General features: G+C 38.0%; 1 long non-coding RNA gene across 1 annotated transcript; it reads left to right on the forward strand.

The window, feature by feature from the left end:
• The first annotated feature begins 52,824 nt into the window (after window positions 1-52,824).
• Window positions 52,825-104,287, forward strand: LOC148215883 (uncharacterized). Its single transcript, XR_015796308.1, has 6 exons — window positions 52,825-52,885; window positions 81,544-81,762; window positions 98,089-98,150; window positions 100,251-100,440; window positions 101,943-102,101; window positions 104,112-104,287. It is a non-coding gene; the product is annotated as an uncharacterized LOC148215883 (long non-coding RNA).
• The last annotated feature ends 1,483 nt before the right edge of the window (window positions 104,288-105,770 follow it).

The raw sequence follows: 105,770 nt of genomic DNA on the forward strand, positions 1-105,770 counted from the left end.
CCAGATTCCTCTTTCTTTTTATAGATTGGGGGTGAACGAGGGGTGAAATATTGTGCCTCCTGGTTTGGATGTTTGCATGACACCACTCCATCTTTCCACACTTGCCATCCCCAACTTATGTAGTCTAAAATAAAATGTGGCATTTAGTCAGGAAGTGTTATGTATTTTAGGTGCCTGAGTATGGAAGGAACATAGTAAGAGATGGGTTGTTGTTTTTTTCAACAATGAGCTAGATTACAGAAGCAATATTTTTACAAATCAGCCTTAGGAGAAACTTGTTAATGGCCTGTGTTTGAACTTTTGCTAGTATAATTGGTTGGTTGCTATCACCTATTTTTTAAGACCTGTCACTTTGTTTATATTCATTCTGAATCTGTTCTGTCTTCTCTTGACCATAATCTGTTTTGAGAAGAAAACACACACACCTACACATTCAAACACTCAAATGTATGCTGAAAGACATATTTTTAAAAATCTTTTCTTAAACTTCTGATTTGCAAAAAATACTTTTTCTTTATTATTGTAATGGTATGTGGGAATGACCTTAAGAGGCAGGAGGAAATGCCACAGAGTAGGAAATGGTTGGACAAGAGCAGCTGAGCCTGCAGAAGGAATGTGGGCATGGCGAACATCTCAGAAGGGACCTTCCCCCTAGTTTTGGGGGATTATAAAGGCAAGGGGGAGAGATGTACTTTCAGACTTGCAAGATTCTGTTAATGTAACCTTACAATAAAGTTAGAGCTAGCACTTCTGGGTGTGCTTCCTGCCTGGAATGAATGAATGAATGAATAAATAAATGAATGAATAAATAAATAAATAAATAAATAATTTGGGGGGGGGGGTTGTATGCTGCCAAGAGTCCATTGGAGTTAGGCCACTATAATACACTGAAATAATAAAAAATAAGTAAATATAACTTTTGTGCTTTTTTAAAAAAATTATTATTATTGTAGTGTGAAATTCTAAAGGGAAATTCCCAGGGAAAGACCTAATGCTCTGTGAAATTATTCAGAGAATCCAGTTTGAAGTTGCTGAGAGTCTTTTGATTGTGGCAGAATAGAAGTGTGGAAAACAAACAAGTGTGTATGATGTTAGTGGACCGTGTTGCATGTAGAGCAGGGACTAAGACCTTCATCCTGTGGAGCAGGGCAAATATCCATGGAGAGAACAACAGGTGATAATGGCAGTGGTTGTCATACTTCACTAATGGTCACATTAGTGGAGACAATGTTCACCTTAGCGTGATCTCTTCTTTTTAAAAAGATTTAAGGATGGCTAGACAGGTGCTGATTTCACTTTCATTTTAAACATGATCTATTTCTGAAACAAAATAGGGCTTCTTTTAAAGGGAACATATTTAGTGTGCAGAAGCAAACTTTATTTAATCCCTGTACTCAGAATTAAATGTAACACTGCACCTGCTCAATATTTCTTTCTTTATTTTAAATCACACAATTGGGAAAAAAAAAAACCCACAAGATTTCTAAATTATCAGGAATGCAGAAGCAGGAATGGAATTGTGGGGCAAGTGGAAAGATCATGGTTAATTACACATTTCACAACTTAACTTATGCACATGGATATCTAAAGCACATCTCTTACAAGGCTATTAAGAATTCTTAATCTGAGATAGCGTAGCTGCAATACTGCTCCTGGATAAAATGCATAGTCCAAACCATTACTGTTCCCTACAACACAGGGGAATAATTTCAATTAATAAGAAATCCCCATATTTATGTATCAATATAATTGTCAAGATGGGAAACTTCAGTATCTTCATCTGCTTACTTTCTCTTTCAATTATCCTCTGTGTTGTTTGGCTGAAGAGAATCCAGCAAAGATACACCAAGTTTTGAAACTTCTAGTTCCACCCTAGCAGAGGTATATTTGAAAAGCTGTATTTAAAGCTGCAATTACAACCCATGAAACTCCACCCCAGTTATTTCAGCTATAGCCACCATGATTTCTGTACCCATTGTCTTCTCCTTATTCTAGGAAATGTTCAGCACGGAGAAGACAAGAGGAACTACTGGAATCTGAGGATACTTGCCACCTGTGGTGAATCGGCCAACTGCAGGTGGCAACATCTCTGGCCCTGGATGAATTTGGTATATCCAAGCTGAATCTTGGAGGTTCTAGCAGGGAAGCACAGCTATGGTATACCCTTGACCAAAGATCAGTGCACTCCTATCTGGGATGGTTGTCCTTTTCCACTGAGTGTGCAGCTTCAGGAAGGACACACATGGAGTGGTGAGGGAGGAAGAAGACATCTGCCTAGCCAGCCAGATCAGCTGAATCAACCCTGGTGATCAATGAGGTGATGATGTCACAGCCAGAATGCCCTCACATCCTATCCAAGCTGAATCTTCCTGAAGAAGGAATACAGCTGAACTTCCTGCTGACCCTTGCTCCCCCATCTTTCTCCTAGACAGACTCATGCCTGGAACTTTATGGATTCTCATGTTGAAAATTTAGGATAAATAACCTGGGGATGAGTTGGTGTCATCAGTTTGTAAGTGTGTGGTATTGCTTAAAGTGCTTTTATCATTTTAGTATGAATGTTAAATTGTTCTTTTATTGCTGTATGTGAACTGCTGAGAATCTATTCTGCTTGTGTTGGAATGCCAATCCAATAAATGGATTGATTAATTATCTGCCATCAAGTCATTTTCGATCTCTAGCAACCACATAGATAGGTTTTCTCCGTGATGATCTAATCTGTTCTTTCAAGTCTCCCAATGGTGCCCTCATCACCACTGTAACTGAGTTCATCCACCTTGCTGCTGGTCACCCACTTCTCTTTCCTTCCACCTTCCCCAGCATTAGAGTCTTCTTCAGAGAGTTAGGTCTTCACATAATGTGTCTGAAGTACGGTAATATAACTTGAGCCTTGTCATTTGTGCCTCAAGGTGAGAACTCTGAATTAATTTATTTGATAATCCATCAGTTTGTTTTCTTGGCTGTCCACAGTATTCTCAGGAGTCTTTTCCAACACCAAAATTCAAAGGTGTCAATACTCATCCTATCTGCTTCTTTAAAGTCCAACTTTCTCTTCCGTGGAGTGTCACAAGGAATAACATGGCTTCCATGATTCTGATCTTTGTAGGTTTAGACATATCACAGCATTTAAATAAATAAAACCCTTCAATTTCCCATTTCTTTATCTGCATTAGTATTACACTGATAATGCCTCCAAACCCTTGGCTGAGCAAAGTTTTAATTAGTAATTCTAGATATAGGAATTAATGGTGAATTTTTATTTTATTACTTGAAGAAACAAATACTGTTTATTCTGTTACTTGAAGAAAAAAATAATAAGAATCATGTAAAAATTTCCAGCAATTCCAGCTGTGAAACTTTGTAAACTCTAACCTTGACCAGTTAATATAGTTAAAGCTACTAGAATGTTGGATTCTTAACAGTGACCTGGGAAAAAGAGGTTGCCCTTTATTACTTATACTGATTTCAAACTGCAAAGGAAAATTCCCACAACATATTATGGAAGAACGACAGATTTGTTTCGTGAAAGTTATTGGCCTAATATATCTCATCCCATTGACCTCAGCATTGGAAGCACAATTAAAGATGCCTTTAAAGTTTCAGATGTTGGAAAAATTTGGCATACTTGGCTAGTTTCGTTAATTTCTGGTGGATTGTACTTTGGAGCAAGTGACTGTTTTTTCCCAAATTTTAAAAATGGTTACAAGATTTCATCCACAATTATTAACCCACATGAAGGGTAATTATCAATTCCCTCATCAGCTTAAGTATTCTAAATTGTTTTCTGGCTGCTCAGATCATCAACACTCAATGCCGAAAGTCAGCAACTTTGCCTACAATTAAGAATGATTGATAAAATTACTTGAGATTGCCAGAATGAACAAGCTTGCATAGAAGATCCATTGTTGAAAAAGATTAAGACTGGCAGAACTGAGAATACAGAAATGAACCCAGTTTAAATCCCACTGAACATAAACTCTAACTTCAAAATATGGAGGCAAATACATTGCTGTAATATTTATTAGAATAATGAACAAGGCTTTAACTCTTGTGTAGCCTAGACAAATATTTACTATGCAGACTTCCCAGCAATACTTATTGTATGGGCCAGAAGCACTTTTAGTATATCACAACAAGGGTATCGGCTTGAAAAGTATCTATTATATTTGGCTAGTGTAATCATTTCAAACGAGGAACAAGTTCTTTATTCATATATGATTGTATGAGAATATCTATTGCAAAAATGTAACACTGAGCTGCTAGATCCCTTCCTTGCTTCTCCATCCTTTTTCAGTTCTGCCACCCAGGATATCTGATATAGCTGTTACTCTACCTGTTGTAAAGATTCCTACTGGAATAGACAGTTAAGTTGCTACCCCTTGTTCTTGAGAGTAGAGGTGCCCCCTGCTTCCTCATTTTTCTGAGGAATCTGGATGGGGCAGAACAGGTGATCCCTAAGCTTTTAAGCAAGTGACTCCAGTTTGCCCCTTTAACCACAGTGACTAGGCCCATGTAGTGTAATTATGAATGCATGGTGCTAGTCCAAATCCAACACCAGAGTAATAATGAATAAAAAATCTTTATTTGGATAATTACACATTTGACTACTTGGGGAATAAGGTAGCTAAGCCAAGTTAAAGGAAGCCTAAATTTAGGTACAAAAGCTAGCGATTATTAATTGCTAGACAAGGAAAGAATTACAGGCACTGAAAACACAAGCAGAGGTCAAACTATACAACTGAGAGAAGCAATACTGAGAAGAAACAGCCCTGATCCTTCTGTATTTTCCCTACCAATTTTCTTCTGGGGCTTTTAGACAGAGGGCCTGAATAGTCACCAAACTTCCTCTTCTTAGAACCTGCAGCCAATTTTGACTAAACTTATTTTTATGATTCATTGAAGACATTAATGGAGTGCACGGATACCTAAATGCATATGATACTAACATGGATCTGATGTACACTCCTCCACATGTGAGCATCTGTTGTGCAACTTCTCAGTGGCTTCTTTGCTCAGCCACTGCTAGTAGCTCCATTGAGATGAAGAGGCAGCGACAGCTTTGTTCCCTTGCTATTAGGACAAAACACTGCTGGGTAGAAGAGCAAGTGGACAACACTTTGAGAATTCTTCAAGGTGCCTGTAACAATTACTACATCAAATGCTGCTGTTTTTAAATGGTTCTACCTATGCTGCAGTAAGCCCTTTTTAATAAAGAACCTACTTCCACAAGTAGTTTCAGAAATGGCATAGAGATCTCCTTCATGAAGGGAAAACACATCTCATGAGAGTTCATGGAAGCTTTTGAGTGAATCTCAGATATCTTTTTGGATCCCAGCCCATGTCTTTGCAGGAAAATTGGTTTATCTCTGTGACAATTGTAGCTGTCCTTTGATTTTTCTATAAAAACAAAATGCTGTCATGGAACCTATTTTAAGTCAGGCTAGGCAATCAAATAGCAAGGGGAGGTAAATTGGTAAATCTATGAAAAAAGATGAATAAAATAAGAATAAGAGAGTTTGTTATTATTTGCAGAGATGGTGAGAGCCCTGACTTGAAAGTGGCTACAAGTAATGACTTGACCTTCAAGTCTTCTTCGAAAGGCCTGCTTACTTAGAGTTCCTGTCTATTTAATGAAGTTGACTTCCTTCCTTTACTATCTAGTAACTTTCAACTAAGAAATATTGCCACCTTAAGCTATTTCTAGGCAATAGCATTGAAAGTGATTAACCTTATCTCCTTATGTCTCATTAGTTCTATACTGTAACCAGTGTAACTTCATTCAGCAAAGGCAACTCATGGTATTTTAGAAGTATCTCAACTACCTTATACAAACTATAATATATTTAACAAGATAGGGCATCACTGTGGGATTGACTTTGTGTCTTAGTGAAATTCAGACATCCGCTAACCAGACACATGCAAAATAGTGGCCCAGGTTAGCATGTGTTAAGAATTAAGGAACAATAAGTGCTCAGCCTAGAAATGTGTGGCCTCTAGCTGAACTGAGCTGAGAAGTTCCTTCATATAAAAATCTATTCTTGGTTTACCCTCAAAGTATTTTCTTTCAGCAAACTAATTTAAACATGGAAAAGCTTTTTAGCTGTTGCTGATGTAAGATAGTTGAGTGTGTCAGACTTGCTTATCACTTGATGACCTATCATAAATATAGGGAGCTGAGTATTGTCCCATTAGTCAAAGCTAGATTTTAAGGATTTGTCCATCCCTTTCTCTGTCTCTAGTTCTTTTAAATATATTCTCAAAATAACCCTTCTAAAATGGCAATGAGGATCAATACTGGCATCACTACAAATCCCATCATCTTTTATATTTCTTTGGTTGGCCTTGGCCATCTTCTCACCTTTAGTTCTCAATATTTGAGAATGGCTAGGATGATGAAATATGCAATGTCTGATTTTTACATTTTTGTTGCTACTCCAGGAGAGGGAGGAACCGCAGATAATACTTTGAGATTGATCATTCTGTGAACTACCATTACATCCGCTGTAATTCCTTCTAAAGACCTATACTTCCTTAATAATTATAGAGAAAAAACCAATAGGACAATTGGATGGGCTCTGACAGTTCATTACTAGTGCACCATATGCAACATTTCATAATCGTAAGTTTCTGTCTTCAAGCACTAGTTAACAAGCTGGCTGATTTTCTCATTTTACAGCTGGTGAGAGATAATCCCTCTTTTATACAGCTGTGACAAGTATATAGCAGCCCTCTACTTCCTCTTAATATGTAATTTAAAAAGGGTAAGAACAATTATGACATACAATTGTACTTTTTCCTATCCTGGAACCAAGCAGGAAGGAAACATGTTGAACTTATTTTTTGCTACACATGAAATGCAAAATTTGCTGGATTCCTGGCAGTGGGAAGATACATCAGTAAGGAAGGTCTAGCAACAGGAAGCTAGTGGTATGCAGGGTCATCTCCAAAGAGGAAGTTTCAATTTATATTTTAAACTTCTTAACTGATAATTGAGCTGCAGCCCTACATTCACATTCTGGGTTCTTAGGCAATGTGACCTCAGTATTGCCCATTCTCTTACCTCTCTCTTCCCATAACCACACAGAGGCCAATGACAGAGCTAATGGAGAACAGGGTTATGTTTGTTCTGCTTGCTCAAAAATCAACAAAAGGGGAAAGAAATGCAGGAGAATCTATGGACCTCAGCAAGGGCATAGTGATGTTAACCCATCACTTTGGTTTTATGAAACTGAGTTCTGAAAGACCATTAAATGATAACCAGCACTTAAAAGAGAAGCTCATCTTTTGTGTCTTCCTGGTAGGCATATGCAAAGATGATAAAAGAGAGATCCATGACGATATTCTACCATTCTGAAGTAATCAAGTCATCACTATATACACTATGTGAAAAGCTCCATCTAAGTGGCAGCCAGGTAGGCCTATCTGGAATCCAAGGCTTGAGGGATGATTTCTATGGATATTCACTATCATATGAAAGGAGCATTGGTGCATAAAACAACAAAAATTAGCATACAGAAGGTTTCTTTCTGAAACATTACATTGACACATAATTGGCTTGTCATATTGCATTATTTTTATAGAAGAAGTGGGTTTCCACCTATACTGGTGTATGTGGGCAATGCAAATTATTAGAAAGCTGCAACATGAGATATGGAGAGTATGCTGAAGGAGGAAAAAAATGTAATAAGGTCATAAAGACTGCTAGGGAAGCAGAAAATGAAGCTCTCTTCATCACTAGAAGATAATGGCCATAATTGGCTATGATTGGGTGGTTGGAAAGGTGGTCAGAAATTGCAGAGCACTAAACAACATGCATGAATAATGTCCATAAGGATTAGGAGAAAAGAAAGAGAATGGAAGTGTCAGTTCAGGAAGGGTGGCATATATTTTAAAAGCTGAAAGTCTTGGCCACTAAAGAACTCTAGAACTTAGAAGATAATGGAAATGGGAGTGTCTCCAGAAGGGCAAAAAGCAGGAAGGAAGAGAATAGAGCAAAATCCTGCAAATAGAAAGCTAGCCTTTGAAGCAAAGGTTCAAAGGGGTTTTTTTGTTTTAATTACATCAGCACATTCAGCAACCCAGCAACCACTAATGTTTAAAGAATTTCCTCTAGACTATTCATTTGAAATTGGTGGGAATTAAAGCAGACTTCACATTATTCACCCAGTAGCTCGGACACTTAAAAAAAAAAAAATCAATGCTTCTGATCAGGATCCAAACCATGGGGGAAATGTGTGTGAACATGAATGAATGCTTATGTGTGTGTACTATATGTGTGTGTGTGATAGTGGGTACAGGGGAGTCCCTCAGCAATATTTAATAATGGAATATTGCCAAGACTGATTTCATACCTGAGAATAATTTCATAGCTGTTTTGATTCTGGTGCATCATGTTTCATGGCAATTTGGCAAAACCAATGTGTGACTTTTCTCCCATAACTTTGGAAAATCTTGTAAAAGTAGCTGATTGTACACTAAATATGAATCATCACTGGCTGCCTGAAAGGGAAATGCAATTTTAGGGTGTATCAACAGAAGCATCGTTTCTAAATCATGGGAAGTAATTATTCTACTTTATTCTGAGTGGGTGAGATCTCACCCTATGTATGGAGAGCACATTAACAAAATTTAGACAAAATGGAACAGAGTCAGAAAAGGGCAATGAGGATGATCAGATATTAGAAATTAAGTCTTATGCAGATATTGAATGAGTCGGATCTGTTTACACAGGTGTCTGTGGGGACCAGGTATCAAAATAGGCTTTGAAATATAACAATGCAAACTCCATGACTTACCTACTGGCATTCAACATCAAGACCAAGTACAAAAGGCTGGGATTTGTATTGTGATGCCATCATTTACATTTCATCATTTTTTCATCATTGGAGTTTGTTGTGGATGCCTACAGTATATGGGTTTAGCTGTGAGAAAAGAAGACTGGAGGCAAAAAGAGTAGCACCCAGAACCTGAAAGCATATCATACAGAAGAAAGCCATACAAAGGCAAGAGTTTCTTAACAGTAGGACCAGTTTGACAGTCAAACCAACCACTCACAGAAGTCTTGATCTTCTCTTCACTGGGTGTTCTCCAGCAGAGTCTGGGTAACCACTTGTCATGGATCTTTAAGCTGGAGCTTGCATGGGACAGATAGTTACTTCACGATCTACTTGGTTACTTTTAATTTATGCTTCTATCTAGATTTTAAAAAACGAATAATAGTACTCAGGAAATGTGTCAAGAAATGGCCAAAAGAGCTATTTTTCAAGGAGATGATACCTAGAATATTTCTTTATATTGTTCACATCCTAAATGATCTTCTGAAGAGGTTACGCTTCATCTGGCTAATCCTAATAGATATCTATAAATACCTTCATTATGTATTTACAGGAATGAAAATTCTGCAACCCCCTCCCAAACATACAGCTGGCTCCTGTGCTGTTCAAAACAACTTATGATATACTTGCTCACCTAGACACGTGTAGGTCACGACTGTTCTAGGACCAAACTGTGTTGAAATTAGCTGTCCTACTTTTCTTTCTCTGACTACCACATGTGGATAGGAGAGATCTATAGGAAAGATACATATGTATGTGCACATTTCTTCAACCAAGTATATTACCTTCCCTTCAGGCTTTTTCCCATCAAAACAGGAAGGTCAAAGGTGAAAAACTGGGCACCCCCTCCCCCCATGCTTCCTCTTTCCTGGCGTTCAAAGGAAAATTGAATTAAATCAACTTACAATCAAACAACAGACAATGAAACATCACAATAAGAGTAGGAGGGATTTTTTAGCACCTGAAAGGGCCATTGTTGAAATACTAAAGCTAAACATACAACCGATAGTGTAGCCAGTTCTGAAATGGAGAAAAGGAAGGAACAATAAGGAACTGCTAAAAGTTCCATATTTTGTTTGTTTTTGTTTCTTAAAGAAAGAAGTCTTGGATATAGCTCTAAGGAATAGTATCTTGGGTATAACATGCAGATTTTTCACAAATACCATACAGGTAACCTGTAAGCTGACCGTTATATTGGTTTTACACTTGAGCAACTGAATGTTCCCATTCTATTTCACATGCCTATCTATAATGGACTTTTAATTATGCAGAAAGTCAGTGGTGTGACACACTTGTATCCTCTCCCCCACCCCTCCCATTTTAAGTGAGCTTTTTATGCCAGGTAAAGTCCATTAACTGTTGGCTGTCAACAGCCTGCTTACTGGGAATTATACAGGAAACCCGCACAACGGCTAAGAGAGATATTAGCTAATAAAAGCTGCATTTTGAAATACGCTCTCCTCAGTGATTACTGCTGATAGCTTCTGAAAGGGGACAAAAAGAAGATTTCCACAATTCCCCAGGATTTGTGATTTGATGAAAACAACACTGCTGGAACAAAGAATGCGTCACAAACAATTACGCAAGAAGAGATGAAGAAATATTTCTCAATCCATTGCCAGGAAAGCTATGGGCAATTTTTAGCTGTCACGTGTATCTTTTTAGTCTATTCTGTTTTGGAAGACGTTTAAAGCTCTGACTTGTAAAAATGTGCACAGAGAGGACCTCTCTGCTGGAAATCAAACTGGAGAAGAGGAAACTTCTAAAGCAGCAAATTTCTGTGCACTTATGAATTATGAGCTAACCATAATGAATAATAATAACAATAACAATAACAATAATAATAATAATACTCTTGTCCTTTTGGCCTAATTACTCTGAAAGCTACTGTGATAGGAAAATAAGTCAGTAGTGTATGACCAGACTATTGTAGTGAGTCTGCTGGCCTTTTTAAATAACTAACTAAATAAATAAATAAAAGACATCAGGTGGTCATTACACCAGCATGTTCTGGGGGCAACAGGTGTCTGTTTGCAGTTCCATCTTTGAAGACTTTCTTCCTTAGTAGTTTGCCCACCAGGCTGCTGGCGTCTGAATGGAAAAGATTAAACGGTATGTCTTGAGAGGAAAAACAAAACAACGGCGAAAAATCAAAGGCTTTCAGACAGCGCAAAACATGTTCCGAAAACAAAGCCGCATGATATCAAACGGAACATGGGCAAAACATCAGTTATCACCAGGGCTGCGAAAAAGCCATGTGCTTTGTCTGTGTGGTCCAGCAGAGCATTGTTTTGGCTCCTTTCCATGTGAGTAGGAGGAGCAGGCTTTTGCCTTACATTTCTGAATTTAGACGAAGTATGAAATCTTACTTAGCAATTGCAGTGACTGCTTTTCACTTCTACCTTGGAATCTATCATACTGCAAGAAACCATGTCTATAAACATCCTGCTGAGAAAAACAAAGGCCCAATTTAATATGCAATTCCAAACTATGCTTTTTAAATTTACTTTCACAGAATTTGCAACTATGCCTTCATGTATTCTGAACTCATGATGTGCAGGACAAATGAAAAAGAGCTCACTGCATTTTTGCTTCCCCGCTATTTATTCTAAACCTGCAAACTTACTGGAACTCACTTATCAGCTTTGCTGTAGTGTCAGTGCACTATTGCATAGTGAATGCTTTGATAACTAGCCTTCAGTTGGATGCTTGTCAGCTGTATTGGATGATAACTCCCATCATCCTCAGATAGCTGGATGGGGCTCATGGAAGATAGAATCCATCACTATATACTAAATGGAGAAGTTTGCTGGTAACTCATGCTATACATGTACAGTATGTTTATTTGGCAGTAACCTCCACTGAAAATAATAAATCTTCCTTAGAATTGTACACTAAGGCTACAATCTTATATGAGAAGAATGAGAAACTTCTAACCTATAGGCCGGTAAGGTACCCATCTGACCTATGTGTCTTCCAGTAAGGCGGATCCTTCTCTTTGTTCCTTTGTTCCTAAGCTTTGTTCCCTCTTCACTTTTTTTTTTATAGCTATATCACAAACAAATATATTTACTTTAGCCCTCAAAGGATCTCTGTTACCAAGAAATTGGAGATGTCATCAACAACTACATAGGTACTGTTATCTTTTCCCTCTTATTGCTGCATATACTCTAATGATCCTCCTTTACCAGAGGAATTCTATATTTAGATTTAGGGAACACCTTGTTGGCTGGGTTGGAGGTCAACATGGCTTGACACCTGTCAAAGGCTCGGGGGCTCAATACCATCCATCACTGAAGCTGACAGTCCTTGGCTCTTATTTTCCTCTGAACTCAGTGCTGCTCCTGGCTCTGCCCCATCAGAACTGTAGTGGTGACAGTAGCTCCCCAACACTGCCATTTACTCATCATTTACTAGTCTCTCTGGACACATTTACTCCAACTGCAATACCTGTTATGGCTTCCTATGACCAGGAGTCCTGAATACTCATAAAATGCCATTCTTAGTTAATGAAAGAAACTTAGGAATGGAGAGAGCAAGGATTTAGGCAGGTTAGAGATGGACCTAAAACTTCCTAAGTAAATTAAAGTATAGGACTAATGTGGTGGGAGAAAACTTTTTTTCTCTTTTTGTCATCACTATTACAACTCCTGTACTACCACTTGAGTATTTAGGTAGGGCAATCATTTTTATGCATTCTTAGATCCACTCAGAAATTGTTTACAGGTTTCGCTTTATCATGTTTTGTGTGTAATATTAAGAGCTGGAGAACTATAAATATCATTCCCTTTATGATCTAAGCTGTTGCACTGAGTTAATCTTATCTTGCAATCTGAACTAACACAAAACTGGCTTTCTTTGGTTTTCCAGCACCTTTGGACCAATATTCTTTTCTGCATGTTTATGACCAGACTAACTACAAAGTAAAAACAACCACCACGTTGTTTTCCTGACTTTGAAAATGCCAGAATGCATTAATCATATAGATTTCCTGTATAGTAACGAGGCCTGAGTAACAAGGCCTGTTGGACAGAAAAAGCAAATAAACTAGAAAGCGGACACCTTTTGAGGAAGTGCAAATGAATCGAGAATCTAAAAGAGAAAAATAGCTGTTAACAATTCTAGGAAGAAACAGGAAGAATAACTGAATGTGGCTATTTGATATGTAATCAATCCAAGGTAAGCAATCATCATTTTGCAAGACTTTGTTCAGTGATTATGCTGGTTATACAAAATGTTCTAATAAACTTTCTTTATTGGCTTTTCTTTTCTTTTCTTTTGGCCAGTGGTGCATCAGAATTCAATCATAGAGTAGAGTAAGAGTCCAGGACCCCAGCAAATAAGAGCTCCCAGACCCATTGCATTTACCCCAAAGTGGGTGTTTCCAGAAGTTCATCATCCAATTGTTGTTGGCAATCCATATGACTTTATCCAGAAATATTGCTACCTTTCTCAATATCCCTATCTTATTTTTATTCACACCATCCTTACAGCCCTGAAAACCTCTGACAGAGTTCTGTTTCTTCTCCCACCTCTTTGTCGCATGTGCTTATTTATTTATTTATTTATTTATTTATTTATTTATTTATTTTATTTGTCCGTTGCCCATCTCCCCCCAATGGGGGACTCTGGGCAGCTCACAACATATTAAAACAATAAATAAATATACAATTAAAACCTTTTATGCCTCAAAAGTGCACCTAGCAGAATTTGTACAATGAATAAAACAGGAGCATCTTGTACATGAGACTGGCAGCGCTATTATCAGCCTACAGTGTGCTTTACATACGTTTCTTTGCTGCACTGTTTTATTTTCCTTCCAGGGTTTTATCACCCAATAGCAATTTGCTTTGTAGCCGTTTTTTTTTTTTTTTTTTTTAATGCAGTGGCATCTACTAGTGTTTTACTGGAGAAAAAGATGCATGCTTTTTAAAGAGCTGGAACACCAAAGAATAGTCAGGCATGCATAACAAAGATATTTTTAAAAATAATTTTTATTATGAGATCCTTATAGGATTTTGAAGCACCCAGTCTATCAATGCTGTCATGTATAAGTTTCAGTCTTTCTGGATTAATGTATCATAATATAATGGGTCTAAGTAGAGATGCAAATCAGCCATGCTAAAGACCACTAAGAAGAACAGCCATTTCCCCAATTTACCTGTATTCATGTTGAACTGAGACACCTTGGACAGACATCTCCTCTCACTTGCTTGATTGCAAAAATGCACTTCCATGTGATTAGAAAGATTACTTTATCACCGTAAACATGCCTTGTTATGTGGTTTGTATGATGTTGAACTTTGGGTGGGCTCTCTCAGGTGGCTTATCCCCAGATCTATGGCTTAGCCTTAACCAATAGCTCATTTGTTCATTGGTTAGCTTGTGGTAGCTGCTGTTGGAAAAGTAGAAAAGTAACTAAAGTTCTAGCTAAGGAGAGAAATAAAGCTTAATCAAGGTAAGATTATTAGGGGATATCTACAACTTCTTTTCCCAATATGGGGAGAAAGCAAAGAGGAGCACTAGTCAATTTAATCCCTACTGAGTGAGTATTTGCAAACATGCAGTAGAACAAAATAATACTGATGTATGATGGTGGAGAAAAGGGAGTGAAATTTTGACATGTATATTTGAAGTGTCATAATAGAGATACAAGATTATTATGTGGTGACCTGAGTCACAATAGCCACATATCCTATTGTCATGTTTGTATCAAGCCATAAAGATGATCAGTGGGTCATTCAACTAGTTCTGCATGCACAAAGGTGGAGTAGTGGTGTGTGTTTTTGAATGGCTGCTAGTCACATGGCAATACCCTTTGCAAATTGAGAGGTTGTTGCTCTAATAGGCATTCATCAGAACTATGTTTATGTTCCTTTGTGTGTAACCAGTACTCTTTTGCACCTAGAATTTGGACTTCTTTGTTGAGGCTTGCTTGTGACTTTATTACCTAATGTTTTGGCTAATGGTCATCTTCATGGTGGAATCCCTCACCTCCTTATACCTTGGGAACAATTACTTTTCCTCCTGCAAGTTAATGATGGATGCAGACCTTAAATGTGGTAATCTATTTGCCCATTAATTAATTTAATTCAGCTTTGATAGAGCCAACTTAAAACTAAGACAGTGGATTCTTGATCTTGGCTTTCAGAAAGATTGAAGAATTTATCCCCATTATTACAAATGGACCTTCAGAAGACCCTTCATCCCTGCTAGTTATCTTACAAGTATTCTGTCTGTCCTGCACAGAAGAGTCTTTTCTCTAGCTAAGCTTATTGCCCTACCTTCCATGCTACTAGAGGGGAGATCAACATTGCCTTACAAAATTGTCTCTGGTTCTGTCTGGAGTGCAATTGAATCAGGCTCCTATTCCCTACTATGATGCCCTCTGCTAATTAACTATCTGGGTAGGTCAAATGAGAATATAATCTTTCTACTAGCAGATCAATCAACTGAAGATTTCAGAAAGGGTATGCCAAGATAGCCATACCATAAAGGGGGTTATGGTGTGCTAATGTATTACATTGTTTGGTTACTTTTAATTTTTATTTCACTTGTGTTGCCTTTTCATTTATGGTAGGCAATTTTGTTTTCAGAATTATCAGTCTCTGATTATAAATACATATATTAATTATAATAATGCAATATTATAATAATTTATTGTATTATATAACATTAAAATATATTTTCAAAACAAAGTCAAAATGTTTCAAAACAAAGCCAAACATTGTGATTTGAACATGGCCGAGGGTGCAAAAATATGTGTCCTTCCTTTATATTCTAATAATTCCCCTAATAATTTTATTTAATAGAACATAATTTGGAAACATGACATTCCAAATGATCCCAATTTGCAAGTATCACACACACACAAGAGATTTCTCGCATAATTCTGAACTCTGCATGCTTATAGTCTGTTCTCCCTTTTTTACAGGTGTTCAAAGACAGCATTCAATCTTCAGTCCACTCATGAGTGCTATTATGTTGTGTGTCCTTTCTTTGTGTTTACAGAGTATACAATGACAAAGCAGAAAATAAAAGAATTGGCTACTCATAATCCAAACCACAGTGGAATCCTGGTATTACTCTGTGTTTAGGGTTCCCTTTGTAGAGCTCTTTATTTAGTGTACTTAACAGAGCAGTTTTGAGATGACTTCTGAACCTTTGTGTTGGTCATAAGACAGAGTGAGAACATTATGTCACAGCAGCCAAAGGCTACATGGCCTCGGGTATTAAGTCTTCTTAGAGTCATAAAGTTTACTCCATTGCTTTCTCAAAATAAAGAACAGCACTCCAAGGAAGGAATAAAAGGAATTTCCATTGAAGTGTGAGGCTGAACTTTTGAAACGCAAATATAAAGTCCACCTTGTTATGCCCCTTGAGTTCCAACAATATTCACTTGCACATCTCAAGTCTATGCCTGGGCATTTTTTTAAAAAAATATGTTTTTAGGCTTTTAGATCAATATTTTTAGGCTTTTTCTATGAATCTGCCCTCTCAAGGCAGTTCTCATACCATTTCCCTTCCATTAATTTTATCTATCTATCTATCTATCTATCTATCTATCTATCTATCTATCTATCTATCTATCTATCTATCTATCTCCAAGTAATAAGGTCGATGATAATGAGAAGCAAATATCCAAGCAGAAGAATGTAAAATTATTGCAACATAGAGCAGGCTTAACAGCAAGCTAAAGAAAAGATATGACCTGCAGAGCCTGCAGTGACTAATTGCAGAGATAAGGGGTCACTACAGAAAAAGCCTTTAAGTTTTGTACTCACCAGCCCAATTGCAATAATCAATAATGAAGGATTGAGATCCTCTGCTGTTGCACTGAAGCTATGGGTGGGCTCATGTAGATGAGGGCAAACCACCAGTTGATTTCAGCCCAAACTGAAAATTTTCAGGATCAAAATCATGCCTTTTAAATTGTAATAAAAGCTAATAATTTCATTGGTCAGTAAAGGAAGATCAGTTTTCGCAAACAATGGTAGTTTTATTATGCAGACACAAGGTTTATTTATTGATTTATTTAATTTGCATGTCACTCACTCACCAAGTGACTCTAGGCAGCTAGCAAGACAACAGAAGACGAAAAAAAAAAGACAATAAAATAATAAAACACACCGTGCTGGGGCAAAACGCAGGCCTCACATACTGTCCTAGCCCAAGTGTCTAGCTGAAGAACCAGGTCTTCAGGACCTTCTTAGGCTCAGGACCACCTGAACCTTGGGGGTGGGGAGGAATTTTATTCTCTAAGGCAGGCACTGCAATGTGCAAGGCATGTCTCCTGGGTCCCATAAGATGACTTTACACATTCTGTTGCATCTTGTAGGATGGGCAGAGATCACTGGAGTCAGGTGATCCCGCAAATATCTAGCCCCTGCACTCTAAATGTAGGGTTTTAGAGGTGACCACTCCACACCTTGAATTGTACCCAGAAGATACTGGTGACCAGTAAGCAATTGCTCTTTGACAGTGACATTGCTGCCAAAGCACCAATGTGCATATTATTTGCATACAGTATGTACATTTGTGCATATAAGTGTAGAAGCAGATTTATAAATAACAGTTATCATTTCAAAGAAAATTCAGTGCATTGTGCCTTACTAAAAAGATAGTGAGCAAAGATGTTGCCTGCTTCTGGCCTACTTCCCTTCTGGTTTTCTATCTTTAATTTGGATTTAGACGAGATAGCTCTTCAAACAAAGGATAGAGGACTATCCCGTGATAACCAGAGAGAACAGAGAACTTTCCTTCATAAAATAAATTAATTCATCATCCTAAAGCAGCCCTCTAAATATATTGAGTATTAACAATCAGGTGCAACCAGGTGCATTTTTGCTATTGGCTTTGCTTAAAACATTATACGTTTGGCTCCCCCCCCCCCCCGAATTATGTTTGAGTGTTCTTTAATTCAGGTCTACCCAAATATAACTGCCTGAGGCCATCAAATGCCGTTGTAGCTTATGTGCCTTTTAAGGGCCGAATAGCTTTATTTATCTTAGCTCCCCCTTTGTCATTTAACAAGATGGGGATGATATGGCAAATTGCCACTGCTGAATGGGGAAGGCAGGAGAAAATGCAAGGGAAAAGAAAGCAGCTGGGCATGGAAATTTAAAAAAGAGAACAGAGCCACACAATGGTGAGTTGATAATGGGAAACAATGGATATCTGTATGATGTGTTTGGAAAGCTGGAAGGGGTTTTTTTACTGGTATTTTTCTTTCTTTCCTCTTCCCAAAGCACTTGGCTCATGTCTCAAAAGCAATGCTTGTCACAAACAGCAATCCTTTAAATGTTCTAACATAATTGTTGAGCAGGACCGTACTATGGGAGGCAGGCAATTGTGTATGCAAAGGCTAAACATGGTTCATGGATCCTAGAGGCATTTCCTCAAAGCCAACAGCTTTCCCCTTCCCACCCCCTACAGCATTTTGGCTGCCTTCATGAGTGTCTTCATGGTTGTCCTTCCTGTGCACTAGCTCCTTTTAAGGAACCTACCAGCTCTTTGTCCAGCTGGCCAGAGAAAGAACATGAAAAGGGCAGCCAGCCATCTTCAGTCTTTCCCCACCAGGCTGGCCTTTTATTTTGAAGGAACAAAAAAAGCTACCCATGTACAAGAAAGGGACAGAGGTGAACCTCTGGAAATATCAGGGAGGGGGAGATGACATGGGGAATTGGTTCCAAGAAGGAGGGATTCCAAGGATCAGGGAGATTGGACAAGGTGGGAGTTCCCAATGAACACCCCCCCCAATTCAGAGGCAATATTGTAAAACTGTTTCCTCTGGAACAACAGCTGAGCTGCAAGTTAATTCACTCAGTTAGTGATGACTTGGATACACCTTATGCATAGAAGAGACACTGGAGCTAGAGTTTCCCAGAGCAGGAATGCTGAATATATCAATAAGCACTCAACATAAGCAACACAAAGCAGAGTTTCCATTAAGTTGTGGGAAGCACAACAGAAAAGGGCATTGAATTTTAACTTAAGAAGTATAGGAAGAGGATGGAACTTTACTCTGATATTAGGCAGCTTTACTCTGTTAGTAGGCAGTTAACTGTTACAGTCGTTTCTGTCTTAATGTGGGATAAATATTTTTCCTAGCCATGATGTTAAGAGTGTTTTGGCATGAGCCAGGGAAGGACAGGGCCCTGACACTGTGGGTGCCATGAGGATGTGGGGGCACAGCACTAATCTTGAACATGGAAGAAGCCTCAACCCAATGAAGTTATTATGGCGGCTGCTGCTAAAGAAAAAGGAGTACTACCAACTTTTCTTAAAGCTCTTGAAAGCCTTTATCTTATATCCCACAGATGGAATGAACATATTCACTCCAAGAAAGGAATGGTATTACTCTAGTAAGTTCTGGCCAAGCTGGTATTTCTGTTCCCATAAAACTTCTGCCCCAGCTCGTCTCACAACTTATGTTTGCCACCCTTTCTCTCATCATTGTTACCTCTGTACCAAAGGCTGAGCTCAGTTTCTCATCCTGTTTAAGATCTGTCATCATGCCAGAAAGGCCTGATCAAGTGCCTTTGCTGAATGCATCATTATTATGTCCTGGTGACCAGAGCAGTTTCGTAACACTGCTTTCAAATCTCCTTAACAAATGGACCTAAAATGTAACAGAGAACAAGTCATGCATGCAGGAGTTGGCACCACGGGTGGGAGGTGTCCATTAAAGCAGGAATTAAATACTAACTTGTGCAACAAGAACTTTTTAAAAGAGGGGGTTGAATTTTCACTGCTTTCTAACTGAAATGTGTCACATCAAATCTACTACTAAATCAGCATCAGTATATTCATATATAGGTTAGGGTAACCCAGGTAAGAAATCTGGTCCTCCCCATGGACCAGCTTGCATGGACAGACACAATAGTATTACAGCATCTATACAGTATCTATACTCTAGTAGGGAGAATAAGACTATTAACTCAGCCTATTTTGAGTACCAAGATTTCAGATTCTTAAATGTGTTGCTTTTATATTTGAATTGCCAAGGAATGAAGGACATTCTGGTTCAGGTGTCCAAATGTCTTGACTGGTCTTGAGGATAAGAACCTTGATGAGGTAGACTACCCTTTACAGATTCTCCTCATCAGCAAGGGTCTAGAACTGGTTGTGAGGGGCTATATGGTAGCAAACAATATCATAAGTGGCTGATACACCTCTAGAATCTTCTATGCACCAAATGTTTATATAGCAAGAAAACGGACCCCTTTCATTTATTTGCTGTGAATGGAGCAGAATGTATCTGGAAGTGTGACAAGAAGCAAAATCGAGATGAAGGTGATCCCCTATTCTTCCTTGGTCTCATCCGGCCTAATTCCTAGTAATGAAGGAGTTTTTCTTTTGCCTCTTTTAAAAGTTTCTCTCATTCAGGCCTTCATATCCTTTGATGGTAGGACATTTGTTTGTGAAGTTCCAGTTGGTTGGATGGTGGAATATAAAGGGAGTGAGAATCGTTTCAGAGGAACCTCATGCCACTCCTTGTTTCTGCCTGAAGTCATCTATGCACTTCATAGCTTAGGCTGGTAACGATATAGTGCATAGGGTTAACTTTGGACTGAATATGTATGAGTTGAAATTCTTTCTCAGTAAGATTACCATAGAGAGCCAGTTTGGTATAGTATTTAATGCATCAGGCTAAAAACCGGGAGCATGTGAGTCTAGTCCCACCTTAGGCACAAAGCCAGCTGGATGACCGTGGGCCAGTCACTCTCTCTCAGTCCTAGGAGGCAGGCAATGGCAAAACCTTGCCAAGAAAACTGTAGGGACTAGCCCAGGCAATTGCAGGAGTCAACAATGACTCGAAGGCACCCTCCCCCCCAAAATTATCATATTTGACCTGTAAATTTCCAGAAGACCAATAAACAACAGCAAAGTCTTAGAATTTTTAGTATCTCTTTGCTGCCATCCAGTGTTTATCCAGATTTTTGCAGTCCAGATATGACAAGCCTATCCTCAGCAACAAAGTTAGGATTACATACAATGACCATAAAATAAAATTATAATTGGAGATCTAGAAGCAACTCATAGATAATCTCTTCCAATCTCATTCTTAGTACAGGAGATCTAGAATGGAAGAATTTCCAATAAATACTGACAGATCTTTCTTTGAAGGCCTCCAAGTGAAGACCCCTATATAGGTTGTCTCCAGTTTAAGAATGAGTTCCATTCTCAAGGTCTGTTCTTAAGTCGAATTTGTATATAAACTGGAACAGTATTATTGTATAATACTGTATAAGTAGTATTGTGTAATTAAGTCAAACCATTGTGTATTTAACTAACTTGAATTTTGCTACAATAGGCTCCATTCTGAACTATGGGTCATCTGTAAACTGGGTGTTCTGAACCCGGGGATTACCTGCAGATAATTGTTAAAGTGCTCTTACCGTTAAAAAACAAAACAAAAACCCTTAATACTTAACTGAAATATGTGCTTCTGTAACTTAAGTCCACTAAGTCTAGTCCTGTTTTCTGGGACAGTAGAAGATGTGTTCATTGCAGACTTTCTGTTAGCTATTATGTCTTATGACAATTGACTTCAAAAAATTGTGAGAATAACTTCTTAATGCTGTATTCAGCCATGCATTCCTTAAATAATGTGCTGGGAAAATAGCAGAATTGGAGGGGCTACATACCAAAAGTTGTGGATCTGATGTTAATGAATTTTAATAAAAAATAAATCATTAGAACAGAGGTCAATACTGGAAAAGTTTCATATCTCTGGTGGCTGTCTTTAACCTTTCAGGTAACACAATTCTGTGATGAAAAGAAGAAAATTAGTGTATTAGATAAACACTCAACCCTTTGCTGTTAACATATTTCCTAAGCAAACTTTTAATTACTGATCTTAAATTTACTTCTTTAAATTTAAGATATATTAAATAGAAGTCCACTCATTTGGGGTGATATGAATAAATGCCCCTTATTTGTGGTCAGCATTGATCTTGCTTGTGTTTATATCTTCTGGCATATGTAAAGATAATAGTGGTGCTGAGGGAGAAGAGGTGGCATGAATCTTATCACTTCAGCTTTATAGACATTCAGAAGCAGGGAATCTCATATTTCTTTCAGAATCTCTAAAGCCCTTTGCATGAATGAGATTCATTTATTGAATTTAGAAGGCCACCCAAATCCATAAGACTCTTAGTGGTGTAGAACATTAAAAGATAATAAAACAATAAGAAACCCAAACCATGTAAATCCAGAATGGTAGTTCCTCAGATGGATAAAGGGGCTCAGCACCTATCTGAACCAAAACCTGAGGGATCAGCCAGGTTTTCACCAACTTGTTGGACATCACCTCTGGATGAGCATAAATTGTTGATGACAGGCTATTCCTCAAGTACTCAGGCCGAATGCCGTGGAGGGCTTTATAGGTGGTAACCAACAGTGTTGCGATTGGATAAATTTTACATGTGTCTCAGAAAAGGAGGGGACACTCCCTTTTCAGCTGAAGAGGAACAAACTGTGCAAGTAACAAATGTCTGATTCATTTTATGTTCCACCTCAGTATGGCAATTCTTCCAATTCAGTGGATCTTTAAAAAAAAAAAAAAAGATTTTAAACAAACCAACAAAAACCTGTAAGGGGGAAAATTGCAGATAGATAGATAGATATAGATAGATATAGATAGTGTCTTTTAACATACAGAGCTCTTAAATATAAATATCATATTTATATTTAAATTGAAAATTAAACTTTGCTAATATTAAAAAAAGTCAAAAGCTGTTTGGAGAACTTTGTGTTTTCTGATGTTCCTGCTCACTTTATGAAATGGCTCACATATAGAAAGTAAAATAAACAGAATTTCATTATTTACCAAGAGCCATAAATAATTTCATTATTTATCAAGAGCCTTATTATCACGAGACAACATTGCTTGAAGATATTTAACCCCTCTGCAGAAATACACCAAATCCTCTATTTAGAAACTTCACCTCCATGCAAAAAAAAAAAAAAAAAAAAATCCTCTCCAAAAACTCTCCTATTGGATCTCTGCTCTTTTATATAAGCTATAATGCTATATGTCAGGTTCTGAGTAGATCTATAGACCTTCATTTTCTACTCACTGGTGATTATAATTCCATCTACAATTAACATCACCAAGTTTCTTGTGATCCTGTCCTTGTCGTGATCTTTTAAGGAATGTCTGATTCAGTTCCGCTTTGGAGATATTCCAGTTGTTGTTGTTACCTTCACCTTTATTCTATATAGGATCATGTTGCTGATCTAAACAAATGTTTGGATAAAAGTAAGCTATTTTGCTGAGAATCTGCATTACTTTGTTTCACTCAGCAAATCTAAGAAAAACTGTTAGTCTTGCATGACAAGCAAGAACCAGTATAATTTTGAAGTCTATATGTAACATGTTGGATATTTCCCTTGATCTAAGTGTGGTAATATATTAGACTTGTAGATATGTAAATATTCATATATTAAATTCACTACATGTATGCTGCAGTGAAGTCTGGTTGGAATAAAATTCACTCCCACTTGAATCTCAGTAGAATTTGTTTATCTCCAATAGACTTCTTTTTCTCCAGGTTTTCTGCAATGCATGGAGAGATCATATAGTCATAGAGTTGGAAGATACCTAAGAGGCCATCAGATCCAACCTCCTGTACATTGCAGGATTCACATACCATTTCCAGTAGAAGGTTATCCAGCCTCTGTTTGAAAACCTCAAGTGATGGGGAAGAAACCACTCTGTGCTGTAACCTATTCCACTGATTGATAGCTCTTCCTGTCAAGTTCTTCCTAATGTCTAATCTGTATCTACATCCTTGAGGCTTCATCCCATTAGTTCTAGTCTTACCCTTTGAAGCAAGTGAGAATAAGTCTGAACTTGCTACAATGTGACTGCCCTTCAAATATTTGAAGACAGCTGTCATGTTCCCTCTCAATCTTCTGCAGGCTAAACTTACCTAAGTCTTTGAGCCATTCCTCGTAAGACTTGATTTCCAGTCCTTTCACTATCTTGGTAGCCCTTTTCTAGACTACTAGTGTAGACCATAACTGACTGCTGAGGCAGGTTTTTTACTCTTGACTTCATCTCTGGGTTGTTCATCTACTCTCAAACCCAGCTAGTAATAAATTTCTGAGCTCAGCCATCCACTACGTTAGCTGGGACCAAAGGATATTCCATATATAAAGTTTGTACTTTAGCACTGAACCATGAGCAGGGATTTTCCTAAGTAATTTTCCCCTAGGAGGGATCATGGATGGTTCTTACGAAATCCATGCTTCTCTTCTTTCTGAATCACATTGCTTCACATCCTGATTTCAAAGGATCACCTCCTTCCAGAGATTATATTTAAATTGCTTCTGCCTTTGGATGACAGACCAATATGCAAATTATGCTTTCTAAATAGAGGAGCCCTCTTTATTGATGTTGCACTTAGATCAATATGGCTATTTGGCATTTTGTGCTTGCTAATCATTTTTTTTTTTCAAAGAATTGTCTCTAGATGAGAGGTCTTCAGGTTCAAGTGTTATACTCATTTCAGTATTTTAAAACATAAAGTAGGGTAACAGGGCTTACACACTTTGAAAATGATTCAGAAAGGCTTCAAACATGGCACTTCTCTCTTTTTCCTTCATGCTGCTTTGGCTTTAAGGAATCCGATTGTTACAATCAATGCGAGTCTTAAACTCTATTCTTTCCCCCCTCCCCTTTGGACAACTTGCTGGAATATGGCTTTGTCCAAAAAGCATGGTTTGATAACCTGGATGGAAAAATCAGTTTTGGATAAGCTGTAGTTTGGCACTGTGCTCACTGTGCAGAGAAGCTATACAATGTAAAACAATATCAGTGAAGCTTAATGGTGCTCCATGGCTCAAATTAAGTAATAAGCTATATGCACAGTTATTTCAGTCGCTGCATTCTGCAACACTGAGGATGTTTAGTGATCAGAGGCTGAACATTTTTCTTTCAACAAGGTGCAGTGGCTGTGATAGTCAGACACTTCTTCATTGCTCTCATAAGGGTCATTGGCACCAATAGACAAAGGTTTCCTTCTACAGTGAGAAGTCATTATGGATGTCAAATCTCTTGTGCTACTATAGAACTGCTCCAAATTTAAAACAGAATATTGGCAAAATGGTATTAGAAGCACTGACATTTTGTAGAGCATTTTATGCTACTTAAAAACACTGACTTGAAAAGAAAGCAGAATTTGACATTTAGGTCAGAACTGTGTAATATAGATAACTGACAAAATAATTTTCCAGAGATGTATGTGGCAAATAAATAACCTGTGATTAGTTTCTGTGAGGTTCTTGTTTAAAAAAAGAATATTATTTAAAAGGATGGCTCATTCTTTGATGCTGACCAGGAAGCATCATCAGCAAATTTGATGTATCTGTCGCTTCCAAATTCTTTTGTTTATGGATGTGCTATTTATGAGATGAACTAACTTGGAAAGGCGAGAACAACAAGAAGTTTCAGAATTAATATTTGATTTGCAAAATGATGACAACATATTACATGATTTGACATGATTCTTAAGGGTTTCCCCCCCATTCTTATGGATGTATATGCCATAGCTCTTCTTCATAAACAAATGGCATAATCCAGTGCAACTTCTGGAAAAAAAAATAGGAAAAAAAAGTTTCCAGTTTTAAAACTATACTATAGTGTGATGTTAAACCAGTCCCTGTTTGCATGGTACTAGATCCTAGATCAAGAACAGAGGGTGGTATGCCATGTGAACATCATCAACTAGTAAAAGGCAGGAGTGAGAGAAGGTTATTTTAGCTGATGAGGAGCTGAACTACCTCTGCCTTGTTAGCTGTGTTGTGAGAACAGTTGAGAAAACTAACATTGTTAATCCCTCTCTTTGCTGCCAGAACAGAGACAAAGATCCACAGCGGCACTGCAGAAGTTGAGTTTTTCTAGAACTTTTTTGTGTTTCAGGTGGCTTTCAAAGTTGGAAAACAAAGGCATTGGTTACTGTAGGTTGACCCTCAAACTTGCTAAGATTTCTAAGGGCCATTTGAACTTTTACTCTGTAATTGAGCCCAAAGGGGGAAATATTAAAAAAAAACTAATTGCACAGAAATATAGATGTTAACATAAAAGCCCAATGATAAATTTGAAAGCCTGGTCAATTAAAGCTGGTGTCATCATAGGACAACATAAGAGGTGCTATATTGTGACTCCTTTAAATTCTCATCTCTTCCAGGCTTCCACCATGTCATCCACATTAGGGACAATCTAGGTCAGGCCATGTATAGCCTAAAAAAATTATCTGTCACTATAATAGGAAAGAAATTCTTTAAAATAACCAAATAAAGAAGCAAAGCCTTCTTACTTCCACCCTTTCAGACTCTTTCTTTGGAGGCTCAAAATTGGGTCACTTAAGAAAAGCATTTGGTTTACCCTGCTTGCATCATTTATACTGGTTGAGCTGCATCCTTTACCTCTGGTCAAAATGAATTTTTCAACGAACCCCTAAATGGAGAGAAACAGACACAACCTCTACATGATACAGAGTTAAACACATCTTTCTGGAAATGTTAATGCATATTGCTATTCATGTGTAATTATTTAGAGATTCCAAATACAGGTAATCCTCAGATTACAGCAGCAATTGGGACCAGGAACTCTACCGCTAAGCTATCCAGTTGCAAAGCATAACATCATGTGACTGCATTGCTTGGTGATGGCAATCCCAGCAGTCCCAGCTGCCATCATGAAATGAGGACCACACAGGTTGTTAAGTGAGGACCTCATGTGATCATCCAGATCATGGTCATGTGACTGCAGGGCATTCTTGCAGAAGTGAACCCGTGTGTGTAACAATATGGAAATCTGTTTTGTAAAGGTCAGATTTTATGTTTATGTGTTGTGTGTTTTGAATCAGCATGGCCCACATTTGACTCCTACTGGCTCTTAAAATTAGAGAGTTATGGGGAGTTTGCAAGTCCTACTGATTTTTTTTTTAACTGTTCCAGGTACTCTTACTCCAAGTAATCCTTTCTTGAGTCTTCTCCTTGACTGTGAGGTTCTTAACTAATCCCTATTCTTCCAGTGTTTCTGCATCAACTTTCATTTGAAGTTTTCTTTCCAATTCCAAGCATGCACTAGTTTTACATTTACCTCATCTTTCCATCCTTAACTCATATTTATTTTATTATTAACAAGCTGAGAGAATAAACAAAGATAATAACAAGAAATACTAAAAGCCATGTTAACATTATATACTTTTGTGATCCTATTGGTTATCTCAGATTTAATTAAAATATTCACCTTTTGTCCCAAATATCTAATCTTGCTGGTGCTGTTCTTGTTGGCTCAGGACTACTCCAACCACAACAGCTTCATCACACTGTAAAACACAGTTCTTAGCTGAGCAAAATTTAGGCCACCTCAGCAAAGACATTATTTTACAGTTGTCTTCAACTAAACGTTAATCATGTGATGTTTCATGTATTATGGCAGTTAGCTTCTTATTGGGTTTGGGGAGGATATATAGCTATCTATATTTATTATAGCTGTTCAAGGTGCAAATGTGGTTTCTTTGCAGATTAAAAATGCATTAGCATAATGTATTAAGCATCCCAGATGCTGTTCGCTTTTAGCATAGTAAAAGGTTGCAGCAAACTGGTTGTAACTAGACGGTGTGTTAAGTACATGACTCACTAGCCATTAATGAAACTTGCTAATCACATGCCAGGCTTTATTAGATGGCACTGGCTGCTACCTGGATACTCAATGAATCCATAACCTGCACCTGTAAATGTGACTCATGGATCACGTGATAGAGAAAGACCATCTGGCCAGGGGATAAAATACATTGAAAAAAAAGCACAAACAGAATAAGGACAAGGAAAGAACACTGATAGGAAAAAAGCATCGTGCGTAAAAAGATGTACTGTACATCCTGTGTTCATTTTGTAAATAGGGAGGGTTGAAAACAAAGTGCTCCAGAGGCTTCACCACAGTCAACAATCTTTATTACAATCTGGATTACAAATTCTACTGGGAAGCACAGAGGATCCAGTACATAAAGAACCCGGCTCACCTTATGCGTTTCAAGCTCTCAGTGGGTAGCATAGAAGACCTGTACACACTTACATGCAATGATAAACCCTGAATTCAGTGGGACTTGCTTTTCAAAAAAACACTGCAGGAGTTGGGCTATGAAAGAGGAAATGTATACAGTCATTCTTGGGAAAGTAATGGCCAGATTATTTGGAAGTCTGTTGTTTGTTTTTGTTTTTTAGCTTTTTTTATCCTGCCTTTATTATTTTTGTAAACAGCTCAAGGCAGCGAATGTACCTAATACTCCTTCCTCCTCCTATTTTCCCCACAACAACAACTCTGTGAGGTGAGTTGGGCTGAGAGAGAGTGACTGGCCCAAAGTCACCCAGTCAGCATTCATACCTAAGGTGGGACTAGAACTCATGGTTTCCTGTTTCTAGCCTAGTGCCTTAACCACTAGACCAAACTGGCTCTTTTGTTTTGCCTTTACGTTTTAGTAATGCTCTGCTTTAAAAGCTGAACATTACAATTTGGGTATAAATTGTAGATTTATATTTGAAAATGCACACTCAGGGCATTTAGATTCAGTGTAGTTACTTGGTAACTATGGTAAATTCAGGTTTGTAGTTTACTGGAAAGCTCTGAACTAGCTGAGCAGGTAAAAGCTGAAATTTCATTGATTTCTATTTACCATTTTATCTTTAATTTAGAAATTCCAATTAACTTTTTTGGCCTTTATTACAGCTCAAGTCATTAAAATGAGAGAAACTCTGTAATGATTTGACTTTTATGAACTGAATCCAACCAGTTTGATCATATAAGAGTTTATTCTCAGGATAAAAGCAAAATTCTGTTATAGATAAATTTATTTGTTTCTGAATATAATGAAGTTTTAACCTTTGTGATTATTTTTTTTAAATTGTGTCAAAGATCACATGACATAAACTTGAAGTAATTACATTTTTTGTATCCATTATCTATATACAGTCGGATTATGTTAGCAACAGGTATCATGAATACTCTCTGATATGATTTTTTAAAAAAATTTTCTGCCCCTTTCCTCTCATATCTCTCGAGAGTGTTCTGTAGCAGAATTCCAACTTTCAGAGATTCAATTTGAAGGTGATTCAATAGAAACTTTATACCTAATTGGATGCCTCTGAATCAATCTGAATTATTTAGATATTTCTGTACTTGAGCAGAAATGACTTTTCCTGAAACGATTCAGAAATCCTGATTGAATTAACCTGATTCAGTAATTTGATTTGTAGATGAGATTGTTGAATCAACGCATTTTATGAAGTTAACAATTCAAATCAGATTTTACATCATCCACACACTATTGGAATATTCCTAGGCCCACACTGAAAAGCCATTCATCTTCTTCTGTGAACCAGAACACTTACAAGAATTGTGGCATGCACACAACTTTAAATTGTATCCTGCAGATGATTTGCATTTGTGTGCAAAGATCACTGCTCAGTTTAGTTCATTCTCCAATGCCACCATAAACCTTTATAGATAGATATCTTCTACCTAGTCATCTTTTTCTTGTCTTTCAGGAACAACAGGTATTTCTTCTAACTTTTCTGAGCTGCTCGTGAATGATTGTCAAGATTTGTGTCTGGTAGCTAATACGTCCAGTTGTATGTACATGTTTTTCAAATCCCACTGTGCTCTGTTTTTTGGCCATTTAGACAGCACTGTAAGAGGCATCATTTTCATCATCAGTCAAATTCATCAGTCCTATTCAGGCCCTGGTGGTCTCTCACCTGGACTACTGCAATAGTCTATGGCAGATTTTCCTTTGACCACCTTCCAACTGCTGACCTTGGTCCAGTATACACTGTTCTAGATCTCCCTGATTTTTCCCATGTTTCTTCCCCACTGCAGAGCCTTACACTGTCTTCCTATTAGGCCAGAGCCAATTAAATTCTTGGTGCTCATGTTTAAGGCCACGTGGTTAGCCATTCCCAATACCTCTCCCAACTCCTTCTTTGGCACAATCTGTTTAAACAACATGATCAACCACATTGAAATTTATCTAGAGGGGTAATGTGAATATCTGCAGGGGAGAAATGATGAGTCATGATGTCATAATGCAAATTACAACTTACATGCTTGCATCACACAATGAAATGCAAGTACATTAGAGTGGGATCTGTGTCATATCACCATGTGCATTTTATCATCCTGATGTGCAGTAATCTTGGTTTTATGAGGAAGCCCATGGTGTATAACCAAGAATTGCAGTAGGTGGGACAATGTTGTTGCACAAGTGTGCACGAGTGAGAATGCCAACTGATTACAGTGTTGTGAGGAGGGTGTTAATACAGGTTGGCTACTTTGCAAAAGTCTGAAATATCAGAATTTTCCTCTCCAATTAAATGTCATATGTGTAATGACATCATTATGAAATCATGCAAATTGTCACAATTATGCACTTTTGCACTGAACAGACATTTAGGCATATTTAAGTCATATTTAACAAGTAGTTCATCTCTCCAATTGCTCTGTTTAAATAAGATTTCATTACATTTTTTAGGCTTTTCCAATTGCTTACACACCAATTTCCTTTTCTATTGGAAATTGGCAGGAAATAATGCCTTCATTTGGGGGTAATTTCTTGCAGAGAGCCACTTAAAAGGGGCTCATGTCTATGTAGGGCCCAGAGGACAGGGGTTGCCCACTTTTGAAACAGAATAAATTTGCAGGATCCTACAGATAGAAATAAGAAAATAGTGGTGCCACAATTTCCAAAGAATTATGATTTAAATCAAAATTAAGGAATGAGTTTTCAAGTTTATTCAAGTTTGACTAACAGTTTGACTAGCAGTTACAGAATGGCACAAAATATTCTAACACTGGAAATAGTGAAGGATATTTTTGAAAAATGGAGTCAAAATTAATATTAACAATGTCAACAGCAATATCTGCCTCTATGGATAGACTGTGTCTAGAAGATGTCATGGAAGAGAAACAAGTTTTACTTGACAAGACAGAGACTGAGTTGAAAATGGATTTACAAATGACAGGCTACAAGAACGACATGGAAAAAGATGCTATACTGCCCATACAAAAGAAACTGGCGGATGTCTTAATAATTAATAGGATCATATAAACCATAAACCAAGAGAGTGACCTGGATATTTTTTCTATATTGGGTTTGCAAAAGAGACCTGTTAAAGCTTCGAAGAATCTCATGAGAAGGGACAAAGAAGAAATGAAATCAAGTTCTACAACATTATTTGAAGGGACTAAATATCAAGATTGTTAAAAGTAAAAGAAGGAATGTAAAGTTGGTTTATTTGATCAAGGTTAAAATAGATATATTGTTATTTCTGATAACCCTTAATGGACTTTTGCTGACACCAAGACTAAAATGATGATGCTTTATAGAATTTGTTTATAGATAAGAGATGGGATATGGGAAGAAGAGATCATTTGTTGTAATTTAAGAGGTGAAAAGTTACTAAAATTGTTTATACTAATTGTGATAAAGGTTGGGAGTCACTTCTTTATACATTTATTTTTCTTTACTGTAATCTTATTTTTCTTTCTTTTCTTTCTTTTCTTTCTATTCTTTCTGTCTTTCCTATTTTATTCCTTTGTACTTTTTACTCCTTCTTTCTATTTTTTCTATTTTTCTTTTAGCTTGTATTACTTTTTACTATTGTAATTATAACCTTTATTAAAATTAATTGGGAAAAAAATAACTAAGGAATGGAGACCAAGGTCAGATCCAGCCTTAGTTCTTGCTCCATTGTCAAAACTAGCAACCATTTATAGAGGCAAAAATAGATGACATCATTCTCTATCAATCATCTGCTCACCCTCAAAGCAACTTCTTTGCATATTTTTCCATTTCTAGTTCAAAAGTACACTTTCCTATCCTTATGTTGACAGTGCTCTGTCTGTTTGCATGAAAGTGCTTCAGTTTGCTACTGGTTAACCTCAGCAGTTCACTGACTACCTTACAGAGAAAGGGCTAGCCTTTCCTTTTAGCTGAGCCATTACTTATCATGCATTTTGATAGATTCTACACTGCCCTTTACCAACAGCAAGGCAATTACATGGTGGTTAAGTCCTTTGCTTAGCATAAAGAAGGTTGCCAGTTTGAAGCCCAGCAGAAACATTTTTGTTTTCTAAATTGTGAACCTTCTGGAGTAAATAGTTCCCCACTCTGCTTTTTTTTTTTTTTAAAATAAGTCCAGTGTTTTACCATTTTTACTGATTTTTCTGAGGTAGAAGAGTTTTACTCCCACCTCCCAAGTAGCCCATACTTATGGGCTACCTCTGATCTCCCTCACAGCCAAGAGGATAGAGGGACAGGAGAACAGGTCAGAGATCAGATGGAAAAGGACATCCCACAGGAAACTGGCAAAATCAGTGAGAGCCACAAGTTTGCTGATACAGAGCACATTTTTTCAGACCGCCTCCCCCATGCTCAGCAATGTGCCCTACATGGCATCTGGAGACAGGATAGGAGGGGAAGCAGCACTCCCAGAGCAGAACACTTAATGCTATACTTCAGCTGCCTCAGTTATAGGTGGGTGATGAGATACAGGAAGTGGAATGCAGACACATATCTGGAAATGGCTTGTTGGCCATCCTCCCCCTGGAACAAAGAGGCTGTGTGGATTTGCCCTAAGTTGGGAAATGTAACTGATTATAAGTTGTAGATAAGCTGACATGCACTGAAATTTCATGAATGGCTTTTTATGGGTCAAGGTGCAACAGAGGATGGTGTATGAAGAGTCAGAATTCAGATTAGAGTAGGTTCATTTTTAACATCCTTTCTTTGCAGCTTCCAAACCTTGTAAAATTACTCCAGAAATATCCTGCTCTCTGCACATGAGAGAGAGAAAACATTTTGCTTGTCAGAGGAGGTCAAGGAAGCTTTTCACTTTCATCTACAGAGCCAGCAGCTCAGGGAAATTCAAATTAGTGAAAAGAGAAAATGTTTCTTGTGGTCAATTAAACTACTGCTTCAAATTTCCCTCAGAGTGATAACTTTGATCCCAGGTGCTTTTACACATTTTCTGCTTCCCATGTGCAAGGGGAATTTCCCCCCCACTTTTTGATTTGTCTCTGGAAAACTCATTAAGACCAGATAGTTTCTAATATGTATGTTAATTTTCTAGCCACAGGGAAAATTAATAGCTAGGACAATTAAGCTAGTATCCTAAATATCAGAGGATAATGCTAAGATTATTTCTAGAAGCCTGTGCCTAAAGCTAATTCAACAGCACACAAAATGCACGTGCAGTGATTTCCAGTAAGAGACATACATGCCAACATTCCCCTTAGTACCCTCAGATGCGTTGTGACTGCAATTCCCATAATTCAAAGGTGGGAATTCTGGAAATTCTGGAAATTCTATTCCCAGAACATGCTGTCCGGGAATTCTGGACCTGCAAAGCCAACACATAAGCACAGGTAAGTCCAGACCAGGGGCATCCACAGGGGGGAGGTAGCACATGTCAATATGATGCAAGACCCATTTAAAAGGGGCAGAACTTTGATCACATAGTCATGGCTTCCATCTTGATTTTTCTCACTGCACCCCTCACAGATCCCCTGGGTTAGACCCCCATCAGCCTATGCTTCTAAGCTCAACCTGTTTCCACAAGGTATATTTAAATAGGTTCTATAAGAGATAAGATCTCCCAGGTCTGTGCTCTGCAAATATTAACCTTTCATTCTTGTGAACCTGCTACACCCAGTAGTTGGGTCTACCCAAATAGCTGATCACATAATCTGTTAGTGGAGTGTTTCACTCCATGCAGTATGATTAAACACTTTCCTACATACATATAATAGTTATTATTATAACTGTGTTAAACTGTTTTTAAAAGCAGAAATTAACAGCAATGTAGGGAAAAAAAGCACAACTGAAATAAAATCAATATCCTTTCTCGTTAGATTTATGCGAAGGGACTATAATCAATGAAAAGTGTATCATGTACTGTAATTTCTTTATTATCCACCAAATTATCCCCATTAAGCACTTGCCACAATTTCTAAGTAGCCATTACAAGCCTAGTTATTCTGTGTGTGTGTGTGTGTGTGAATACATATATATATATACACACACACATACATATATACATACATTTATATATACACACACATACAGGTATATATATGTGTCTCTGTGTATATATATGTGTATGTGTGTGGGTGTGTGTATGTATGTATGGTAGAGAGTAAGAATGCAACTTAACTTGAACATTAAGATTGGACTTTCCCATATTAGATTTAAAATACTTTTTTTTTTCAAATATACAGATCAATAAAGAAAGATAATTACACAAATATCCTACTATGGAGGCATGAAAAATACTCAGATGCCATTCTACTAGTACTTTATGATGTTATCTTTTCAACTCTTGAAAATTCAACACCAATATACATAGGAAGGCTTTACAAAAGGACCTTGCAGTCAGGATATAAATAATTCTAACTGGGGAATGATATGCTTTCATTTATCTCTAAATTGCTATGAAAATATATATTTTTAAGATTAATGAAAGTGTCTGATTAAGTTTTCACAAACTCAGATGATGGCGCTTCTGTTTTTTAAACATGTTCATCTAAGAACTGCTTCTCTCTTATTCATCTGTGAAGCATAATACAATCCCAGTGGCCATTTAATGCTAGTCTAGAGACTTATTATAAGCCATACATCTACTTGAAGCTCAAGTCCTTGTTTAAATAATAAATCTATTACAAACAAGTTAAGCTTCATTGGTGGACAATGTTGAGTTCTCCAGATGTAACTGGGCGTCACCATCAATCATTTCTTGTCAACAAGAATGCAGCCTTTAATTGATACAAAACTCAACATCTGAAGGGTCATTTTTTAAAGAAAAAATGTCACTAATGTTTCTCTACTGAATTAGGCAGAATTTGACTAACAGACTTCCTATCATTTTGTATAAAATATGGTGGGCCATGATGGCCATCTCTCCAGTTGCTATCCATTTAGCTATATGTACTATGTTCATTAGCTGCCTTCCCAAATCTCTTTTCTGTGGAACCTCTATGACTGGGACTAGTTTCTAAAGTGCTCTTGTACCAGTATCTTCTGGCAAGCTTAACAAAACTGTGCAGAAGAACTAATAACCAGATTCCTCCAAAGGTCACTTCATCCTGAGAACATTCTTTGGACTGTTTTCATGGCTAACAAGGTTCACATAGTATTAATCAATTGCATGCTGCTGATGATCAGAGGACTGACTTATTCTTGGAGAATACAAAGTGATGCAACTGGCTGATATGGTAGCACCAGTGGTATTTTGAAAGGCTATATAGAAGGTACTAAACACCTGAGCATAAATAGGCTTGCCCTATGGACAGCAACAGTGCTTGTTTAAAATATGTACATAATATGATTGAATAAAATAAATAATTTTAAGAACTTTGTTTCCCATTTTTTCTCTTTTCCTGCAGAGGCTCAGGCCTTTTGAAAGTACAGTGCCATGTAATATTTACTTATAGTCAAAAACTGGAAATTGCTCTAGTAGCTTCATTTTTTTTTTTAATTTAATCTGCACTCAATTGTTACCAATTCTGCGGCGATTGCCTGGACGAGTCCCTGCAGTTTTCAAGGCAAGGTGTTTCGGAAGTGGTTTGCCATGGCCTCCTTCCTAGAGCAGAGCCCAGCTGGCGAGGGCAGGAGGTGGGGTTTCCGTTGCTTCGCGCCTTTTTCGGGTGTGCATGGCTTCCACGTTACCGGCAACTTGGTCCCGTCTCCTTTGCAAGGTGCCGCCAGCATTTTTCCTCCCACCGGGGTGAGAGTACCCATTTATCTACTCACGTAAGTTTTCGAGCTGATGGGTTGACAGGAGCTGGGGAGGAAGCAGGAGCTCACTCTGCTGCGCAGAGCTGGGCTCAAACTGCTGAAGTGTTGGCCATTTCTGGCCGGCAACTTTCAGCATCATTAAGCCGCTGCGCCACCGCATCCCCCTAGTAGCATCATAGAACTGCATAATCTTTACATGTTGCAGTGTTAATGCCCATTCGTTATGAAAATTAGGTTAATTACACATGTGCAGATTTGCCCTAACCCTCTGGCTCATGAGATACTCTCAAGGTGGCTTTACCTGCATTGAACAATTTGCTGACTTTAGCATATTCTTATATAACCTGCCCACCCCCACCTGTGCTTCTAAGTTTCAGCAACAGACGAAGGCTTGCCATTTTGGTTCAACATAAGTGCTGTTCGGTACAACTGAATGGCCTTAAAAATGTAGACAGCCACTTTAATCTAGGATATGGAACATCAGTTTCTATATACAGACAGTTTTTTCTCCCCCCACCCAATCTTAAAATAGGAAACCAGCTAATTCAATTGATGTTGAAGTTGAATCCTACTTTTAGATTTAAAATTGTATATGTCAGGTCAAAGTGGGTGCTAGGTTGTGTCTTCCACACAGCTGGTCAACTGAAGTTATAGTTCCAGAAGGACTTTGGGAGAGGTTAAAAAACAAACAAAAAAAGTCAAGATGGCAGCCAATTGAAGCTCCGCCCCTTTTTAAATCTCTATTACTGTAGATAGTGGCCTTTGTGGAAGGTATCTAATCATGAGGTAGCTATTGCTTTGCATTTTGGCATTGTTCATTCAAAAGCTTGATTCCTAAAAATGAAGGCTTCTGTAGGGTTTATGGAGTGGTTTATGGGCCTTGTAATATGTGCAGTTTCATTGTTTGCTACAGTAGTGGATGTTATGAGGCAGCTTCCTAACCTAGAAATTCTAGTTCTCAATAATAGCATCTGTGCATGACTGGTGCAGGTCAGAGAAAATGTTTACAAACATTATAAATTGCACTTACAAACTGTCAATACCCCAAAGTACAGTGACTGATCTTAAGGAAAGGAAAGGAAAGGAAAGGAAAGGAAAGGAAAGGAAAGGAAAGGAAAGGAAAGGAAAGGAAAGGAAAGGAAAGGAAAGGAAAGGAAAGGAAAGGCCCAGCTTGGTCTCTGCTTTGTTTTTGCATGCACCAGACTGCAGCTGTGTCTAAATGCTTCAGGATATCAAAGCTTGACTCTTGTTTGAGTCAGTTTGACATAATAATGTTCCTGAATCTCCTGCTGTGAAAGCTGGGTCAGTGTGTATGTCTTAACAACCTCAATAGTGCAGCATGGATAAGTCTATAATGACCCAGGTGAAGGCCTCTTATCAATTTTCAAACTGGTTTACTGTCATGACTGCCCTACAGCTTGAGTAAATGGCAAGGAGGATTTCATGGAAGGGATGGCTGGCCTCTTCCTTGCACGCAATGCATCTAGTCTTTGTGTGCTTGACAGTGTTCTCTAACTACCTGCTGTCTGAGACAAAGCCAGATACCCTCAGAACAGTAGGAAATACCCTCAGTATTTTCTATTCTTCTAAAAAAATTGGTACCAATTTCTTGCCTTTGCACGGTAAGCCATTCTCAGAAGCTGATCTCAAAGTATGACTTGACTTCTTCAGACCAGAATATTTGCCAAATGAGTGGTGATCGTGTTCTTGTTTTATTTATAAATCTTAACTCATCTGTGTTAGAACACTGTGGATCATGGTGAGATTAGTAATGGAAACAGGCTCTCTTACTCTGTCACTGTGAGTATGTGTTTATGTGTTGCGGGGGGGGGGGATTTCTTGATTTTCACTTTATCACATCCACTTGGAATAGGACCTAACATTTTGGAGTCAGTCCAATCTTTAATTCCTCAAAGGAATCTGTCTTGGTTGGGACTGTTGGTCATTGGAATTCTACAACATCAAACACCTCGCCCTTATAACTGTGCTGAAAGGACCTTTCAATTAGGATTTCAGAATTTTTTCATAGATCTTGTATACTTCATTCTATTGGTGTTACAACTGATACATTTTATCAATTAGAACTTGAATTTCTAGCTATGTGACTGATTGGATTTGTTGACATGACTTCTCACTGTCATGTTAGCATGGACAGTTACTTCATATTAATTTCCAACAACCTATGGTCTGGAGACCACTGATGATCTGTGAGAGGAGTATTCTAGATATTCCCTGTTGCAGATGCCAGAATAAAAATAAAAATAGTCTTTAAATGGTCAAAATCTTAGTATATCAACAATTCACACAAAACGTTAGTATTCTTGCTCAAGATCTTACAGGTTTGGGGATGAGAACATTAAAATATCTTGAGATTTGGCAATCTCAAAAAATTCTAGCCATTTTATTTTAGGATGAAAAATATATATTTAAAAGGGGGCCCTATAGATGCCATCTAAGAAATAAATATATGGTATAGTGTTGCAAATGGCCAGCTTTCAATTCCTGACATATTTGGGGGGTCATCAAAAGCTTTTGGTGGCCTTCATAAAGGAAAAAAAGTTAGACTTCCTGAACTAGTTTACAGGTCTATCTACTTAGTCTTTTATACTGATTAGCAGTGAGCGATTAGGATTTCAGATAGTATTATACATATTGTTAACCCCTGAATAGCACCATTTCCCCACTCTGCCATCATTATGTAGCCAAATCTCATTGACTATAATGTCATGACAGAGAGCATTCAGCTCAGAGTATGTCTCCAATTAGCTTATATTAGCTCATGTGTCTAATTTGAAATGCTTACTTGTAATTTTCCTTTATGTAAACATAGGATTCCAGTTCATGTGGAAGCATTTGCAGATATGTAAGGTTCCCTACTGAAGACAATTGCAATATACCCCAGCAAACTGGCTCTTCGTGGACATTTACAAGACAGCCATTTTGGTACAGTGGTTAAAATGCTAGGCCAGAAACCAGAACTCCATGAGTTCTAGACTGCCCTTATGAATGAAATCCAGCTGGATGACTTTGGGGCAGTCACTTTCCCTCAGCCCAATCACTTCACAGGTTTGCTGTTGTGGGGAAAAGAGGAGATGGAAGGATCATGTACCCCACATTAAGTTGCATAAAATAAAGACAGGCTATAAATCTAATAATATATAAATAAATATTCAGTGTGATTTGGAGAGAAGAGGGGCTGGTTCATTGTATGTTAAATTATATACCTGAACAGAGTCAAGTGCTAGCTGGGGCCAAAGTCAGATTTAAGTTGTCCTGGTAATTATTTTGACTTTGGGATAGCATATGACAATCAACAATTTTACCAGTTTGAGAGGATTGAGTAGCAACACTGTGAGTATGAATTAGCCTTTACATACAGCCTATTGTGTGATTTGTGTTATCATGGCAGTTCAGGAAGGACCTCTTATGCTCGAAAAAATTGTAGTTGTTATATGTAGTAACCTCAAATGGAGGTCATATTGCTGACACCTCATGAGAATTTTGTATGGTTCACAACTTCACCAAGTGACCATCTGGGCTGCTGAGAGTTTGACTGATATTTGAAACAAGCAATCTAACAAGTTGTCCTGTTTTAATTGCAATTTCCACAGTTTGGTGTTGTCTGCTTTATTTAGTTCCAGCTTGATCCATATTTATTAAGATAGGCCAATGTAACTTAGTAGTGGGTATATGTTGGATTGACTGCAGGCCAGATACATCCCTCATCCCGGATTGGGTACAACACCTGAGCTTATTCTATTTTTCAGTACAACCCTGTAATCTACCTTCTATATACGCAGCACTAAAAGGCTGCAATAGTTAGTGAAACAGTTATTGAGAAAACATTCTGCACATATAAAAATGCATGAATATGAGTGACACCAACAATAGCTTTTGAGTTTATGTGAAGCTGAATATTGCTCCTGAATTATTAAATGATAGCATGTGTTGCAGATAATAACATGCAGATTTTGCTGTTAAATGTACACCTTGATCAAAGAAAGTGGTTTTCTGATTGTAGCTTTAATCCTGAAGGAAAGAGGTTAGCTCACAGAGGCAGAGCTGGGAAGATTATTCTCTCAACTTCCAATTCATCTATCAAACCTTCTTTTACAAGTCTAGCTTCTGGAAGGTGGTTCTAAATTTCTGCAAAGAAGCACTTAAAAAGCAAAAACCTCTAACCACCATCTTTACTTTATCTGATTGTTGGTGCCTTTTCTTTGGTCATTCATTCATTCATTCATTCATTCATTCATTCATTCATTCATTCATTCATACTTACATACATACATACATACATACATACATACATACACACACACACACACACATATATATATATTCTGTTTGTTTATATACATACATACATACACACAGACAATGGAGCTAATCATACAAACTTCCCATCACATGCTGACCCAGAATGGCTTGCGTTTTAATCAGAGAGGAAAAGAACATCTTTTAAGGCAGCTAAAGTTGGACATGCTTCAATGTTGCCTTTTAATTAAAAGTTCAAATTTCTTGAGAGAGTCTCTGGAAAAGAATGTACCGTAATCTTACACAAGGGCTAGGCTTACAAAACACCACAGTCACATGGCCCTGTTTCCTGTCACACACTGTTAGCATCAATGACATCGACTCTGCCAAGTTCACTTGATCTATGTATAAAAGAGATGCTTGCTTTTTCAGAAGAATTTGCTCAGCAGTGCCCCAAACATCCAAAATTCCTTCCCTGTGAACCTAGTTCCTTTTCTCCAGTTCCTTCCCCGCTGGCATTAATCTGCATGTTAAAGACATTGCAGGGTAAAACAAGCCCCAAATGTTTAAGGAGGGGTGTTGATTTATTTGCTCACATTTAAAATAAAATAACAATAACAGTATTTGATTAGTTTCATTTTGTGTTCTGGCAATTATAACCCATCGAAGGATAACAGCAGCTCCAGAAGGGCATTTTTTGTTGGGAACTGCAGAAGTGAAAGGAAGTATTAATATTTTTTTTCACTAGATAGCATAGCCCTGGAAAATGATTAGGTCATCTTACTGATGACCCTTAAGTAGTAGCTATTTAAAATGAAAAGCCTCTGTAGGTTAGTTGCTTTCACGTTATCAAAGTCATATTTATTTTGGTTTGTAGATTATCCTATCAGCATGAGAGCTATTGCACCATCTTAAGTTTCTTTGCTTTTGGTACTACTTCTGGTACATCTAAGGCAGTTTTGTCCAAACTTGGCCACTTTAAGATGAGTGGACTTCAGCTCCCAGAATTCCCCAGCCAGCCATGCTGGCTGGGGAATTCTGGGAGCTGAAGTCCACTCATCTTAAAGTGGCCAGGTTTGGACAACACTTATCTAAGGCAATGGCCAAGATGGTGGCTTATCTCACCTTCCATCGTAAGGTGCTGATTGGCCAGCAGACTAGGCAGGCTTCAGTACTGATAGGGGCAATTATCAGTATCTGAGAACTCCAAAACAAGCCACGTGACACATAGTTTTGTCCCCTGGGAGTGGGGAATGGTGGCCAGGGCTCTGAAGATAATGCTGAAAGGCTGATTCTGCTGCCTGACAGTACCTGTTGTCTAAGTTTGTTACATTACACTGTTGAATTCTGAATTTTGAGTACCAAAGTTCTGTGAGAAGCTTGAGCTGAGTGAGAGAAGTTCATACTGTAACTCCCCGTATGTCAATATCAACTGTTTAAAAACTGAATTGAAAAAATAATGCTGGAGACTAGCAAACATGGCTAATACATACGTGGTCTGAAGCTTCACAAATAAGCCTACTAGTGTAGTATAGAGCAGTGGTCAGCCTGTCCTTGGGCTTCAAGAGAGACCTAAGATACCTTTTTAAAAGACACTGTACAATGTATGGATAATGAGGTGACATAATTCTGGGCAGATAGAAGTAAAATTGTCTAAGGTTGTTTGAAACTTATGTTTTGTTTATCAGGTATTACTTTAGAGTAGTTTTGGTACCTTCCTCTCTCCCTGCTCTTTTTCTTCCTTCTGTCCATTCACTACATATATTCCACCCCAAATAAGCTTGAATTCTCTCTCTCATTTTGATTTCTCTCTCTCAATCTAGTTCAGGGATTGAACCTGAGATCTTCTAAATGCAAAGCTTGTGCTCTACCACTAAGCTGTAATTTCTCTCCAAAAGATATGAAGCTGACTTATACTGAATCATTGAACTATTTAGTCCAATAATTTAACTATCTGTAACTCTCTAACATCTTGAAGCAGAGATATGGTCAAGCCAGAATATTGAAGCAGATGTAGTAATGGAACAGGAGGGCTATTCATTTTCAGGAGAGCTGGTTTATCATATCTTAATGTAAGTGAAGCAACACACATTATTATCTAAAAGCCTTAGAACATTAAATCTGGAGTCTAAAATTATCAACTGCTCTATTGAACAGAATCTTTTTTCAGCACTGTGCCTCTTTAGATTCTCCTTAATGAAGAAGATTCTCCAAATTACAGGCCACTTCCCATGCTTTACAATATACCCATCACAAATACTCTCATGATGTCTTCACTTTGGCCACGTGAAACTTTGGTAATATTTAGTGGCAAAGATATGCAAAAATTCAGAAAATGTAAGCAAGGGTAAATAGTACAAGACATTCCCTTTGCTCGCTAGGAATACAGTGGCTAGGATTATGATAAAGGAATTGTTGGTTGTGCTGGAACATCTTTGCTTCATCTTTGTAATTATCTTTCCTGCAATAAAACCTGCTTTTATCCTGTAAGACCCAAAAGTGGCTTATCAATAATAAATAAATGATGGAATATGCACTCCAAACAAAGTTCAGTAAACCTAATCATGAATTTTCAGCTAAATAGTTTCAATTAGGAAAAGTTTTAATAAATGGACTTATTTAAAAAAAAAAAAAACTTCAAATGTACTAGCCGTTGGCATGCAAACTCTATACACAAACTGCAGAAAATCATAATTGATCAGCTTGCATCAAGCTCAGTATAGGTTTCTTCAACCCTTGTGATGAAGGTGAAAGAACCCAGACATTTAAGTTGCAAAATGATATGTGAGGTAAAGTGGAAGTGCTTTCAGTCACTGAAACCATGTGGTTACTGTCTCGGTACAACTGTTTGCTAAATAAGCTTGCATGTGACTAAAGGCTTGTGATAAATAATATATCAACATTGTTCTGAAACTGGATGATCTGACAGAGTCTGTTGCATGATAAATTCTTACCCCACCATGTTTCAGTATGCTATGTTTTGACAATATGTTAAAAAACAAAAAAAGAGTTAAGAAATCTATGATACTACGGGTACTCATTAGACTCGGATGTCTAAGGTAGCTAAAAGCAGGAGATCTGTTCAAATGTTAGTAAGGGAAAGCACATGAAATGCCAGTGCAGTTGGAAACTCCATTCCCCTCCTCAGAAGGTGTTTATTCCATGACTGAACAGAATTTACAGAAGCATAGCGGTAAACAGAAATATCTGTGTAATTGAGAACCTCTCCTTTGTAAGACTCTCGGTTGGAAAAGTAGGACCTTGCACCCATAGACCATACCAATGTGACTATTTATCTGTTCAAGGTTTACTTGTAAAGCTTGAAATAGTACAGTCTCTTGAACCCTGGAAGAATTATTATATATTATGTATTTCATCACTGCTGGCTCAAGGGTATATGGAGCCCCTAGGCCACATTGACTGATGGTGCCACCTCCCACTGATACAAAGATTTGCATTTATAGAATAGACTTAGTTTTCAGAAGGAGGGGGCAGTGTTGCACCCCTTAAGCTTTGATGCCGTAGGCCATTGCCTACTTGGCCTTAGCCTAAAGCCATCCCTATCCTCCATGATAATGGTTATCCTCTTGAACAGGTTATCCTCTTAGCCTTTTGAAAATAACGTATGTTTAAGAAATAATTTCTTATACTATACCCTTGACATGTCTTGTAGACATCATTTATGATCATTTCTTCCCCTTTTTGCATCTAATTAAGACTAAACATTTCCCTTAAATCTTGTACAGAAATGTCAGCCCAACAAGGTAGACCAAATGCCATATAGGTCAGGGCTACTTTTATTGCAACAGAATAAAAGTATGCAAGCCTGGATGTGGTTTCTCCTCATTCATTTTATCTTCATGTGAACTAGAGATGGGCTTGTCTGAAATGTTTTCTCAGGTTATTTTCTTGGCCTGGGCTCAAGCACCTCTTATCTGACTGTTGCCTTGGTAGTGACTCTTCCTTCTGTCCTTCAAAGCCATTCTCTAGTCCCTTTACATTATCTTCTGAAGTATTGTTCCTCTCTCTCTCTCTCTCTCTCTCTCTCTCTCTCTCTCTCTCTCTTTATCTATATCTGTCTATCTATCTATCAAATTTCTAGATCACCCAACTCCAAAACAAATCTAGATAGCCTCTTGATGATGATGATGATGATGATGATGATGATGATGATGATACAACACTTGCCAGATGGAACAACCTAACTTTCTTCCACATCACCCCCAACTTAAAGGAGCCTGCTCAAACACCCTAACCCAAGGACTAGATAAAAAACAGGTTTTTAATTATTGCTTGAAGGTGGGCAAGGTAGGGGCTGTATGAGTTTCCTAGAAGAGGAGAACATGGTATAAAGAATACATATCTTTAGCAGCTATTCCCAATCTAGGGTCCCCCATATGTACCAAAAATTCAGGGACTGGAAATTCCAACACATTCAGTTGTTGTCAGATTAGGAAAAGTTGATATAACTATAGGACATTCTTGCCCCATAGCAAGGGGGGGGGTATGTATTTCCAAGGACACATTGCTTTGCATTGACAAAGAAATGCTATGAAAAATTGAGTAACATGGCTCCTATGCTTTGCTGAATATTAGCAGAATACACCTTAGCTTTGCAAAAGCACCTTCAATAGCTAGGATCTTGAGTGAGTTCAAATCTTGAGGGTCAGATGGATTGGATCCTAGCTATTGAAGGAATCTGCTAATGGTCTGGCTGAACCTCTATTCATTACTTTTGAAAAATCCTGGAGAATGGTGAAAAAGTGAAGGGCTGAAAGAAAATGAATGTTATCTCCATCTTCAAAAAGGGGAGAAAAGAGGACCCACGGAACAACAAACCAGTCAGTCATCAACACCTGAGCCACTTCTAGAACAGATCATAAAGAATCTGGTCTGTAAGCACCTGGTAAACAATGCAGTAATTACTATAAGCCTGCAGGAATTTGTCATTAAGGTTGGTTAACTTTCTTAAAGATTATAAGCATGCTGTATACGTACTATATTTTGACTTCTGCAGAACTTTAGATAAAAAATATCCTCATGACATTTTGATTGGCAAACTATGGGTAGGCTGCCCTGTTCTATCCAATGGATTCACAGCTGTAGTTAGTTAATAGTAGTAGTTAGAAAACCTACTCAAAGAGCGGTCATCCATGATTTCTCTCAAACTGGAGAAAGGTATAAAATGCCTTGGGCTTGTATACTTCAACATTTTCATTAATAAAACAGATGAAGTGAATGGATACAGCCAGTAAGTATGGTGATGTTTGGGAAGTAATCTACATAGTATGTGTCTGTTCTTGTACAGAATTCTTGTACACAAGGCATAACTATTACCAATTATAAATATTAACAATTATTGAATAAAATGCTATGGCAAGTTTCTGCCAATCAGATATACAATTATTCAGTTCAGATGTGGCATTTGTCCACATTAGCATGTGCTTGAGAACATTTTGAGTTGGTCTTGTGGATAGCCGTATCTAATGCATATTTAGAAGCCATTTAATAATTCCTTAAGATTTTCTAGCATATATTATTTCTGCACTGTAGCTTACTTTTTCATTTTAGTATCTGTATAAAAAGCTTTTCCCAACTTGTACAGCTACAGTATAAGTTAGGTTGACTTGGGTAATGGTAGTTGTAATTTTATACATGTAGAAGATGCTAAGTTGAAGAAAGTTGGTATAACATCTAACAGCAGTTTCTCTTCAAGTCGTCTGGAAGCATCACCAGCCCTAACATCAATTCTGTAAAATTGCAAAAGGAGAATGATCATACTCTTCTACATACATCTGCATACAATTCCATATAATCTAAGAAACCTGGATCAATTCTGAATGCCCAGGAATGTCAGCTTTTAAAAACAGGTTTCTAGCCTTTGTGATAGGAAAGATACAGGTAGTCCTCACTTACCAATGGTAACTGGGACCAGGAACTCCATTGCTAAGCGACGCAGTCATAACACATGATGTCACGTGACCATGCCAACTTACAACAGCAGTTCCGGTGACATGCTGTCATTAAGTGAATCCCTCATGGTCACAGCATCCTGTGGTCACATGATTGCCATTTGCGATCTCCTGCCAGCTTCCCCATTTACTTTGCTTGTCGGAAGCCAGCAGGGAAAGTTGCAAATGGTGATCATGTGACTGCAGGATGCTGCAATGTCATAATTACAAGCACCTGAATTGTAATCACATCACTGCAGGGATGCTACGACAGCTACAACTATGAGGACCCATCGTAAGTCCCCCTCATTCAGCCCCATCATAACTTCGAATGGTCCCTGAATGAGTGGACATTAAGCAAGTTCAGGTATCCTCACCTTAATGCTGTCCAGAAACATGAGATATAGACACTTTCTGTTATCCATCCAAATCTTGAAATTTTCATGGAAGAGAACAGATATATTAATAAACTAGAATCATGGCTATAAGTAGCTACAAAAATAACAATGGCTACTGGGGCAGTAGATAGTCCATTTCATTAGCTTTGGGGAGATTTCACATGTGTGTTCAAGTACATTCTTACTCTTATACACAGGCTCAATTGTTTTAAGAGCCCAAGGGTGGCTATTAGACACAAGGAAGAAGAAAATTGGCTTCATCCACTCTCCTAACTAGTGAAATCCCTCAGACTATGGCAAGCACAAAGCACTAATCTAAAATTAGCATCACTGTATGGAAAAACACGGTGCAAGATTACAAGAGGAACAGTTATTTGTACCTTAACCAGAACTCTAGACAGCAATCTGGGCACTTTTTGATATGTATGTGCAAGTGTGCGTATATCTATACACTGTAGCAGCTTAGTTCATGTTTCTGTGTGTCTTGTTTGCTTTGCTAAAGCGTAAGAATTCCTAATCTGACAAGCTTAATAGGGGAGAAGCAAGGGTACAAAAAAATACAGTGACGAACATGAACTCTACTACATGACCAGCATCCAGTGTGTGCAGCCATTTTTGTTCCCAAGGAAGAATAGAGCATGAGCCTATGCCGTATTTAATTCATTTGCATTTGCTGTGAACTCTTTGGTTTTAGAAACAAAGACTGCATGCAAAAGGATGTTTTTGAGTCTGGGGGAATGCGATAGCCAAGCAGTCTGCAGGAGCAGCTTATAACCTGCCTTTTGAGTGGCAAGCCATTGTTTGATTAATTGATTGATTAAATGCCATCAAATTGGTGTTGACTATTAGTGACCATATGGATAGATCCTCTCCAGAATGACCTACCTTCAATGTGGCCTTCTAGGTTTCTCAGTGAGGCATTCAAAGCTGCTGGAATCTAATCCTTCCCCCTTGGCCTCCTATTCCCCTTTTTCCTTTCTCTTTTCCAAGCATTATGGAATGACTGGGAGCCTAGTCATTAAAGCTTCAGATGAGGATCCTGGCTTGACTGTTTTATGATCCATTTGTTTGTTTCAGATCCCTGGTATCTTTAAAAGTCTTCTCCAACAACAAAGTTCAAATGCATCATTACTTCCTCTATAATGCTTCTTCAAATTCCAGCTCTACATCCATAGGAAAAACCACTGCCTTGCCAGTTCCAATCTCTGTAGGTATAGGCACATCATGGCCTTCGAATATGGTTTCCAAGGGCTTCATTGCAGCTCTACCAAGTGCAAATCTGTGGTGTATTTCTTGCATGTGGATCCTCTGATGTTGATGATCAATCCCAAAAGGCAAACACTATCCACTGCTTCAGTGCTTCCTCACTGGTACTGAGGCTGGTTGCTGTACCTAGTGGCCTTAGTTTAGTCTTCTTTACATTTAATCATAGTCTCATACTAGGGCTTGCAGGTCATCCACATCCTCAGCAATCAAAGCTGTTTCATCAGGGTGGCATAGCGTGGCAAGCTGTACCAGCAATATATTGTCATCATCCTGCTTAGGAGTTCTCCACACCATTGCAAACTTCTAAAAAAGAGTTTCTGGTGATACAGAGAAAAATGTATGGTTCATGTATTGAGCCAGTGCCATGAAGGGCGCTAGTGCAGAGAGTTATTTACTGTAGTTTGTCCCTGGGGTCTGTTTTGCTCACCTTCTTAGGTGGAGAATATCAACACAGGGTTTGATATTTGTATGAGACTTTGTGTTCAGACTTCTAGAAAGTATTGGGTGTTTGTTACTTTCTGCACAAGTGAGGAATGAGCATAAAATTGGTTGTAGAATATAATTCTTTGTTCTCTTTCTTTTCTTTTTCTTTTAAAGACAATACTTCTAGTCCTTATGGTAACAATGGGAACTTCTGTGCAGTACAGTATGTCCAAAATGCATTATACCTACTGTGTATTGCCATAATGTGAAATCTTATTAATTAATTTGCAATACAATTACAAGACTAATGGAGGACATGGTCTAATACATTTTATAGTAATGGATAGAAGAAAGAAATGTCAGCATGTTCAGCTTTACTCAGTCAGTTTGCTAGTCAAAGACAGTATTGTTCCTGCTCCATCATTACTGTAATTCTTGTAGGTCAATCTTTATTCACCTTCAAAAACCAGAACTGGAATGAAAAATGGAATGAAACCTAGATATACCTTAAGCATATTTCTTATGCAGTTTATAATATATGCTGATATTTTATAATCAAGGCATCACCTCTTTCCATGCCCCCCCCCACATATCCAAATCTTTATGCCAATCAATCATGCTAATTAACAAGGTCATATATTACTGACACAGCAGTAAATTCCCACATATATCACATATGGTGATTTCAGCTATTAAATTGTGTTGTCAAAGGTAAGGTGTTTAAGGGGCTGGGCATTTCCAAAATTTAGCCATAGCACTGAAACTCGATTCTACTGAAATCTGACTACAATCAGGGCCTTACTGTTTGGACTCTACATTGTATTTGCTGATATTATATCAATAAGAAATTCTAGGGTCTTTATTATGGCACTCTTTATTATGGCATTCTTGGAATGGAACTTGGGGCCTACCAAAAACTCACTTCCATTTCCCCACTTCATCACTGACATTCAACTCACAATAGATGTCAGCCCCATCAGGTAGAGGAGACCATGAAATAAACTCCACAGTAAGGCTAAAACTACTTTAATTGGGACTGGCTATCTCAATGAAACAAAATCTTGCAAGTTTGATTGTGCCATATCTCCTCCTCCTCCTCCTCCTCCTTATAGTTCAGTAAATTAGGGTGGCATTTATCCAAGCTGCTTTCGAATATTATCAGGATATTCTGGGCTTAAAACATGTTTCAGTCTGTTTTGTTTAAGCAACAGCTTCTGCATATCTCTGTCAAGGTCATCTTCCTTATTCTCTACAATAGGCCTATGATTTATAGCTGTCTCCTCTTTTTCATTAGTTTTAGACCAATAGGTCTATATTAGTTTGGCAAAAGGAATAACCTTGGTTCATACCACACTAGCTGAACTTTAATTAAACAATTGAGTTTATTAACAAAATACTCAGGGATATGTACTCCATTTAATATAAATAAGGAAGGAATATTTGTTCCAACTTTGAAGTCTTCTGTAGCTGTTACCATTGGCAAGTGACTACTATAAGCCAGCAGAGTGCCTGAATGAGCAGCGTGAACTCAGCAAGTTAAAAACTTGGCAATCTGACTGGTTCCTGAAGTAAAAGTGGGTCAAAAGATTCCATGCAAAACAGTTTTCAAGCACATTCACTAAAGAATTTGCTAGGACTTTCTTTGGCCTCACCCGGTTACTGGACTAAACAAAATGGAAGCCAGTCTGCTAAATGATGTTTGCATCTTGAGTGACTCCAGCTATTGTCCAAGCTTAAAATTGAAAATAACTCTTTACTGAATCTGCACAAATCTATAGTCATTAGATCAGTGTTTCTCAACCTTAGCAACTTTAAGATATGTGGAAACACTGCACTAGATGGTAGCAAAGAAATACAGAAAAGGCTCTTTGCTATTAGTGGCCAGACACAGCTAACCTAATTTTTGTGGTTCCCTTTGTTAACAGTAGCAAAGAGCAAATGAGCCAGTTTGGTCTAGTGGTTAAGGCACCAGGCTCGAAATCAAGAGACTGTGAGTTCTAGTCTCACCTTGGGCATGAGAGCAGGCTGGGTGACTTTGGACCAGTCCCTCTCTCTCAGCCCAACCCACGTCACAAGGTTGTTGTTGTTGTGGGTAAAATAGAAGGAGGAAGGAGTACTAAGTATGTTCTCTTTTTATCACCACCAAAATCTTGGTAGATAGGTTAGAGAGAAAGTTCTGCAGTCTTTGAAAGAGAACTTATTACAAAGGTGATTAGCAATTTACACTAGCAATTTACAGCATCATCCTTCTACCATTGGGGCATGATAAATCCTGCTTGCATGAATCATCTGTCACCACAGGAATAGCTGGACGATGCTATAAATTGCTAGTGTAGATAGCCTCGTAGCTGTCTTATTAGATCACTAGATCACTAGAAGCAGGAGTTCTACATACAAAGGCAAAACCTTTAAGTGGTTTAAAGCCATGCTCAGTCTCAATGTGAAAAAGAATATCTCTCCTAACTGAGATTAAGGGAACACTCTTGAGACACAGAGTAGGCCCAGAACATTGCTGAGGCTAAAGAAATGGGAAGGTTGGCAGAACCATGTTTTCTTGTAAGAGACAATCTTTCCGTATTGGACTCCCGTGTAAGAGAAGGGGATATATAGATCATCCAGTGCATATCAGATTGAGTGAAGTTAAAATCCTATGGATGTGCTTAGAATAAATCCATGGAGCACTCTTGAATTGACCTGGCAAGTTAACACAAATAGGATCAGATTGTAGGACTCTTTCTTGCCATTTTTTTTTATAAGAGGGTGTTTCTACTTGGAAAATGTTAGTTTTGAAGATTGTTTCTTGAATGACAGAGGTATTGATGGGATGTTACAGTTTTTGGACTTGATCTATCCAGACAAATCATATTCCAAGGTAATGGCTTATTTAGCATTCCAATTGCCACTTAGAGGCTGATATAAAATGTAAAGTAAATGCAGAATATGAGAAAATGAGCCGTATGTTGATTATCCATCCTTTTATTGCTCTCTGGGTCAATATTACTTTTAATTTTTTTTCAAACCATAAACACTTTTCTTTGCTTTCAGAAAGAGAGAGCTATCAATTTCACTGGTGGCACTTCTTTCAAAGAGAAAAATCATCACCTTCAATCCAAAATTCACATGAGACTAATATGACTATACATCATGCTGTCTTGGACCAAGCTAGTAAGATTTCAATGCTAAGGACAGAGATAAAAGAAATTCAATTAAGTAATTGCAGAACAAAATGTGCTCTCAATTGCTGAGCTTGGCAATCCTGGCTTTAAAAAAAGTTAACTTTTTAAAAAACAACAACTAATCACTTCATAACAATTTATTGCAATTTAATGTCTCTAAACTCAAGAATTCAAGGTTTGATTTTTTTTTTCTATCCTTCTTTCCCACTTTCCTGTCTTTCTTTTTTTCTGAAAAAGGAACATAATCATTTCTACTTAATGGCTCCTGAGAAAGTTAATTTAATACTCATGATGGCCCATGTACTTAACAGGCTCGGTGATTTAATTAGAATCAAGCAGCTTTGAAAAATTCTGCATTGCTAAGCAAAACTTCTCCTTTCTTGTATTTTTTTTCCCCCTCTTAAAACCAAATGGGAAAATAATCATTCTCTATTTTGTTGAGCTGATGGAGAAGTGCATTAATTTCAAGTGCTAATAAAATAAAATATAACCAAATTAAAATGGAAATTAGGACATAGACAGTTCTAAAGCATCACTGAATATGTGCTTGATAGATATATGCTTTAACTTTGTTATAAGATAGTTTGGGCTGTAGACACCAGCAATACATGTGACCACCAGAATGTGCAGCCCTGAGATTCTCCCCCAAACCTGACACTTTGCACTGTGGCAATGTTTCTGGCTGGGGAATTCTGGGAGTTGAAGTCCACACATTTTAAAGTTGCTGAGGTTGAGAAACACTGCTCTATGGTGTTGCACTCTAAGCAGCTTACTAGACTTCTGTAATATTCAAATAACTGGACGTTTCTAAAACCAGAGACAAGGATAAATTATTTTACTTAGGTCGCAGGCCATGCAATGAATTTGATTTTGCTGAAGTGTTACACTTTTACGGATATTTACGTGTATTGTGAAACTGCCTAGAATCTTAGGAAGAAGCTGCATATAAATCAATGCATAAATAAATATATAGGTATCTATCAGTTAATTCAATAAATGTGCTGCCATGTTTTCCATGCAATTATTTACCCTTATTTGGCAAGGCCAGAGTAAAATGTTAGTTTTCCCTTACATTTTTAAACTTAATTGCATGGAAAACCTGGCACCACATTTATTGAATTAACTGATAGATACCTCTATACATATTTTGCTCTTATTTATACTTCTAGTAGGTTACATATACATTCCACACATTGTATATAGAAGTGTGACACCTGCATACATTTATTGGGGCATACAATTTTTTTTTTAAAAAATACCCAGGGTTGGAAATTGACAGTCCTAGGTTAACAAGATTCAAAGGTGGGAATTGCTTTAATTTGTGCGTGTGTGTGTGTGTGTGCACATGTGCATGTTTGCACATGAGTGTGATTATACCCCCTCATCGGGGAATGGTTTTTTAAAATTTATTTGGGAGGTTGTCTTTCAGGTAACATTACTAAACTATTAGTAACAGTTTACAGGTTTCTGAAAGCTGAATAAAGAGAATAATTTTATTTGTCTGAAAAATGCACATGTCTCTCTCTCTCTGTGTATACTTATAGGTGTTGTCCAGACTAATAGGACATTACTGCTTTTTGTACAATATTTAAAATCAGAGCTAAGATTTTCCAATATTGCCAAAGGTCTCTGAGAAACTGCAAGTATTGTTTTATCTTCCTGTTATGAATAATAATCTTGTTCCTATTTTTGTTTTATCAAAACATTTGATAGAAAACGGACAGAAGAGTAACCCACTCATGCCCTCATTTTAGAGTTTACTTATGGCCAAAGGTAAGTGAAACACACATACACACAATGCACTGAATGTGATTTGAAAAAGACTGTAATTACTGCAGCTATTGTTGGAATACTGTTAAAAAAAGCTGTTTAAGATGGAACTAATTAATTGCAACCATTTTAAAAATGTTCAGTGTAACCATTCTGTTCCATTTTTATTTGTTTCTATATTTACTTATGTTTTTTGGTGGTGTTATTTCCCCCCCCCCCTTCTCCTCTATTTACAATTTTGTTTTTAATTTCAATGGTGCTTACCATGAGAGCTCTAACTGGTAGTATGTTTTTACTGGATTGCTATAAACTGCTATGACTTTTTATTGATTCAGCAGTGTACAAATAGAATTTTTTAAAATAACAACCTGCTGTTACAAAGTCTTATGAGGATGTGAAAAACGCACGGTTGGTTTTTGCTGATTCCTCAAAAGATAGCAGTTGTTATCCTACAAACTTTTGGGTGTTTCTTTTTACAGCTGTCTCTACAAAACTCCACTTTACCACTAGGTTTGCACAAACTCACATTTCTGGAAAGAACACTTTGATCTTTTTCATACAATTAATGCTACAAATATGTTGGGCATTTAAGGGAAACACTCACTTTCCAATAATTTCTTTTCATAGATATGCTGTTGTTATGCAGTAGATCCTGTGTTTTGAATGCAGCTTGCTTAATCCTGGTATTTGGGGCTACCTTTAAAATTAGCAACAGCTATAGAACTATATGGCAAACAGACAAAACTTCACAGCTGCAAATCAGCTATACCCGCGCCTTGCAGAAAATGATAATATACCTTCTTTTGTCAAGGCGTACATCGTGCTGATTAACCTACACCTCCTTCTGATGAAGTTTAAACTCCTGCTGACAGAAACAACCGACTAAACAAATCACTTCATTGAACTTGTACCTTTTACCATGCTAAATTTTCCAGAATTTAAATGACACCCAAGTAATGGACGTTGATTCCAAGGTGAATCAAATATGCAGTTATTAATGCTCCATAGTTTCAGGAACTGGATGGTGCTGGACAATTGAACTAACTTGAAGTGCTACTCAACAGTATAAATTAGCTCAGTTTAATGGACAGGCAAATATCCAAGACACCACACTGCATGTGTCTCCTCTTTTCATTGCCCCCCCCCCCATGATTTTATTTTCTTCTTTAATGCCCACTTGGGAGAGGAATTTTGGAAGGGAAAGTGTTCACTGCATGAACAGAAATTCCACTCCAGATTGGGTCCACAAACATAATTTGGATTTATTTATTTTTTTAAAGAGTGCACACACAGTAGTTCCGAATCAAACTGGATGTGCAAACTTAATTTAAAAGGGGGTGGGGAGAGAGAGCTGCCTTGGCTTGCAATATATTTGAACATTAAAAGTACATAGCTAACATGTTTCTTAAGCTGAAAAAGTTGCTGGCCTTTCCTAATGGCTACAAAATGCAAAGAAAGCAACCGCCATGCTGGACTGCAGGGAATTTTAAGTACCTCCTCAGCATCTTGGAAGTTTTCCAATCACTTGACTGTACTGTATCTTACCTAGCAAAACTGTTATTCTGGTCCTAGAGCATGAAAGAATGTTTTTAATTATTATTGTCACTGATATCTTGCAGTGAAAGCCAAACAGCGAGGAATGAGTTAATGCGATGTTCTTTTCACTGAATATCCTGAAGGTCCTCTTCCTTCCTGAAGACTAGATGGGTTTTAGTCCTCTCTGTTCTTCACATTTAAAACTTCCTGTCTCTTTTTTCCCAAATCACAAGTTTGCCTCCTTCCGGAAAAGCTCTGCTTTTGTCTTTGTGACCTGTATTTGTTTGCCTCCTAATTAGCACGCAGCACCAACATCTTTTCTCTTGAACATGGTTGGACTGCTTTGAGATGCAAACACAAAACTGGAACACTTTGGGCAAAAGCTCAGTGTGAACAACTGCCAAATCTTGAGAAGTGTCTTGAAGCAAACTTTGTGTATGCAGTAAATGTGTTTCGGCAAAAATAGACATCCACCATCTAATAACAGCAACAAATTGCAGCTAACCAGTAACAGTTACTGGTTCATGAATAGTTACAGTAAATTCAGTTATCAGTGGGGTAAACTAGTTAGTCTGCAACAGTGTAACTACATTCCTTTAGTTCAAAAAGTCTCTTAAATTCTTTATATTCTTTTTGTGGGTTTGTGTGTGTGCGTGTCACCATTTTTTAAAATACAGTGGTACCTCGGGTTACAAACGCCTCTGTTAATGAACTTTTTGGGTTATGACCAGCTCCGGCTGCAAAAATTTACCTCGGTTTGCGAACTCCGCCTCAAGGTATGAACAGGATATGCAGCCATTTTCCCTCCCATGACACGGTCTGCGGCCATTTTTCCGCCCCTGACACGTGTTCCACGGCCATTTTCCGCCCCTGACATGTGGTCCGCGGCCATTTTTCCACCCCTGACACGTGTTCCGCGGCCATTTTCCGCCCCTGACACGTGGTCCATGGCCATTTTCCACCCCTGACACATGGTCCGTGGCCATTTTTCCGCCCCTGACACGTGGTCGTAGGGAGGGGGACTCTCCCTCCAAGCAATAGCCGCCTCCCTGTCCTCCACACCAGAACGGATTAATGGTAATTACATTGAACCTTATGGGGAAATTTCCTTCGGGTTGCGACCAATTCAAGGTGCGACCAGAGTCACGGAACGAATTAAGTTCGTAAACCGAGGTTCCACTGTACTGTTTTTCACATCTCCATGAATGGAACAAACAAATCAAACATCCAGCTTTCTAGACTCACTTTCTTCAAAATGTAAGATTAGGGTTAGTCAATTATTTATTAATTAAAACATTTCAAAGTGGTTTCCAGTAAAGTTAAAATAAAATAAGAATGTTAAAATAGTAAATATAAATTGTATCCATTAAAATAGATGGGAGGGGATTAAAAAGCTATTTCTGTCATTCACAGGGGAAAGGCATAAATGAAGAAAAGGCTTTTCAGCTGGTATCTTAATATATGATATGTATCTTTTGAATATTAGGAGGAAAATGATTATGATTGCTTTTTTTATTGTATGCTGCCCAGTGTTATGAATCTGTGAGATAGGTGGCTATATAAATATGATGATAGATGATAGATAGATAGATAGATAGATAGATAGATAGATAGATAGATAGATGATTGATAAATAGATAGAAAGAGAAAGAAAGAGAAAGAAAGAGAAAGAAAGAGAAAGATGGATGGATGGATGATAGATAGATATAGAATAGGGGCTATCACTGAGAAGATCTGTCTGAGAGTGGCCATAAGATAAAGTCAGTGCCTTGCAAATTTCTCAGAACAAATGCTCTAGCAGAAAATATTGCTTTAGAACATATAGACACATAGCAGAGGTCACAGTCCAATGAAAACTTCAACTGCATCCATACATGCAGTTGAGGTTTTCCTACATCCATACCCAATAAACATAAAGTATTTCTGTAATGTTATCCTTTGACAGATCATTCAAAACTCATTCAAAATCTTTCATCTATCCAGAAGTAGACTACATAATGTATTGTCGAAGGCTTTCATGGCTGGAATATGATGGCTGGTGTGGGTCTTCCGGGCTGTGTAGCCGTGTTCTGGAAGTTTTGTTTCCTAACGTTTCGCCAGCATCTGTGACTGGCATCCTCAGAGAGCAGGAGCATAGACAGGAGCAGTTCTCTCTGTGCCCAGGATGAGGTGACCCTTTTGTGGGTATTTATAGTGATCTGGGGGGGGGGGGGGGGAATTGGGTGTGTGTGGTGGTGGGGGGGGACCAGGATAAAAGAACATGAAAGACACTGCAGACTACAGCAACCAGAAAAATCTGCAGTAGCTGAACATACTCTCAAGCACACTGGACACAAAATCCTATTTGAAAACCTAAAGATACTAGACAACACCAACAGCCACTATACCAGGAAGCCATTGAGATTCACAAACACCAGCACAGCTTCAATAAAAAAGAGGAGAGTCTAAAAATCAACAAAACCTGGCTACCAATCCTGAAAAATACAACCTGCAAAAGGTCAACGAACTCAGCTCAACCACCAGGACATGTGAGCAGCTCACACAATGAACATACTAATCACCCCCAGCAGCCACTCGTTAACAACTCAATAGAAGAAAAAACCCTGCCTAATCCCCAGGAAGATACACACGTATTCTGACACCAAAACAAGCAGCCACTCTTTAACCCAAACCCCCCACCCCCCCACACACCCCCAATCCCCCCCACACACCCCAATCCCCCCCCCAGATCTCTATAAATACCCACAAAAGGGTCATCTCATCCTGGGCACAGAGAGAACTACTCCTGTCTGTGCTCCTGCTCTCTGAAGATGCCGGTCACAGATGCTGGCAAAACGTTAGGAAACAAAACTTCCAGAACACGACCACACAGCCCGGAAGACCCACACCAGCCATAGACTACATAGTATTATGATGATGGAAAAAGTCCTAATTTAAAAATGGCGCTGAAATATCTGAATACTGCTTGAAAGGAAACCTAATGGCGAAAATCTGGTCACCCAAAAAACACCATTATCATGTTTTGTGAACATTAGATTGAAAGGATTCTGTCATTCATCTGAGTTTCAGCATAATGTATCCACAGAAAACTCTTTTTTTGAAGACAATAAATTATATGGTGTTTGAGCTGTGGTAGCTATTTCAGATATGAATGTGTGTAAAAACATCAGGCAAAGATTTGCAGCATTGGGTCAATGCATTTGAAACATACTGTTGACAATCATAATATTAGTATAATTCCTGAAAGTCCAAACAGAGAAAATAATGGAGGATCGGATGTTCTTTTTTAGTTACACTGGTGATGGTTGAAAGCAAAGTTGCCATCACCCCATCTAGATAAAGAAGAATCCATAAACAGATTGGAAGAATGATGATAAAGAAGCAGTACAGGTAAAAGAGAAGACAGCAAAACAGGATAGGCTGGATTTAGGGATGTTTGGGCATGGCTGTGTAAATTTTTGTGGCCATAGACTGCATTTCCCTAAGTTTTTTGGGTGGTGGTGGTAATGGTGAGTCTATCATCTCTCTCTCTCTCTCTCTCTCTCTCTCTCTCTCTCTCTCTCTCTCTCTCTCATCTATATCTATTATCTATCTTTCTATCATCTATCTGTCTCCACAATTTGGCTGTTTGCTACACAATATCAGTGGCATAATCTTGGGAGGCTGGATATTGGAAAAAAAAGTGGGTCAGAGGACTACTTGTTGCTTGTCAGTTACTCACTTCTGGAACTGGAGTTTTTGCAGCTAAGAAGAACAGGTTTCTCAGAACAAGGAATTATTAGTAACTTGTATTTTTAAACTTCTGGAAGCTTGGTATAGCACTCTGTGCCTCTAGTAAGAACTAAGAAAGACTTAATGTGGCAATCCTTGGGCTGGTTGCCCAGCCTTGAGTTCTCCATAAGGAGTTGGGTAAATTGTCTATGTTGATGTGTTGCTTTGGTAGCCTGTAATGTCTATGACAATGTGATTTGCAGTCTCTGGTGGTCCAGACTCAAAGACTTTGTGAGGATCCAAGGCTCCTTAGCTGATACAGGCTTAACTCTGTTTAAAAAGCGAATTTGCACTGAGACAACTTGACACATAATAAATTGTTTTTGGATTTCAATTCTGTTTCTGTGGCATTGTTGGCCTAAGTAATAGATGAAAAGGTATAACCTATTACACAAAGGAAGCTCTGATTTTTGTCTGGCTTATACAGATCCAAATTAACAATCAAGACAATAAATCCTTTGTTTCCCTAACTGTTTGAAATCTTGGGATGGTGACAAGTTGTAACATATCTTAGGCAAGTGGAGAGGGCTACTGTATATAAAATGTGTATATGCAACTGTGTTGAAATAAAAGCTATCTATTGGGAGATTTCATTCAGGGCTGAATTAGATATTATGAAAGACTCAGAGAAAGCCATTTCTGATCTCATTAATTTTGGTTCCAGAATCAAACACAAACAATGGGATGTGATATCATCATGCTATGCATTTCCCTTATAAGCTTAAATAATTGGCTGATGTAGACAGGGAAAATATAGGGAAAGGAAACAGGGAGTTGATATCAGATCATATCACACATTGTTTGAATGAGATGTCTGAGTAAACAGACAGATCACAGTAGCTCTGAATTTCTTGCAGTATTTCCTTCTCTCCTAAAATTGTTCTAGGCCTACTTAAAATATAATATATACTGTGTTTCTTTTCATATTGCTGGAACTTTCATCCATAGTGCCCTAGGGCTGCAATTACTGGCATGTAGTTGTACACTCACTTACCATGGTCCCTTTCGTAGCCATGCAATGTTCTGATCCAAAGCAGAAAACGTTTGAATCCTGCACACCTTTGGTCCTATCAGAGATCTAATAGACTAAGGTAATGCACTCCATTCAGGTAACTGGATGTTTGAGGTGATGTTAAATGTTTCAACTACTGCACGGGGGATCCATAATATGTCACTAAGTTGTTATGATATAGCTTTGGATTGTACAATAGGTATTTCCCTGTTTAACAAGGAATGGTATCCAGCCAGCTATGAGGAAAAAAAATCCCCTTCATTGATTTGCAATGCAAACTAGTCTGTGTTTTTGGAATCTATGCCATCCACAGTTACAGGAGTTCTCACTCACCCAGTGACTATTTCACAGACTAAGAACAAAAATTAGAAATGGATAACTTGCTTAGAGAGCACAGCAGACTCCATGTTATCTATTTAGTATGGTAGGAATTCTGGGAGTAGACAGCATAGCACTGGAAAAGAAGACAGTTTGGGAAAGGGTAATCAAAATCAATCAATCAATCAATCAAACTATTTGCAATTGATCCAGCCTGAACATTTGTCCTCCTCCAGTTCCACAAATACTTTATGTTCTATACTAATTACTGAAAGGTAGTCAATTTTTTCAGAATGAATTAAGGATGATTTTTTTTTTTTAACTGAACCAGTCAGGACCTGATTATTCTGATTTCATTAGCTCCAAAATGGGTGATTGGAACTTTGACTGAATAATAAGTGGTAACCAATTTGTAACCATTGGTTATTCAGAGTTTCCTGGGCCTAGCTAAATTTTAAATGTGTTTGATTTTTATATTGAAGTACACATATGACCCGTGCATTCTTCAAATTAATTACAGACTGAAACAACTATCCTTCAACAGTCACACTTTCCCAAATGTTATGATGCAATGGCTAATCACAGAGTTTTTAAGAATAAAGTGCACCTAGATAAGACAGACAGACAGACAGACAGACAGATGATAGATAGATAATATAAAAACATACTCAAAACACATCAGGTAAAATTGTTTGCAAAAATGCACTTAAGAGAAAATCCATACCAAAAAAAAAAAAAAATCACAGACTAATGCAGATAAAGACTAATATAAATTTGGGGAAAAAAGAAAAACTGAGCAAAATCAGACTTGACATACATGTCCATCCATTCCTGCTTTCATCATGTTCCTGGAATAAATTTTGAATGCATCTTAGGATGTCAGCTTTAAGTCTACTCTGGAATGTTGCTGTGTCCTCTCTATCATGATGTCTACACGTCTAGATAATCTTAAGTAACTGCATTCCTCCTTGAAGCATTTTTCTTTTGGGCTGTGACATCTTCTGCAAAAGGCCTTTGGAACTACTGTAAGACTTTATTGTTGTTGCTACCATTGCCCCATCTCATTCTTGTATCTTGATCCTGTCAGGACAGACTTGTTTTAGCCATCCTGACCTTTGACATCACTAGCATTCTGAACCCCACCTTTCCATCAGTTTGGTTGCTGGGCCTTGTCACTTTTGTACTTCAAAAAGAATCCTGTTGGACCCGCTAAGTTTGCAACTGTTTTTCAGAAGGCATGGATTCTTTAGATACTCTTTCACTACATGCTTTTTTTCCCTTTTTTTTCCTGAAAAACAACTCCCACCTGAGCAGAAATGTGCTGCGATCCTTTTAAAATAGCAGCTGCCACTTCTATGGCACCTACAGTATATTCCTTTTTCATGGCTGGCTTTGACTTTATTCCTGACTTCGAGAATTGGATATTGAGAATTGTTTGCCAAGGATAACTTCTGAAACATTGTTCAGAACTGCACAAGAGTCACCCATTGCTCTAATGCCATGTTTCTCAAAATTTTGCTCATTTGGGAACAATTCTTTCCTTACAGTTGAACAAGAAATGAAGTGGAAATTCTGAAACCTTGAATATGTTTAATTTTACAATATGGAACAAGGAACAACTGCAGAGGAGTTGTTCAGGGTCTGGGAGAAAGATATTAAATGCCTCATAGATATATTTTCAATCCCCACCCTCATCCCAATGGGAGTTTGTCATAGAAGTATATAAAAACCACATATGCATTACTTCCAGCTTGTTTCCATCTTATCCCCAACTAATAGCTGATTATCTCAATTTTATCTTGCACTAAATGAGCAAATTATAGAAAAGTATTATGTGGGAGAAAGCAGACAGGGAAGTGATAATGTTGGGAAAAGGAAAGGGGGGAAGCATTACAGAGAGCCCCTCTCCATGGTTGTATACAATTTTGTTTTGACAAGTTCAGGAACTGAGATCATATTTATTTCTCTAACCAAATACAACAAAAAGAAGGAAACCAAATGCTGAGGAAATGGAATGTATATCTGGAGGTTTTGAAAATTCTTCACACTATATTGCTGGGTATGAATGCAGTTGTAATAGTCTTGCATGAGCCTATTTCTCAGAAGGATAGGATTGCAGTTTCATGGTTTCATTTCAGTATTAGATTTCCTCTTTGCCTGTGGGTTTGAGGGGTGGCATATTTGTTCAGGCTTCTATAACTCTGCATTTCTGCTCTCAACTTAGTAGAAAGAAGCTATATATATTTTACCTTCTACAAGGGTTACCATCTCTTACAAAGTCTTATGCCGTGCAGGTGTGTTGGAACTGAAGCACCAAGACTCAGTCACAATGGCCCAACGCTGGCTGGCCAGCAGTTTTTGGACTTGGGGTCTTAATACATCTGGCAGACCCAAGGGTTAGAGACAGGGGTGTGGAGGGAGGGTCAGAAAGGTCAAAATAGCAACCACAATTGCACAATCAAAACCCCACCTTTTTATGTGTGTGTTGATAGGGCTTAGATTGTGCAAATCATGGCCTTCATTTTAATTTTTTTTTTAGCCCACCCCCATCCTTGCAAATACTCCTGGCTGGAGGGGAAACTGCCTTACACTCACTTCAGAATAACCTACAATGAAAGCAAATCAAAGCCTCATCTAGTAGGATTAAAACCCATCAAGTATTAAAAGACAAGCAGAGGCGTTGACTTGTATCAGGAGTCCAAAAGGAAATATTTTGAGATCTGAAGCTGGCTTGCCAGTATACTTTTGGTGGACTCCCCAGCATCCCCAAAGCCCAATTTTTCAGCCCTCTGGATTGTATTTTTAGGTCTTAAGAAGCAACATGGATACTTTAGGTCTTAAAGAATCTTAACACACTATTTCTTATATTCTTATGAAGTGTTTAATTTCATATACTGCCTTGAGTCTTCTTGATTTGGAGGCTTTATATTCTTATTGTTATTACTGTCATAACCATCATCATTGTCATCACCATCTCATGTACTTACCCCACCAGGCCTCCCCAAAATACAGGTCCTGGCCCTGCCCACTTTTGGAGTACAGCTTGTAACATGCTGTGCAAAATGTATCACAGCTGTCAAGGAGACTCCTGTATTACAGACTTCTTAAGAACACATTCAGTGCATCACATATACAAACTGCACGCTTAATTATCTGTTCCTGATTTTCCACTTTCCTTCACTCATTGGCAAAGTTTTCTTTGTATGCTCTTCATCTTTATTTTTACATAATAAGTATTTGTTCACAAAGAGAGTTTCATGTAGCATTCTTTTCATTAGGAAGAGTTCTGCTTACCCAAACATTTCCAGTCTAGGAGAATGGCCTTCTTTATATAATCTATTTTTACATCCTGTCTTTCTGGATGCTATGTATACAGACAGTGGCATCCACAGGAAGGGCTCAGAAAAGTCAAACTCACAGCTGTGACCAAGTGATTTAAGCCACATGACACCTGCAAAAAAGGGGTGTAGTTTCAACAGCATAGTTGTGGCAACCATTTTGATTTTTTTGAACCCTCCTGCAGACACTTCTGCATGCAGAGTTATATGGTTTTCTCCAAATAGGATGAATGGGGTTTTTTAGTAGTAGTCGTGGTTGCTGTTGTTTTAGTTTTGAAAATTGAAAAATTAGAGGAGAGCAAGGGTGGTGTTTCCGATGAGAGTTTATGGCACCAAAAGGGGGAAAGTAATTGTTACAAATGTATAGATGGAAACAGAGACATTTGCTTTGGAATAGATTTACAGCCTAAGATATGACCTTTGTCTGAAACCAAAAAGAAAGCTACAGTTCAGCTGTCATCATTGATGTTTATCAGCATAGGTAGTTTGATCTGCACAAGTTCTCTCTCTCTCCCCCCCCCCCCCTTATATTATCATACAACAGATTGTCCAATAACTCTAATTTGGTCATTAAATTCTTGCCATCTTTGCCCTTTTGTAATGATTCTGACAAAATGCTGTCTGTAATCAGCAGGGCTCGGTCATTGTGGGAATAATTTGAATAAATAATCAAGTCTGCAGCTCATCCATCTCTTTGAATGATTTCCTTATTCCCCATTCACCTCCTTGTGACATTTGTCAGGTCACTCGGTATAAAATATGCAGAGGAGATGGAGGTAGCCAAAATTACTAAAATAGTCATGCAAACTGTCCATCTCAACATAATCCACTAAGTTTTGTTTAAAAGTTTGCAATAGACCTAGACTTAAAGCCTTCACACACCCAGGATTTCATGTGGAAAGATCAAGTTAGCTAATAACCAAAACAGTTTCACACTTTGCACTCAAGGGAATTATAAGCCACAGGGAGCACAAACAGATTTTTCCCCCTTAGGTGGCCCTGTAATAAATATGGAAATCCATAAACAACAGAGAATTAACAGAGGATACAAAACTGCAATCTCTCTCTCTCTCTCTCGTTCTCCCTCAATTTTTGCTTATTGAGAGAGAGAGAGAGAGAAAGAGAGAATTTAAACTGAAATAAATCTTAGCATGGTGAGGGATAATGTCACCATGTACTTGTTGAAATTTGGGGTTTCTAACTATTGGCAACTTCAACCCTCCTAATTGGTCTGAGACAGAGTTGGGCTGGAAAATCAGTATGGTGTAGAAACCAGGAGACTGTGAGTTCTAGTCCAGCCTTGGGCACCAAATCAAACAGGTGACTTTGGGCCAGTCACTTTTACTCAGCCCTAGGAAGGAGGCAATGACAAACCATTTCCCCAAAAAAAACGTGCCAAGAAAACTGCAGGGACTTGGCCAGGCAGTCACCAAGAGTGAACACTGACTTGAAGGCACAAAAAAAAAAAAAAAAAAAAAAAAAAAGTGGCTAAAACAATTAATTGGGACTAGAGTGACTCAGGTTTAAGCCCCCAGGTAGTCATGAAGCTGACTGGGTATTTTCAGTCACATTCTCCCAGCCCAATTCATTTCTAGCAATATTGTTCTGAGGATAAAATGAGAGTAAGTCCTCTATGTCCTGCTCTGAGCAATATCAGAAAGCTAGGGTATACATATAAAGAGAAATAAATATCGTGGATTCTTTCAAATGCAGTATTGTCCTCTGATATTCACTCAGGTGGAGAACTATTCTCAGTGAAGACCATTATGTAACAAAATGGTTATATACAAACATAAGAAGTGTCTTCCTGGATCAGTCCAATAGCATGTCTAGTCCACTGTTCTGTGTCTCCCAATGGCCAAGCGGGTACATTTAGGAAGCTCACAAAAAGAAGTTATACCACTTTTCCACTGTTGTTCTGTAGCAGCTGTTCTTAAAAGCTTTCTTGGTTTAGTTTCTGTTAGTGGCCAGAGAATCTCTGCATAACAGGAGGGAATTGTCTGGACAGGAGAGCAAAAATGCAGAGAATGTAAACATATAATTGCCTTCAGTGGGTAAGACTTGGGTGCATGAGAAAAGAAAAACTAAGACTTCTATGCAAAGAGGATGGAATAGGAAAAGAGCAGTTCTTCAATAAATTTCTCCTCTGTTTTTATTTTTAGATTTTTTTTATCTCACCTTTCTTATTTTTATAAATAACTCAAGGCGGGGAATGTACCTAATACTGCTTTTCTCCCCCTATTTTCCCCACCACAACAACTCTGTGAGGTGAGCTGGGCTGAGAGTTGCCCTTTACAATATAAATCCCTTGGTCTGTACATATCTGCACTGACCCATTATTTGAACTGAGTACTTTTATCCTTGTCAAAAAATGAAGAGGAGTAAGTGGAAGGAATCACAAGGGAAATGACTTGGGCATAGCCGATGCCTTCTTCTTAGTCATGATCAAATGATTATCTGGTTACTCTCCACTTTCTCCTCTACCTGCTCTAGCCCTGACCTTAAAAAGAGAAGTGCTCTTACAAATTCTGTATCACATTCCTAATTTCCATAGTGAGTCATTCGTTTGTTGGATCATTACCAATAAGACACACTGAGACACCCCTTGTCTCCATGCATGCTCATAGATAGTATTCTTCCTGAGCTGAATGAAAACACACCATCTCCAATTTTTGCATATTTATCTGAAGGCCTGCCTAAGAGCCCAACATACCAATTATCTGTAGTGCTATCTTTAAAGATTTATTTAGATTTGAAAGGAAGAGAAGAAGATAATCAGCAAATAAACCAATGTTATGCTGCTTATTTTTAATTATGATACTCTGAATAATATCATTCAAGTGAATTTTGTTTGACAAGGGCTCTACTGCAGGTGCAAATGGTAAAGGTGTTAATGGACAACCCTGTCTGGTTCTTCTATTTGTATAAAACCCCTTGTTGCCCAGCCATCAACTTTAATCTTGACATAAATCTGATTAAACAGTTGATGTGATATATAGAATCAGTTCTCTCCCATCCATTGCACTGTACCTAATTCCTTCAAATATTCCCATTCCACAGTGTCAAGGTTTTAGTAGCAGCCACTGCCACCAAAGCAGAGGGAGTTTTATATTTTTGGGAATGATCTATGCAATTAGATGTCTTCCTAATGGGATCTTCTGTCTGCTGAGATCTTATACACTTTGTTGTTGTTTTTCTTAGCATTTGTCCCACGTAGGGGCAAGGTACATTTGTTTTTTGCACTAGGTCCACCTAGTTCTTACAGCAAAGCTATCAATGAATGATGTAATAAGGGCTTTGTTTTTCAGCCAGTTTGTCTAAGAGCCTGACACCGATTACAGCTGAGAGTGATTGGCCCAAGGTCACCCAGCTACTTCCATGCTAGAACCTGAGTCCTCCCTTAGCCTATTCCTAATCCATTCCCTTAATCATTTCATCCTGCTGACTCTCTAAAATCCCATTTGATCGAAATGCATATAAGCTCAGATTGTGTTTCTTAATCTCCTTGCAAGAATGCTAGTGAAGATCTAGCACGTGATTTTATTCAAGAAATTTTCAGCGAGGTGATCCATGTTCACACTTCTACCCATCTTTCCCAAAGACAGTTTTGTTTTGTTTCTAATCCGCTTTTAATCGTGACCGATTCTACGGAGACTGCCTGGACGAGTCCCTGCAGTTTTCCTGGCAAGGTTTTTTCAGAAGTGGTTTGCCATGGCCTCCTTCCTAGGGTGGAGCCCAGCTGGGGGTTGTAGGAAATTGGGTCTCTTCCATTGTGTTGAGTCCAGCAACCGGCAACCAATTCCCGTTTTCCCATGCAAGTCACCGCCAGCGTTTTTCCTCCCACCGGAGTGAGAGTACCTATTTATCTACTCGCTTACGCTTTCGAGCTGCTAGGTGGGCAGGAGCTGAGGGTGCAAGATGGGAGCTCACCCTGCCACGCGGAGCTTGGGCTTGAACCGCTGAAGTGCCAACCATTTCTGGCCAGCAACTTCCAGTGTCGTTAAGCCGCTGCACCATCACGTCCCCAAAAGACAGTAGCCCATTCTGAAAAATGCAGCTGATTGACATTTTGCAGGTGTAATAAAGTTGGAGAAGTAGTGATGTTTCACCACTCTTATCATCACAGAGTAGAATGGTATTTGAGCTTGTACCCAGGTCTGATCATACTGACAACTTGTTTTCTGCCAGTGTCACTTTAGGCATTTCTCTGTCAGCTTCAGCTCTCAGAGCTGTCCAGGATTAATGGGCATGGAGAAGTCAATTGGGAGCATGCCTGTCAAGCCTTCTATTTGCGTCCATGTTCCAGGGGTCAACAAGGCATTCAGCTTCCAGCTCTCCAGGCTGTTGAGAAAACACCCAAATGCTGTCATGGATCCAACCTGGGCCAAACCAGTACCATATCACATTTCATCTGCTGTGGGGTAAAAGCCAGTTCTAATGTGCTATGTGAGTTGGGGGAGTGATAACTTTTTTGTTTTAGTATTATTATTATGGTTGGTTGCACTGTCAGCCAGATGTTTAGACTGGATTTGGCATTTTTATCCACCTAGAGAGTCCTTCCCAAGAACCTGGGATAGGCAGAGGTTGTTGTTTGATCGTGTTGTTTGATGGTATTATATCATCGCAGGATGTAAGCTGTTCCAAGTAAAACTGCCTTTTGCAGTTGACTGATGGTGATTTTGTCAATACTGATGGTCTTCAAGTGGTGCTCCAGATGTTTTAGGATTGCACCCAAGGTGCCTATAACTATTGGTACTATCTTTGCTTCCTTTTGCCATAGTCGTTCTACTTCTATTTGCAGGTCTTTGTATTTTGTGATTTTCTCCAGTACTTTCTCTTCTATTCTGCTATTTCCAGGTATTGCAATGTCTACTATCCAGACTTTTTTGTCTTTCTTATCAACAATTGTCAAGTCTGGGGTGTTATGTGGCAGGTGCTTGTCTGCTTGAATTCTAAAGTCCCAGAGCACTTTAGCTTCTTCATTTTCTATGACTTTGTTTTGTGGTCCCACCAGTTCTTGCTTGCAGGCAAATGGTATTTCTTGCAGATATTCCAATGCACCATTATTGCTACTTTATCATGCCATTGTTTGTAGTCAGTCTGTGCAATCTTCTTGAAGCACCTAACTAGGTGGTCCACTGTTTCTTCAGGTTCTTTGCAGAGGTGGCATTTGCTGTCTGTTGCCGTCTTCTCAATTCTGGCTTTGTATGCATTTGTTCTTAAGGCTTGGTCTTGTGCAGCCAGAATTAGCCTCTCTGACTCTTTCTTCAACTGTCCTGCTCTTAGCCATTGCCAGGTCTTGTTATCTGCTTTTCCTGCTATTTTTTTGTGTACTGGCCATGTAATACTTTGCCTTGCCATGCCTCTTTTCTATTCTTCATGTGGTCTTTCTTATAGACCAAGTTGGTTTCTCTGGTATTCAGTAAGCCTTCATGGTGTACTAGCTTCAGTGCATCTTCTTCACTGTCCTTCAGATATCCTTCCAATGCCCTTTTTTCTTTTTCAACTGTCTGGTGTACTTGTAACCACACCCACCTATGTTCCTTGGTAAGTAGAGTCTGTCAATGTCACTGTGTGAATGAAGGGCATAATTCATTGTCATTATTTTTCTCTTCCTATCCTGGGCTTTTAGTTCTGCTTGAGTCCAGTTCACTATTCCAGCTTTATATCTAATGACTGGAATTACCCAGGTGTTAATTGCCTTGATGGTATTTCTGCCACTGAGTTTGGACTTTAAGATCTTCTTCACTCTCATGATGTATTCACTACTAACCTTCTTCTTGACTTCAGTGTGCTTGATGTTATCAACCTGAAGGATGCCAGTATTTGTAGTGATCTTCTTCATGCAGATTCTTGATGTTATTTACATTGGGCATCTTGATTCCTTCAGTTTTCACTATTTTTTCCCTGTTGATGGTAAGGGTGGTGTATATGTCCAGCCCAAACTCCATCACAATATCTTGGCTGTATATTTGGACAGCGTTGAGCAGTGATTCCATTTCAGATGGTGTTTTTCTATACAGCTTCAGATCGTCCATGTAAAGTAGGTGGGATAACCTGGCAGATGTTTTTGATGTTTGATAGCCATGTCCTGACTTATTCAGTATTGTTGACAGAGGAATCAATGCAATGACAAACAATAGTGGTGACAGTGAGTCTCCTTGAAAGATTCTTCTTTTGATGTTAACCTCTCCCAGTCTATTGCCATTGGCCAACAACTGTGTCTTCCATTTACCATTGTTCTTTGCACAAAGCTTCTGATGTTTCTACTGACCCCTGTTTATTTTTATTTTATTATTATTGTCATTATTGTCATTATTATTTATAGCTGCTTACTCCAGTGGATTCTGGGCAGCTTACAAAATATAATACTTGATTAAAACAATTAAGAAACATAAACAAAACAAAAATTGTGAGCAAAAATGCATAATTTAAATTAGAAAAACTTGATTGCAAAAAGCATACCCCCCCCCCCAAATGAAGAAAAGTGAGTATATTTGGGGGGAAATCCATGAAAATATAATTTTTTGTGTGCATATAGACTTTTTTCTCTGAATGGATAAAATGAAAAGTTGAGCAAAAACATATAATTGGTAAATTCGCACATGCTTAGTGCTTGGACTACAAACTACAGCGGTGGTAGGAGGGACAAAAAAACATGCAGACTTTCATACTCTGTGTTGGGGAAACTGATAGTCCTACAGATGCTGCTCAACTACAGTTCCCAGCAGCACTAGCCAATATAGCCAGAGGATATTGGAAGTTGTAGTTCAGTAATAAGATTCCCCAATTCTGCTGTTGCACAGATGCCCAGAGTGCTTGATGGATAATAGTGTAACACATAATGCTGTCAGGTGTATAACCTACAGCCATGAGATTGGTGCTCAACCTCATCTACAGACAGATTTATATGCATACATATTTGCCTATTAGAATTTTCTGAAGAGGTGCAGTGCACTTCAGGAAAAATAAATACAGAACTCTGGCTATTACAGATGTAAGATTATTTTTACTAATAATTTTTACAGAAACAAATAATTTAAAAAGAGACTAAAATGTTGTTTCCTGGCACTGAACTAGCAGACATGTTATCAGTGGTAGAATACAATGATAGAATAGCCAAGAATGTAAGTTTTGTCAAGAACAGGAAATGGAGAAAGAGGAGGAAGAGGAGGAGGAAAGCATTAAATACTTTTCTGTATGTGCTACCTCCACGATATCAAAAGTAGATATTTTGGAAGTGGATAGGTAATTTACTCTCTCTCTCTCTCTCTCTCTCTCTGTGTATGTGTATGTGTGTGTGTAAAGTCTACAAGTCAGCTCTTGATGACTTCATGAAATATAGCTTTTTTGGCAACAGTGTAGAAATGGTTTGTGTTTTCCTGTCTTTTGGCTTTTCTTATTAACTTCCCCATCTAACATACAGATAAATGATGGAAATACCCATCCAAATACTAAGCAGGTCTGAACCTGCTTATCTTTTCAATATTAGCTAAGTCCTACCACCTGGCCTGGCATTTGTCTATACTGGTAGATATCATGGAGATGCCAGTTTACATCTTAAGATGGTCTTCACATTTCTGGACTCATCACAGGACACAGAAATTACAATATCGCTGCAAGGTGTCTCATTTCATATATAATCATCTTGTTCCAATAAACCATGATTATTGAATTGAGAATAAGCATGGCCCCTATAACCTCCCTCTTATTTCTGCTCTTCTATTCCTATGATGTAATTCAACACATCTAGTTCGATTTTTCATCCAAACCAGGAAATCTCCAATTATAAAACAGGATATCAAACTACAATTTGAATCTCATTGGATCATTTCATTTAAATTGGGATGAGACATAACCACCAAGTAAATACTAAAAGGGTTGAATAGCTTTCAACTTAATAAGCCCAGCCCCTAACCCCCCAAAAAGTTGTAGTAGTTTCTGCTTACCATTTAGATGTCAGTATAAGTCAAAGCCTCTCCTTCTAATAGAAATAAATATATATATATTTTTAAAAACACAATATATTAAAGTGCTAATCCAGAAGGTGTTAAAGCCTTTTGTTAAACCAGGGTTGCAATTTGTTAGGAACTGCCCACATTTATTTAGCCTTTGTTAGAAGACAGTGATGAATTTGAAATCTCAGTGTATTAATTCCCCCAATCCCTGAAATAGGAATATTATTCAGTGTAAAGTTCTGTGAATTGATAGCGTATGGCCTAACAATGATTTAAAATGCCTATGCTTCAGGGCCTCTCAAGACTTCTTTTGGCAGGTGTTCCACAATGAATTGAAATAAAATAATTAAAAAAAAAAGACGGAAAATGCTATTTCCTTAGAGACTGCGTGTTCATAAAAACAAACTAATAATCCGGCAAGGTATGATGTATATCATTGAAAAGCTGATTGCTACAGATGGAAATCATCATAAAAATGACATGCATTTTTGTTTGCTCAATATTTTATTCTACTTCTCATTGCTATTAAATAATTCCCAATTTAATTTTCCTATTGTCCTAAACCCAGACAGAAAAGGCAGGGGAGGAGGAAAGTGTATTCCCAAGCCTGTTGTATTTTCATGCATATGGTCCTAAACAAAACTTCCAGACACTTCTCTGGAAATACTTCCTACTTCATATTTAATACAGCACATAGGGCATTTTTACCAGCCAGTAGTCTTATTTTAGGCTTTTGAACAGCCAGTTCTATTTTTGTCACAGTAAACTTTATAAACTAACTATAACAATTTATTAAGCCACAAGATAGACTGTAAGGATCTAAAAATGGCACAATTCCAGACAAGTCTAGTCTTTTAAACTTCACATACATTACACCACACTGAACTGAAGCAAGCCAATTTTGATGCAACAAAAGTCATTGGATTTTTTTAAACATTTTGCCAGTTAGGTTAATGATGTCATGCATACTTTCTTGGGTGTAAGTGTGATTGAACTTTTTACCTACATTTGAAGAAGATACATAGCATGCTTAGAAACCAAAGACAATCTGTTTTAAGAATCTTGTATCTCAGCTGAAACATCTGATTCCAAATTGTTTTGAGGTAGTAGCATGGCACAATAACAAGAAAATATCAAATAATATACATGATGCAAATAGATCTTATGATATAAGCTACTGCTTCTCTGCTTGTAAAGCAGCAGACAGGAGGGACTATGATGTAAATTGGAGAAATAGTTGACAGTGGGCCATACAGGACTTAAGATTCAAAGGCAAAGAGATGCTTCATGTAGGAAAATATGTATTTGGTTTGATACTTTGTTTAGGGAAAGAAGAACATTTAGGAATATCTACCAGACATTTCCACAATCCCTGTAAAAGAATGCAGACCAGGCCTTCGGAATGGAAGAGGAATGAGTAGACCATTAAGGGGGGAGTTTCAGAAAAAAATATTCAGCCCTGTGAAAAGGAAAGTATGAGAAAGCAACTCAGCCCCACCTTGATTTTGTTTGGTGTAAGATGGAGTAGAGAGAAACTTGGAGAGGCTTTCAAGATTCTGTTATTCTGCCCTATAACAATAAAGAACATTCCTGGAATCCCTCACATGCCTGTTTCTTGGCCATGCATACCTCAAAGGGCTGAAAATCCCTCTCTGATGTTAATAAGATACTAACCTATGGTGGGTTACTATATTAAGTCTGTTAGAAATAAAAGGAAGGAATATAAAGTTGGTTTATTTGATCAAGGTTAAAATAATATATGCTATTACAAAGCTGGCAACCCTTTATGAACTTTTTGCTGATGTCTGGATGGAAAAGTTGATGCTTTATGGATTTGTCTATAGATAAGAGATATGGGATGAAGAGATATTTGTTTGTAACCTTATAAGGGGTGGAGAACCACTAAATTTGTTTATATGTGTTGTGATGAAGGTTGGAAGTAACTTCTTTATATATTTATTTTCTCTTTATTATATTTCCAGTCTTCTCTTTCTTCTTTATTTCTCCTTTCTTGTACTTTTTATTCTTTCTTCCTCTCCTCTCCTCTCCTCTCCTCTCCTCTCCTCTCCTCTCCTCTCCTCTCCTCTCCTCTCCTCTTCTCTTCTCTTCAGTTTAGTTTGTATTAGTTTTTACTATTATAATCAAACTTTTATTAAACATTATATTGAAAACAAAACCAAACACAAAAATATTGCCAAGAAAACAGTAGGGACTTGTTCATGAAGTCACCATCTCCCCAAAACCTGAATCAATCTTCCTGAAACTCTTCAACTACTGCTATGCCTGACATGCTGCCTGGAGCTGATGGGAATTATAGTCCAAAATAAATAGAAGAAAGCTGCTTAACTGCTGGCTTCTGGTGGAAGCATCAACACTGTTGATTTAAGAAAGCCTTTTTCTCAATGTGACATATCCAAAGTTAACGACCATACATTTGATGAATGGAAAAATCATGGGAGAAATTAAAATCAGTTCAAATAATTTTTAAAAAGGAAAACTGAAAAGGAACTGTAGCACTAGTAAAAACTATAAGCTCTGAACTGGCTTTGTCATAATAAACAATGAATAACATCCTTATACTATTTACACTGAGTATGATTACTTGACAAATACTAGTATCATATGGCTTTAGATATATTTAACTGTGAAGACATCATTTTAAGATTTAACATTAGTGGTAAGATTTTTGGATGGATCAAAGCAGAATAAACTGAGTCACTAAGCTTCTCCATAGATCTCTAAGATCAGAGAATATATGAGGACTCTAAATCAACAGAATAGTTTTAACAAGCAAACTCTCCAACACTTCAGTGCAAAAATGTGGTAGGCTGTTAACAGGGTTATAATTTGAGTTTGACTTGGTTTTCAGTGCTCTGTATCGTTGGACCCAACAGTCTGTACTTTTTACAGCTTTCACAAAAGAGTAGACAAATATTAGCACTCCCCTTGAGCAAGCTTGAAAGATGACTGGGGTTGCTTTGTCGCATAGAACAAATCAATACAGATCTGTTATTTATGCTGGTCATTGGGGAACAGCACCACATTTCCCCTTCGATATAACTTGGATTCATTTGCAACTGTGTGACTTGATAAAGAGAGAAGGAATTGCTAGTCTGAGTTGAACATCCAAATAACAATTATCATTTAATTACAGAGAACAAGTCCTACATTTCTTGAGAAGATCATATGCCAAGTTGTTTTTTAGAGGTTCCTCTCAGGCTCATATAATATGATCTAGGTCCCCCAATATCTTCTGTGAATTCATAGTCCTAGCTGAACATTTTAATGTTCACCCATCTTTTTGATTTTCCTCCCCTTTTCAATATATGAGATGGGCATTTGATGAAGAAATAGGGTTGGAAAAGAACATTTAAGAACTAAATCAAGCCTCCTGCTCAGTCCAGGAAACCAGATTAAAGCAATTCTCACAGGTGTCTATCCAGCCTCTGCTTTAATACATCTAGGGAAAGGGAGCATCCTAAACAATTGGCTCCACTAGAAAACTGCTCTTGTGATTAGGACGTTTTTCCTAATATTCAAACAGAATCTGACTTCTTGTAATATAAGAATATTATACCATGTCCTTCATTTTGTGACAAAAGACTGCAGGTGTGGCCTTTGGTGTGACACTCAGATATTTGAGGAGTCACAACCTCCTTCAGTCTTCTCTTTTCAATGCATTGTATGTATATATCTTTTTTCTAATTTAAAACAAAACAAAACAAAACAAAAAATGTTGATTTTCCCCCATGGAACCCTTGTTTATTTTAGTTGGTGCTTTTTCTGCAATAAAAACTATCCTATCTTTTAAATATGGGTTGCTCAGCAGAATACAGAGTGTCCCAAAATGTAACCACACAATATATTTGTAATGACATTCTTAGGCTTGCTGTTTCATTTTACTTTCCAAATGATCTGTAACATGGAATTCATGTCTTAATATCTATTATATAGTAATGGTTTAATATTTTGGATTGTTTTCATAATCACAACATTTCTTTCATTATTAATCTTAATCTCAGACTTCATCAGAGTAACTAAGTTAAACATGAAAGATTTCCATCATCGTAATACAGGAAGATAGGTATTGGAAGCAGGTCACGTATATAATTGTATATATTTTTAATTAATCAAATTTACATCTCAGGGTGGTATACACAATTAAAAACATCAAATAATAACAAATAAAATAAAATTATTAACACATATTTTACTGGAAGCAACTTCAAACAGCCCCCCAAATCAGAAACAAGTTAGCTGCAACACCTCCTGACCCAGTGTCTGGGAGAAAAAAATAAGTCCTCAAATCTTCCAAAGGCAGGCAGGGTCAGGATCATCTGAATCTCAGACAGGTGGGGAATGCTGTTCCATGGGTCAAGAACAGCAGCAGAGAAGATGCACCAGATGACAGTGCAGAATTAATCAGAGACAGATGGTCCCACAGGTAACCATGCACTGGGCTATAAAGGAAACAAGGGCAACTTGAATTGCACTTAGAACCTTATAGTAACCAGTTGTCAGGTTCAGCCCAAGAACAGCAATGAGGCAATCCAGTACAGTTCAGTTCCTTTATCAGCTTGCACCTAATAGACAAAATCTTGCCAGACTAAACCTATGCTAAAGCAACTAGTAGCTATAACCCGTGAGACTCTAGGGAGGGGCCAGCCTCATCCTCTTCATCTTCCCACACTCTTGCTGTGGGCTGGGGAGGCACTTGCCCTGGAATGTCTCTCCCTCCTCCTGACAACCTTGAAATTCCATTCCAGAATCTTCCCCACTCATGCCATCCATTACACCAGTGCAGCCCATGAAGCAGCAGTGTTATATAGCTGCACCAAAGTGTACCCATAATTACTTGTGCCACTACATACTGGACCACCTGTAGCTTCTGAGTAGTGTTCAAGGGCAACCCAAGGTAGAGATCATTGGAGTTATCCAGATGAGTGGTAACTCATCTCCTAGAGTTCCTCTGAGAACCAGGGAACTCTCCAGGATACATGTGCAGAGAGAGAGGTTTCACAGGTACAATCCTGTGCACTGAAGATGTTACCTAGCCGAGTAATGAAATGTTTGCAAGAAAACAACCAAGTTCAGAGAACCTCAAGGACTCCACAGGTACAATCCTATTTAGGGCTGTCCCGCTCTCATTCTGTGAGTTGACTAGGGCCTCATCTGAACTGCATTCCAAATCCTCAGAAACTTCCCAAAGTGCCCTCTAAAACCCAATAGGGTCCATCAGGCATCTGGGGCAGACCAATCAAGTTTATCTCAATGCAGGGAGCAGGCATGGAGAACACCGAAGCAATCAAATAATGATCTGTACATGATGAGGCACAAATAGAAATATCCACAAATCCAGATCCTGTGTGACCTCCATTTTGTGTCAGGTGTTGGTCCATTAATGATTTGGGTCAGGTCTCAGGTGCATGGTGGTCATTGAACTCCTGAACTGCTTCAGCTTCTGCATTCTAACATTATGTGATAATCCAAATTTAAAAATAGTGGGTAAAGGTGTGCGTCTCATGATATTATTATTATAGGTCACCTCACTTCTGAGAAGCCAATTTTTAAAACATTTGCTCAATTAAAAAAAAAAATGACATACCTCAGAGTATGTCTTTGGGTTTATTCAACTCAAGAATTTGTTATTTGGTCTATTCATTCCAGATGTTGTTGCTGCTTCTATAGTTCAACATTGGCTAGCAATAAGGAATGAACTGATTCCTAAACTCTTTTTTACAGAAGATTGATGAAACTGATCTGAAGTGTTTACATGAGCTTTAGAATGATGAACTTGAATGCCCTATCCTAGTAAACCAGGGAGGGTTGCTTTAAATAACATGGAATTAATTACCTATTACCTTAAAATCAGGTTAACAGAATAAAGAAATGGTTTCAAGTAAAATGGACCTTTCAGGAAATATTTAAGAAGAGGTGAAGGATTGGTTGCAATAGCCTTGCTATTGGAGATGCAATTTAGGAGATAAAACATTAACTGATGTGATCCGAAATGGTTCTATTACTGCCATAGGTGTTCTATTACAATTCTGGACCCAACTATTCTGGACAATTCTTGTCTGATATCTCACGTTTACTTTTGGGGGAAGGTTGTGGAGAAAGTGGTTGTGTGGCAGCTCCAGAGAACTCTGGAAGAAATGGATGATATGGACTCTTTTCAGTTAGGATTCAGACCTAGGTATGGGACCGAGATGGCATTGATCGCACTTCTGCGTGATCCCTGGAGGGAGCAGGACAAGGGAGATGCCTCTCTCTTTGCTGTTCTTGGCATTTCATGCTAATGTATGTGTACACACTTTTTCTTCTATTAATTAGTTTAGAATAATAATAGTGATTATTATTATTAGTTGGGATTAACAATGAGTTTCAAGGTTTTTGATCTCATGAGTTTATGACCATATTCACTTCCATAAGAATGCATTGAAATTGGAAGGAATATGCATCTCTACCTCCATCCATATCTTATGAGAACTTAAGTGAAATTTAGTTGTATTGTCGAAGGCTTTCACGGCCAGAATACAATGGCTGATGTGGGTCTTCCAGGCTGTGTGGCCGTGTTCTGGAAGTTTTGGTTCCTAATGTTTCGCCAGCATCTGTGACCGAGAGAACTGCTCCTGTTTGTGCTCCTGTCCTCTGAAGATGCTGTTCACAGATGCTGGTGAAACGTTAGGAACCAAAACTTCCAGAACACGGCCACATAGCCCAGAAGACCCACATCAGCCATGAAATTTAGTTCTTATAGAAAGCAATGGGATTCAGGTTAAGGCAGTACTAACTCGTCCCACTGAATTGAGAACCAAATTCTAGATCTAATGCATGGTTAATAGACACTATTTGTAAAAAATTTAAACACCAAAAGACAGATAGGCAATCAATATTCTTGATCACTGCCTGGGATCATTTTAAAAAGATTGAAATTGGGAAGCTACAGAACAATCCTTTGAGATCCAAGCAAAACTTTCATAGGGAAGGTTGTTCTGCTCCTACTGAATTTTTTGAGACCTGCATCAGATCCCAGTTCTCAAAATAACATCTTGAAGATTCTCATGTGGTAAGATCATGAAGATTTTAAGCTGCTACAATGTTGGCAATGACTCATCTGCTGATGTATTGAGCATTTTTAGTACATCATCCTTGCCTATTTAGCAGTGGCCAATCCAATATCATTTCCTGTTTTGAGACCAATAAAATATTGCAGTAAAGCCAAGATATTTGAGTGTTAGACATCTGAGAATAATATATTGCCTTTGTTTGACAGAGCTTCTTCTGATAAGCTTCTTGTTGAATGGAAAATAATGACTCTGACCACGTTTATGAGATGGACTCTTATCATTTATTACTCTCCTTTGCAAAAAAGGAACATTAGTTTAGCCTGAGCAATACTTGTACAGTTATTATGCAGAACCCTCACCCCCAAAATAAATAGTAATTGGATATCTGATTCGTTCAGGTGATCATCTGGATTGATTGACCAAAGATGTAAATATTGACTGGTGTAATGCTTGAAGTCAATATTTACTTTGAAGAACAACAAATCTTGACGTCCACTGATACCTAATCGATTCAATGCAAAAACCTATATTAATGAAATGTCAGTATTGTCAGCACATGGGCATGATAGTTAGGCCATTGAGAGCATTTTGCTTTCAGTGTTCAGTTAGGGAGTCTTGATCCAAAAAGAAAAAGTGAGACGGAGGGAAGAGGGAGGAGAAAACAGAAATTTGCACCTGTTGAAAAAAAAAGTCTCACAATGATAGCCCATTATCTTAGCTTACACATATTGTTATTTACAGTGCTTATAAAGGATTCTGGACAGTGTCAAGCCTCAAACAAAAAGGAAAACATAATAATAAATAACTAAACCCAAATCAATATCATAAACAAAATGTAACCACAAAAGAAAAGCCAAGGTAAAATCCAAGATAAAACCCAAGATAGGTCAATCAGCTTGATCTAAAAGCAAGTCGGAATTAAATAGCTTCAGTTTGTTTATGGAATTACTACATGCACTTCTGGGGGGAGACTATTCCATACAGTGGGGGCTTGTCAGCCCCACTAGGTAAATGAGACCAGGAAATCAACTCCATAGGAAGACTGGAACTACCTTTACTGAGATTGGGTATAATAGCAGAATCTTGCAAGTCTAATTTGCTGTACTTCCTCCCACCCACTTCGTATACCCCAATGAATCAGGGAGCTGTCTACCTGAGCCTCCTCCAAATGTTATCTTGCTTCCAAGGCTTAAAAGAATTTTCAGCCCCCTTTGCCTAGGAAACAATTCTTGCATATTTCTGTCATGGTCATCTCCCACGCTCTCCATAGAACTGCTACAGAGAAGGTCTTCCGTCTCACACACATCCCATAAAATTCACATGGTGTCTTCTGAAATTCTTGTATTTCCAGCTAATTTAGAATTTGCAGAACAGATACTGAAGCAGGAGGACATTAAAAAAAGGTTCCAGGACCAAAACAAACATCATCATGTTTATTTAAATTGTTCCTATTAATTACTTACAGCACCAGAGGCCCCTCTTCCCTCTGCCACAGTGACCCTGAAAAATGAGGATGGTCTTCAGAATTTAACTCACAAAGGGGTTGCTTTCACTGGACAAGTTTTATAGCCCTGCTACCTCTCTTTCCTCCTCCACCCCCAGAGCTGCTCACTTTAGGCATCAGCCAAGGAAGGTTAGATATTAATTTTTTATATATTTTTATACTTTTTAATATATTTATTGACTGTTTTTTAACCCTGTTGTACCCTGCCCAGAGTCACTTGAACAAGTGAGATGGGAGGCTAATAAATTGTGTAAATAAATAAATAAATAAATAAATAAATAAATAAATAAATAAAATTAATGAGGATTAAGTATCTAACAGGCACAGGGTTTCTGCTATGACAAAATAAGGAAATAATCATCTGATTGGGGTTAGAGCTGGAAGTTCTCACAGCTCACAAGAATAAATAGGAAGAGCCAGTTTGTTAAAGCAGCCTCCCTTCCAGGGGTTAGTTGAAAGATACAAGACAGCCACAGGACACATGGGAAAGCATTTTTCAGCTATTTGTTGACTGCTTCAGAGGCACCCCGTATAATTCATCCATCATCTGCCCCTTCCCCAAGGTGATGCCACAGAGACTGAGAAAGCTGCTATGTTTGTCTTTATAGAAATGAGGAAGGATGTAAACTGCCATTAACTAGCTTAATATATTCTCACATGTACAGTTTGATATCAACTTAAAAGAGATTTAGTTTGATATATTCCTACAAGGGAATGTTCATTATTAGGCAGTATATAAATGGTTATTGTATATCTAAACTTACATGTACATAGTAATATGTGCCTAGAAGCCAATCTGTAAAAAGGGGTCTTCCAGTCAAGAGGGCAGCTGCAACCATGTGATCAAATCCACACTCGCTCTTTCTTTTATATGTCTCGCATATGCCACACATGTAAAAAAGGGCAGGACTTCAATTATGCCATTGTGGATGGCAACTCTTCTGATCCTCCATCCCCAGGTGGATGTCCCAGTTTTGGAGCATCTCATTTTGGGGCTGCCTCCATATCAGAAGACTTGAAGTTTAACCAAGTATTGTAGTCTTAGAAAAATGAACATAGAGGTTTCCGGTGGGGACAGTGGTGGTTTAGTCATCTCTCCACTAGAGGAGAGATGGCATTGCAGCTGGATCAGTGGCTGGCAGCAAGCGCTGGCCACCCAGCTTGCTCCGGATCAAGGAAGAAGCAAGAAATCAACCTGTTCGGTCTCCAGGATGGCCATTCCTCATAAACTAATTGCAGAAACAGAAGTTTCTGTGAACAGCTTGCAAGTGAGAGGCTGGGAGGCGGGGGATCCATCTTTGTTCACAGCTGTGGTGCAACCTAAATATGGACACTAGAGCTGGCCAAACCCAATTTCTAATCCACTTTGGAACGTAACTATTTCTTAACGTGAGACCTTCCTTTGCAACAGATAAGTAATTCTCTTGGTGTTTTTTCATTATTTCTGGGACTATAACTTTAAAAGAAAAAATAGTGTTTTATTGTAATTTGAACAACTGGCAAACTTTTCTCACCAGGATTGAATGATGAGGTTTTAAGGATCTGTGTATGAAGGGGGAGAGATTTCATTTGCCTTTTTTTTTTTTTTTTTTTAGAAAAAATGATAAGTTAAATTATAAAATAGATTTATTTTGACTAAGGTTAAAATATATTTGTTATTAAATTTATGGAATTTTTGTTCTTATATGTGATAACTGCAGTAAGGTTTTTCATATGTATAAAGGTAGAAGGATATGACATTACTTACAATGGAAAAATGGATGGTGAAGCTGATGGAGTTGGCTGAGGTGGAGAAACTGATGGCTTTGATTTGAGAAAAGATATTGTTTAATTGGAAACTTTTTTCAACTTCCGACTTAGAGCAAGAGATTGATGTACACTGTTACTTATATCTGTTATGAGGAAGGTCAGAAGTCAATTCTTTTTCTTTTTCTTTCTTTTTCTTTTTCTTTCTTGTTTTTTCGCACTTTTGAGCTTGGTCATTCTTTTTTCTAATTTTCCTTTCTTTTTCTTATTTTCTTCCTTTAATATTAGTCTTTGTTAGTTTTTACTGTTTCTATTTTAAAATTTAATAAAGTTATTTAAAAAAAAGAAAAGAAAAATGAACATAGAGTTTGTATTGACCTAGTTACTATCCAGGTTCTGTTTTCTCAGGAATAGCCTGTGGGCTTCTGGGCAAGATCATGCTGGATTCAGAACAGCATCAGTACATTTCATCACCCATGGCAATTTTTTTAAACCTGATTGGGTGATCATCTTATGTTTTGCTTTCTGAGAGAGTTTGCTTGTGGGCTGCTTGGAAGTCATCCCAGATGATTCAGCCATCATCTTCATCCCTTTCTCCAATGACAGCTCCAAAGACTGAGAAAGCAGGTATGTCTGTCCCTGTAAGTGCAATGGTATGTGGGAATGACTTTGGGAGGCAGGGGGAAGAGACACAGCCAAGGCAACAGTCAGATTAGTGGCAGAATGATCTTAGCCCACAGAATGTGGACGTGGCAAACATCTCAGAAGGGAACCTCCCTAGTTTCTTGGGCTGTAAAGGTGACGTGGGAGAGATGTACTTTCAGACTTGTAAGATCTGTTGATGTAACCTTACAATAAAGTAGCCTTCTACTTTCACACATGTGAAAGTAAGTGTGCTTCTTGTCTGGACTGCCATGCAAGGCTAACACCAATCTTGTAAGTCTCAAAGTCCAACTGATGGAACTATTGAAGTGTGGAAGGGGTGTTAAAGGATGTTCAGCAGATTCAGGAGTGCAATTTTTACTTATTTGTTTGTTTGTTTTTGGTTATCATCTTTTGTCATACAAATACAGCAGCTGCTCCCCCCCACCCTCCCTTTTTAACATTAATTAATTTTAATGGGCATTCCCTTTGTAATATAGTGCTTAGAGGACTGAGATTCCTTTTAAGAGCAGAAAGGGTTACCTTGGGGGAAAAAGGAAAACAGACATTTTATTGTTCATGACCAGTCATGTTCTTGAAAATGGTTCTTGCAGGAAGATATATATATATATGTGTGTGTGTGTGTGTGTGTGTAATAATTCTAAAGCTTTATAATAGGTATTTTGTTTTGATCAGAACATTTTCCAAACTTTTGGTTGATAAAGAAATATCAGGTGAAGAAGCTTGTTTTTTAATACTCAGATTTGGAGGTCATTGTATAACACCACTGAATGTACATCATTCATTTAAAGACTGTCCAGGAAATCATATACTGTCAAGTTCTTAATAATTGTTCCCAACAAGAACTTACTTTCTTCTCCACTTCTTTTCATTTAGGTTATTTCTTGGTTTCATAATCCTTGTTAAGGCACATGACATAAATGCTGTAAATATTTCAGACCATGCTCCTGTGAAGTTACAAGTCTCTTTTAATAATAATTTGTCTGTGTTTTTTCATATGGTTCTTGAATGAAGAAGATTTTATCAAGCAAACAGAACAGAAAATGGTAGTAGAGTTAAAAAAAATCATCAGGGACTAATTTTCATCACCATAGCAGGGGTACAGTCATATTATGACATATGTTCTCATAAAAAAGAAGCAGCAATTAGTTAAACTTAAATCTCTAGAGGAGAAAGTTAAAGAACTGTTAAGTCTTTAACACGTCCCATCCATTTCCTGAGTGATACAGACCTTTGATCCCTGCTAAATATAAACTTAACAAGTTTTATGCTGCTGAAATGGTTTCTTTTATTATATTGTTCCAGGCAATGATACTGGAAAAGGGAAGAGAAATCAAGTGCACTACTGGTTTTTAGACTTATATTACACAACAGAGTTTTGTTTCTTCAATTCATGATATACCCAAAAATTATAGGTTGCTGTTTCGTTTCTACTCCAGTTGCATGGTTGCAATTTCTCACCAGCAGAATGAAAAAGATTCTCTGTCTGTCACTGTTGTTCTTTTTGACAGAATCAGAGACTAAGGACAAATTTATTAACCTCATTTTTTATTTTCAAGAACTTATGATTATTACTATATATCTGAAAGCGGAAACGTTCTTGGTTCTGCTCATTTTCCAGTCAGTTGGTATCAGAAGTATATGGGGTTCTTATGTCCTATTTTACTGGAGATATACAGTGAAGATTTTTCAATTAAGACTTAGTTTCAGCGAGGCAAATATTAAAGTAGTTCTTACTATCTATCCCAACTGTAGAGTGTTTCTTTGATAAATGTGGAGGCTAAGATTTTAATAATTAACTTAGCCCATATACTATAGTTTGCTCTTCTAATTATTTTGTACCCAGGTGAAGCTGTATCTATAGAGGGTCATCAAAAGATATTATATTTTAACTGAATTAATTGCTGTAACTCAAAACAGAAGCCAGCAGTTAATTTCTTTGGATACTGAGGAAAATTTTGTTATGCTTACCTGAAAGTTTCTACAGTGGATGCTGATTTATTATGGTTTTCCCCCAAAATTTCATAGCTCTGGGATATTTTCTTTAGACTCTAAATCACACATGATCATTTGTTTAAGGTATGTTTGATTAAAGTTCTGGATTTAACTTCAGGATCTCTTGCTTGTGCTATTAGAAATTCTAAAAACAGCAATGGGAACCTATCAGGGAAAGCAGAGTATAAAATATTGTTGTAGGTGAATGATGTATTTTATAGATAGTCCATAAGCTGTCGTTCCTTATCGTATTTTGCTAATACATAAATTTGGTATCATGTGTCTAATGCTGCATAAATTAGAGCAAATTGGACTTTATACCATTGGACTCAGTAATATTTTGGACAATAGAGACTATGACTTTAGATTGCTTTCTACTCTGTCATTTAATTTGGTATAAGTATTTCTAAGCAACTTTCTCAACTGGTAAATTTGAACGTATCCCCAGTTTTGACTAGAAATAAAGAAGCTTTAGAAAAATGATCTAATATTCCTTTGAGTATTTCAGATAACACAGTTGTGATCAAGATGAATTTGATTTGCACCCTAGCAGGTCTTCCTGTTTTTAATCCTTTGCATATTTTCAAGAAAATTTATGGATTCTTTTTTCACAGCCGCCTGGCAGGGGCATTATGTAAGATTTTCACTGTGTAAATTGCAATTAGCTGTTGAGAAAGATGGATTTAACTTTCCATGCTTTCAGGTTTATCATTGGGAATTTTGTTTTAGCTTCAATTATTGGCTGGAACTTCAGATTTAAGGTCCTCTTTGGGATCATCTAGAAAGTGTTTATATGATCCTCTGGCATTCTGATAAGTATTGGGATTTTTTGTTTTTGGGTTGTGTTTGTTTTCGTTTTGTTTTTTGCTTTTGTGTGTCTTGATAGGGAGATTCATTTCAATACTTGTTATCAATTTGCCATTTTTAGCCATGAAAAGCTTATACTATGTGATCATCCAAAATTAAAGAGAGCTGGTAAAATAGGCCTTCACAACATCATTACTTTGCACTGTCAGTTCTGATGGAGCTGTTTTTAGAACTGAAAGCTTTTGCTGAACTTAAAGTTTGATTTATCTAAAAGTGCTCCTTGGCAGTTTTTTCAGCTTAGTCACTTGTTTGCTTGGTCTTGATGCCAACCCTGCCTCTGAAGTTCCACAAGTGTTAGAGGCTTGGGAGGAATCTATGGAGGCTCCTAAACCAGTAATCTGCTTTTATGAGAAACCGAAGGAAGTTTATGAAATTGGCATTAACTATTTATGTGTGCTTTTAAATAACAAGATGGAATGTGCTATTTTTGTAAAGGAGCAGGTCACCTTAAGGAATGCGAAGTTATTTCTTTTGATCTTAAAATGAGATTAATGCAAAAAAATTCTATTTTGTGTATACTGGGTTCCTCGTTGTTGTTGTTGTTGTTTAGTCGTTAAGTCGTGTCCGACTCTTCGTGACCCCATGAACCATATTGCGCCAGGCCTTCCTGTCCTTCACTGCCTCCCTGAGTTTGCTCAGTTTCATGCTCATTGTTTCAGTGATGCTATCTAACCATCTCATCCTCTGCCGTCCTCTTCTCCTTTTGCCTTTAATCTTTCCCAGCATCAGGATCTTCTCCAAAGAGATCTCTCTTCGCATTAGGTGACCAAAGTATCTGAGCTTGAGCTTCATTATCGATCCTTCCAATGAGCAATCAGGGTTGATTTCCTTTAAGATTGACTGGTTTGACCTCCTAGCAGTCCAGGGGAATCTCAAGAGTCTTCTCCAGCACCACAGTTCAAAGGCATCAATTCTTCGGCGCTCAGCCTTCTTTATGGTCCAGCTCTCACAGCCATACATTACTACTGGAAAAACCATAGCTTTGACTATGCGGATCTTTGTCGGCAAAGTGATGTCTCTGCTTTTTAATATGCTATCTAGGCTTGCCATAGCTTTCCTCCCAAGGAGCAAGCGTCTTTTAATTTCATGGCTGCAGTCTCCGTCTGCGGTGATCTTGGAGCCCAAATAAATGAAGTCTGTTACTGCTTCCATTTCTACCCCTTTTATTTGCCAGGAATTGATGGGTCCAGATGCCATGATCTTAGTTTTTTTAATGTTGAGTTTCAAGCCAGCTTTTGCACTCTCCTCTTTCACCCTCATCAAGAGGCTTTTTAGTTCTTCTTCACTTTCTGCCATTAGGGTGGTATCGTCTGCATATCTGAGGTTGTTGATGATTCTCCCTGCAATCTTAATTCCGGCTTGTGATTCTTCCAGCCTGGCATTTCTCATGATGTACTCTGCATATAGGTTAAATAAGCAGGGTGACAGTATACAGCCTTGTCGTACACCTTTCCCTATTTTGAACCAATCAGTTGTTCCATGACCAGTTCTAACTGTTGCTTCTTGGCCCGCATACAGATTTCTCAGGAGACAGGTAAGGTGGTCTGGTACTCCCATCTCTTTAAGAATTTGCCACAGTTTGTTGTGATCCACACAATCCAAGGCTTTTGCAAAGTCAATGAAGCAGAAGTAGATATTTTTCTGGAATTCTCGTGCTTTCTCCATGATCCAGCGAATGTTGGCGATTTGATCTCTAGTTCCTCTGCCTCTTCAAAACCCAGCTTGTACATCCGGTAGTTCTTGGTTCATGTATTGCTGAAGCCTAGCTTGTAGGATTTTGAGCATAACCTTGCTAGCATGTGAAATGAGTGCAATTGTGCGATAGTTTGAGCATTCTTTGGCATTGCCCTTCTTTGGAATTGGAACATAAACTGACCTTTTCCAATCCTGTGGCCACTGTTGCGTTTTCCACACTTGCTGGCATATTGAGATCACTTTAACACCATCATCTTTTAGTATTTTAAATAACTCAGCTGGAATACTGTCATCTCCACTAGCTTTGTTGTTAGCAATGCTTCCTAAGGCCCACTTGACTTCACTCTCTAGGATGTCTGGCTCAAGGTCAGTGATCACACCAGCGTGGACATCAGGGACATTAAGATCTTTCTTGTATAGTTCTTCTGTGTATTCTTGCCACCTCTTCTTAATCTCTTCTGCTTCTCTTAGGTCCCTGCCTTTTTTGTCCTTTATCATGCCCATCTTTGCACTAAACGTTCCTTTCATATCTCCAATTTTCTTGTAGAGATCTCTAGTCTTCCCCATTCTATTGTTTTCCTCGATTTCTTTGCATTGTTCATTTAAGAAGGCCTTCTTATCTCTCCTTGCTATTCTCTGGAAATCTGCATTCAGTTGCTTATATCTTTCCCTTTCACCCTTGCTTTTCGCATTCCTTCTTTCCACAGCTATTTGTAAAGCCTCATCAGACAGCCATTTTGCTTTCTTGCATTTCTTTTTCTTTGGGATGGTTTTAGTTGCTGCCTCCTGTACAATGTTACGGACCTCCGTCCATAGATCTTCAGGCACTCTGTCTACCAAATCTAATCCTCTAAATCTATTCATCACCTTCACTGTGTACTCACAAGGAATATGATCTAAGTCATACCTGAGTGGTCTAGTGGTTTTCCCTACATTCTTCAATTTAAGCCTAAACTTTGCAGTAAGAAGCTCATGATCTGAGCCACAGTCAGCTCCTGGTCTTGTTTTTGCTGTCTGTATAGACCTTCTCCATCTTTGGCTGCAAAGTATATAATCAATCTGGTTTTGGTATTGACCATCTGGTGATGTCCATGTGTAGAGTCGTCTCTTGTGTTGTTGGAAAAGAGTGTTTGCTATGACTAGCTTGTTCTCTTGACAGAACTCTATTAGCCTTTGCCCTGCTTCATTTTGTACTCCAAGGCCAAACTTGCCTGTTATTCCGATTACTCCTTGACTTCCTACTTTAGCATTCCAATCCCCTATGATGAAAAGGACATCTTTTTGGTGCTAGTTCTAGAAGGTGTTGTAGGTCTTCATAGAAGCGGTCAACTTCAGCTTCTTCAGCATCAGTGGTTGGGGCATAGACTTGGATGACTGTGATATTGAATGGTTTGCCTTGGATACGCACTGAGATCATTCTGTCGTTTTTGAGGTTGTACCCCATTACTGCCTTTCCCACTCTCTTATTGACTATGAGTGCAACTCCATTTCTTCTAAGGGTTTCTTGCCCACAGTAGTAGATATAATGGTCACCCGAATTAAATTCACCCATTCCCGTCCATTTCAGTTCGCTGATTCCCAAGATGTCGATGTTCAATCTTGTCATCTCATGTTTGACCACATCCAGCTTGCCTTGGTTCATAGATCTTACATTCCAGGTACCTATACAATATTGTTCTTTACAGCATCGGACCTTCTTTTCGCTTCCAGATACATCCACAGCTGAACGTCCTCTCGGCTTTGGCCCAGCCGCTTCACTCTTTCTGGAGCTACTTGGAATTGCCCTCCGCTCTTCCCCAGTAGCATATTGGACACCTTCCGACCTGAGAGGCTCATCTTCCGGCGTCATATCTTTTAGCCTTTTAACATTGTCCATGGGGTTTTCTTGGCAAGGATACTGGAGTGGGTTGCCATTTCCTTCTCCAGTGGACCACATTTTGTCAGAACTCTCTGTCATGACCTGTCCGTCTTGGGTGGCCCTGCACGGTATAGCTCATGGCTTCACTGAGTTACGCAAGCCCCTTCGCCACCACAAGGCAGTGATCCATGAAGGGGTTCCTCTTCTGGGTTCCTCAGATGTCATTTATTTAGAGTTGGATACAATTGGCTTGCAGCTGGATATGCAGTTTTGAACACCAATTTGTATGGTTTGGATTTGTTCTATTATTACCACATGTTGGGCTAAAATCTGCAGAATCCTAGAATCATCATAGGTTTAGAAAGGACCTTGGAGGTCTGCCAGTCCAACCTTTTGCCCAGGGCAGGAATCCTCGTATCATCCCAGACAGATGGCTATTCAGCCTTTGCTGGCAAGCCTCCAGTGATAAAGAGCACCCATAAAACACCCTGACGACGTTCAGGAAGTTATTAAAGACCTAGCTATTTTCCCAGCTCTGGAGCCAAGTGAAGGTTGAGCTCCTCTTGGATGGATTTTCTTTGGTTATAAATTGTTTCTGAGGCTGTTCATGGTTATTTTTGTGTTTTGTAATATTTTTTTTTTAGTTGTAAGCTATCCAGGATCATTGGGAGTCAGGTCAGGTATAATTTGTATCAATCATCAATCAATCAATCAATCAATCAATCCAGGAGGCAGGTAGTTTCAGTGCTTAATAGCTCTCACAAACTCACTTGTTTGGATCTCCCTCAGTAAAGGTTCTACCTGCTGGTTCTTGTCCTACTCTTGGATGCAATGGAGAATAAATTCATATCCTCTTTTTTGTGACAGCTCTTCAGGTATTTGAGAACTGCTATCATGTTTTCCCTTAGCCTTCTTTTCTTTGGGCTAAACATTCCCAGTCCCTTCAACCATTCTCCATAGGATTTAGCCTCCAATCCCCCTCACCATCATTTGTTGCACTTCTTTCCACTCTTTCCAGTTCCTCAACATTCTTGAGGAACAGTTATGATTGCCATATTCCCAGCACTTGGAATCTATTAAGACGTAAAGAACGGTGGACTTTTCATGCATGGTGATTAACTAAAGGAATATTATCTAACATTGGAAAAATAATCTAACCTGTTTTTATTTGGGTTGGCCAGGTATACGTCTAGGTTAGTTTGGTAATTTTTTGTATGTAATTTTTCATTTTATGTTATTTAGTTTAATACTTTTTCTGTTATTATTTAGTGTGATAACCTGTAAATGCCTGTGGATGAGCATGATGTGGATGGTCACAGGGAAATATGAGGTGTGTATCAGCCAGCAGTTTGAACACAGAGCCTAAATATTGTTATTTTACAAAACCAATTCATTTTTCTTCCTAGATATCCAGAAGGCTAGAATATGTTCTCAGGTTTCTCTTTAAGAAACCATTTCACTGTCTCTTGTCAAGCTCAAGGAGTTACCACTAGTATCCAAAGGTACCATACCTCTGCACTTTGGTGTTTTTTTTTTAACTTAACCATTTCCTTCTAATTAATCACAAAAGTATATGGATGGATTGAAAAAATGAAGTATATTAGACAATAGTTAAAGAACCATTAGTGTAAATCATGCTGGGCTGGATGAATTGCATTATAAAGTAGATCATGCTGTGCTTCTATGGAAGGAAAAAGAGGTGGTTTGTTGCAAAGCAGCCATGACAAAATTTTCATTCTAGAAAATCTAGACTTTATTGTAGATAACTCATATAAAGTACAACTCATAAATCATTTCATTAAAATATAATTTCTTCTCACATTTGTTTAATCCTGGTGGGGAAAATTACCAATGTGCTAAAAAATCAGCCATTTAGAGATAACTTCAGACAATTTGAATGTGTGCATCATGCTCCGTTGGTTAGCCAATATCTCAAGATTTATCTGTCCCTTTACTCATGTCCTTTGATGTTCACATAGTCAGCTGAGTACAGGGGGCTGGCCTTATATAAGTGCAGCTATAAGAGCACTTTCAGGTATTCTGCTGAATGCATGGACATTGGGAATGGCCATATGGTGTGCCAACATTGAATATATGACCTTACTTTCTGGACATGTAATCAGATAATTCAGAAGTGGGCAGACTTCTTTGGTCTGGGTTGCATTTTCTCTGTGCACCCTTCCTGAGGACTAGAGGACGCATAGCCTGGGGCACTGAAGCCAGGGTGTATGATGCAAGTAAAGAAAAGGTGGGACCTCAACCACAACCACCATCTTGACCAACATACATACTGTACCCACACAGATGTCTCTACAGCCTAGGATGTAATGGGAAAGACCCAACTTTTCCTATCAGAATCGTATATCCTATATTTTAATAATAGAATCTAACATTCCTTGATTTTGGCAACTGGAATTCCCTACCAGAAAGGCTTTGAGACCTAATGCTAATATCAAGTCTTGAAATAGAGATGCCTAGATAAAGCAGAGGAAAAGGGATAAAAATGTAAACCTTCATGGCTTAAACTAAGAAGGAAAGCCATGTTTAATTATGCATAACTGTTTTGGGGCGGGGGGGTGCTGTCTTTGTATTCAGTTCTTTTCAATTATCCTGCCTTTCCTTTTCTCAGCTGAAACTGTGTGACAAATATATCTTTGCTGAATATAGGTTCAGTCTCCAAACTCCAAACTGATCACTACTCATTTAAAAGAATCTTTGATTTTCCTTTTCCAATAATACATTTCAGTTGCCCGCTCCAGACATTGCCAGAAATTCTCTAAGCACTTCCTCAGGTTTCACAAATGATAATTAATAGTATTTATTTATTTATTTATATGTTTGTTTGTTTGCTGGTTTATAAGATTTATAAGGGTGCCCTTCTGATGATCTGTGATTCTGGGCAGTGTACAAGATTTCAAAAAAAAGAAAGAATACATACAATACAAAATGCAGAATAACCCAAGAAAATCAAAGACATAATCAGCACATAATCAAGTCTGGCAATAAAAACATACACATCCAACCACAGAACCTGACATCCTGGCCTAGCACGTGGGAGCAAAGCTAGGTTAGGGTTATGGTCATCTTGAATCTGGGAGGTAGGGGGAAGTTCATTCCAAACAGCAGGCACAGGAACAGAGAAGGTATTTTAAGACCATTAATTTATGCAGCAATTACCTCAAAAGAGACATGAAGCGTATTCTCATAATGTTGAATAACTGCCTCAAAAAACCAACTATCTGCAATATAAGGCCTTGGGTGCACCATGTCCATCATAATAGTGATGATAACCCATCAGCTGGTGTTCAGGATAAGAAATGATACCATTAAAATGCTTCTGATATCAAGCAACTATGAAAGAGAAGACCATATTCCAATGTAGTTATATTAGAAGCCTATCCCACAGAATTTAGATACTCAATCTGTAAATATGGTTTGGGTCAATGGAATTGTTAAGATGGAGGATGTCCCTGGTCAGATAACTTCTTGGAGGGAGCGTACATACTTCTGAATATTCACTTCTCTGTTTCTCCATCCTTTCCTCTCCCAACCCCCTATCTTTCTCTTGCTCTTCTCACCAGCTACTGTTCTTGTGTTCTCTATTCTTTCTCCACTTATATTCTACCAGGTGGCAGCACTAGTAACTAAACCTAACCCGTAATCACACCTGATATTTCCATACTTCCACAGGAATTGTCAGAAAGGAAGTAAGGGGAGGAAGAAAAGCAATATAGCTCTGCTGTTGGGAACAATCTGCAAGACTCTGGATCTTCAACCAATAGTCCTTTCCTACAGCACCACTGTTTATGGTAGCACAGTTTTTAGCTCCTCATCATTACTTGCAGATAGAGACAATTTCACTTTGATTGCCATCTCAGCCACTCAGCAAGACTGAAGTTGGAAGTCACATGTAAATAGATGGGCTGGAAATAGATGCCTGTATTCATTAATCTTTCATTAGACTCAATCTTGAAATTATCCAAAGATTTTACAAGGACTTTTCAAACTCTAATTTGGCCCTTGGCCTTTAAACAAAATGAAAGGTATTGATTGATGTTCTGGCCATGATGCAAATGTACCCATCAGCTCTGAATCAGTTTTATTGGTTTAAATGCACTTTCTTACAGCTGATAAAGCAAGCTACTAAAAGGGAAAGCTGCTATAAAACCCCATTGGAAGGTTAATTCTGTGTTAATGATAGCAAACAAACCCAGTTTTGAAATATTGTCCTTACTTATGTGAAAATATACTAATTTCTGAGAAATGATATTTACAGTTATGAGGCAGGAATTTTCTCTGTCTTCCTCTGCATTCCCATAATAAAAACAGAAAGCCAGAAACTTTAATATTTAGCATGAAGCACTTTCATCCTCCTCAAATGTTCAGAGGTATAAGCTTTAGATTTTTTCAGGTATCGTCTCTGAAAAATTGTGGGCACTCAATTGATGTCAATCCCACTAAAATCTGTGGATTTTTTATCCCTATGAAAATGTGTGAATTTTCCTTCCTGAGGGTAAGATAAGATGAGTTGATTTATATTCTTAGCAGGCTTCATGTCCCAAGTGCTGAATGGTCACTGATGCTTTAAAAAAATAATATCATATAAAACATCTTGTGTACATCATGAGACTAAGGGAAAGATGAGTCAATTTTTTTTTTATTAAAATCACAAAACTTGTTCCACCGAGGTAAGTTTCAGAAGGCTACAAAGATGGTCAGGGTGGTGGTGGTGGTGGTGGAGGAGGAAATCAGATGATGTACCTCTCATTTGTTTTGCAGGAAAACAGATAGCTAGAAACCACTACATAGCTTTTCCTAGGGCCATCCAAAGCTTTGATGTTATGTGTTGATTTGAAGGTGATTCTTTCAAATCACCTGACGAAAGCAGAGTAGCAAAGAAGTCAATTCTTCTACTTATCAGAGTAGTACCAGTGCTTGATTCCTGCCAAGCCCTGGTCCTTCAGCCATCTTCTGGGCATATGCAGCACATTGTGCATAGAATTCAGGTGCCTCGAAAGTTGATTCATTAGAGCAGCCACATCTGTTTTTTAATAATTTTAATTGAATTAAAAAACAACAACAACCATAGAAGATAATACAAACTAAACTCAGAAAAGAAAAGAAAAAAGAGAGAAAGAGATAATAGTGCAATAGAAGAAGAAAAAAGAGGGAAATAAAAAAGAGAAAATAAGAAAAAGAGAAAAGAAATATTTAAAGAAGTGACTTCCAATCTTCATCACAACAGGTACAAACAAACTTAGGAATTCTTCACCCTCCATAAGATTACATGCAAGTATCTCTTCTTCCCATAACACATCCTTTATCCATACACAATCCATGAATCATTAACATTTCAGTCCTGGTGTCAGCAAAAAGTCCATAAAGAGTTCCCAGAATTTTAGAGAAACATGTCTTATTTTAACCTTGGTCAAACAAACTTTGTACTCCTTCTTTTTGCTTCTAGCAATCTTGATCTTTAATTCATTCAGATGTTGTCTTAGGATTTGGTGGCAGAGCAGCCACATTGTTAATGCATTTCGTTAGAGGAACCACATCTATTTCCTAGTTCATCAAGAAGCCTGAAAAAAGGCATGGCTGCTTAAAGCAGTCCTCAGCTCTTGTGCATTCCTAAACATCTCTTCCGAATAACTTGAAAACACACAGCCCGACTACCAAAACATTTAAACTGACAGGCCCAATGGCCTCTGAGGTATATGTTCTCTCAAAAGTAATCTCACTATGTTTAGTTAGGGGTTCTACAGTTCTACAGTTGCAATTGCTTAAGAAAAGATGTTGGTGTATAGTCCATTCAAATGAGGATGATTAAAGTATAAGACAGGGATGCTGATGTCAAAAATGATATTACATTTACATTACATTCTTACTTGTGTTAAGCAAAATGCAAAACTAACTGCAATCACAGAGGCTTTGACTCAGATGATTGAGGACTGTTTTGTCAAGATGACCATCTGAATAGATGCTGGTCACCTGGCACAAAACTTTATAAAGGGTAAGTAGACATGGGCAATATATGTCTGTGTACTATTCAGATAAGTGGGAATGGCTTTACTAATTATGCCTTCACCATTTTATTTCAAGTTCAGATCATCTAACAATTTGGCACAATTAATTCAATGGATATAGCAAGTTTGTGGGATTTACATTGTAGCTGTGTTACTAATCAATCTTAGGGTTAATGATTAGAGTTAAAAACTGATTTTGCCACATGACAAAATTCTAACGACCCTATTTACTATTTTCTGCCAGTTCTCTTTTCCTTGATTTACCTTTGATATTAAACAAGGGTTCAGAAATGCATGTGAGTAGCGGTGTTCTCTGAGCTTGGTTGTTTGCTTGAGGACATTTCAGTACTGATGATGTTACCTAGTCAGGTAATACCTAGGGTTAGGGTCAGTTCAACCCTGAGCTACATATATTCTCTTCTACTGAGTGTGAATAGTCTTAAATTTCCTTTCATATGAGCAAGAAAAGAACAGGACAATATGAGCAGGAGTTATGGAGCAATTTATTTAACAATGGACTACATTTAGATTTATTGATCACAACTGGGTAGAGTAGAAGCAATTAACTTGTTATTACTCTGTTTAATGCAAAGAGATATAGACCACTGACACAGGCTTTGTTATTTTACCAGATATTCTAAGAGGAAAAAAGGCATCAAAAATATTAGTAGGCTTGCGGGAAAGTTAAATGTAGATAGTGAAATCATCCACTAGAGTGATTTTAATAAACTGAAATATTTTTTTTAAAAAAAACCCTGAATATTGGAGGTTCAAGATATTTTTACTCTTGTTTATTACTAAGACTTGGGCCAGGATTATGACTTAAGTAATTCTGTGCTTGCCTCCTAGTAGGATCTGATGGACCCAAAGACATCCAGTGAGTTTTGTAGACACTTGGTTTTTCCTGTCCTAGTCCAACATTCTAAGCAACACCTCACAGTAGCTATATTTTTCTTAATCTATCTGGAATGTATAATGATGATGAAAATAACAGGATGAAATTTTCTTCCAAAGATACATTTAATATATAATTAGAACCACCAGCAAGACAAAGATGTTACCGCTTTGAAGAGAAACTCTGGGGGCTTTGCTCTCCTCTCATTTGTTGGAGAACATGTAGGGAGATTAAAGTTACCTCATGGTGATCAGTTGCTTCAAGGTCCAAGGAACAATTGGATAGCCTTAAAAAAGGGTTATCTGAATTCATGAAAGAGTTTACTCTATCAGCAGCTAGTAGCCATGATGCCTATACATTACTTCCAGTGTCAGAAGTAATGAGATAATCCTGCTTGTGGGTATCTAATAGACATCTGGTTGGCAAACCTGGGACCATAACCAGCACAGCTCTTTTCATATTATGCACTGCATCTAAGCTTCACCCACCCCTCACATTTTTTGTTTGTTTGTTTGTGGGTGAAGCTGGTTCTCTGGCAGGTGGCATTCCCAGCCCTTTAAAGTCGTGGTTCTGGGAACTGCAGTTGGTAGGTACATCAGTTTCCACCTCTTTATACATACATCTCTAGTCTGGATCCCCAAAATGCACTTTATATAGATCTACCTTTGAATGTATAAGAGCAGAGTAGTTTCAGGGTATTACTATTATTATTATTATTATTATTATTATTATTATTATTATTATTATTATTTTATTGGTTTTTATATTTTGTTGTTTCTATTTCAGAACTGGGTCTTTTTAACTGCTTCCCTCTTAAATGAGTTTAAGAATTAGCTTATCATTTTATGATATTGATACTGAATTTTATATTTACGTTCATTAACTTTGGGCAGACCGTATTTTATAAAGGGGGTTTTACAAGTCTCAAAAAACAAAAGAATAGTGTAATATTTTATACTTCCAGCAATTCATGAAAAGAACAAAAACAAGCCACCACCGGAAATTATTATTCTTTCCACAGTAATAGATGGAAAGCACCTGGCTTTCCCATTCAGCAGTGTAATCATAACAATTATGATCTCCTAAAAAATATCCCTTATTCTCTCTTCCACCTCTTGAGGATGAACCTGTGAAAAACGGCTTTTTAAAATCAATATTCTATGGATGATGTCAACATTTTTATTTAACTGGTGATCCATCAGAGGTATCAGCTTCAGGAAGAATACCAAAATGGGAACAACGGCTTTTGCAAGGGTTAATAGAAAGGGGTTAATAGAAAGGATTTAAGTGTTTTCTTGGCACAATTAACTTCACAATGTTGTTTCTTTCTTTGAGGATGGCCTACCTTCAGTGAGGATTTTGGAATATAAATTATACCTAGGAGAAAAATATAGCAACACCATGTTGAACCTTTTTCTTGATGCTATGCAACATAAAATTTGCAAAGATCACACAGTGGGCCATGGAGATGTTGTGACAAGAGCAAGGTCTGTGTGTGTGCGTGTGTGTGTGTGTATGTATGCAGAAGGTGTTAACAGCAGTTACAGTAGTTTTCCTAACTCAATTATTTGAGAGTAGAAACATCTCTCTAAATAATTGAGAACTATTGATTTAAATTTCAGGGGAATCTTATTTTCTTTACTTACCAAATTTCAGAAGAATTAGGAAATATTGGCAATGTAATTTCTTTTCCTCAGAGCATCTTAAAGTAAAATTAGTGCATGAATATGCAGTCGTATTTTGCTTTACCAACTAGAACAGTAGCTAAGCTGGAATATTTCATACAGCTTTTGTATAACAGTGCTCCTGTTCAAGCATTATAAATTCATTGCTTATGTGGAAGCCAGCCTGTGTACAAAAGTACAAGGCACTTTTTTCAGGCAGACATTTGTGCTGATTGTATTAATATCTGCAGGAGAAAAACATCATTTGAGTGATGGCAGTGTGTGTGTGCCGAAAGGGGTACATGTGTGGAAGGTTATCATGCAGTGAGCACTTTAGGTTTTAAAACACCTAGACAATGTTTTCTCCTTGATTGTTTATGTTAAGGGATCTCTTCTGTAGGAAAAGGGCCAAGATCAGAAACAGAACTCAAGCTTAACATATATGAATTTAACTGACTTACAGCCTGACTGTCTAATAGACTTTCTATCCCAGGATGAACTTGTCCTATTAAGACCTGAAGGAGATGTTTTTTTAAAGATGCTGTTGCTCTCAAGAGCTGGCCATTCTGGGACACGGAAGAGGGCCTTATCTATCTATCTATCTATCTATCTATCTATCTATCTATCTATCTATCTATCTATCTATGTCACATTTATATAGTCGCCTTCTCTTATGTTGCTTGAGTGCAAATTCAAGAAGATATGCATTTGGCTCCTACTCTCAGCTTTTAGGAACTCTGTAATGTCTCATCTCTTTGGCCAGACTTTTAATTTTAGTGAACCAGTGTATTGAATTTTGTCAAACAAACAGATGCTGCCTTTCAAGGTAACCACTAGGGGAGTGAAAGAGTGAGTCTTTTGCCATTCCAGCATCCTCATTGGTTGAACATTCTCAGTGGAGGTATTGGATTCAACTTGCTGCTATTTGGGGGAATATTTTGATTCTCAAATGGGTGTGGTGGCAGTTTAGAATGCCCAACACAGCCCTTTTCCTTACAACATATCATGGCTTCCTGCCACTGGCCTGCTGTTATCGCTGCCACAAAGCCTCAGACCTATGGTGCAGAATACAGGCTTAGTGACATCACTGAATGGGAAGGGTGCTCGCTGGTGTTGCACATTGCTACTCTAGCCTATTCCTTTTGCCTCTTCTCCTCTAGCTATTCTCCTTAGAACCCCTGCCTGTTGTTCTTGCCCATTCTAGGGTATAGCTATTGCTGATATAAAATACTTTGATTTTTCCTATGTATTTGTTTGTCTGTTTGCTATATTTATATGGTTCCATATCTCCAGGAGCTCAAGATGGCATACATCACAGTCCTTCCTCCAATCTTCTCCCAGAACAACTTTGTGAGGTAAGTTGGGCTAAGGGAGAGAGACTGGCCCAAAGTCCTCCTGTGAGCTTCCATGGATGAAAGTGAATTTGAACCTGGGTCTCCCTAGTTCTAATCCAATACCTTAACCCTTAGACACACTGGCTGTTCTGAAACCTACTTGCTCCTCTGTCCTTTTCTCAAGTTATTCCTTGTTAGTTCACTGCATCCTTCAGTCAGCTCCTATGCTCATGTAGCTTCTCCACCTGCTAGTTCTCAGCCTTACAGAGCAGCTCCTGGCTTGGCTGGTGAGACATTGCTTCTTTCAGAGAAGTTGAACAGGAGACATCCTGAAATGTTTTCTTTGAATGGCTAGTTTATGGATGAAGAAGAACATCACAGTCAGGCAAACTGTGTCAAATGCACCCAAGGTCTTGGAGATTCTGCTTAATTATACTTGAAAGAATGTAACTTCCATGTGTGCATGACATATTCAAAGCCCTAATTTAATTTTCTAATGAAATCTCAGTAAGTACTGTACATGAGTGCAGTTTCTGCATGAGCAACTCATAATGTGTCTTGTTTCAGGGTTCTAATTATGAGCGTTACTGCTTGATGTTCTACTCATGTCTTTGCAAAAGACAATTATTTGTCCGTCCATCATTTACCCTAATTCAGGAAAAAGGACATGGTAGCATAAGGAAGAAACTTTTCAATGTAGTGTTTCTGACTCACTCAAGATGTCTTTCAGCCTAGGCAAATCAGAGTTCAAGACTGAGCTCCAGGGCCTCATTTGAGAATTGATGATTCTATTGCTTTGTAAATGACAAAACCATGACAGCCCTTCTTTTTAGAATTCAAAAAAGAGTTATTTATCCTATCTAACTGGTCTAAGGCAACAAGAGTATCAAAAACCTTGAAGAAAGGGTTACGGTTAGGGTTAGAAGATTGGAAAGGAGAAGTGAAACTGGATTGGGGCAAGAGATTTGTTCTTTTTTTATATATAAAGTATTTATATAGATGTGTTAATTATATTAAACTGCATATTGTTTATATATACTCTTATACCCATATTTGTAAATCATGCACATTCTAGCAAACATATACTTGACACACTTGTGACAAGCCACATCATAGAAATGGCATGAAATTTAACTTGGAAATTGCAAACACAAAAATGGAGTTATTTTATGTCATTTCTGAGACAATCAGGTGCAGGGAAGGGTGCTTCTGTGCATTTAATCATTGTGGCATAAGATAGAAATATTGTCAGTATCTCTCTTCTTCACATAACTGTAACAGGGATACAAGTCTCCTTGGCATCTCATCTCCTTAGACCAGATGATAAAAACTAGGCCAGTTAAAATATATTTGCATTTCTTAATTTTTTTTTAATGAGTTGCTTTTATAGACTATGAAACATTTATTTTGCTGATGGTGACAATTATTTTATCAGGATGATGAGGATAATAAAGAGCACATTTTGGATGAAATAGGCAGGTATGCCTCCTAGTAAATCTAATCCAGCTGTTAAAACACATGGACTTTGGATGGATTTAAAGTCTGCCTCCTTTCAACTTTGCTGCAGTTTCTAGACCAAATATTTGGAATTCCAAGGTTTCTCTTGCAACCTCAGATACAGTAAAATTTATCACAGTTGTCTGAATGGCAGCATTTGCCTACTAATGGGAATAAATGGGGAGTTGGAAATCCCCAGGATTTGTATACATGCAATGAATCTTGAGCAAAAATAATGCTCAAGATTATTAAGATAAAAAATTGATTGTTGGTGGAAGGAAGCGAATGCCGGAAAGAAAAGAGTAGAATAGGCTATGCGTGGCTGGCTTGTTGGTCACAAGAAGAGGAGCATCCAAACCATAATGCTTAGTTGGTGGTGCTGTCTTGATTGTAAAAAGAGAGATAGCAGTGTTGTGTTTGGTTTTAAGGAAAAATGAAAAAAAAAATCTCAGGTCTGAGTTGTAACAGGTAAATCGATGTTGTACACTCAGCTTCTCTCTTGCCTTGTGAGCTTCTAGAAGTAATAAGACAGTGCTGTTGTCATGATTTATTTATAACGGAATCCTTTTCTGCCTGGTGGAACATTTCAGAGCCTGTGTCTTTTTTTTTTTTCCATTCTTAAAGACACCTGTCAACAGTGCCTGAAAAGCATCTCCACTTTTGAAGACAGTGTGTTTCCATTGTACCAACAGAGGTCGCTAAATTACCACATGGAAGAAGTCATCTGGTTAGGCTTTGGTGAAAATGAAGCTACTGTGTTGAAGTAGCTTGAAAGGCCTCTCCATGGCTTCATCTAACAGATTATTTTGATTAGGTAAGGGGGAAATAGCATGAAGAGATGGACATATGTTTTAGGGAAATTATTCTTTCAAGAAAAGTTAGCAACAGACATAGCAGTATTTCATTGCAGATTTGAGACAAATTTTTGCACAGAAATAACATTCAGAATCAACATTTTTAGACATTTGTTTTCAATTGTTAACAGTAAAATACTGGCTGATATCAGTATTTTCTGTACAAAGTAACAGCTACTTTATCAAAGCTAGACCTCAAGGAATAGATTATATGATGGAGAATGTCAGCCAAAAGATACTGATTGGCTAACAGTGTGATGTGGTTTGCTTGTTCATGGCTTAGTGAACAAACCCAACCATAAAGTTGTGACTTAACATCATGAGCAGCAGGGTGGGTGGATGGGTGGGTGGGGAGGCAAGATGGAGAGTAAGAAAGGTCACATGTGTCATAATGTCTTTGTGCTAATAATTCCAGTTACTTCATTTATGTTATTTGTGTGATGATGTCTAGATGCACAACACCAATGTATTGGATATTTATGCTAACCTAATATATGAACCAAGCCATTGAATTAGTACAATGGTGACTAACGTGAACCCCTTGTAAGTGAAGTGAACACTTCTATAGAAGCGATATACTATAGGATGCCTAAGATATTAGCAAAACTGGCTTTTATTGCTAGGTTGGTGTCAGCCTGGCGAGGTAATTCAGACAGGAAGCATAGCCAGATGGACTAATTCTACTTTATTGTAAGGTTACATTAACAGAATCTTGCAAGTCTGAAAGTAAATTTCTCCCCCTTCATCTTTACAGCCCAAGAACTAGGGAGGGTCCCTTCTGAGATGTTTACCATGCCCACATTCCTGCAATGAGTTAAGCTGCTTCTTATCTGACTATTCTCCTGGCTATGGCTCTTCCCCCTGTCTCCCAAGGTCATTCCCACATACCATTATAGTTGACTATTTTCCCTTTCCCTAACCCTACTAACTACTCTCATACCTTTCACAACAGTCTACTAGTTTGGCAGGTGAAACTTTTTGGAGATCAAATTCTTCCATTGCTAAATTATTCTGGGTAGTTGGTTGTCATGAAAAGTGCAAGAGTAGAAAAAAGACAGTTCAAAGTATATCTATTTTCCATGGAATATATGTGGTTATTTGTGTGTGTGGGGGGGGAGTTAAGCTTTCAAGAAAATGGACATCTAATTGAATGTATGAAATTAATGGCCAAGAAGATTGTACTGTATTAGATGTCACCTGTTGAATATCCATCAAGATCACGTATCTTAAAGTAGGGCTAGAAAAGCCTTTTATCAGGCTATTACTAATCCCAGTCCCAATGATGAGATTCTCCCAAGTGAAACAAAGAGTTGCTGCACTTTAGCTTAACAGTATTTTCTATCATCTTAAATACTTGATCAGAAATTTCAATAACAATGTGTGATCATAAGCCTCTTCATGCTGTTGGAACTGTTGGAGAAAGCCAAGTGAAGCAACTTTCTCACTTTGCTTTTCTCTTCAGAGAAAGAAGCAAGACCCTCCTTCAAAGATCAGCACAACATGACTGTCTGTCCGTCTATATATCATCTTCATTCCTGAAAAGTAGTCTGTTTTTCTTACAGCCTAGCACTGAACAGGTCAGCTTTCTGGTTACATGGTATTGGATTCCATCTTACTCTCAGTTAAGTATGCATGAGTAACATTCTGAGTTATAAATAGTATTTTCCTATTCTTGAAGGTCTCTGCATGCCCTTTTATCAGGTTAAGATTATTGGCCAGGACTATCCATGATCTTTGTTTCATTTTTCCCATCTCTCCCATCTTTAAAGCTTAATAGGAGTTTAAGGCTCTATTTGTCTGACATACATAGCCAAGAACATTTAGCCTAATATTTTCAGGCAAACCCAAAGCTGTGTGTGATTGGTTGCAGTTTCAGTGTGTCATAGAACCCAACAAATTGGTTTAATTGATTCCACCTTAACATTAACTGGATGTGTCATGCAAACATAACACTGCAATTTCAATGGCCCGCACCCCTAACATATTTTGCTGCATTTAGACACGGGTAGGATGCTGTGAAGCTACCGGGGCAATTGGAGAGCTCTGAAGAAGAACAGAAAAGAGTGAAGAACACCCAAAGTGGCAAGAAGAAGATAGCAAAATGTAGAAAAACATTGCAAAGAGATGAGTAGGAGTATATCCTGCTCATGTTCATTTAGAGAAAGCCAAGCCAAGCAAAAATGAAAATAGATGGATCAAATGGGGAAAAGGCAATGGGGCACAGTGAAGAACAGGGGTATTGAAGGAAACTTTTGCATTCCTACTGGAATGATGCCTGGACCAGATTCATTCTAATGGGTTTATTTATCTCTGCTTTTAAGGCTCAATAGTCCTGACATCTGTTTTAAGGATTTGACTGGCAACTTTTTGCTTGCTCCTATGTACATCTAAGGGCATCTTAGCACCCATAAATGTAGTGTGGGAAGCTTTTATTCTGGCATAGAAACAAAAGAATGTAGAAATCTTCACTTGTCACATTTTTGTTAGATCTACTGATAGCATGGCAGACACTGATGACCTCCATAGCCAGAGGAAACACAGATAACTGTGAGGAATATGTAGCTAGCACTGATGTCTTTGAAGTCTTATACCTGCATGATATTAAATGTGGGAAAGTTGTACACAATGATAAGGTTAATGGGGGTAACAATGTTAATTCTAAAAATTCTCCCTCCTAAATCCATGGAGTGTCTTTGTTTGAACTTATTTCATATCCTCTGGCTTGGCCAGCTTTGAAACAATAATCGTTATAACATATGCCTTAGAAAGTTGGACTTTAAAACAGCCATGAATTCTTTTTTAAAAGCCTCTGATGTATTTTTGAGATCATAGAAGAAGGTTTTTAATCAAGTGTTTAGCTTTTTTTCCCAGCAATCATTTCTCCCTATGAATACAAGCACCATTGGCTATTATGGTGTTAGTCCATTCTCTATCTAAAGAAATGGGCCAAGCATCCCCCTTGTTTCACACAGCTTCATCATTTTCCAATGGGGCAGGCATATTAGACTGTTACTGGTGAAAAAGCTGAAAAGTCTTATGGCTTCAGAGACTAATGTTTATGATGTCTAGCATCCATCTGGCAATTATTATTTTTTTCTAAAAATTTTCTAGGCTAACACAGTGTATTGATTTATGGTAACAGAATGCTGATCTTCTCCACCATGGGCTGAAATTTCACAGTGGTGATAGGAACTTCCCTCAGGAGTTTATGTCATTCTGGGAGTGACCCAGTATCTGGGCTAGAGAAGGCATTTCTCTTTTTCTCTGCCTGATCAACTCCATGTGAATTTGCTGGAAGAAAAGGAAGGAGGCAAGATAGATAGCCTCAGAGTCCCAGGGAATAGACAGTAATTCTTTTGTTTAAAAAGCAAATAAATGGACTTCACTGCATATCCCCAAGTGCAACAGACGCTGCATATAAGACTTATTTATATTACAGTATCTCTCTTCAGGTTGAGGTTGAGAAGAATGGCTTTAGAAGGATATTCATGTTTTGAAAAGTGGGAGAAATGCTGCTGTCAATTTATGCACATGGAGGACAGTGCCTGTGCCAAACTACCTGTCATGTAATTTAATACTGACCTAGAAAAACTTAATGCAAGCATCACAACATTGGCTTTCTTTCTAACAGAACCCCATGAGATTCAAGCTGCAGAGTGAGAAAACTTCTATGTCCCAGTTTTATCTACAGCACCACATTCCTGCCTTTATGATTGATTGATTGATTGATTGATTGATTGATAGACGGACAAAGATGGACAAAGAAGAAACTTGTTCAGATGAAAGGATGAAACTGCAAAAAATAAAGAAAACCATGTCAAACTTCTTGTAATTTTGCTCCTAGGGAATTATTTAAACAGGACCAGAGAAAGTCTGTTGAAGCTGGACAATGGCAACTTTCCCTTTTTAGTGGTTTACCATTGTTTCATACGCAAGCAGGAATTTTAATATTCAGCAATTGGATTTGGAAATACTGTTAACAAAGCAGGCATTTAAAGTAATCTTCTCTTATAATCCAGCCTCCTTTCCTTGTAATTGCTCAGTGATACAACCATCTTCTTGGGTAATTTATTTTCATAAAAGGAAAGTATGCAAGCCTTGTAAGGCCTCAGTGGTCGTGATGCATTAGCCCTACTAAATTCAGCAAGGGCTCTAAGTAGCCACTGAAGAGAGTTTCCAACACTAGAGGAGGTTACGCACTACAGTGCTATGAACACCTCTTAAGAGCCACTTGAAATGGGCAAAAATAGCATGACCTGGCCCAGTCGGCTTCAGAATGCAGATTAGCAGTCCTCGTTTGGATTTTCTTTCATGTAAGGAAATTTGTTGCATATGAAAGCTAGTCTGCCAGGGAGAAGATGCTTAAACCTGTCCCTGTTTTATATGAAGCTGCTGATATTGAGACGAATCCAAGTATATAAGCTGCACGTGCACATTGCTTAGAGTCAAATAAGATTCGTATAAAAGTCTTGCAAATGAACGAATGAATGAGAACAGGACACTAAACCAGAATGTCTATTAATGAGCACACCATCTTATCTCCCACTCTATCCCAACACTTTAAACCGCCTTTAGCTTACGATATATGAAGCCTGGAGATGGAAACTGGGTTTGCTGAAGGTTTCCAGTTCTCAAGTGTGTAACTTCAACTGAGAAACTATTTGGGACTGGACAACCTGGTAAACCTAAGATGTTGATTAAAGAGCTGCATATAGGGGAGGATAACCAAGGCATGCATGTGCTCGCCAGACTTTCTGGCTTAGCATGTTGTGCAGACCTATCTGATGAAAATATGAAGGAGTCCTGTCCCAAAACAGGTCTATCATGTATAGTTTTGCCTCTGGAGCATTCCCCAACCTGGTGCCTCGTCATCATCTGATGCACCTGGGGAGGCTACAGAAAGAGAAAGGCATTTTAAGAACATCCAAAACAAGCACTTCGGCTTCCAAATGTGATATGCGCAGGGGTGTCTGTGCAGGGTGGGTCAACATCAAAATGGCACGCATGATCAGGCAATAAAAGCTCCACACCTTTTTATGTCCATGTGATGCATGCAACACACGTTATGGGATGGGGCTTCAGTTGCACCCCCCAGTTTTGTTTTGTAAGGAAGTCATTGTTTCGTAAGGAAGGCACTACAGAAACTACTTCATTAGTTGCCCAAATCTGTTTCACCTTACAGAGAAGAATTGTAACCCCTTGCCAAGCAGCTATGTTTATGGACTTGCAAAAGGCAAGACCCACGAGGATATTCTCAACAGCTACAAGCCATGGATGAATGAAGCAGAGT

The sequence above is a fragment of the Python bivittatus genome, unplaced genomic scaffold (assembly GCF_059951505.1).
Source record: "Python bivittatus isolate LINGU-HERP-01145 unplaced genomic scaffold, Pbiv_v1 ctg000330_np1212, whole genome shotgun sequence".
Taxonomy (NCBI): Eukaryota; Metazoa; Chordata; class Lepidosauria; order Squamata; family Pythonidae; genus Python; species Python bivittatus.